The sequence below is a fragment of the Amborella trichopoda genome, chromosome 5, assembly GCF_054954075.1.
Source record: "Amborella trichopoda isolate Santa Cruz 75 chromosome 5, AtrichopodaSantaCruz75HAP2 v2.0, whole genome shotgun sequence".
In the NCBI taxonomy this organism is placed as follows: domain Eukaryota; kingdom Viridiplantae; phylum Streptophyta; class Magnoliopsida; order Amborellales; family Amborellaceae; genus Amborella; species Amborella trichopoda.
Window position 1 is genome coordinate 1,827,857 of NC_142340.1, and position 121,896 is coordinate 1,949,752.

General features: G+C 35.0%; 5 protein-coding genes and 1 pseudogene across 9 annotated transcripts; 4 read left to right on the forward strand and 2 right to left on the reverse strand.

Annotated features, from left to right (window-relative positions):
- Window positions 1-9,173: 9,173 nt before the first annotated feature.
- LOC18426689 (uncharacterized) lies at window positions 9,174-22,313 on the reverse strand. Its single transcript, XM_006833331.4, has 13 exons — window positions 22,058-22,313; window positions 18,501-18,628; window positions 18,174-18,236; window positions 17,846-17,967; window positions 17,445-17,536; window positions 16,216-17,026; window positions 13,084-13,356; window positions 12,068-12,520; window positions 11,569-11,790; window positions 11,201-11,296; window positions 10,776-10,970; window positions 10,461-10,574; window positions 9,174-9,699 (listed from the first exon to the last, which is right to left on the reverse strand). Exons 1-13 carry the CDS (start codon window positions 22,156-22,158, stop codon window positions 9,439-9,441), a joined length of 2,931 nt encoding a protein of 976 aa, XP_006833394.1. The 5' UTR covers window positions 22,159-22,313; the 3' UTR covers window positions 9,174-9,438.
- A 5,008-nt stretch (window positions 22,314-27,321) lies between these two features.
- Window positions 27,322-36,795, reverse strand: LOC18426690 (putative beta-1,4-xylosyltransferase IRX9H). The gene is made up of 4 exons (XM_088866729.1): window positions 34,530-36,795; window positions 29,223-29,472; window positions 27,947-28,167; window positions 27,322-27,725 (listed from the first exon to the last, which is right to left on the reverse strand). Exons 1-3 carry the CDS (start codon window positions 35,450-35,452, stop codon window positions 27,997-27,999), a joined length of 1,344 nt encoding a protein of 447 aa, XP_088722855.1. The 5' UTR covers window positions 35,453-36,795; the 3' UTR covers window positions 27,322-27,725; window positions 27,947-27,996.
- A 20,790-nt stretch (window positions 36,796-57,585) lies between these two features.
- On the forward strand, window positions 57,586-69,705 carry LOC18426691 (ubiquitin-conjugating enzyme E2 PEX4). 3 transcript variants are annotated; one of them, XR_016055569.1, is made up of 4 exons: window positions 57,586-57,612; window positions 64,691-64,758; window positions 67,531-67,642; window positions 67,722-67,749. XR_016055569.1 is itself a non-coding variant. In XM_006833333.4 (4 exons), the coding sequence occupies exons 1-4, from the start codon at window positions 67,508-67,510 to the stop codon at window positions 69,542-69,544; spliced, it is 483 nt and encodes a 160-aa protein (XP_006833396.2). In that variant the 5' UTR covers window positions 67,502-67,507; the 3' UTR covers window positions 69,545-69,705. The 3 variants fall into 3 exon arrangements, 2 of the variants coding, with proteins under 2 accessions (XP_006833396.2, XP_088722856.1); XM_006833333.4 differs by lacking the exons at window positions 57,586-57,612; window positions 64,691-64,758 and adding exons at window positions 68,472-68,601; window positions 69,456-69,705 and having other exon boundaries at window positions 67,502-67,642; window positions 67,722-67,850; XM_088866730.1 differs by lacking the exons at window positions 57,586-57,612; window positions 64,691-64,758 and adding an exon at window positions 69,456-69,705 and having other exon boundaries at window positions 67,502-67,642; window positions 67,722-67,850.
- A 5,957-nt stretch (window positions 69,706-75,662) lies between these two features.
- LOC18426694 (eukaryotic translation initiation factor 2 subunit alpha homolog) lies at window positions 75,663-88,561 on the forward strand. The gene is made up of 8 exons (XM_006833336.4): window positions 75,663-75,815; window positions 76,304-76,711; window positions 82,858-82,914; window positions 82,996-83,082; window positions 83,168-83,314; window positions 85,068-85,172; window positions 88,003-88,101; window positions 88,391-88,561. Exons 2-8 carry the CDS (start codon window positions 76,328-76,330, stop codon window positions 88,538-88,540), a joined length of 1,029 nt encoding a protein of 342 aa, XP_006833399.1. The 5' UTR covers window positions 75,663-75,815; window positions 76,304-76,327; the 3' UTR covers window positions 88,541-88,561.
- A 1,397-nt stretch (window positions 88,562-89,958) lies between these two features.
- LOC18426695 (uncharacterized) lies at window positions 89,959-99,171 on the forward strand (annotated as a pseudogene). Its single transcript, XR_016056191.1, has 9 exons — window positions 89,959-90,444; window positions 90,675-90,926; window positions 92,405-93,508; window positions 93,627-93,894; window positions 94,005-94,835; window positions 95,270-96,028; window positions 96,132-96,195; window positions 96,487-96,729; window positions 98,267-99,171. The product of XR_016056191.1 is annotated as an uncharacterized LOC18426695 (transcript).
- Window positions 99,172-102,854: 3,683 nt separating this feature from the next.
- On the forward strand, window positions 102,855-115,311 carry LOC18426698 (disease resistance protein ADR2). 2 transcript variants are annotated; one of them, XM_011622300.3, is made up of 6 exons: window positions 102,855-103,509; window positions 110,805-111,915; window positions 112,053-112,328; window positions 112,444-114,069; window positions 114,164-114,771; window positions 115,123-115,311. In XM_011622300.3, exons 1-6 carry the CDS (start codon window positions 103,088-103,090, stop codon window positions 115,124-115,126), a joined length of 4,047 nt encoding a protein of 1,348 aa, XP_011620602.3. In that variant the 5' UTR covers window positions 102,855-103,087; the 3' UTR covers window positions 115,127-115,311. The 2 variants fall into 2 exon arrangements, with proteins under 2 accessions (XP_011620602.3, XP_020518231.2); XM_020662572.2 differs by having other exon boundaries at window positions 102,892-103,509; window positions 112,426-114,069.
- The last annotated feature ends 6,585 nt before the right edge of the window (window positions 115,312-121,896 follow it).

Consider the following 121,896-nt stretch of genomic DNA (forward strand, 5'->3'; position numbering starts at 1 on the left):
TCGATAATTATTCATTACACAGTGAAATGGCCGGAAATAAAATCAAATCTTCGAAGATTTTCCGGTGAAAGAATTGCAACAATCGCGGGAAATTTTCAAAATTTTCACAGTGAAATGGCTGGAAAATAAATTGGATAAGAAGTTCTTTGAACTGAAATGTATTCAGGAAACGTATTTTTAAGCTTGAAATCGAGAGTTTAGGAGAATAATTATTCGTCATAAGGGGGAAAACTAGTGGGAAAAGATGAAGATCAAAGAGCAGTTAGCATCAAAGATGAATTCAATTGCCGGAAAATGATAACCAATAAAATTTCCGGCCAATCATTGCTAGGAAATTAATCGTAAAATTCAGAGAAGCCGTGAACTATTAACTTTGAAAGTAACAAAGATTTAACTATTCATAAACGAAGTGGGAAAGGAAGATGAAAATGAAAATACCTGCTAAACTTGAACCACAATCGCTGGTAAAACGAAGCTGCGAAATGAACTCTGTAAAACTGTTTCAGAAAAAATCCCCGCTGTGGAAAGAACATAAACCCTAATCAATCAAAGAGCAAAACATTTATATTAAAGCCAAATCTCAGCCTAAAAAAAAAGCACAAAACAATAACATTAAAGCCAAAATCTCAGCACAATATACATTAAAAAAAACGAATCACAGCTATAAAACTGCGTTAATCGCCATAAAATAAACAATAATAACATAAAAAGATAAAAAATCAACAGGAAGATTGACAATATTCGCTAAATAAACTAAATACACAGAATAAAACAGTACTATTTTTCTGAAAATAAACATATAATAGCGGAAAAATGAAATCGAGTATGAAAAATGAACGAATAATAGCCGGAAAAGTGAAACCGAGCTCAAATTACTAACCAAAATCAAATCAAAGGCCCCAACCAACTTACAATAACCGCTATCCCTCCGCCTAAACAAGAACAAGAAGATATATAAAAATCATATATTCCTTGACTCGCCGAATATTAAAAACCCGGCGGAAAACTGAAATAAAGAAAGCCGGAAAGTTGGCTGTAACGGCATTGACCGCCGGTGAAATTTTTCCGGCGTTGAAAACTTACTTTCCGGTCTTATTCCTCTGGAAAGGAGGCGAGCTTTTTCACTTTTTTAAATTCTTCATCTTTTTTAACCACGCCGCATCAGCCGCCATTATTCGCGATCTGCGAAATTTACCGCACAGATCGGACGGATGAGATTCCTCATCCATCACGGTTGCTTTGTTGGGGGACAGGGAGTTGACGGGCCGACGTCGACCCCTGATTGACGTTTTGCCACCGGCTGTGCCAGTTGAGGGGCCGATGTTTACCGGCTATTATCGGTTACCGGATTATGGGAAATTACGGGTGGCGACCTTGACATCGGGAAATTACATAAGAGGGCTTCGCATTTCATCCGTCGAGGTTTTAAGAATGGGTGCGGTTTGTATTTAGCTGAGGCTCTAAACAATCAAAGTAAAACGCACTTTCAAATAGTGTTGAGAACAGTGGTGTCAATATTAAGAATTTGTTGAGAAATATGGTGTCAATATTAAGAATTTTTGTGATAGCCTTAAAACATATTTTTATATAAAATTTAAAGCTTCAAAAGTAGTATAGATGGAGCAGATCTATAAAAGCTTAAAAATTTAAAAAAGTATCAGTCAAACAATGTGTTGTAAGATGCACTATTTTCAAAACTTGCAATCCATTTTTTCTTTATGTCTATACATCTTGATGTCAAGATGATCAGTTTTAGGATGTTTAGATATTAAAATAACTTCTTTTAAGGCGTGTTTGATAGCAGGAAGCTAAAACATGAACTGGAAATTGAAAGTTACTGAAGAACTGTAAATTATAAGTTATTTAAGAAGTTAATGGTTTTTGATAACCTCCCTACGAAGTTAAGAAGTTCATAGTTTATGTATTTGACAACTCCTAGGGTATATGGTACTTATCTTATATTTATATTTATATGAATAATAATTTCAATATAACATACTATAATATATCATATACTGTATTTTATATTTATTTTTAATATATATATATTTTTATATGAAATTATCTTATATTACATAAAATAAAATAAAATATTATTATTATATATAATAATCTATTATAATATAATATAGAGTAACGATCTTATAGGACCCTCCCCACCCATGTGTGTAGGATCTCAAAGGATTACCGTTAAATTTGGCACAGATCTCTATAAAAGCTATTACATAAGTGTGAGGTTTGACTTTTCTAGAGATCCGTACCAACTTTAATGGTGTGACCTTTTGGGGGTCCTATATACATGGGTAGGAGAGGGTCATAAATGATCATTTCTCTATAATATATTATACATTGTGTATATTTTTATTATATAATGTTATAAATAAATATTATATATACATATATATACCATGGACAAAATAAAAAGTTCCATTTTCAAGTTCCATGGTTGACCATGGAACTTTACTCAAGCCTAAAAGGTGGGAACTTCAACAGCAAATGAGGGAGAGTTCTCAAATTTCTTCCACTTTTTATCAAACACATAACTAGAATAGTAATAGGTAAAGTTTCTTCTTCCTCTTTTAACTTCCTGTTATTAAACACGCTCCTAGTGAAAGTTTTGAGGTGGGCTCTAATTTGATCGATGGACACTTAGAAAAGCTTGAAAATTGACTGTCTAGATAATAGATTACAAGATACACTATTTCTAATACTTGAAATTATTTTTTATCATGTCCATAAATATTGAGGTTGAGATTATCAAATTGAGGTTTATTCAAATTCAAAAGGACATCTTTTGTGAATTTTTAAAGTGCGTCTTAATTTGATTGTTTAAGGCGTCGCACTTATATAAGTTTTTGCCTTAGGGAAGGTTATATAGAAACAACCGATTATGCTCGGTAAGTACATTTCGAGAGGTCAAGAAACAATATATTTATAAAACGAGTATAGCTTAGATGGGGATGTTGACATAGATGAGTGATAAAACAAAAATGATTAAATTTGGAATGAATAATTACATAGGAATTTACATGTGGCTTCAACACACGATAAGATGAGGAAAAGTTGACTTAGATGATAGCCATGTGCAATATAGATCTAATGTAGCTCGAGTTTAGAATTATGGTTTGGTTCATATAGAATGCTCTAAAAAGACATGGAGAAGGCCCAAAATGATGTAGATCAAAATAGTGAGAAAATATATGGGGTTTTTTGGCTGAGAATATGACCTTTAATCAATAAAATTGGAGGAACAAAATTTATGTTGCCGACCTTAATTAATGGGATGAGATTTGGATGAGGATGATGATGATGCTGTACCGTTCAAAAAAAGATGATGATGAGGTTCTTATTTAATTTCAAATGCCCATCAATATACACATGATTTTTAGTTTCAACAACCGTGTTAAATATTTGGAAAGCGATGTATATTTTGATGAACTTCCCTTTTTAGTTCTTTAGATAGTTCGGCCATAAGAATTAGTCTGAGATATCACACAGCTAATATGGACTGCTAATTACTCACGCCCAGGCCCGTTTCCTTATTGGCACTGCACTTTGTATCAGTTCGAATTTTGACGAAATCTTAGTGGGACATGAAATTATAGCCAGGATTTGTTGTGTTGCCGGAAATTTGGTTTCAGCAACTTTCAGGTCAAGCTATTTTAATCTGTGAGCCAAATCATAATCGCTTGGCTCATTCTATCTATTTTAAAATTGAGCTATTTTAATTGTGATCCGAATTAGAATCGACTGAGTTGTAATCGTTCAAGCTTATTTTTGGATGATCCCAAACTGGATAATCCTCGCAAGTACCCATGAAGCAACTTTTTGAAAAAAAAAAAAAAAAAAAATTCACCTGTTAAAATTGAAATTCTTGATGCGGATCAACAATTTTTTAGACCTCGAAAATTAACAAGCCACCTAGGAATAACAAATTTGTGTGAATGGTGGATTCTTGTGCTATAGGGATGGTATAGCACAACTTTATTTACCATTGTTGGAAGGTCACAATCATCCTAACAATCAAAAATAATATTTGACGACTTAAAATACATCACCAAAATTTTAATTATTTTTTCAAGATTTCAAATTCAAGCACATTTCACATCCAACAATCCAAAATAATTTTAATGTCATTCTATCAAATTTACAAATAAATTTCCCTACTTTTTTTGTTTTCAATCACCTCTAGAGAGGCCCATGTATCATGAGTTCATGCCCCCTCTCCGGACTCAGAAACGCCCCTCTATCATGACACCACGACCCCTCTCTCACTTTCCATTTCACTTTCTCTCTCTATCATCATTCTCTCTCTTGTACTAAGTCCCACCACTCCTAGTAAGATAATGGCCTGGAACTTTTTGAAAAGACAGCACTCGTCGCCTTATGGCAATGGCAAAAGCCAGTGTCTTAAGCACCTATGTCCCTTTCTCTCTCATGGCGTAGGTAAGTGCCTATATCTCTTTCTCTCTCATCGTGAAAGTGGATAATATATTTGACATTATTCTCTCTCATAGATAGAAATCAGTGTTTTGAACCCATTGATTTCCATTATGGTTTGTCCATCTAGATGGAAATCATTCAGGAGAGAGGGAAATGAGTGATTTGAACCCCATTGGTTTCCATGTTGGATTGTGTATCAAGATGGAAATCATCAAGGACTTATGGGTCTCGGCCCGGTTTTTCTTTTAAATAGTTTTTTTATGTATTTTTTTTTTCTTTTTTCAAACTTATCTAATATTGTTTTAAATCATGTTTAAATCCCCACCCCACAAAATAGATTTGGTCTGATCTACTCCCGATTTTGATCATTGATCAAACGACCCGACATTAATACTGAGTGAATGATCTGCCCCACCAATCTGGGTTCTAAAACATAAGTAAAAACTAAAAACATTGTAAATGGATTGAATTTGTGCCTGCATATGTTTTGAAACCAGATTGTTCTATTGAGTTGTTCTGAATCAACGACCATGATCAACATAATTGAACTGGTGAGAAATTGATAAAAATAACTAAAAGTCATGTTCTATACTACGAGACTATTTATTTTTGGCAATGAGGTCACGATCACTTTTAGTTATTGGATGTGAAATTCAATGAATTCAGGTGGGTCATAACATTCGAGAGAATTTGTAACGGACTTTGTGCTTAAATAGTAACACATCTTACCCAATTTCAAATTTAATGGTCAATGATGATTGCAACATCTTTGTATTAAAAATAAATAGTCTCATTATACACATTTTAAAAAGTTATCTGGCACTTTCAATAGGGGTGGCAATGGGTCCGGATATGGTCCAACATTTGGACCTAGCAGGTAGGGTCTGTGTCCAAAACTTAGACCCAAATACTATTCGGGTCCAGGTCTGGTTGGACCCGACCCATACCCGTAAATTGTAGGAGATAAAATATTTCAAACTATATTCATTTGGGTGTATTAAGGATCATATACAATAAGAACCCGTAGTCATCTTTGGCTATTAAACTACAAACGGCATGAAATTTAATGGCGGGTGATTGTGACCTTGTTGGCAATAATATGGATATATGATGGTAAGAAAAGGGTTAAAAAAAAAAAAAACCTCATAGGGGGTGGCAATGAACCTGATTAGACCCATGACCTATCGAGATAGAACCGGGACTCGACAGGTATGGATATGGGTTCAACTTTTGGACTCGACAGGTTGGATCCAGGTCCAAAACCTCCTAAATGCTATTCGAGTTTGGATCCAAGTTCAACCGAATCCAACCTATTGCCACCCCTAACTTCGAGTCAGATTCGGGACTTGAATCATCCACATACCGGATTCAATCTAAACGAGTGATTTCCAATCCGAATCAATGCTTTTTATATATTAAAACTAAGTTCCCATCTCTTAGATAGGTGAAAACTCGTATTTAGTGCACACCTTCCTCTCTCTCTCTCTCTCGTTCACCTTACATCAGTATTCTCTCGCAGGTGAAAACTGCTGTGTTCATGCGCCTCTCTCTCTACATGCATGATTTAAAATTTTTAATTTCACTCCTCCCTCTGCCCATCACTTTACATTTCTCTCTCATGAGTTATGCGTGAAAACAAAAGTGTTCGAGCATTCGTGCACATCTCTGTACCCATAAATGCCTTTTACCAATTTCAGAGCTCTCACCTCTCCTCTCTCTCTCTCTCTAAAATTCTTTCACCTCTCTTTATTCAAACCCTATATTTCTCTCTCTAGAAGTCTTTCACCTCTCTCTATTCATCTAGAATTCTTTCATCTCTTTCTATTCAAATCCTATATTTCTCTCTCTAAATTTCTTTCATCTCTCTCTATCCAAACCCTATATTCCTCTCTCTAAAATTCTTTCACATTTTTCTCTCTTGCACCCCCCCTCTCTCTCCTAAGTTTATCGTCGCATTTCTCTCTCTAACATGGAAGTAGGAACATGTTGAAAAGACGGCACTCGCGACCACTTTCTCTCTCTAAAAGCAAGCATCCCATCTCACGAGCTTGGCCACATGGCAGTTGAGCTCGGGCCGCGCGTGTGGGCCCAGCCCTCTTCCTCAACGCATCATCGTGGGTCCCACTTCGGTTGATTACGTGGCATGCGGCACCAGCTGTCTGTTTGCAGTGTGTGGGGTCGTGTGAACTGGTGATGGGCTCCATGGCTGAGTGCAGCTGAGCTGGCGGGCACGCTAACCATAGAGGCAAATGAGTCCTACACAGTGGGGCCCCCTCTCTCCTCTCTTTTTCCAATATGGTTTTATTCGGCAATGATTTAAAAAAACGCAATTGGGAGAAATATATAATTTATGTTTGAAGGAGGGGACATACGGGTTCCCTAATAATTAATCCACTAGATAAGTTTCCAAATATTTATAAAATTAAGTTTAATTGTAACACCTCAAAAAATAACAGAAATCAATGTTTGCAACATTCAAGATCATTATTTTCAGAGAAAATTACACGTATGTCTTATTTAAGAAATCCCTAATTTTTTTACATTATTATGTTCATATATTTTTGTTTTTTCTTCTTTGAAATGATAACGTTTCCCCTAGTTTGGTTCTTAAAAGTCCGAAGTTTGATGCTTAAAATCAAAGGTTTGAAAAAATGGCGAACCGCAACAGAACTAGCCTGTACAAATTGCAAACTAATGGGGCCAGCCCGGCTAAAGTATTGGGAACGGCCGGTTCTAGCTGGTTATCTAAAAGAGAACCACCCGGTTCTATTAGAGAACCAGTACCACCTTGTATTTTTTTAAAAAAATTATCGGCTGGTTCATGCGGTCCGAACTAATGATCGAGACCGACTTTTCATATGGGCGATCCAGGTCAACGATCTGTGTTTTTGAACCTTGTTTACAATAAAGCACTTGGACCACTTAGTAGGTGGTTATGAGGCTTAAAAATACTTAGGATTTTAAAAATTTGAAGTTCACAAAACTTTGGATTATAAAAATCCTTTGGAAGCTAGAGCGAACTTCAAAATTCAAAAATTCAAATTTCGCTATATTTCAAATCGTATAAATATGTATAAATCTGAAATTTTCTCTGTATCTAGCAAGGAGGCCAAGAATTTGTAGAGACAACTCCATATTTTGAATATCTGAAGTAAATGCAGTTTGAAAAAAACATAAAAACAAATAAATATAATATTCAAATTTCAGGGAGATATTTTTAAAAAGATAAATTTAAAGGGATATTTTGTAGATTTCTCTTATTTGGAGTTGAGAAAGCCACAAATTACAATCCTATCCAATACTAGATGTGGAACACCAATTTTGATGGATGTCACCCATGTCAGTTATAAAAAGTTGAAGCCTAAAATTAATGTTTTCCTGAAAGCTATGGGGAATCTCAAGCTCTAATTCAACTTTGTAGTCTAAAATTGATCTTATGAGGTATCAAAGATGTCTTGAGAAAAAGAAAAAAAAAAAGGTTAACTATATGACCCATCTAATTCAGTGTGCCTATTTTGTGGACCTGTGTCCACATCCAAACATCCAGTTAGAGGAGCAATTTGACCCAAATTTTTTCCAAATCATCTTTCCTTCATCCAAAGGCCAATTTCAAGATATATTAGCTCAAAATTCCTAAGATTTGACATTCATCAAATTTGGCAGTCCAGATTCTATCTTGGAAGGGAGGGGATTTTAAAATGGTCTAGTTAATGACATCCAAGTCAGTTTTATATTCAGTGTTATAAAACATGACTAAAAAAATTTTGGGTTCAACAAATTTGCATGAGTTCAATCCTTGGTTTGAGACCCAATGGGCGGGCCTATGGAATCTTTTACCTCTACATTTCATTTATATTTTGCTCTCTCTCTCTCTCTCTCTCTCTCTCTCTCTCTCTCTCTCTCTCCAAAGCAAACATAAAGCTACCCTTGTGGTGGCCTCAATGAAGAGCCATCACTTATTCTTTTGGTGCTCATGGGTCCAATCTAGTCCCTAATCATCCCACAAACCTGACCCAACTTGTCTCATAATTCACCGTTTCATACCATATAACAGGATAATGCACTCTCACAAACAAATCTCCAAATACTATACAGAGAGAGAAATTCTTGTTCTCTAAATTTCAATTAGATTGATAAACACATGAAACTCTTGAAAATAGCCGATTCAGATCATGTATTGTAAGATACACTATTTTGCAAACTAAAAATCTTTTTTTCTTTTCATATCATACATCTTGATGTCGAGATGATCGATTAGAGGGTTTTCCAACATCTAAACAACGATAGATTTTTGAAGTTTTAATGTTACACCTTTATATAAACTTTTTTATTGATTTTTGAAGTTTCAGAGTTACAACTTTATATAAACTTTTATTTAAATAAAAGGTGTGGTTTGTATAAAGATCAAGCTCCAAACAATTAGAGTAATGCACATCTTCAAATACTTGTACTGAAAATCTTTGGAATAGCTTGAAATTTTATTTTTATCTCTAATTAAAAATAGTATAGATTAAATAGATCTATGAATATTCGAAAATCTTCAAAATTGACTAACTTAAAAATATATATTATAATATACGCTATTTTTTTCCAGACTTGAAATTCATTCTCATGCCCATACATATTGAGGTCGAGATGATCCATTTGAGGATTTTTAAGCATCCAAAAAAACCCCTTCTAGTGAATTTTTAAGGTGCGCCTTAATTTGATCATTTAGGGCCTCATACCTATTTATAAACTTTTTCCTTAAATAAACAACTTGCCAGATGGATGAAAAACAAAAAAAATACAATGTAATTAAAAGCTTTAAATAAAAGAGCTTGCCAACTGGATGAACAAAAAAAAAAAAAAAAACAAGGAAGCAAAAATACAGGTAAATATAGGAGGAATCCTCCTAGTGGACAAGAAAGTGGAAAATTGTCCTGGACTCTAATGGGAATCAGTTTGTTAGAGAGACTCAATCACCCGTATTTATCCCTCGAGCTCCTTTCTGTTTCACCTCCACTTATCTCTGAGTTCCTTTTTTTCAGAGAGGCGCCATGTTATAAAAATAGCAGCAACCAAGGCAACTATGGTTATGAGTAGAAGGGAATAGCTGAACTCTTCAGTGAGCGAATCATATGTTCGGGATGGCGCAATTCTTGTATAGAAGAGATCCACACCGTATATGAAAACCAGGCTGGTGGACTCTAGCTTCGCGGGGAATGTCTCGATCCCTCGCAGCCCTTCCACTCGGACTGAATGTGTCACATAAGACTGAAAAAACCCAACAAAATATTGTCAATCTCTCTCTAAAGCTATACAAAATCCGCCCCTCACACGAACACGCAAGCACACACACCACAGAGCATCCACACAGCTAGGAAGCCCAATGATTATCTCTCTCAGAGACACACAAAGGCATTGCATTAAGAGCCACTGCAAAAACCCAAGAACTCTCTCACTCTCACACACACACACATACACACTGCATTAAGCACAACTGGAGAAATCCAAATCTCTCTCTCTCTCAATACATTACACAACATTTTCGAGAGTTTTATGAACCACAGTATAGAGGCATAGTTCGAACCATTATAAACAATATGCTGACGTAAATTTTGGAATGGATTATAAAGAAATGAGTTTTTGGGCTCTTTTAATACATGAGATTGTGAGATTGAAGATATTGGGAGAACTACTTTCAATCACAACTACCCTGAAAGCATGTTTCTTAAAATAAACACAGTAAAGTGGAAACTAGAAAAACATAATATCAGTAGAAATCCGATCTAATTTTAGAACATTTTAACAATTTAACATTATTCTGATAATTTCAGAAATTGAATATGTTTCTAAAGTTGAAAAAGAGGCAAAAATAGTTATAGAAGTTATATCATAAGCCTAAAATAATGAGGCAAATGCTCATGCTCCAATACATAAAAGCAAAATCAAACCCAAGAAAGTGTGAGCCTATCCGATTATGATAACAAAAACAAGGAAAAGAACATAATAAATATGAAAGAAGAGAATGGAACCTGGGGTATGATTGGAAGTGAATCAGTCAAGGGTATAATCCCCTCCTCTTTCTCTGCTTGTGTGGGATTAATAGTCCGACGAGGATCAACATAGCGCTTATCAAGAGCCAAAACCTATGGATATTATCACATCATAAATTATAAACAATTATCTATTTTCGACATACATTCTAATAACAAAAGTAAATGATATACGAATTCTATTGAATCTTAAGGCAAGTCGTTGGATCAAACTGCAAATAAACCTAGCACCAAAACCCATGACAAGAGTACTCAACAAAAGCACATTTGCACACTCCTAGAGCTTTTAATCACCTGATCCCCAATGGTGCCAATAAGGAGCTGCTTTGACGTGATGCCCTTTGCCGTGGAGGTGACTGCCATCGATTTCACTGAGTGCGTAAAGAAGTAGCTCTGAGATTTAACCATCACCTCTGGTCGTGAATAAGAAGAAACAGGAGTCGTAAGGTTATGTTTTCCCAGTACAAGTTTCAACACGTCCTTGTTATCCTGCCCAATATAGCCAAAAATTAGATTAATTAAAAAATATGCAATAAGGGGAAAATAAATAGAGATAGATATAGATAGATAGGTAGGTAGATGGCACACACACACATGTAGAAAGGGAGAGAGAGAGACAGAGAGAACAAAAACACAAAAAGCAGCCACTTCAAGCATTTGGAGGGGGCTACTCAGAATGGAGTGAAAGTCCAATAAAACAAAAAATAAAAGAACATTACCGCACGGGACTGATCATAGATCTCGATGACTGACATCTCATATTTGTGAGCTCTCAGGTTGAAGTAGTGGTACACGACCCAGTTCTCACTAAAAACCTTCAAGAGACAATAAAGAGAGCATTTGCAACTCCAAATCAAACCAACAAAAACAGAGAAATACTAATTCTTATAAAAATCAGTACCCGTTTATCATAAAAATTGCACCGCTCAATAAGAATATAAATACTGCACTACTAATTAAGATTATACCAATTAAGAACAAATATAACTTCTCTAATTATAAAATTGCAGAATACTGTAACACTAATAATAAAAAAGGGATATAAATTTGCTTAGAGAAAAAAAAACAGAAATATTGCACAACTTACAGCTTGAATAGGACCATGGGCACCAAGGTGGGTGACACGGTGCAATATGCGCCCTGTAACTGTGTCAATGAGATATGCAACTAACCAAGCTTCATCAGGGGTAATAGACCCTATTCCATCTGTTGCTTTAGGCGCAATGGTAGCCACAAAGAGCACATTTCTTGAGATATATTTGAATATCACATCTTGGTCTGTCAATACCTTTGCTTGGGTATGAACCACCTGATCCAAAACATATCGTCCATCATTAGCTCTCTCATGAACATCTCTCTCTCTTACTCTCTCTCTCTCTCTCTCTCTGACTTTAACACACAAAGGCAGAACATTAAGAAAACTAGGTGCTGTCTTCATCATATTTGAAAAAGAGTAGAGCAGTCTCTTTCACAATGCCAGAGCGAGTTTCCTAAATCTCTTAACAACCATTCAAAATCTCTCTCTTCCTTCCAAAACCAAAAGGCAATACCGAACCTCGAAAACAAATAGTTAAAAGAAAACAAACCTCATTTGACTTTCTAGTCGCAACTGCCGAGATCTTCTCAGATTCCAAAGGGAAAACAACCTTCCACAATTCCCTGGTCTCAAAGCAGTAGTCATCCCCTTCTTCTCTTATGCACTTCCCCTTCAAACCATATCCCCTTATAATCCCTCTCTCACTATCAATTGAATACAAGTAAATATTTGGGAGTTCCCTAAGGAAAACCCCAAGAGACTCGCTTGATCTTGGATGCAAATGTGCTCTCTTTTCCCCATCTACAAATAAGTGAAGCCTTTGCTCCAACGAATCAGTGAAGGGAAGTGGAACAATTTGGGTCACAGGGTGAGTAAGCCTAAGGGATTCAAGCTCCTTTCCAGTGTAAGAATCAACAAAAGAGAGGAAATTGGGTGAGCCCAGCCCACATCTACCAACCACAAGAACGGACGGGTTTTCATCTAGAGCATGATGGTGAGGAACCTGCCATTCATGTCCATAAATATTTTCAATAAGTAAGAATATCGTTGTTTTTTAACAAATTTATTGGCTGTGTGAATACACCATGTAAAAAAACCTTCTCAAATTTTTTTTTTATGAAGTTCAAAAAAAAATAAAAATAAATAATTACTCTGGAAAAAAAGGAATCTTAAGTTCTTCTGACATTGTAGCAGATGATTCTGTACAGGTGATCTATGCTTATCTGGGGGCTCAGGATTGTGTGGCATGGAATAGCACCATTACTAGATGCCCTTCAAAGAGAGACAGGCTGCTTGCAGAGATAGAAAAAAGGGATCCCCTTGAGAGATTAACTCCCTTAAAAATAGTAGTATGCCCACTCTATGGTATTCTAACACACAAAGGGGATCAGACATTTGGAATGGGCTTACAAAAACAAACAATAAATTTAGAAAACAAAATGCTGCCCACTAGGTCCCTACAGAGATCTTATTTTGTCAACTAACAGAAGGCCTCCTATACAGAAACTATCAGCTAATGTATTAGAAATTTAGTTTCATTAATAATATTTCAGGAATATTAAGTACCTGCCACTGATATATTTTAACCCCAGTAGGATTTTGGCACTTTTCAGATTTTCGGAAGGAAGGAGATAGAAGAGACCAGACTACGCGCCCATCTCCAGTGTGAAGTGCCAGTATCTTTCCAGCTCTTGTGAGTACTATGAGAAGCTTTCGGAACCCATTATGGTCACGTGTCATCTTGGTTTTCTCCGAATTCTTCAGCCTCATTTCTTGAATCACAGCTATATCTTCTGCGCTTGCAAGCATTAGGGTCTCCTTGAGTTTTAGAAAGTGCCCCTTATTATAATAAAAAAATATAAAGAAAAGTCTCAGTAGATTGCAGGGATTCAATACATGCACATAGATCCAAAAACTTCTCGTAGAGAAACTTTCTGTGAATTGGCTATAGAAAATGTAAATCTGAAATAAAGAATGAGTCCTAGAATAGAAATAATTCTCCGGGAGACCTTGCATTAGAATTAGAAAGGTTGGTGAATGTAGACAAGAAATTAGAATCCTGTTAAATAAAGGCTATGTTGGCTGATTTTCCAATTTCTATGACACAATAGAGAAGAGAGACAAGTGACAAAACTGGTCGCCAATGAACATTTGGAAAAAGCTACCGATGTATTTCAGTTTTTCTTGAATGTAAGGCTGACGTATTTGGTTCACTCCTAGGTATTCATGGTGCAAAGGATGCCATTGTTTAAGACGAGTAAATAAGTCTTGTTTTACACAATTCAATGATTGAAATGTTCAAAAAACTCAAAAGGTCTTGACTCAGAGTTGGCAGCCCGTAGAGTCAACCAAAACCATGGGAACCAGCCAAGTCTCACCGGTTCCCATGATTTTAATGTCAAATATTTTTGGTGCTTGACCAAGTCTCTGACAGACTCAGTTGAGTTGGGATGCCTGACTTGGGTTCAGGACCCTAGCGAGTCCCAACTCGAGTCCTTGCTTTAAAACACTAAATCAAAACCATGGGAGTGCCAAGGTACACATAAATAATATTAAAAATGTAAATGATTTTGAAATTTCTACAAAGCTGCCCCTAGTTTTGGAAAAATATCACTCTCTCAGCCATCAAAATTGTAATAATGACTCCCTTCCGCCCTCGCCTTCCCCCCCCGGTCCCCCTTTTCTTTCCTACCCGCACATCCACCAACAAACATAGGGCCACCAAACGGGCTTGCTATCTCTCTCTCTTCCCACAAACATAGGGCTGCCAAATGGGCCGAGCAGGCACATGGACTTTGGGGCCGGGTTGGGGCCAGAAAGTAAGGCATGCAGACCAGGCCTAAGCCTGGCAATATAGGCATGTTTTAATTTCGGGTTGGGCCCAAAAAAAAATTTATATAGTCCATACATTAGAGTTTTATAGTCTATAGACCATAATTTTCATTGTCCATGTACTAAGACTATATAACTTTTATATAATTTATATCAAACATATAAATACATAAGGGAAAAGTTTATACAGAGCGTAGGATCTAAACAATCAAATTAGAGCCTACCTTCAAATTTTCACTAGAAGATGTTGTTTTGATGCCCAACTATCATCAAATTGATCATCTCGACATCAAGATGCATGGACATTAGAAAAAAATAGATTTCAAGTTTTGGAAATAGTGCATCTTGTAATGCATTTTTGGACCATCAATTTTCAAGATTTTCTGGTTTTTATAGATATGCTCGATATACACTATTTTTTAAGCTTTAAATTTTATAATTACGGATGAAAATATATTTTAAGGCTATCACAAAAATTTTCAGTATGGAATCCATATTTCTCGACACTATTTGAAGGTGGGCTCTAATTTGATTGTTTAGAGCCTCGGCTCTATACAAACCGCACCCAATACATAATTCATGGACTATAAAAAGGAATCTTCAAAGATCTATGAACTATATTTAGAGCCTAAAAAAGTCAAAAAACCAACCCAAATCCCTCATTTGAAACCCTAAACTTAGGGGTGGCAAACAGGTCGGTGGGTTGAACTGACCCAATCCAGGTTTAGTTCCCATTTTTTAATCTGGCAGGTTGGGTCTGGGTCCAGAAACAGGGGCCCAACTTTGGGTCAGGTCCAGTCCAATCTGGGCTGCTCAGAAACCCAGCAGGTCTGGCTTCACATCTTCAAGGCTTTAGAGAGTGAAATACATCCCCTAAGCTCGTTGATCTTCTTGAAGAAAACTTGGAGCTCAAATTTACAACCCTACCTCCATTGTTGAATGAATATGGGGGTTTTCTGGAACCATATGCCATCAATTTAGAATTTCTTCAGACCTATTCGATTTCTATTTTGCCCAATCTGGTTTACGACATCCAAAACCCAACAATTTTGAGATTGTATTGGGAACCCAATTGTCCCTGGATTTGATTTGGTATTATAAATTTGAGCAAATTTGGGGTTTTAGCAATCCATCAATCCTGCTATTCACCAATGTTTCAGGGCTTTCAAACTGAATAAGTTTCATTGGTATAATTGGGGTTTGAGAAAAAGGCTCTGTAAAATTCTTTAGAGAGAGAAAGGACAAGGGGGTTTTCCAACCAACTCACCCTCCTATCTCGCACGGATTGGGGTTCTTTTCAAAACCCCTTAATGTCTGTGTTGGATCACTACTGAGAATTCGACCCTCTTGCTGCTGATAAACTGACTTATTGGCTTTGCTAAGAAGCAATCAACCTTGATCAGTACTCAGTGTGGATTTCCTGAGATCACTCGGTCCCTGCTAAAGCTGCACATTCCGCTGGGCCAGGCTGGGCTCAGGCCCTTTTGAGGCATTCGGGTGGAGCCCGGCTTAGCCTGAAGAAACTATTTCAGGCCTGGGCCTAGTCCAAAAAACTCGTCCGAGCCCATGGAAGCCCTAGACATAACAGTGCATTTCATGACGAAAGCACCACAAACATGCGCTTTCATGGGAAAGAGGAGATCTAGGTCTGTGATAATTTTGTTATAAATTTTGAAACTTTGGAGGTACTGTCACTATTCAAGTAAAGTGAATAGTAGTTCCATATAATTTAACCTAAAATGTTGCATCTGGGATTCTATTTCCAAACAATTCGATGGAGAGATAGAGGGAGAGGGGGAGGGGAGAAGAAAGAGAGAGAGAGGGAGAGAGAGAGAGAGAGAGAGAGAGAGAGAGAGGGAGATATACCTTGAGCCATTGGAATAGGCTGTGCTCCACGTTAGCGACCGATACGCCTTCCTTCTCCAAAGGCAACTCTGAAATCGTCGTGTCCACAATAGATGCAAGACCATCTTCCCTACACCAAACAATATTACCCTGTTGTAGAAGCATCAATGAGTAATCTTCCATAACAACCAGAGCCCTGAACCCTTGAGACCTGTCAGTTCGAATATAATTATTAATAAAAACCATCTCTGCTCGCCCCCTTTGCCCGTCAACCTTGATATTATCCGTAATCAACTCATTGTTTCCACCACCATCAAGTTTAATTGAGAGAGAAAGCACGTCTTGCTCGTGCCTAACCACCCCAAAAGCCTGTTGGTCCTCAGAGAACAGAAGAGCATCACTAATGGCAGATGGACCTTCAATCTTATCTAGAGTCTCCATTTTCTTCCCATTTTCTCTTACCAATATCAATAGTACATGAGAATCAGTCTTGATAGCAACAGAACCCTTGAATCTTGAAGGTAAAAGACTGGCTGAACCAGAAAATTCAGGCACAATTTCTATTATAGGTCTCTGATGAAAAACGAGGTTTCCGTTGTTGAAGCTTGCTGTGACTATAGTAGACCTTGTGGCATCCAATGCAACTAGTGTGCCATCAGAGAGAAACAACATCTCTCCTGAAAAGCCTCCTGAAAATAGCGCCATTTTATGGTTTACTATGTCTCCATTTTTGGGGTTCAATTCATATAAAGCCAACTGTGAGGACCCAACAAGTCCTGCCGCATAAATGGTCTCGCCATTGGGTGACTGGCGAATCTTATGCATCTCTAGGCTGCAATACAAAAGCAAGAACAATTATCCATCAAAAACAGAACAAAGAAGAGGGACAAAGGAAGATCTACTCGGAAACTTGATATAGTTAAGGATTTTCCTTTGTCAAGAAGAAAATTTCTGATAACTTCCTTGTAATTTAAGGGAAATAGCATGTGTATTTTCATCATATCTATGTGTATGTGTCCATACACAGGAGCACTCACACACCCCACATAACAATATGAACTGGAAAATCTTTCATTGTTTTTTTTAATCTTGAGTGAAAATTTATTTAATCACAAAATAGGCCACAAGACTGTGGAAATCCCCCAAGTGTCAGGGAGACATTGAACGAATATCTCAGTGATATTTTTCATGGAAAATGAAAATCTTGAATATGCAGAAACGTTTGTGACAATTAAGCTTCCAGTGCCAACCTTTCACCACTAAGTTCTCTTCTCCAAAGAACATCTCCATCGATGCCAGAAATTGCATGAAGACACCCTCCACTGAAAACAAGAATGCTAGCCTGAAAGGTTTAGATAGATTACTCATACTCAGAAAACCATCTGCATAGAACAAGGTGAAACAGAATCTGGGAAAAAAATGAAATGAAAAGTTTGTGCAACACCAAAAGATTAAACTTTTTGCCTCTTTTGGCAGGATAACACCAAAATTCAGAAACAGCTATTAGTGGAAATATTTCCTTTTTCCTAATCAGAAAAACATTTTGTTACAAACGAGTACAGCCCAAATTTGTTTCCAAATCGGAACATTGTAATCTTGCACAGCAAACAATAGAATACTATAACGGCAATAGGAGATTTTTATTACTAACCGATACAGATAACAAGGACTTTGAGGGACCTGAACCTTGAAGGAAGGACTCCCACATCATCTGCCCATCAGGGAGATTCCATGCTCTCAGAATACTGCCACTGGATGAAAGGGTAATAACATCTAAAAAAATGAAAGAAAAATCACTCAATTATCTCTTTTTTTCTGAAATTTAAATAACATTTAGAGTTAAGGAAAAATTATTAAGTTAGGACCATGCTATTGAATATGAACTGTGAAGTGCATTGAGAAAGCAACTGACAGTATAGACTTCACAGTAAATTATTCTGCTATGCAAGAAAGAACAATAAGATTCATAGGATGATTACATTTTCCAAGAGCAATATCAATGTCATTTACAGCATCAGAATCACCAAGGACGTGCCTCCAAACTGCAGTTAAGCAAAACAAATGAATTTCTCAGCAATCAATAACATTACACATACAAGGCCAAGAATCCTTTTCATTTTTATTTTTTCCGGGTTAAAGAACAAACAAGAGCAATCTTTCAAATAAAAAGACCACATCAAGTCTGTCAGAAGAATAAAATTATTCATATTACATCTTGTAGAATGCTAAGATTGAGCCCTAAATATATTTTTTATGCATAACAAAAGCTCTTGTCGGAAAAGGGAAGTTGTCAAAGATGAACATACATATGTCGCCTCGACGTAGATCGAGAGAAGCAATGATATTCTCGTCAGTAGCAACTACAACACGCTTCCTTCCTTGTTTTTGAGTATGGAACACCGCATGATTTACCTTCCCTATATACTGTTGATGCCTGCAAAGAAAAAATGAAAACCCCAACACTCAGCCAAAAACCGTTCGCATAAGATACACATGCCTTCCTTCGCATAGCTTAAAGTCTTGGAGTTCAAAATCGTGAATCGGACTTTGCACGATTGGATCGCATGATCATCAAATACAAAAATCACAAAGCCTACCTACAATCACATTATAACTTGATCCATTTATAAAACCCCAAATTATAAATAGTCAAGAGAAAACATTTTGTCCACCTTGGTACATACAGCTACATTGGCCCGCCATGCCCAATTTTTTAGCCTTTGGGGTATTTGTTTCACCCCAAACATGGCAAAGACATCCTCCCAGCCTCAATGAAGAAGCTCATGAAAGACTTTTTTAATAGAAACCCTGAAAAGTATATTTCCGGACTTGATAAGCACTGGCCATCCATTTCATGGGGCAAAGGCCATCAAGCCGCATCTATCTTTTCAAGAACTCAATATCAATTTTTCTTTTGTCTACAACGTTCATATGGTCGTGACGAGGCAATCTACACAATTTGGGATAAATAAACCCCCCAGGATCTCGATCTAATACCATTTTTTTCTTTCCTTCAAGGAACGGCTCCTATTCATTGCATCTTCTCTCTCCTAAAAAAACATTTTCTGGTTTTTTTTTCTAATTTTTTTCATGATCTTCTTTGCCAGGACAAGAGGATCATCGTCCCAAATTTTAAACAAAAGAAATGCCCTAAGGCCCCAAAAATAGGGGGAAGGTACTTGCTCTGGTCCACTCTTAGGCGGATGAAATTTTCACTCACACACACTCAGAAACACATACACACGCACAATCATAAATTACTATATAGAGAAAATAACAAAAATAATAATGAGGACAGGCTTTTCTCTTAAACAGCAAGGTTAAGGACTGGTAAGTTCAGGATCAAAATACACTATGTGATGGTTGAGACAACGGCCTCTAAACCCAAACAACTAGGGGGTACGGTATTGCATGACCCTTTGCTCCATCCAGTTTATTACATGACATTCCTAAGGATATTCTGACAGGGGTCAAAGAGAAGTTTCAGTGCATACAACAGCAATATCTTTGGCAGGGAAATAGAGAAAACATGAAGATCTCATCATGAGGGGGGATAGAATCCTAAGTTTCTATCCATTATAACAGTCAATAGCACCCTTCTCGGCAAATGGTATTGAAGGTTGGTGGCGGACCTAGGTAACCAATGAAAAAGGGTAGTTAATTCTAATAGTTCCAGCAAAGTAACTTAGTGAGCCTGAGCTTAAGAAGTTCATCCAGTTCCTTAGGTTACTAGAGCACTAATTCATCTAATTTGGCACCATGAGGATTCAGGCCTTTCCTCTAAATCTGTCTTGTTTTTGTCCAATATACCACATTGTCAAGGGGAGCTTGAAAATCACTTATCTCAATCTGCATTTTCCAGGTATATTTGGTCCTCTTTCCCCTCATCGTTCAAGTGGTAGGTGGGTAATTCCCCCTCGACTGCTAATCCAGAGCTGGAGTCAAGTGTTTTGTCCCGTGTTACAACAACATGGACTCATGTGTCAGTGCCTGAACAGGATAATCAAAACCTCCAAACCAAAATTAACCTTTCAGACACGAAAAAATCATAAATCATTTAGAGGAGGTCAGAAAGCTTAAGGAATTACATAATGACATTTCAATAAAGCAAGCAGCAAGCAGAAATGTCTAAGTCTCCAAGTGTTGGATACATGAGTCCAGGTCACATAGGTATCCTTTCCTATAAATGTGAAAGAATCTAGATGTTTATGCCCCCTCACAAATTTTTTGGGTATTTGGCTGGAAATAGACCAAAGAATATCTGAAGGTAGAGATAGAAGGATGTACAGTTCTTGAGAGGATCAAGGGCTCGATTTTATCTTGGGTCCTCTTTCATAAGGAACTTTATAGTTGCTCTCACTTGGACGTGACCAATGAATGTTTAGTGGTCAGCAGTCACCTGCAGCCACACCATGAGCAGCTCAAGCCTTGCCATACAAAGACACACAACTAATATGGGAATTGATCCTTCTAGTATTCTAATCTTGTTCTCTGGTATACGCATTTGTTTATCCACACCATTCAGTGTATGTTGATGTATACAACTCCATCACCGATGTTAACGATCAAATAAAAAAAAGCAACATGAATGCATACATGCACAAAGGCACAAAAAGAAATGACAAAGTTACTAGGTTGGAGAAAGCAAACCTCAATCCTCATATAAATTGGTTCAAAACTTCAAACAAATATTAATTGAACTTTATTCTTAAAAATAAATTTATTTAAAGACTTTTCATGAGCAAATAATGAAATTCATTGAGTGCAACACATGGCAGCTATATAGCAAATGGGCAGGCGAAAAATTAAAGAGAAAAATCCAGTTTACTCAGACAAGTACAGATTGCAAAGCGATTCCATGCGACCATGGTGAAGAACCTTACATAGCAAATTGCCAATTAGTACAACATTATTATAAGGATATATATCAAAAGATTCATGCAATAAAAAGTTCTACAGCCCAAAATCATCTCAATAAAATGCTAGCAAATAGATTCATAGATAGATAGATAGATAGATAGGTAGGTAGGTAGGTAGGTCGAAACAGATAGTGAGAAAGAGAGAGCCAATAAACAAGAGACAAGGTTCAAGTGAAATTCAACAACTATTTATCGTCCCATTTGAAATCTAGATACTTGTTTCGACTCTACTTCTATACACAGACAGGAACAAAACTGAAAGCCTACTAAGCATGAGTGATTAGAAAACAAACCTCAAATGGAAATTGAGACAATAAAAAACTCATAGAATGAATGTATAAACCAGTAGAGTTTAAAACAATTCAATAAAAAACTGCCAAAAAAAGAAGAAGCAATTATCACAGTGAGATAGATTGAAGATAGATAGATAGATAGATAGATTGAGAGAGAGAGAGAGAGAGAGGGAGAGAGAGAGAGTTCCAATCCCCATATGTTAAACACACCCTAATCTACACAGCTGTGACTTTTCTTTCTATATAAGTAAATTCTAAAAATCTATCTCAATCCCAATTATCACACCTTTATAAACAAAAACATGGCAAATAATTATTTCAACGGGAAGCAAAAATCAAAACCCAAAATCACTGCTAAGGGCTAAAAAGCACATCTCTACTCATAACCCTCAGTCCATTGCAATAAACTCCATTGATAGGCCCCTCTTACACTCGAATTTTCAGTCCAATTTGATGATTTCAGCGTCATAAATACCATGGTTTTGCCCAAAATTGAAGATAAAAGCACAAACAGGAAAAAAAAATCAATTACAGAGGTGACAATGAAATTTGTAAGATGAGAGAGAAACTTTAGTGCAACTGATATTAGAGAGATGAAAGAGAAACCAATATGCAAGTGAAAGTAGAGAGGGAGAGAGAGAGGTAACATACCAGTCCATGATTCCAACTTGATCTTCATAAAGGGCACAACTGGGATACAAGGACAAGGTCAGAGAGAGGAGAACTAAGAAGAAACCCATGATATTAGCCATGGATTTCTCTTTCGAAATCTCAGATACAAGGGTGATACAGATCTGGCATGTGCTTGAGTTCAGAGAGAGAGAGAGAGCGTGAGTTTAGAGAGAGAGACGCAAGGGTCCAAAGCAATTGGAGTTCTGGGCACAAAGAATCTGGGCCGAAGGGCTTCTGAAAAAGAATCCAAAGATTAATGCGAGTTTAAAAGGGTGAGAGGCACAGCGCCGGTAACTGCGGCTCCGGTCCACGAACCGGGTAACTTCTGGGTCAGAGTCGACAACAGCAATTGGGCGACTTCTACAAGAATTGAAAATAGAGGGAAAACAACCAAATAATAATAATAATAAAGAAAAAAATACATGAAATGGTAAAATTAAATCCAAGTATTTGATTTTATTCAATAAGTGCTCTGAGTCAAATAAAAAATTAAAATAAAAAAACGTTTTGGTAATACAATGACTAAATATAGCAAAAAAATGATCTTACAAAATTTTAGTTTTTTACTCAAAAAATGTTGTCAGGTTACTTGTAGATCAATATGATTGGAACATTTTGGAATAGATTTTTATGAATTTGGTGAAAAAATGAGTGAGAAATGGAATATTTCGGATTTTGGTTAAGACTCTTGAAGTTTAACTCTAAAATCTCGAGTAAGGAGTGTATACTAATGAGATATTTGATCCAAGGAGGTCACAATTACTTACCACCATCCGATGTAAAATCTAATAGCTTGGATACGTCACAAAGTTCGAGAAAATATCTTTTGAAGTTTGAACTTGATGAATGTAATAAATTCAGTCATCTAATATTACGTTGAATAGTCAAAATTAATTGTGACCACCTTGATCTAAATATAAATGATCTCATTATACTTTTCTATATATAATATAGTGTATTTCATATTTATTGTATTAATATATATATATATTTATTTTATATAATATTGTATATATCTATTACATAAATAAATATATCATTTATTAGGTAATGTAATATATTTTATCTATTTATTATGTAATGTAATATAATATATAATATAGTATATTTTATAGTTATTTTATTAATATACATTTGTATTATATGTAATATTGTAAATATCAACTTCATAAATAAAGTATATTATATAAACATATTTGTATTATATATAATATTGTAAATATCTATTACATAAATAAATTATATTATATAAATGAGAAATGAACTTGTGAGACTGTCCCACATCCATGTGTGTAGAACCTCAAAAGATCATCATTAAATTTGGCACAGATATCTAGAAAAGTCAAGTCTCACACCCATGTGACAACTTTTCTATAGATGTGTGTCAAATTTAATGATGATCATTTAAGGTCCTATACACATATAATAGGGTCGGTCTCATAGGATCATTACTCTATATAAATAAATTATATTACATAAATATATATATTATAAGAGTGTAGGACTCCAAATGATCACCATTAAATTTGGCACAGATCTCTGGAAAAGTTATCACATGGGTGTAGGACACGACTTTTCTAGATATTTACGCCAAATTTAATGGTGATGCTTTGGGGTCCTACACACATGGGTGTGGGAGGATCTCATAAAATCATTAATCATATTATATAAGGAAAAAGTTGGGATTAGCCCACTAGCTCATATGAACATATGAGCCCAACGGCCTAGATTGAATCTGAGCCGATCTGACGGCCAAGACTACGACCTCATTTCGTGTTTGAATTTTAATTTTTTTTCTACAAATCTAAATCACTTGAAATTTTAGAAGTGTACTTTTCTCATCAAGACGCACCTAATAAAAATATAAAAAAACTATTCACAAAAAACAAAATGATCAAAATACCCCCAAATCTTTTTTGGGGTATTTTGGTCAATTTATTTAATGTAAAGTATTTTTTTGATATTTTTTGAAGATTCAACTATTTTTTATAAATACATTTGTAAAATTTCAAGTGATTTGGATTTGTAGAAAAAAAAAATTAAAATTTAAACACTACCGAACATCCGTGATTCTTTAAATCGGCCCAAATTTAATATGGGCCATTGGGCTCATATATTGATAACTTTTTCCATTAGATAATATAAATATGAGTTATGTTAGGGTGCTCATATAAAGCATTTTATAATTGTACTTTATAAATTTTGGATACTTATATACCCTTGTTTTGTAATGCAATAATTTTTTACTTAGGGTATTTTTGGTCATTATGAGGGGTATGACATCATCTAGGAGGGTGTGATAACACCTACATCGAGTATTAACTGTCACTAGTGTGCTGCGGATGATAAGTATTAAATGTCACCAGTGTGCTGCGGATGATGTCACCCTATGTGGATAATATTACACCCTGACTTACAACTAAAAATAACCTTACTAAAAAAAATTATATTGCAAAATAATGATATATAAATGTCCAAAATTTATTGAGTGCAATTATAAAATGTTCAATATTGTGAGCACTGTAACATAACCCTATAAATATATATTGAATATATTCAAATATATATTAATAATTTAAATATAAATATATAATATATTTAACATAATATAATATATAATATATTTAACATAATATAATATATTTAACATAATATAATATATAATATATTTAACATAATATAACATATAATATATTGTACTACCTATTTATTTTATTAATATAATTTGCATTATATATACTATTGTAAATATATATTACATAAATAAAATAAATTACTGTAGACACCCTATTTTTAAAAATTGGCAAATTCAATGATTTTCTTAGTTTTAGACAACTCTTAGGACCATATTATTCTATAATATCTCTGAATCATAGAACATCGTAGTCCATAGTCTCCATAGTGATCTAGAATCCTAGCATATCTTTTTGTTATTAGAATATATCCATTCCAGCCAATTTTGGGCCTTTAAAAATAAGTTTTTGTCAACCATTTTGTGGTTAGACAGTAAGAGTGTGCCCAGAACCCAAAGAAAGAACATTGATACTAGAAAAGTCCTAGACTTAGACAGTTCCTAGAAAAAACCTAGGCCATTAAACTCTAGCCTACAACCTTCAATCTTAGATCCAAGAAAATCCCATTCAACCAAGAGTTTGAAGAAGATACATAGGACGTACAGTGTAAATCATAGCCGCGGTCCTGATACGGGCGAGGCCTTGAAGCCTCTGGTGTTTCGAGCCAACTAGCCAGGCCAGGTAATATTTATCCTCTATGCTTTATTTATTGATTAAATTTATTTAGTTTTCAATGCTATTCTTTTAGGATTTTGTGCATAGAATCGATGTCAGCTCTGCTGCTGATATGAGAGCAAATCTGTTTATTTTTTAATAGATATGCCCTTAGATTGGAATTTGAATGACTACACTCTTTATCAAGTCTTATAAAAACGAGTTTGTAGTATTCAGAACTAAAGGATCGTCAGTCGAAGATCTATCTGATTTTTCGTTGTAAACAATTATATAATACAATATATTTATATAATAAAATATATAATACATAAATATATTATATTACGTATAATACAAATATAAATTAATAAAATATATTATATTATTACTATAATACAAATATGAAATATAGATAATATAATATAATATAAATATGAAATATAGATAATATAATATAATATAAATATGAAATATAGATAATATAATATAAATCTAAAATAACAATATAAATACAAATATAAATATGAGATTGTATACAATGAGACCATTTACCTTTGATACAAAATGATCACAATTACTTACAGCCATCCGATGTGAAGTTTGATAGCTTGGATGTGTTACAAAGTTCAAGAAAAATTATTTGAAGTTTGAGCTTGATCAATGGAATAATTGGCGCCACCCAATTTCACATCAAATGGTCAAGATTAATGTCTCACTTTGTACCAAAGGTAAATGGTCTCAGTCTATATTTTCCCTATAAATATAAGAAGAGAGACATAACAAGATTTGAGGAAGAAGCCATCTTCATCTTCAAGGCAATTTTTTTTTTTAAGTTCATCTATTTTAGATGGAACTTTTTTTTTAAGCACAAGAGAGTATGGAAGTTCTGGAGAGACTTCTTTACTGTATAAGTTCCATACATCAAATACAAGTGTTGTACAATATCTTCCTCCCCTTAACTTCCTATTATCAAAAAGGCCCTAAGGGTTTAAGGTGCCCCATACTCTCTTTGTTTTTTTTTTTTTTAAGGTAATTCAATGGGTAGACAAGTCCTATCCCTTTTTTCAGATAGATCATGGAGTTAGCTTTTTGTGAAGGTTTCAATGCATGGTGTCAGCAGGATTGAAAACCACAACGTGGTATGAGAATGCTACAGCCGTTACAACACAACCCAGACCCTTTCCTTGGGTGCCCCACTCGAAAGTGGAAATGTGGATTTTCTGGGTGCGGAGTGCCAACTTTTGTGGCTCGAAACATGCTTTAAGCTTTTATATCCCTATAATCAAATTAATCCCCCGTTCAAAACTCAGCATCAAAATGAAAAAATAAATTCAAAGGACATTTGGGTTCCACTTTTAGTCTCCTGGACCAATATTGGACCAAATCATGTCCGCATTTACAAAATTTTATATTTTGCAGACCAAAATGGTAGTTAAAAACCAATTAATTGCAGAAATACATGCATCCGGATAAAAATGTTCCCTTCAAACAAATGACATTACCTGCCTTTGATATGCAAGCATATAACATGGCTTAAAATTTTAAGGGGAATGATGCTGTGCATATTAGATTCATGGCCTTGTAGTGATTTTAGTTCCTAAGCTGTCCAATAAACCCAATTTCGAGAATGAATCCTGTATTCTCAATGTTGTTCTTTAATCTTGATATTGGCTTCTAATCGGATGGTTAAGAGCTATAATCACCACAAGACTTGTTTTGAAAAAACACAGGACCATTCCCCAAGTTCTAAACATAGCAAAACTTGAGAAAAAATGCCATCTAAAAAGAAGAATCCCCTGATTTCAACTGCACAACCTGGCATTTAGTCAAGCCATGAAAACCAAATTTTGATCCAAACTGGGATCATTGTTCATGAATGCGGTCGGACAAAACTTTCTAAGTGATATCATTACATAGATTAGGAAAAGAAAAAAAAGGAAAAAAACAAAAGCTAAAAGCCCAGCTGGCAACCCTTATTGCATTCAATAAATTAATAAAGAGACATCAAAAACCAAGTTGAACAAAGGAATTTTTTGAATAACATATAAAGATACAATTTGGGAATCAAACCAACTACCAATTTGGTAGGAGACAACAATATCTCTCTAGAATATATGTTTGTTTTCCCTGAAAATGGTTAGAACAATGAACAAGCTCATATTACTTTACATGAGATAGTTTAGCCTTAAATATAAATTGTTGAAACAAAAACAAAGCTAGAAAGAAAATGAAGAGAGTTATAGAGAGAGGAAAGAATCTGAAGGAGCAAAAATAGTAAGGAAAAAGCAAAAAAGAAAAAAGAAGGGAAAAATGGACTCCGCATCCATAACATTACGAGACCACCAAAAGTTGGCGTTGTGGGCAGCCATCGTAGCGGCGGGAGGATGTTACTTGTTGGGAATATAAAATTCTTGAAGGACCTGCCATATGATTGGAAGTAGCATAAGAATATATTCAGATGAATGAATTTACCATAGATGAATAACCTTTTTTATTCTTTAGCATGGTAAGTAAAACATCAACTGAATGTAGCAGATTAATCATTGAATACATAATACTATTGAAATAATTCAGGAAAATTCACACACACAGAGAGTTGAGAGAAAAAAGGGGGACCCTGTGGTTGGGTGGAGGCACAAACCTTTTTAAAGCATAGATCAGCGTCGAAGTAGATGGGGTCACAAGGGCCCCTTACACTTTAGAGGAACTAGGATGTCCAAAGTTCTGTATGAGCCAACCTTGAGGATACACGAGTTCAGGGGCTTCCAAATGTAGACGCCAAGCCATAATTTTCGAGCAATCATCAGGTAGACCCTCCATTTGGCTTTCATCTTCAACCAATTGCTCGATAAACTTTGTCTCCTGAAAGTGGTAGGCATAATAAAAATCATCGCTCGCTATATACTAGGGTGCTAATTAATTAAGGGAAACGATCCTGTCAGCCCAAGGGCGTACTGCTACAATAAACACCAATGGCCCAGATTGAATTTGGATCGATCTGACGATCTACAGTGTCCTGTAGTGTTTGAATTTTAATTTTTTTTCTACAAATCGGATTGATCTGAAATTTGGATCTTGTGTACATAAAAAATAGTTGAATCTTCAAAAAATATAAAAAAAATATTGTACATAAAAAATTGACCAAAATACCCCTGTAAAGTTTCAGGGGTATTTTGGTCAATTTTTTTGTGGATTATTTTTTTAATATTTTTATTAGGTGCACCTTGATAAGAAGAATATATACCTAAAATTTCAAGTGATTTGGAATTATAGAAAAAAAATTAAAATTCAAATACGAAAAGAGGTTGTGCCTATCAAATCGGCCTAGATTCAATCTTGACCATTGGTGTTTACTGTAGCGGTCAACTAGTAGGCATACATAATCCACTCCCATTAATTAATATACACATTTACAAGCTGATACACACATCTATGTATACTCATTATATGTTAGGATATTCCAACTTGAGAACAATTGGCAGGGGATCAAATATCAAACTTAACATAGAAAGTAGTTTGCAAGCCTTCCTTTAACAGCCAAATACTATCTTTGATCCATGAAAAGTTCATCATTACAAAAACAAAAATCCGGCTGTCGAATGAGAGAAAGAAAATGAGTATTCAAAGTTCAACATACACTACAACATTTAAGTCACATGATCATCAAGTGCTTCATGAACTAAAGTCGAGATACTCTACGGTGCTCAAAAACAATTATCATATATATCCTTATCCAACAAGAAAGCACTAAAGTAGCCTTAAATCTTAAACTTTTAGTGCTCAAATGTAATCTTTTTTACGTCTCATGCAACAAAGAAGAAAACCATCAGACCTATCACATACTTTCGCCAAATGAAGGGAGAAGAAAAAATGAAATAAATGGAATTGAATGCTGTCACTGGAGAAAGATAACTAACCTGGAAATCCTCTTTGACTGAGTCTAGCTGTCTAATGGATTCCATAGTGGGTTTATGCCATCTCTTAGGGTCCCACAGTATAGTGCTATTGAAAGCAAACCCCGATAAATCAACATTGAACCTTTGAAATCTCTTGCTCCTCTCACTAGTGTGCCAACCGGTAACTTGGGTCTTGTTGCAAACTGGCCCTTCCAAAATCACTTTATTCTTGCTATGCGTAAGCATGGCAACTGGCCAGGTGCCAAAGCGCCTATAATTCATAAGCAAACTAGTCATGGCACTAGTACATTGGATCTAGAAACTACTAAGGTTAAAAGAAAATATCAAATGATTGATAATAACAATAAATACATACAGAAGCCTCTGAAATCAAAAGGGAATGAACTTCAAGAATTTGAAGCACTCTAACATTAACTTAACAATATTAAACTGATGGGAGAAAAGAAATCAATTTTAAAGTGTACTGACAATCTTATAGAACCTTTTTTCTTTGAGAAGTCATAGAAAATTGTCCATTACTTGGACAAATGCACAACACAAATCAGGTACTTTGACGCAGATGTGCCAGTTGAAATTCTAAAAGGCACAAAATTGAAGTAGCAGCACTTTCTTATTGTCAAGCGAAATAAAAAAATCAGATAAATGAACCAAATCTACTCATCTTCAAAAATTTAAGTGCAAACAATCTTTTTGTAGTATAACAAGGAAGTACTTAAGACAAAGCAAACAGGGGTTTTTCTCAGGTTCAAATTGAACAGATATGAGACTAAGATAAAGAAACATGAAGGACAAATCAAAACATCATGTGTCCAAAATATGCCCATGTCCTGACTCCTTGAGTACAGGAACAACATTTGCCTGAAAAATTTCACCAAGAGGTCCTACATTTTGGCAAATATCCCTCTTACTTCATGTTTTTAGGATTTTTATAAATAATTGTTTTGTGGTAAGCTATGTGCCTCTGCCTTATCAAAAGGATAAGGAGCATTGCTACTAAATATTCCTAGGGATGTCCGTGAGAAGACGAGCAAAAGTGTACCAGGAGAGCATTTTTCATCAAGAATTACCTATGAACCGTTGTAAGAACATCAGATTTAGGAGAAAGTAAGCCACCCAAGAGCAAGATATAGAAAAAGAACATCGTAATTATGTTTGATAAGGAGGAGGTTATCAAACTATCAATAAAAAAAGAGAGATAAGGAGCAGGTTAGCAGTGATTGAACCTTGGACATTGTTCTACAGCACTCAATGCCTCCCAATATTTGCCGTATTCATTTCAAAAAGATGCTTTGCAGGCATAGATATTTCATGCATAAACTAAAAGCATTTCTGAGATTCATATGATATGCACAGATAATTTATTTTACAATATGGTGGATACAAAAAAGGAGATAAGGTTTTAGTCTCTAACATAATGACGTTAGCATAATAATGTTCTACATGTTCTCTCTAAATCTGTTTCTATAACAGATCATACTAGCTTTATCTCTCCTGGCAGTTGTCTTGTGCAAAGCTTCATATCATTAACTTGAATGAGAGATTTATAGTCATGTGATTTGCTCTGTAAAACAATATAATTAATGCTCGAATGTGTCATCTAATATAGCAACGCATTTTCTAGCCTGGTGGCTAGTACACTTTGCGACCTCTCAGCATTATCAAGATCTGACAAAAAAATTAAAATATCATGAACTTTTGTTGATGACAACCCTCATTTCATATAGTTTTTTAGTTTGCTTCATAAGAGGTATTTTAGAATCTCTACTTACAAAGATTCTAAAAACCTTTATGTTTAAACTCTGGTTGTCATCTTTTTGAACACTAGTTTTGTTCGATACCACACTTACAAACACGCACATGCGGTGCACACACACAGAAGCGCACACATGCACATATACGCACAGGAAAAGAAACGCACACACATACACTGTGCGTGCACAAGCAAAAACACACAGTCAAATACAGTGAACAAAAACAATATCCTATTATTTAGACCATTAATCTCATATCTCACTTGCATTTACCTAATTCATATTTGGCATCATTGTTATGAAAGTTGACTAGAAACACAAGGTCATATACCTTTATGCCTCTTTTGACATGTGCACCGTGTTCATAGTGTCCGAGGTCCCTTAGTGTTTGCAATGTTTGGCTTAAAAATACTAATTTTCGTTGACGACTTCACTCAATTCACATAAAGTATTTTCAGTACTTTAGAATTTACTAGGAGATTGTTAAAAATAATGGTAATACTGGACAAAATCACCACATCACTATTAAGACAGACTTGAAAATTCATAGATGAATGTATCTCATTTACTTTGGGCATCATTATTATCATTATCTAGAAATTAACTAAAAAGCACAAGATTATACACATCTAAGAGTCTTTGGTTATGCATGGTTTATCCTTCAACCAAGTCAAGCATAACATACATTAGAGTAAAAATCTGTTTGATGTGTCTTTCCAGCTTATCCACCAAATCTAAAACCCTGTCCATATTATGAAGGTGTCTCATACATTTTTTATCTCACACCATGCAATATTCAGAATACATTGAAATCCTTTTCGATGTGATAGTACTTAAAGTTTTTCACCAACAGAATTCATTACATTCCTGAATTCCTAATTCTATTACTTATTCTGGGCCTAGAACAATTTTTTTTCTCTTCTCTTCTTTTCTTTTTCCGAGTATCATTCCAATAAAACTTTTAGCTTATATTTTTTTAGAACAGCATACACATTGAAATCCAGCTTTGTATTAATACATATCTTCTATGAATACTAGTACGGCAGTAGCAAGTGATATAACCTCTCGCTTGCCATCATTCACACGGGAAAACATAATAAAGCTAATTTGTATGGTGTCTTCAGTGGCTCTTACTCCCCAGAAAATCATGGAATTCATTCGTATCATTCTAACACACCCTACAGTGAATAGTTCTAAAGGAACAAGGTCTCAATCCAGGAATGAGCCCATGCGAGACAAATCCCAAGATGTTACCAAGCATGGGAGTTGGTAATTGTACCCTTTGGAAAATTAGTTATTGGATGTATAGGGGTAGTACATAAATGAGCTATTATGGATGGAATAACTAATAGGTCTAAATCACAAAAAGAAAAAGAAAAAGAAAAACAGGAAAAAATAAAATAAAATAAAATAAGAAAAAGCTCATTTCTTATCTGAGACATACAAACAAGAACATGAGATTAGGCTTTGCTCATGTCACTCATACGACCGCTATAATGACTGCCATAAACCTTGCATCAAGACATTAGTGTCCCATTGATCAGCCCCATGCCCAGATTTGGATCTCCAAGAGTAGATTCATATGCATCCACCCCAAGGCTAATAAATCAGAAATTCATCATTGATTGGTCAGCTTTAGAAGGCTAGTACTCAAACTAATTACTCCTGATTAGCTTGAATAAATCAAGCCATCAGGCATTCAACAGAGAAGTTTGAAATTCCTGTCTAATAACCCATACTCCATTGGTAGGTTTTGATATTTATATAATACTGTGATGATTTCTAAATATTGGAGTTAATAAACTGTTTTCCAACAAAGATGCAACGAATTGTTTCAAGTGAGAATTTTAGAAGTTAATGGTTTTTTCCATAATACAGTTTCTTGGGATGTAAATGGGTACTTTTTTCGCAAGGTCTGAAGGATTCATTTTGCTTGGCACAAATGGCCTTCGAAGCTTCCATAGTTGAATATCGAATGTTCATTTCACCATAAAGATGGGTAGCCTAACTTTACAACTCACCCACAAGTTCTAGGAAGTGTTGTAAAATTATTGTAATTCACTCAAACATTACACCTATTGACTCTATACAGTACACTGTGGAGAAACTCAATGGTGGTGATTGCTTATATCTGCTACATGCATACCACCTCAGCAAGTGACCTCCTTTTCAAGCCTCATTCAATCTTATCCTTCAACTAGAACATGTTTTGTTATGGCGGGTTCCTTTGATGATGACTATCCAACACAGATGTTGACAGGCTCCTTGGTGATATCTCCTGTCTAGCGATATATGCTTTGAACTAGAACATGAAATAGCAGGTCTATTGGTGATGATTCTCCAAAACAAGTTTCTGCCTGTTCATTGACAATTCTCCTGTTTCTTAAAAGAGGAAGGAGGATACTATCTCAAAATCTAGCATTGAAGTAAAATATAGAGCTTATGTCATCCAATTCTAAAGGAATAATTAGGTGACCTTTTTTCTGATTAGAGCCAACAGGCTATAAAATATGATTACTTGACAATTTATCATTTCATTTAACTACAGGCACATCAGTATACTTGCAATCATTTTGGTTGTAGCCTTATTTCACTTCGTAATTTTTTATGAAGTCACTTACCACTTCTCTACCTCTATATTCGCAGCAAAGTCCCTCACTGGGCATCGACTTCTCCACTGTTTTTTGGGTGACAACAGATGCTTGAAGAGCCATTATGGTCACTAATATAACCCATGTAAGGTTAAGGGTAATTTCATCTTTTACTTATACATGGACATAAGTGCGGAATCACATCTTGACTTTTGCTGTGACATTGTAGTTGTATATGAAATCAGAGCTTTACTTCATCTCCACTATTCTAAAAAAATCATTTCCTATGATACATATTCTGTTATATAACTTATAATTCATTGCTATCAAAAATTAAATAACTTCACAATGGCATAAAACAAGGCTAATACAATGTAAAAACAAGTAATAGAGCCTGGCAAGTAATACATTAGCATCTAAAGACTACCTTTACAATACTAACTTCACATATACTGATTTTAATAATATATGAAAAAACACTTTACATAATATTGCAAATCCACATCTAAGAAATTGGGAACTATCAAATACCTTGGCTCAGTTGTTTTTTTTTTTTTCTCTTTTTCTTTGATAAGTGAGTTATGCCTCAAATTTATCAGCATTCATATATTTTTAAAAATGATTAAGAGATCCAAAGACAAAAAGGCTCTAGATAGACTCTTATGTAATGCAACATTTGATATGCTTGGAGAGGTATAGTATATAATTATTTCTCCTCGTAAACTTTCTTCATGATGGGCATGCTAGGAACATTGCTCCCCCCCAAAAAAAAGCTGGAGTAAAATTCAGAGGGCATTGTATTTATCGATGGGTGTTGAAACATGAAAGAGCAGATCCTAAACAAAACATTAATGTGGCAATCATAAGGCACCACATAATTTCTTAATCATACAATCGGATAAATCATGTTGTACTTATTCTATTTGGAAGACATGTAAATATTCAGTACAAGAGCCAAAATTTACCGGATTTTTCTCATTTGTTCAAATAGATCAGTTGAATAAACATTGTCATCATCAGCAAAGTACACAATTCCATCAAGATGATGCTTTTCAATATGGGCAAGAGCCACATTCCGCTGATTAACACCTCGGAGTTTCGAGCTTGTAAAATTCTTCTCACACACAAGGTGCCTATACATAACCCCTGTCTTCCTCAAAATCTCAGCAGTTTCCATGGATTGTACGGGTATCTCCACTACTATCCAGAGCAATGGTGGTGGCACAAGTTTCAGTGTATAAGCCAAACGATTCAGATAGTAAGCTTGAAAAGCTCGATTATATGTCGGAGTCACAATTATCAATAGCTTTCGGTGTGATAAATTAAAACTCTCAATAGGAGATAACTCAACTAAGCTAGCACGATTCTTATATGACAAAGGCAAGGAAGCATCGATACTAGAGTCCCCCTTTATTGCCAATTCCACGATAATGTTCTTCTTAGGTTCTTTATTCTCCACCAGAGAAACTGTGTCATCAGCCTTGAGAACATTGGTATGCATATTCACGGGTTGGGGGTTCATATCAAACGAAAAAGCTTGGTTTTTTGATACAAGGTTTGGAGAGTCATCCATCAAGCTAAATGGGGTAAAACCAGCAAAAAGACCAACCATAAAACAAAGGACAAAGTGAATATACGCCCTTTTCCAGACTTGACTTCTCGTTTTTGATCTCTCTGTTGTCCGTGAGGACTTGTGCGAGAATACACCGAGAAATAAAGAGCCAAACCTTGATAGTACCAACAAAAAATTTGTGGCACTGAAATAAGGAGGAGAGTAGTTCTGCATGGGCGAAAACCTGTGAGATGGAGAAGAGATTGAAAATGACTCACCATTCTGTGCAGGCCCATCTCGCTGAACCACAGACATAGTCCTCCTAAAAGAAGTCATTTTTAACCTTTAAGCATGAAACTTCCTAAAAATCAGTCCTTTCTCTTTCTTTTTGCTTTCTTTTCTTTGCTTTTATTTTATTTTATGGCTAGTTATCACAGGGATCAATCAATTCCATGGAACCAGCTCCTTATCGATCATAAAATGATTAAAATCCCATCAACCAACACCCAAATTGCTTGCCACCAAAACCATCATGAAACTGACTCTTCCGTAACCAAAACTATATACCCTATTTAACAGAATTACAGAAGTAAAACAGAGTTACTCCTGATAAACATCTTCTCTTTTAGTAGGTTATAGATTACAAGGAAGAAGGAGAAAACCCATTGCCTATCCTTGATTTTCAAGAACCAAAACCATCATTCACTTTAATCGAATAACACTGGTAACTCCAAAAATAAAACAAAATAAACAGAATTACACAGTAACTTAATCTCCTCTAATAGAAATTTCCTCAAAGTCCCAACTCATGAGCAGATTATGTCCCAAAAAATCCCTTAACTCAGCTCTAAAACTGTCAAAACCCAATACTCAAATTCTTCGAAATCCCAATACATTCAAAGCACATGATAATGTAGACTGTAACACAAGCTGCACAAAACCTTCTTATAAGCCAACTTGAATTCATAGAGAGATAACTACAGTAGACCCAACTTCACCAAATCTTCTATTTCTCATGCATAAATAGAAAATAAATTTACTTCACAAAACCAACAAACCCGTATTAGTACACTGCACCAATCCTCCAAAACCAACAAGAAGAAATCAAATCCAATCCTCCAGGGATCCCATAAGAACCTTACATTTCCTTTCAGATCTAATACAATAAAGAGTCAATAAGCAATCCAACACCAAACCAGATTAAAAAAACTTCCGCAAGTCTATTAACAAAGCACTAAAACAGTAAAAAGATCTGCCTTTTCAATCTTCCCCGCTTCTCCACAACCCACCCATCTAAAATCCACTACTCATTGAATTTCGGGACAAACCAGATTCAAGTAATCACGTCAAGTTCACATCCAAGAGACCAATCCATTCCAAGATGTTGGTTTCTCCTCTTACTAGTTTTCCCACCGACCCAAATAAATTAAACCCATAAAAAGCTGATAATTCTGAATTTTCAGATTAAATAAAAAAAAAGCTTACTGTGTAGCTCGATGATTTGAACTGGAAATGCACCTTTTCTAGAGCTCTGAAGCTTTGGGGTGTTCAGCACTGAAAAATGTGGGATTTTAAAGTAATTAACTGAGAAAATGAAATAAATCTATAAATGGTGTACATTGCATTCTTGTATATAGGAAGCATTTGAGTCGAGGTTTCTTCTCTGCAAATTTTAGGCCAATCCATGGAGAGAAGAGACGAGCTTTAAAAGGAGGTATTGAGCATAAAATTGTATGACTATTATGCCCTTATCATTTTCTGAAATAACCAATTTATCTCTTCAATTTTTGAATGTGCCCAAAATTGGCCTTTTCTTCTGGACTTTTTTGCCCTTGGAGGGAGATTCGCAAGTGACTGAATTATTGTTTTGGTCAATGCCTAAATTAGCCTCGACCTAAATTCGAATGCCAAATTATCCATGCTTTTTAGAGAGGATTCTTTTCAACCTCTAATAATTTGTGTGCTAATGACAATTTTGTTAGCTAATGAAGCTGCATGCATCAGCACAAAAGAAGGATACAAATCAGTCTCACATCCATCTTAAAGATTGATATAGAGTAGCGGCTCCTCCAAAAAAGATACAAATTAATGGCCTAAAAGTTTTCTTGAAAAATTATAATTTTTTTTTTTTACAAATTAATGATATATATGTTAGAAATTACATAAACCTAAAAAATAAATCCAAAATTCATTGCAAAAATAGATCGTGGAGAGGTGATGTATATGTGTATATGAGTCCTAAGCTTCATTAACATAGTGCCTTATTATAAAGTGGTTTATATAATTAGGCAACTTTACTTGCAGATGTGAGGTTGCGACGTTCTACACTGCCCATTTTAGTTTTTTTTTGGCTAGTTATGCTATTAAATTTAGTTAGACCGTGCATATTTGATATGTTTTTTAAAATAGAATAAAAGATGGCATATCTTTTGAAGTAGTGTTAAATTTACTCTAGCCAAATACAATAGATAACATAGATTAGTGCAACCATACGGAAAAAGTTCATACAGTGTTGCAAACGTAAACTGAAAAAAAAAAAAAAACACGCTACAAGAAAGGTTGTTTTGATGGTTGAAAACCCTCTAATCGATAATCTCGACCTCAAAACATAATGATGTGAAAAGAAAAATGATTTGAAAGTACAAAAAAAGGTACATTTTGTACTAAATACATTATTTAGAGCATCGATTCTCAAGATTTTCATATGTTTGTGGATCTGCTCGATCTGTACCATATTTTGAGTGTAAATTTGATAATTATATGTGAAGTACTTTTTTAGGTCATTATTGAAATTTTTGACACTAAAATTATATTTTTTTGATGAATTTTGGAGGCGCATGTTAATTAAATTGTTTAAAGTTGATACCTTATACGGCCACACTCCTTACAAATAAGATTGCAACCTCATAAACTTCTTCCTATTATAAAATCTTGATTTGCATCTTCAATGTAATTTTTATTTTTGATTGGAGTACCTAGGCCACTGTGGGAAAGGGCCTCCATGTTATTTTGTCTCAAACAAGGGGCTCTTTGGTCATTTCGCAGTATAGACTTTTGATTAGAAGCCTCGCTCGTGCTCTAAATAACTCGGCCCTTTTTTTTGGGGCTTTTGTCTCGTCGGCTTCTTTTCCGGGTCTTTTTTTCATTATTTGTTCTTCTGCGAGTTAACTATTGAAATAGCCTCCCTCTTTTAGAGAATACCCAAAAATAGCCTTCCAAAACATCCGTGGCCAGCTCAAATTTAGTAATTTTAGATAAATATTTATGGGCTAATGTGGATACCCATGCATTTAGTAATCCACCCAGAGCAACGGAAATTCGCTTATTACTAAAATTAGGCTTGGCTAAATTAAATACCCAAATTTATATTGCAATTATGAATTATCAGTAGTATTTCTCATCTTTTTGGTATATACTACATTATTATCGATGAAAGGAAAAATAGATAGTGAGCCCCAAGCCTACCTTGGATGGACCAAATTGGATCTCGTTGATCTAGATGCCCGGTGAGGATTATATTTTTATTTATTTTTATGAATCTAATGGACTTGAAATTTTGATACTGTAGTCGTCCTTAAAAAAAAAAAAAACAAAAAAAACAAAAACAAAAAAACAAGATATATTCACATTTATTGTTCAATATTGTTGTCCAATATTTAATATGGCCTGTCGTATGTTGGCCAACAATTGTGTATGCCAGTAAATGTTGCAAGCGTACTAGTTTTGGGTATGTCTATCAATGAAAGAAATATTTAAAAATGCAAAATAAATAACATTACCAATATACCATTGCATATAGTATAATATTTTGGCTACATTTATTTTTGACGTTTTCTCATTATTTTTACAATGTGTAATTGTGAGCATTATCAACATCACATAAATTTTTCTTAAATATTTTTGGGATCCAGTAAAAAGAAACAAATTAAGAGGCACTATATGCTATCAAGAAGTGGGACTTAAATGCAGAATATGAAATATGAAATATAATGGACTATTTTTCACTTTTAAAAACAAATATAAATTTTTAAGTAAACTTCTCTATTGTGAACAGGTAATATGGATATTTGTCCATTTCCCCTCAATTTTGTGTTTTCGTAAAGATATGAAACCAAAACCAATAAAATAAATAAATGGCACAATTAAGAACTCAGTAATACACACAAGGAGATGGGAAATAATTAGAGCCCTAATCAAATGTTAACGACATGCAAAGACTTAGTGATAAAACAGGGCGTCTATTTATAAAAGGAAAAAGTTTATCTAAGGTTGCAACTTTAAAATGTAGAATTACAGCTGTACCTAAAAAATCCATCGGAAAATGTTGTTTTATTGCTAAAAGACCATCTAATTGATCATCTTGACATCGACATATATGAATATTAAAAAAAAAAAAAAAAACAGATTCTCAGTCCCATAAATAGTGCATCTTGCAACACATTATCTAGACCGTCCATTTTCAATATTTTCATATGTTTATAGATCTACTTGATTTTGACTATTTTTGGAGTTTAACATTTTAGATTTATATATGAAAATAGATTTTTAAATAATCTTAATAATTATTTGTGCCAAAATTACATATTACGATAAAATTTGGAGTTGCGCCTTAATTGGATTGTTTAAGGTTGTGGGGCTTCTATAAGGTTGCAACCTTAAACAATCCAATTAAGGCGCACATTAAAATTTGATCATAACATGTAATTTTGTTGTAAAAAATTCTTAGTATTATCTTAAAATCTATTTTCATACATGACTAGAAAATGTTAAAAATCCAAAAACGGTTAAAATCAAGTAGATCTATAAATATATGAAAACCTTGAAAATGGACGGTCTAGGTAATGTGTTGCAAGATGCCTAGTTTTGGGTCTCAAAAACTTTCTTTTTTCATATTCATACATCTCGATGTCGAGATGATCGATTAAAAGGTTTTTTCAACATTTAAAACAATATTTCCGAGAGATTTTTTAGTTGCATCGGTGATTCTATTGCAACCTTATTAAAACTTTTCCCTTATAAAACTACTCAAAAAGATTAACTATTCGACATTTTACCCAAGTGTACATGTAGATGCATAAAAACCATGCCTCTTAATTACATCATAAAGTTGGTAAAGGATAGCTTGTTACTAACTAAAATTACTATATTTCTACTGTTGAAAGGCAATATATTTTGTTACTAACTAAAATTATTACATTTGTACTGTTGAAAGACAATATATATATATATACTTTATATATATATATATATATATATATATATATATATATATAGATCGAGAGAGATTCTAATGAAATATCTGTTTGTGTGTGTGTGAGAGAGAGAAATATTCAAGTGAAAATCTCAGTAACTGATGTGTTTGTGTGTGAGTGTGAGTGTGTGCATTTGTGGATATGAGAGAGAAATAGATTGATAAGAGATTTATTTGATAATGGGCAGAAACTGGAATAATTTCAACATTTTTCCCTCCCACCAATACCTAATTATCCACAAGGATGGTCAAAGTAGTACTTGAAAAAGCAACAGAATGTATAAAAAGCATAAAAAGGACGGCTTGCATTCTCATATGAAATGACTCCTTAAAAAGTATCAACCAAAGGACAAAACATTTAAACTTAGGCCTTAAAAGCCTTCCCAAGGAAATGATTAAAGTGGCACCAAAGTAAATTTAAGGGTAATGATGATGCATTTGCTCTAAACAAGAACTCCCTAAAGATATAACAATGAATCAATTATCATAATTTGTTTTAATTTAATTATTTTATAAAAATAATGCCCACTAGCCCATCAAAAGCGATGATTCAAGCAAATAGTATATGCATAAAATGTCCCCACATACAATGACAAAAGCCTAACATGTGTGCCTAAAGTTAAGAAAACAATCCTTTTACTAAAATGACCTGGGCTTGGAAATATATAAATATTTTGCAAAGAATAAAAAGTGTACTTTGTTAGGTTTCTGATAAAAAATTGAAGGGTACGGTTTGTATAGAGTCGAAGATCTAAACAATCAAAGTAAAGCGCACTTTCAAATAGTGTCAAGAAATGTGGTTTCGTTACTAGAAATAGTTGTGATATCCTTAAAATATATTTTCATCTTTAATTATAAAATTTAAAAGCTTCACAAATAGTGTAGATCGAGCAGATCTATAAAAACTTGAAAATTTTAAAAATTGATGGTTCAAAAATGCGTTACAAGATGCACTATTTCCAAAACTTAAAATCCATTTTTTCTCATGTCTATGCATCTTGATGTCGAAATGATCAATTTGAGGATATTTGGGCATCAAAACAACCTCTTCTAATGAAAGGTTTGAGATGGGCTCTAATTTGATTGTTTAGAACCTCGGCTCTATATAAACTTTTTCCAAAATTGTAGGGGTGCAATTAGCGTGAGGAAACACCATTGAAAATGCTTCTGGCGTGGAAACCCTTACGAAGGATTGAAATTTTATTTTTTGTTAATTATAAAAATTTGAAGTATAAAAATGGTGTGAATCTCGTGGAAATGTAAACATATAAAATGGACAGTCCAAATAAAGTATTTTAAAATACATTAGTTTAGTTTCTTAAAGTCGAGATGATCGACTTGGGAGTTTTCTGACACTATAATTGCTTTTTCTAGCAAAGAATGAGGATGCTTTAAAAATTTGTCGCGTCATAAAATACTTCCCCAAACTCAATACACATGAAATAATTACAATCTAAGTTTAATGATAGGTAGGGTTGAGAATAGCCTAGGTCCTTAGCAGTAATATTGTCGAGCCCTATGGTGAGATCTCTGATTCCATTCTCACCAAAGGGTAGGGGCCCAAATCCCTACTGACTTACTACGATTACGTTGGGAAGGGACTTCCCTACTAACATACCCTCTGGGAAGGGGCTTGGATCATGGTGGTAGTACCCTACACCCCAATCACCATGTTGTGGTTTCCATTCCCACCACTAATACTATCCCACTAATACCTTAAAAAAGCTAACTCCTTATCTACTTGAAAAATCAGGTAGGGGCTTATCTTTCCCTATTGAATTATCCAAAAAAAAATTGAGCCTACATCAAAAATTTTGCTAGAAGATGATGTTTTGATGCCTAAATATATTCAAAATGGTCATCTCGACATCAAGACACATGGACATGAGAAAAAAGTGGATTTCAAGTTTTGAAAATAGTGCATCTTGTAACGCATTTTTGGACCGTCAATTTCCAGGATTTCAAGTTTTCATAGATCTATCGATCTACACTATTTTTGACGCTTTAAACTTTATGAATAAATATGAAAATATATTTTAAGGTTATCACAAAGATTTCCAATATTGAAACCACATTTTCTCGACACTATTTAAAGGTAGGCTCTAATTTGATTGTTAGACCCTAGGCTCTATACAAACCGCACCCTATATTAAAAGGATGCAGGCCTAGGCTCTATGGAAATGAAGTAAAAGTCTCATCTCGTAATTCTCATATGGAAAGTAATTTGAGTATGGGAAATCTCCAAGATGGTTCAGCACAGGTTACAAAATTTGAATCTCAAAAAATGGTAAATATCTTGCAGATCTTTTAACAGTTATTTTTACGACGAAGGATGGTCTAGATAATTTGTTACAATATATATTATTTTAGGGCTTGAAGTCCTAATTTATTTTTTCACAACCATAATGGTCGAGTCTGAGAAGATTGATTTGAATGTTTTCCAATTCTAAAATTACAATTTCCGGTGAGTTTTGAAAGAAACTTTCCTTATTTTGATAGGTTTGCAGCCCTATCAAAACATTGTCCTGTATCAAAAAAGCACCAAGCCATCCTCCTATTATGCTAAAGGGCTCTCTGCATCAAAGGGCATCCAACTCCAAAGTGTCTTTTTGTTCGTCTCTGTGTGTTTTTTTTTTTAAAATGCCAATTGCCCTTTAAATACCAAGAAATGGTTCTTATTTCTTATCCTTATTGTCAAATATATGTGTTCATAAATATTGTCATATTTATCTTAAGAAAAGCATGATCCAAAACAACAACATGCACATACTGTGGATACTGGTATCTCTAAGTGCCAATATCCACTAAGACATTTTCTTGAAGAAAATCCGAAGTTTGTTATCATTTTAAGGCTCGTATTGTTTAAGCATTCCCTTGCAATGTTCAAATTCCGAAATCACAAAAGCCAGGGCTAGTCAACTTGTTGATTTCGGCAAACTCGGACCTAAAAAAAAAAAAAATCGTAAAGAAAATAAATATTACTTTGGACTCAAGAATTGCAGAATCCCCATATTTAATTTGGCTATTCTGGAGTCCTCTGGACAACTATGGGCAATTTCTAAGTTCAAGACCATCTGGAGTTGGGGGAAGGGATCGAGGATTATGCTAACTCAGGCAATTCTGAATTGGCTCCTTAATTCTTTCCAATCAATATATCCCTCATGTTAAAATAAAAAAATAACCTACCTTAGTCACAAACAAATAGCCCCTTTCTACCAGAGGGTCCTATGTGATAATATCAGGCAGGGGACATATCCTTTGACACAATGGGAAGACTGGTCTTCTTGTGTATAATGTTTTTCTTGTCTTAATTCAAGCATTGATTTGGAATAGGTGCAAAAATAAGAATTAAGACATGGATGGCAAGAAATGCAGAGTATCAAAGGAAATAAATCAGGCTTAGTCTTCATGACATGGACATTGCTATCAGTGTTTCTAAAGAAAAATAAGTTGATGGGTTAGATTGCACTATCCCCAATAAATAATAGAAACCTAAACATTTGCCTTATAAGTCCCACTTCTCACCAATTTTGATGGGGAAGTTACTTCTTGTCAATTTTAGCACCTGAGAGTCCAAATGAGCCTTTATCCACCATGGCTAGCTCATGGAACCATCTCTCTCTCTCTCTCTCTGTTATAACTCATGGAACCATCTCTCTATCTAACACCCTATGTGTAATAACTCACGGAACCATCTCTCTCTCTCTCTCTTCATATGTCAATGACTCTTGGGACCAAATGATTGAGATTGAGAGGTCCATGACAGGAGGCCATATTTTTTAATCATATAAAGACTCATTCAAATCCAGTACTCCTAAACCTCCTTTATCTCTTAAACCAAAGCCCTCTATTATTAACCTAAACCCCTTATCTTAACAACCTCCTCATGACTATCAGCCATTGGTGAAAAGTGGGAGGCTCACCCAATCCCAATTGACTTTATTTATCTACTTGTAAGTTGTAATTGACTCCCAAATTCACAAAAAGAAGGGGGGAAATAAGAAAAATCAAACCTTTTTATTGCAATGAGAAGTTAATGATATGCCTATTTAGCTTAAAAATGCTTATAGGAGTTTTATCTGCATTGATAGCCCAATCTGCTAAGGCTTTTACTAAAAGCCAAATAATTCATCCATTTACCTGTGGTAACAGACCAGAGTTTCCATGGTTATATGGTGGCATTTTGATGTGTTAAAAGGAAAACTAAGGTCCAATTTGAGCATGGTACAAATTTGATTTTCAGCTTAGTATCATAGGGGTGTCTAGTCCAACTTTAAATAGATAAATTTAGGTGTATATGAAAGGGAAAAAATTTATATAAGGGTGAGACCTTAAACAATCTAATTTAGGTGCATCTCAAAAATCACCAGAAGAGGTCGTTTTGATGCCTAAATATCCATAAATCAATCATCTCGACTTCAAGATGTATGAACATAAGAAAAAATGGATTTTAGGCATTGAAAATAGTGCATCTTGTAATGCATTTTCTAGATTGTCAATTTTCAAGATTATCAGATGTTTATAGATTTGCTCGATCTATACGTTCAAATCTTTAAATTTTATAATTTAAGATAAAAATTTATTTTCAGACCATCACAAAGATTTAAAGTACTAAAATAACATCTTTCAATACCCTTTCAAGTGCACCTTACTTTGATTGTTTAGGGCATCAGCCTTATACAAACCACACCCATGAAAAATACAAATTCCCCATTAACCTTGAGTGAGATAGATTACTTGTAGTGAGATCATCATGTACATAGACATATAGAGGGGCAAATATTTCATGCGGGATGGACTGTATTTCTACATATGCAGTCCATAAAGCATCCATCTTAAAGATGGATGCAAGTGGGTGTTCCATCTCTAACATTTAATTGTTTAGAGCCTAGACTTAATTTTTAAGGATATGTAATCTCTAACATGGAGATCATGAATATAAATAAATAAATAAATTTTAAAATCTAGAAATAATAATTCTAGTAAGAAAATATTTAGAAATAATCTCTAACATGGAGATCACAATTAAATGTTAGGCTCTAAACAATTAAATTAAGTCTAGGCTCTATATAAAGGGTGCAGTTTGTATAGAGCCTAGGCTCTAAACAATTAAATTAGAGCCTACCTTCAAATAGTGTCGAGAAATGTGGTTTTAATATTGAAAATCTTTGTGATAGCCTTAAAATAATTTTTAATATTTATTTATAAAGTTTAAAGCTTCAAAAATAGTGTAGATCGACATATTTATGAAAAATTGAAAATATTGAAAATTGACGGTCCAAAAATACGTTACAAAATACACTATTTCCAAAACTTGCAATCCATTTTTTTCTCATGTCCATGAATCTTGATGTCGAGATGGTCAATTTGAAGATGTTTGGGCATTAAAACAACATCTTCTAGTGAAATTTTTGAGGCAGGCTCAAATTTGATTGTTTCGAGCCTCGGCTCTATATAAACGTTTTCCTTTATTAAAAGGTCCGTATTTCTACAATTGCTGGCTTGGCGGCCTAGAAACCGGATCCTTATAAAGGAACTTGTAGTGACGCTTTAGTGTAAATATTCTATCACACAAGAACAAACTTCTCAACAGTTGTAAATTTTCATACAAACTAATACAACAGATTGTGTACCCTAGTAAAATCCTGGCAAAAAAGAACAAAAAAAGAGAGAGCAATTCATAAGAATGTACCTAAGATACGAAGGTATTCAACACTTTACCATTTCGTTGGATTGAAGTTCAAAAGTTGCATTTAAATGTACATGATCATATGCTGAAATACTACAAAATGGGTACAATCTCAAGTAAATTGATAAGTTTGGTGTATTTTAGTAAATTTCCCCCAAAAAACAAGTCCTCTAGATATGTTTGAGTTACTGTTTCCAAATCGAATTGATGCATCCTTTTCTCAAAAAAAAAAGAAAAGAAACTGGGTCTTTTATTTTGTTTATCTATTTATTTTAAAATTTTAAAAACTCGGTCTTTTTAGAAGGTTCCTTTGAAGTAGTTACCATTAATACAATCTTATCTTTTGTAAATTAGTGTTTCTATTATGATAACAGCCTCACATCTGGTGGAATGTCAATTGTTATCCACTAATACTGTGGGATCCAGTGCAATTTATTATTCTATGATAATAACAGGTGCCAGTATGGCAAAATGTCTTCATATTCAACTCTTCTTGGGACTCATTCAACTCTGTCCATTCCAGAACCAACAAATATTTAAAAACAAATAAATGGAGAGCTCATAAGAAATCTAGAAGCCCACTTAACCCTAAAGAACAATAAATAAATGTAAATTTATTGTATTTAGGCAATTAATGGATCTATAATGGATTTTGTCTCTATTAAGACATCACTGTTCTTGACATAATTGAGAGCCCCTATAACCCCATTTAAATGAAACCATAGTGATTAGTGAGCATAACTTTGGGTTTCCATTTAACTAGAAGCACTGCCAAGATAAATTCAATGTCCCCATGATGTTAATCAAACAAAGTGACCAAGTGCTTAACGATGAGAGACCATTTGAATGAGGTGGTCAAGATACTTAGGAATTTAAACTCAATGGAAAAATAAACCTGGGTTGAGGGTGGCAATGGGTTGGGTCCGGCTGGACCTGGATCCGGATCCGAAAAGCATTTGGGTCCAGGTTTTGGACCCGGACCTAACTTTTTGGGTTCAAAATTTGGACCCATACCCAGACCCGTGGTTAGGTCGACTTGTCAGGTCCCGGGTTTGGTCTGGTCCATAGTTACCCTATGATTATGAGTTTTTTTTTTTTTTTACCATCATATACCTGTATTATTGGCAACATTTACAGTATTGCACAACATTTATGACTACCCTATCACCCACATTCCTTATTGTTTTACATACTAACTAGAAATTCCTAAGAAACAAAAGTATTGGGCAACATTTATGAATACCCACATACACCCATATTATTCGGGTGGGGTGCACATGGACCAAGACTAGGTCCACGTTTTTGACCTAGGCCCGACCTTTCGGGTCCAAAATTTTGATTCATAATCGGATCTGAGGTTGGGTCTACCCATCCCTGGGTCTGGTCGGGTCCATTGCACCCCTAAGCCTGGGATCAATGAATTTGAATGTACCTTTGCATAAGTTTAAATATTGAGACTCTTCCTGAAAATCACAATTATTTCTAAAACGCAATAGATTATAGAGGATTCGTTTACATCATCTGTATATGGAGACCTAGAGAAAAAAGAGATTTGCTTTAGAAGATTGATCTCTCACCAAATTTGATTTGAAATAGCATTGGATTTTTAAATAGAAAAATGAAAACTAAAATAAATGCTCTTAGATTTTATTTATTTTTTAATAAATTTGACAAAAAATCTGGCTGTTACAAGTTCGGTACATCAAGGATGTTGGGTTCGAGAGGTACCATACTTGCACGAGTCCATTCTACATTAAAACAAGTGTTTTAGATGATACAACTATCATGGTGTCTTTGGAACATCCAAACAGGCCATAAGGGTAAATGATTGAGTAGAGAAACGTACGAAAGACTCAAGACGCCATGTTATGGCAGCCATCATGAGTCCATTCCGATATAAAAGTATACGGCCCTTCGATATGAGTTACCGAGACATTAGGTTTTAGGTGACATTCACTCACAGTCACATACAAACAGATGTTGGAGTATGGTTGTTCAGTCAACCTCCTTCACCCAAACCGATTTGTCTACCTCTAAGCCAAGGGCCTATATACAAATGATCTCATTCATTCAAATGATGCTTAAGATAATGATAAATAAATACACCAAGATAAGGGTGGAGTGACACTTTAAAATGAGCATCAGTTATATGAAAATTTGCTAAAAGTGATCAAAGTTTGGTTTCAATTTACATCGAGATTTATCAATGGGCATTACTTGCCCACTTCACTCTAATAAAGATTCTGTTTGAATTTGACCTTTCTGTAACAGCTGTGTCTAGAACTGATAGTTCGTGACGGCTGTAATTAAAGTTCCATTTTGAAAACGTCTATTGTTTACCTGTGAAAAAGGTGCAAATATGACTGCAAATTTATGAAATCTGGTCTCGTAACCATAGTTTTGGCACCGGAAACCTTTGCAATGACTTGCAGTTTGTTTTTGCCCCTGATTATGGAATCGAAAGCTCCGAAAATAGATTTTGACCATTTTTGAAATTTAAAATTTTATAATTGGATATGAAAATAGATTTTGAGATAATCCTAAGAATGTTTTATACTAAAATTACATGTTGCGATAAAATTTGGAGGTGCGCCTTAATTGGATTGTTGAAGGTTACAACCTTTATAGAAACCGCACCCCTAAAAATATATAGTTATATTTATTTAAATATTAATTAAATATTATATATTAAATACTATTTATATTATAACACTATTCCATTCGGGGTCCGGGTCAGGTTTGCATGAACCCAGACCCGAATAGTGATTAGGTTCAATATTTGGACCCCGACCTGACCCGTCGGGTCCAATTCTTGGACCCATACCTGGACCAGGGTCGAGTCTAGACAACAGGTCCCAGGTTGGGTCCGGGTCCATTGCCACCCTAACTTTTTAGTAATGGGGTTGAGTGTGTTACTAGAACCGTGTCAATGCACCTGTGATTATTATCTTCTTCCTCAAACTTCATTTCCTACTGCTAAAGCCTGTCAAATTTATCCAAGTCCTTTTTTGTAAGTAGAACTGAGTTGTGTGCCACCTTAGGTTCTGATGGAATGATTTTTATAAAATCTTTCTTCCTCTTTACGTTTTATTTTATGATGAGTTTATAACATACAACATCAGGGTCCTGAATAGTGACATGTAATATGCTGCCAAGTTTGAAAAAGAGGCTTTTATCAATGTAAGTCGATGTTCATGCCTAAGGTGCTTACTTTCTATGTTGAAAGTCTTCTCTTGTATAATTCTATTGCTGTGTCCACAGAGATTTGGGAAGTTTTCTTATGAATAAAGGAAAAACTAAATACTTGGCATCCAATTCTGTCAGCCAATTTTAGAAGTGACTCTAGGACTAGTCCACCCCCATCGGGGCAGTCTTTTGCATGTTAATGGGGGAGTGCACAAAACACATGGGGAGGATCGGCAAAGCATCAACTTCTTGTTCGTCTGGTTGTTATTACATTTCAATTTCGGCTTTTCAAGTTTGCTTAAGTCTGAATCGTGTAAATTTCTAATAATTCAAGTTTCAAATGTAAACATGCACAACAAAAGGTGTTTGGTATCAAACCCAAACCTCCCAACACCCCTGTACTCTGTTTAAAAGTGGAGCATATTTTCCAAATGAGACGCTTTCATGGTCATTTACTGATTTGTATTGCCATTTCATAGGCGAATTGGAAGCAAATTTAAGACAGAAAAAACTGTTGGTTCATGGAATTCAAAAAGGTGCCATGGATTCTGATATATACTTCCTATAGGGTTAGATGTATATATGAAGATTTACTTGTAACAAAACAAAGATATTGCTTTGTGGTTGGGGTCATGCCTCTGCATGTCTCATCTTATGTACTGAAGAGGTAAGTGCTGCGGTAGGGTTGTGTTTGGTGTGCACCTCCATACTAGTGTTCGACTACTTGGGCGAGCAACCCTAGCGAGCCCGAGTATCCTCAGTATGGTGGTCAAGTTCGGAATCTCGAAAAAAATTAAAAAATAAGAATCTATATATGTTTTCTATCATTCAGGCAAAGATTAGGAAGTGTTTTGGCCATCAATACTTATTTTTACATTTTTCCCTTTTTTGATTATTTCTAGAATACCTCTGGTCACAAATTGATTTTTTAACATCATGTAGAATTGCTTTGTTTAATTTTACTTTAAACATATTTTTTCATATCTTTTGGGTTTTATTTATTTATCTTTTTAACACTTTTACCTGTCCAGGATCTGCTCAACTCGGGCCGAGTTACTTGGACTCGGTTTGAGTTGCTTGGCGTAGCCCAGGGCCGATTCATGCTTTCCTACACTCGATTGTGCTTTGGCTTGATTTACTTGCTCTTATAGGCCCCCATCATTGCATGATGTATACTGTGACATGCCTTGTCACCATAAATGGAGTTCAAAAGTTTCAACCAGTTTGGTATTTTTTTTTTATAGAGTATATGCAATGCAAGGACACTGTGTTTCCTATACCCATTTCTTTTGCACTACCATTGATTTGCTATATGTTGTTTGTGGTTATAATTTATTGGCAGGACCTTTTGGAGCTAAACAAACCTACACTACTATGCTCTGCTTAATGGTTGGTTATGTGAAGTGTGAATACTGTAAATGTTGTGTTTTAGAACGGATAAGCATCTATAAACCTTAAGCCCTCTAGGTCGAGTAACCACTTTTAAGGTTACTTTTTTTTCCCCATGACTACCATTTGAGGATAAAGAACTGTATACATATAGTTGCACAAAGTGCAGAAAATCAGTGACATTTATAAGGAGGAAGGGAAGGAATCTTATAGTATTTTTCTGGGGAATTTGCTCATTGGTTACCTGTTACCTTCCATCAGTTATAGGTTCACTTTGTCATCAGTTGTTCTGTGCTGCCCCAATTTGAGCTTCTTTAGGCTTTAATGTAGAAGCTTCGGGGTTGGAGTAAGAAATTCTGAATGCTCTTCTTGTATCTTAGATGCTAGAACCACAACCACCATTTGAGTGACATTGGAATCCCAGTTCAGTCTGGCTAATCTTGGAAAGTGAACATTTTTTTTTCTCTCAGATGGGGTAGTCTAATATAGCATCTGATGACTTTCAATGTAGTTTCTCTGGGGAAAATCCCTATTGGTAACTTTTCTACAGTCTAGCCAGCAAATGAAAATTGGTAGCTTGAAAGCTGAGGACCTGTTTAATAAATTGTGGTTATATATAGTATTTATTATATAATATTATATCATATTAGTATAATATATTATAATGTTATATCATATATATATATATATATATATATATGGCAAATAACCTTGTGAGACCCTCCTACACCCATGTATGTAAGACTTTAAAGGATCACCACTAAATTTGACACAGATCTCTGGAAAAGTCAAGTCCCACACCCATGTGATAAATTTTTTAGTGTTGTGTGCCAAATTTAATGGTGATCCTTTGGGGTCCTACACATATAAGTGTGGGAGGGTCTCATAGGATCATTACTATATATATATATATATATGTGAGTTTGTCTAGAATTAACAACACCTCAAAATACCAAGGTTAAAGTCGGCTGTGATGGGTGTATTTATCAAAACAATCCATATTTTTTTATTAAAAATATATTTAAATAGGTAACTTTAAAATTAAATAAGAGCAAATTTAAAATTTTCACAAAAGTACAATAACATTTTGGAAGTTAGTGTTCTGAAACTTTATTTGTGGAGTGTCATTGTCTTTTAGTTAAAATTTCAACTTTACCTCTTATGGATATGACAAAAGTACATTTTTGTCTTGTAGTAATATTTACAAAATTGCCCCACAAAAGTAACTTTTTTTTAAAAAAAATAGACTCTAAAATTAATACATCCACCCTTCACAACTTTCTCTATCTTTAACCTTTGTAATTTGAAGGGTTGTGAAGTTTAGACTATCCCTTTATATATATATATATATATATATATATATACGAGTAATGATCTTATAAGACCCTCTCCAACCCATGTGTGTAGGACCCTAAAAGATCACCATTAAAATTGTTACGGATCTCTATAAAAGTTGTCACATGGATGTGAGACTTAATTTTTCTATAGATCCGTACCAAATTTAATGGTGATCATTTGGGGTTCTACACACATGGGTGGAGGTGGGTCGTATAGGATCATTTCTCATTATATATATATATATATATATATATATATATATATATATATATATATATATATATATATTAGGGGTTGTATACAACGAGACCATTTACCTCTGATACAAGGTGGTCACAATTACTTACAACCATTCGATGTGAAATTTGATAGCTTAGATATGTCACAAAGTTTGATAATTTTTTTTTTGAAGTTTAAGCTTGATCAATAGAATAATTGCCGCTGTCAAATTTTACATCCAATAGTCAAGATTAATCTCACTTTGTACCAAAGGTAAATGGTATCGTTCTATACTTTCCATAATATTAATGTATTATAATATATAATATAATATAATATATATTATGTTATCCAATATTAACTTTCGATGGCATGAGTTTTGCTGAAAGTAGCTGGGGTATGCCAAAGCAACATCTTTTCTTCAAGGGAATATGAATGTGGTGAACTTGTGCTCCGACTTTCTCTCATTTTTATTGTTCTCAAACAAGTAAAAATTACAGTAACATGGAAAGTCAGGCACTTTCACCGCTTTATGCGGTTATCAAAAGCCTCCTAAGGTCAATCTTAATGAGTATAGCTCAACACCTGTTGTTGGCATTATCTTAGGTTCCATTTGGACAGCTGAACAGTTCAAACAAGGGCATTTTTTATAATTGGGGGTCACTGATGATTTTAGCCATTTTGTTATTTGGAAAATTTGTCAAAATACCTATGCAAGATGCATTATTTAGCATTTTACACTTGTAATGACATTCCAACTCGTGATCATGTATCTTTTTATGGGTGTTTTGAAACCAAATCAAAATACGTGGGTAAGCATCTCATATGTGTATTTTGATAATTTTCCCTTTTTGTTTTTGAAAAGTGGGGTTACAGAAGTACATCGCTCATAAATGTAGAGGCGCTTTTCACTTCTAAATGGGGTGAAGAAAGCAAAAAGGCACCTGTTTCCCGAAATTGATCCTCCCAATATGGGCCTAATCCTGGCTGATTTTACTGGGGCGAGGCTCCTGCTCTGTCTGCTTGCAACTCTGTATCCATGGACAATAATGTTTCCTTGGAGTTGATGTGGGTATGGACATGGACATGGTATACTCCAATTTTCAAGATGAAAATGTGGATATATTATGGCAACATATTATCTTTTGGGAAAACCTTCCATGTTCCCATGCAACATAGAAGTTTTATCATCTTTTTATCCAGCCGTTCATTCCGTTCATTGTTTAATGAAGGGTTAAGATTGTTCCAATCACAATATCACGTCTCTAAACTATTTTATTTTTAAATTTTTTCCTATAAGCTATTTTTACACCAAATTTTGGACGTCCATTCTTCTGTTAAACTCGCACTAACGAAAAATATAAAAAAGATATTTTCAATAAAATAAAATGATCCAATTACCCCTGAAAGTTTCAAGGAGTATTTTGGTCATTATTTTTTATAGAAAAATTATTATTAATATTTTTTATAGGTGCGTCCCAATGAGAAGATGGCACATACCAAATTTCATATTCAGAATATTTGTATTAAAAAAACTAAAAATAAAATACTTTGAGACGTCGGATCTAAGATCAAATGGTGAGTGGCACTCTTGATAAAAAATAGACGGCTGGATGGTAGGGGGAGGATAGAACTTCTATGCCGTAGAAAGAACATATAAAGCTTCCCCTTATCTTTTTATGATATATAACATAAGAAAATAAAATGCTTATCATTTCTGTTATATTTTAGTGTTTCAATTTTATGTAAGAAGAGTTTATAATTCTTAATCTTATTTCTGGAAGTTTATTTACTAATTTGCTCAACTTCTCTCCCTTGCTTTTTAATTTTCCCTTTCTCTTAATTTCAATTGTTTTGCTTTTCAAGTAAAAATAATAGTTGGAGTGCCCTTTCCAAATTATTCATGACATATCCAGCTCTGCCTTTGCTATCTCTAACTAGCACTCCAAGGAGTGTTGGATGGATCAACGTTGCCTGTTTTGGGGTGCGCAGCAGTAGGGGTGGCAATAGGTCAGGTCTGGCGCGTCTAGTCGGGTCTATGGCCACATATGACTATGAGTTTTTTTTTTTTTATATATTTTTTTTACCATCATATACCCATATTATTAACAACATTTACAATGCTGCACAACATTATAAATACCGGCATATACCCACATTCTTTATTGTTTTAGGTAATAACTGGAAATTCCTAAAAAACAAACATATTTGCAACATTTAGATTGAATATCCACCAAACATATACCCATATTATTTAGGTCGGGTACGGGTCGGTCTGTCTAGACCTGACCTTTTGGGTCCAAAATTTTGACCCATATCTGGACATGAGGTCAGGTCCCGGGTCTGGTCGGTCCATTGCCACCCCTACCCAATAGACAATTCAATATGTTTGTAACTTAAACTGATATGTGAGAATTTTTCTTATTGTGTGCGTTGTTACTTCAGCGTTCCTTGAATTCGTTCTATAAGTTCAATACGCAATAGTTGTTCTCGACAAAGTAATTCTTTCCTCAGATTGGGATTTCGTAATCTGATATGTAATCAATAATTCAATTATAAAAGGAAAATTGTTTCATGCGGGCTGAACCACATTGCTATAATATACGGTCCAAAGGTATAAAACATGCATCTTTAAGATGGATGCAAATAAATAGTCCATCTAAAAGCAACAATTTTATTTTTATTTTCTTCATATTCATGATCTTCATGTTAAAGATTATATATTCTCTAAAGATTATGATCAAGTTATATATATATATATATATTTGAGCAATGATCCAATACAACGGTTGTATCATAGTATAATGCAACGACACACTTCTAAAAAACCATGTTTGTGTATTTGTATGACCTCAAATTTTGCACACACACTCTCTTCATCTCAATAATCAATCCCCCGCCCCCCTCCCAAAAAAAAAAGTTCAATTTGAACCTTAAATAGGGTCAAAATGAGTCCCCTCCAAAAACCAATTTAGACAATTCATTTTGTGAATTTCAAGATCTTAACCTTTATAAACTCAAAAACATTTTTTTATTTTTTTAACATTGTTCATCTAATGATAATAAAGCTATCCAAAGAAATTGAAAATGAAAAAATCCTTCTAACGCCTAAATCTAAGCATCTCACCAAATGAACGGCTTATGTTAATTAGGCTAAAAAAATACTTTTTAGGTTGTGTTTTCAATTTTTTCTTTTTTTGTGATTGTTCATTAAAATGAAAAAGAATGTATATTTCAAAATTTGGATGAAACAAATGGCCATAAGATTGTTTTTTAAAGTCGTTGCATCATATTACTATGCAACGGTTGCATGAAATCATTGCCCCATATATATATATATATATATATATATATATATATATATATATATATATATGCAGGCTGTTCGCATAGAAACCGTGTCCATGAAAAAAAAAAAAAGAAAGAAAGAAAAAAATAGTAAATTGGCATTAGTTTGGCACCTAGGACAAAAAAAAGAAGAAGTGTCATAACATTTTATCTTCTCCATGAGATGATTGTTTGCTATCGTTTCTTTGTTGTAATAGACCATGCTAGTGAAACTAACTCAATAACACCATTATTAAAGCTTTTGAAGAGCTAAATCAACCTCAATAACACCATTACTAAAGCTTTTGAAGAGCTAAATCAATAGGCTAGTATTAGTCTTGCTCGAAGAAGCAGATGGACAGTAAATCAATAGGCTACTATTAGTCTTGTTCGCCTAGAGATTTTGTGTCGAATGGCTGGAATTGGGTTTGGATTTGTCCAAATTGGGGATTAAAATAATAATAATAATAATAATAAAAAGGATATTTATAGGGTCGGTATTTATAACCAAAAAAATATATCAGATAAAGTTTACAAAAAAAAAAAAAAAAAGGAAAAAAATATAGGTTTCAGCATGATGCGGTTTACATAGAGCGGAGGCTCTAAACAATCTAAGTAGAGGCCACCTTTAAATAGAGTAAAAAAATGTGGTTCCAACATTGAAAATATTTGTGATAGCATCAAATTATATTTTCACATATAATTATAAAATTTAAAGCTTAAAAAATAGTGTAGAGCAAGCAGATCTATGAAAATTTGAAAATCTTGAAAATTGACAGTCTAAAAATATATTACAAGATGCACTATTTTCAAAACTTGAAATGTATTTTTTCTCATGTCCATCCATCTTGATGTCGAGATGATCAATTTGAAAATATTTGAGCATCAAAATAACCCCTTCTAGTGAAAATTTGAGGTAGGCTCTAATTTGATTGTTTAGAACCTTGGCCATATATAAGCTTCTTCCTTTTCGAAAAGAACCAATAAGACCCATATCATCCCGATTGACTCGATCCCGAGTGATTACCATCCTAAGGGTTATACATATCAAAATCGGCGGGTTTTAAAATGGTACGACTCCGTTCTTCCACTAGTCTAAAGATGCCTTGAAACTTGAAAGAGATCACGTATGTCATTTAGCCAATTATTAGGGTTTATTTGGTCATTTGATGAACCGTGAAGGGCTAGCCTAGCCTTTCTCCCACTTTTATTTTGATTCCGGAGGCATCCAGTCTGCTCTCTCTACTTGGGTTTGATTGCTCCTCCCAGTTCGAGCTCCAGTACTTTCTCTCTCTAAAACTTTTAGGGCATCTCTCGAACACACTTTCTTCGAGGTAAGTCTCTCTCTCTAAATGCCATCATTTGTGTTACTTTAAGTTTAATTTTTTTGTCTCTGTTTTTTACATCCGAAGAGAAACCCTAGTTTTTGAGAGCTAGAAAATTGCAGAACAATCACTTGGACACTTTGTATTTATTTTTAAATATGTCAAAACATTTTTGGGGAGATGTTGTTGTAACAGCAGGTTCCTTAATCAATATATACATATATATATATATATGTTGGTTGGCCGCATAGAAACCGTGTTTATTAAAAAAAAAGAAAAAAAGAAAAAAAGAGTAAATTGGCATTAATTTGCCATCTAGGACAAAAAAAAAGAAGTGCCGTAACATTTTATCTTCTCCATGAGATGATTGTTTGCTGTGGTTTCTTTGTTGTAATAGACCATGCTAGCGAAACTAACTCAATAACACCACTACTAAAGCTTTTGAAGAGCTAAATCAACCTCAATAACACCATTACTAAAGCTTTTGAAGAGCTAAATCAACCTCAATAACACCATTACTAAAGCTTTTAAAGAGCTAAATCAATAGGCTACTATTGGTCTTGCTCGAGTAAGCAGATGGACAGTATACTCTCGCAGGATTCGTAAATCTTTTGGCAACTGTTGGAACTTTGGAAAGCAGTGTTCATAAATGTCATTTACAAATTGTTTTGTCCTGATTTTGTCAGCCGTCAAATAAAATAACAAGACATTCTCCTTATTCTCTCTCTAAAAGCCTTCTCTCTCTGTATTTTCTACAGCATCTCTCTCTGAGGTAAGTGTTTCTCTCTCTAAATCCTTTCAAATTCCATTCATTTCATTTATTTTCTATCATTTTTTGAGTCTGAAACGAAACCCTAATTTTGTAGAACTCGAAAAATCTAAGAATCATCACTCGGAACTCCCAATTGCTATCTGGAAAGCTACTTATTTTGTTGATTTTGCTACAATTTCATCCGTGGTTTCTTCATTTTATAATATCGGGATTTTTAAGTTTATTAACATGGAAATTTTTAGAACCATCGAATTTTGTATGTAATTTTTAAGGAATGAAATTGTATATTTCGTGTTATTGATGAGATTAGGGTTTTGATTTCGGATTCATATAGAGAATCATTTGTTAGAACCTAAAATATTGCTCCAATTTTCAGAATCAGGAACGTTTCGAACCTAAAATATTGCTCCAATTTTCAAAATCAGGAACGTTTGGTCTTGGTTGACATGTTGAGTTCCTTTCCTACCACAAGTAGGAGGCCCCATCCCTACCGAACTATCAACCCCTGCCCACCAAAAAAAGAAAAATACACTGTAGAAAGATAGGGGTTAGGATTAAGCTTTGATTGTTTGGATGATTTTTGAGTTTTTTTTTTTCTCAAAGTAAGTGTGGAGAGTATGGGAGAGAAAATGAGTACACAAGAATTTGCATGGTTCATCCGATTGGGCCTACATTCACGAAGGGAGAATTAATCTGTATTATTATAACCCTTCTATAGATCCCTTGTACAGATATATAGAATTGTATATGAGAACATTCTATATTGAAAAGGCCACAATAGGAAACAATGATCAACATGATTAAGGAAAATCATCGTGATTTAGGAAAGCTGGTTGATATGCAGATATTACTGGGATACACCAGGCTATCTCAACACTCCCCTTCAAGTTGGTGCAAAGAGATTGAACGAGCCCAACTTGTCAAGAGCACAGATGAATTTTTCCTAGCCAACCGTTTTAGTGAAGATATCTGCAAGTTGATTTTCACTGTTAACATGAGGAGTACAAATCATCTTGGCTTGAACCTTCTCCCTGACAAAATGACAATCAACTTTAATATGTTTAGTTCTCTCATGAAAAACATGATAAGTTGCAATATGGATTGCAGCTTGGTTGTCACAAAATAATGGTATTGGCTTGGCTAACTTGAAACCTAAGTTCATTGAGAAAGGATTTTAATCAAATTAGTTCACAAGTTGTGGACGCCATGACACGATATTTTGCCTCAGCACTGGATCTAGTGACAACATTTTGCTTTTTACTTTTCTATGTGACAATATTTCCACCAACAAAAGTGCATAAACCTGTGGTAGATTTTCTATCTAAAGGGTTACCAGCCCAATCTGCATCACAATAACCAATTATGTTTTCAGGTCCATTGTTTTTCATCCAGATTTCATGACTAGGGGAAGATTTTAAATATCCTAGAATTCTATCAATGGCCTACATGTGAGAAGATCTGGGGGTATGCATGAACTGACTAACCATGCTCACAACATAGGTGATATCTGGTCTGGTAATAGTTATGTAACCAACATCTTGAAGAGGTTCACCATCCTCGATGGAGATCTTGTTATTTACGTTAACTGGAGTATCAATAGGTTTAGCTCCAATTTTACCAGTTTCTGTCAAGAGATCTAAGGTATATTTCCTTTGTGAAAGAAACAATCCTTTCTTAGAATAAGCAACTTCTATACTAAGGAAATACCTTAATTTTCCTAAATATTTAATATCAAAAACATTGCCTAGATATTTCTTTAGTTGATCAATCCCTTGTATGTGGCTCCCAGTGACTATAATATCATCAACATATACCAATACAACAACAATTCCGGCGGATTTCCTTTTAATAAACTTAGAAGAATCAACAACACTTCTAGTAAAACCATTATTTAATAAGGCATTGCTTAACTTGGCATACCAGGCCCTATGAGATTGTTTTAAGCCATATATTGCTTTCTTTAGTTTTCACACAAGATCTAAATTTTTTTTAGGGTGTCCATGAGGTATTTCCATATACACCTCCTCTTCTAAATCACCTTGAAGAAAAGCATTTTTAACATCGAGTTGGAACAAGGGCCAATTTTGATTTGTGGCCATTGAAAGAAGAACTCTAATAGAGTTCATTTTGGCCACAAGTGCGAAAGTTTCTTTATTGTCTTCACCATAAGTTTGTGTAAACCCTTTTGCAACTAACCTAACTTTACGCCTCTCAATTGTACCATCACTCTTGTACTTGATTTTGTAAATCCATTTATTTTCAACCACTTTCTTTCCATTGGGTAACTTGACAAGTTCCCGAGTATGGTTCTTGTCAAGGGCCTGAAGTTCTTCTTCCATAGCCTTTTTCCAAACTGACTTGAAAATGGCCTCTTGGAAGTTAGCCGATTACATATTGGAGAAACAGAGCTAAGATAAGAAAAATAATTTTGAGAGATATGAGAGTAATCAACAAATTGTTCAATAGGATAGGTGGAAGCATTATAGGTATAAAAATCATGAAACTTACTTGGGAGACGAGTGGTACGTTGAGGTCGACTAATGGAAGGGGGGGCCACACGAGATTCGATTTTGTGAGGTTCAGCTTGAGGTTCTTCTTCATGAGGAACTCAACTGCTTCTTCTCCATTCTCATTTTCATCATTTTTATCAGTATCAAAATCATCAACAGTGATGTTGGGCATAACCATATGTGTCTCCCCCATGAACCAAACTTTCCTTAGTGGGAACAAAATATGATTCATTTTCTCGAAAAACAACATTACGGGAAATGATAACCTGTTGGTTGATCGAATCATAGCATTTATATGCCTTTTGAGTGGGACAGTATCCGATAAAAATACATTTTTTTGCTTTAGCGCTTAATTTATCAACATTTTGACTGTGTACAAAACAGACACATCCACATATTTTGAGATGATTCAAAGAAGTCTTCTTTCCTTTTAGAACTTCCATAAGAGATCTATTTTTCAAAAGTTTGCTTGGCCATCTATTGATTAAGTAACCTGCTGTTAAAACAACATCTCCCCAAAAATGTTTTGGCATATTGCTCTGAAACATCAAAGCATGAGTGACCTCAAGTAAATGGCGATTCTTGCGTTCGGCAATCCCATTTTGTTGGGGAGTTCCAACGTAAGAAGTTGGTGAATAATTCATTTTTCTTTAAGATAAGTGGAAAAATTGTTGTTCACATACTCTATCCTATTGTCAGATTGCAACACTTTAATTTTGGCATCAGATTGAGTTTCAATCATTATAGAGAACTCTCAAAAAGTGGGAAAAACTTGATCTTTTGAATGAAGTAAATATACCCAAATTGTCCTCAAAAAATCATAAATAAATGTCACAAAATATCGATATCTGCGAGTAGATTTAATTGGAGCAGGTCCCCAAACATCAATGTGAATTAAATTAAATGGAGAAAGAGATGTTCTAGTAGAACTTCTAAAAGGAAAATGAGTTTGTTTCGAGTATCGACAAATATCACAATCCAGAGTCCAAATGCAATGAAGGAAAAACATAACAAAGAATTTTCTCACAGGGATGTCCGAATCTCATATGCCATTTTCTACTATCTATTACCTCCTCTTTAGAAGTGACATGGGCTTTTGTCGCAGAATCCAAAATGTAAAGCCCATGAACCAGCTTCCCCTCACCAATCTTCCACCCCGTGACCCGGTCCTGGAGCAACACATGAAGGAGAAAAGATTACGTCACAGTTGTGACTTTGGGTGATTTTACTAACATATAACAGATTAGATAAAAAAAAGGTAAATAAAGAACATCAGTGGAAGATGAGCTACTAAAAAATTTGGTTTTTCCATTTCCTTCAACAGGAATGAGGTTCTATTTGCTATTGTGATAGAATTCCTTTTTGTATTTTTATCAAGATTTAAAAGCAGATTAGGAGTCCCAGTCATATGATCAGTAGCTCTAGAATTAGTAACCCATAATGTTGGTGATTCGAAAGAAAAAGAAACGGATTTACCTGGTTCATGGTTAGGAGTCTCAGAGTTGGAAGCAATCGAAGCTTTGTGAAAATTCTGGAACATTTGGGCTAACTTCTCAAGAATTTGATGAACATCATTGTTGGCTATTTGAGCAGAGTTTTTATTTTTTCCTTGCATTTTTTCTCTCCTTTTTGCAAGGTAAAGTTTTCAGCAATTTTCTATGGGATGACCTTCCTTCTTACATTCAAGACAATAAGGTCTTCTTGTACCACGGTTTTTGCCACGACCACGCCAGGGTTTAAAGTTTGAAGTAAAGGCTTTTCCAGAGCTATGATCAGTTTCACTATTAAGAGCCGACCTATCAGATTGCTCTGGATGATTTTTATCATTTCCAATCATAGCCTGATGCTTAGATTCTTCTCTATTAATAATGGAGCAAACAGAATCAAAGTCAGGCATTTCTTTAGACAGTAAGATTTGGCTTCTCAAAGCCTCATGTTCAGGTCCAAGAGCAAACAACAAGGCAAATGTCTTTTCTTGATCTTTTCTAGTTTCAAGTGTTTTCAGATCAGTAGTGGTGGGCAGACAATAATCTAATTAATCAAATATACCGGAGACAATGCCAATAGCTGACTAAAAGTTTGATCACCCAACTTCAAATTCATGATTTCTTGTTTAATTAGATAAACTTTTGCGACATTATTTAGACCTCCATACATAGTTTGGGCTTTAGTTCAGACAATGGCAGCCATGGAGCAAAACTGAAATCCAGAAGCAATTTTGCGATCCATAGAATTCAAAAGCCAACTTTTTACCAAATCATTGTTGGTTTCCCACTCCTCGTATTTTGGATCAGTACTTGGAGGAGCCTTTTTAGTTTCATTTATGTATCCCAATTTTCCTTTTCCACTAATAAATAATTTGGCAGAGTTTGCCCAAAAAATATAATTAACCCCTCCCTTTAATAATTCGGTGGTTATTCTAAGGTTGGGATTTGGTTCATTATTGTTGGAAATTTCAGCCATGAGAACAAATACCATGGTTAAATAAAAAGGAACGAAGAAAGTCCTTACCGAGCCAAGCAGAAAAAAATATCGAAGAAGAATAACCAAAAAACCAAGACGTTCAACACCCTGTAGTTGTTGAAGCTGGCGAAGTGCACTAGATAGCCTACAAGATCGTTGAATAAGAATATTGCCTTCTTGAAATAATGTGTTCTCAGGGGTCCACCACAAACTTATGAGAGAAGAGACCACCAGCAATCAACTTATGAGAAAAGAGACCACCAGCAGGCTGATTTCGTCATAAAACCAAGGTCACCGGAAAAATATAGCGCCGAAAAAATTGTTTGTAGCAGCCTGCTGGATTTTCCCACTACTAGAGTGTTTTACATCAATAGCACAGGCATTAGGTCTTGGATTTTTCCAGTTTGCATAGCCGGTTTATGAGAGATGTATCAACCTCATACGAATGCAGCAGCTGGCAAAGGTTGACCGGGTGTTCAATATGATAAGGAGTTCATAGTTTGATCTTTGGATTTGCTCTCTAGACTTGCAGAAGGACTTGGCAGTGGGATAGAAAGCCTGGTTGCACAAAGCAAGCTGAGGGACCTGCTTTTGCAATGTTGTGTTGATGAAACTGCTGATATTCGGCAAAGTGCCTTTGCGCTTCTTGGTGACCTTGCTAGAGTTTGCAAGGGGCTACTTGTTTTGCTTTTGCTACGTTAGAAGAGGAAGCTGCAGAAGAGCTGGCCTCACGCTTGGAAATTATATTGCAGCACCTTCTTTGCACTTCTGGGAAATATCATGAAAGAAACCTTCGTATTCTGTATGATGCAATTGGTACATTAGCGGATGCAGTTGGACAAGGGCTTGATCAGCCTGGCTATTTTGAAATATTGATGCCTCCATTATCTCAAAGTGGCAGCAGCTGACTAATTCAGACAAGACAATCGGAAAACCAGCAACCCTAGATCATAAGACTCCTCCCAAAGCAAACAGTGCTTTGTCTAACCGAGCAAGATCAACTAGTAGATTGAAACTGTGCTCTAATACCATGTTAAGAGTATGGGAGAGAAAATGAGTACACAAGAATTTACGTGGTTCTGCCGATTGGGCCTACATCCACGAAGGGAGAATTAATCTGTATTATTATAACCCTTTTATGGCTCCCTTATACAGATATATAGATTTGTATATCAAAACATTTATATTGAAGAGTCCACAATAGGAAACAGTGATCAGCCTGATTAAGGGAAATCATCGTGATTTAGAAAAGTTGCTGATATGCAGATGTCAATGGGATACACCAGGCTGTCTCAACAATAAGGATCCTTTTTTTTTGTTTTTGAAATTATGTCATAGAAGGACATACATTCTATAGGCCTTTTGGTATGTCTTTCTTTCTGGACTTTTGGCTTTCTATATTGCAAAGGAAAAATTATAGGGTTTTTATTTATTAGCTTGGAAAATTAGGCTTTTGGCACCTCTTTAGTTATCTATTTAATTAAAAAAGGCAACTCTAATTTGTTGCAGTTGTGGATAGATTTTTTTTTTATTCCAGTTTTTATTTTTACCTATTCCTTTTTTTTTTGATACAACATGGTTGATTGGTGGAACTTCTAAGAAGCAGGAGACCAAAGTTACACCAAATCATCCTTGCCTGTTTGCTTACACCCTCTCCGAAGCTTTCCCATCCAGCATAGAGCATGGAAGGGGCTTTGGTGGGCCCCCGCTTCCACCAACCAAGGATGCCCTTAATGTTTTCATTACTTTTAGAAGTTTATTGTTCTACTGATTTCATTACTGATGTTAGTTTATTGCTAATGTGTTGCACTCTTTTCACAATGAGATTATCTACTTGCTGATATAGTGGATTCTGTCAAGATACATATTAAATTGGTCCTTTCTAGGAGCCAGATGTTTAGCTTTAGAAGGGATATCTTTTGGTTTTGTTCCCTGCACACTTTCATAAAAAATATTAAAGTTTTCAGGGGGAAAAAAACTTGTATACTTCTGACACCCTTTGTTTTGTTTTGAGGGTTAGTTTTCTGAGATTGTTCATGTCTTGGTTTTTCCACTGATTTCATCTTTTAAAGGAAATCGAAAACATGATGCTTGTTTTCATGCAGTTTGAAGGTTCTTCTTTAATCATCAAGGTCTACACTGCAAGCAATCCTATTCGATAGAGTAAATGCAGGTAAGCTATAATGTGTTTATTGCATGAGCTTGATAAAGATGCCTTTGTACATTATGTATAAAGTTGTTGCTGTATCATTTGTTGGATCGTCTAGTAAATAGGATTGCTCTTATTATGTTTTTCTGCATTTCAGCTTTTATCCGTAGTATGTTGTGAATCACTTGATCATTTGGATTCATTATAAGACTTATAGCTTAAAATCTAGTATATGTGCAAATATAAGTGTTCCTTGCGGAAATGGGCAAGATGCTTTTCCAGGCTGATGAATAAACTGCCCTGATTCTAAAATCCAACAATGGGTGAGATTTTGAGTATTTTTACGAACATAGGAGGTCATTTAACTTGCTCAAGTTAAGCCTTATTTAGGCATTGTTTCTATAGCCAAAAATGATCTTTTGTACAATAGATGTACAGCTCTGAAATATTATTCCCTGCAACATATTACGGCCCCCCGAGTGAAGTCCAAACATAGTTTGCACGAACAAAAAATGTGTCTAAAGGATTTGGAAATTCCTAGCCTGGGTATGCTAAAGGGTTCAATGAAGTAAAGGTGGGTATTTGTATCAGTTTTCTTTTCTTTTTTGTGCATCTCTCGGAGTTTTTAGATTCATGCTTGTCTAAATCATCCAAATGAGTGTTCATCGGAATTTGGATAAATGCTTTTTTGATACGTTATGGGTATTACGTGTCATCTTCTACAATTTTGTTCAATATCCAGAAGAGTTTTTGTATGTTTATTATTTCACGGAAATATGAATACATGATTCCCCATGTGCTCCAAAATCTAGCTCTACAGTTTCCTTTTTGAGTCAACCAATCACGATTTCTGTCCTGATTCAATCTAGCTCTACAGTTTCCTATATGGGTGTGGTTTTTTTAGGACTAAGGCCCTAAACAATCAAAGTAAGGCGCACCTTCAAATAGTGTTGAAAGATGTTGTGGTACTAAAAATCTTTGTGATGGCCTGAAAATTTATTTTTATTTCTAATTATAAAATTTAAAGCTTCAAAAATAGTGTAGATTGAGTAGATTTATGAAGACTTGAAAATCTTGAAAATCAACGGTCCAGAAAATACAGTAGAAGATGCACTATTTCCAAGACTTTAAATCCATTTTTTCTCATGAACATACATCTAGAGGTCGAGATGGTCGATTTGAGGATTTTTGGGCATCAAAATGAACCTCTTCTACTGAATTTTTGAGCGCGCTTTAATTTGATTGTTTAGGACCTCACACTTATATAAATTTGTTCCTTTATATTTTTGCTTACTATGATGGTTTTAAATTATGGGTGAGAGGGTGGGCTGGATTTTTAAATTTTGAACTGAAATTGCTATGTAGGAGTTAATTTTTTTATTCAAAATAATGGGATCCGAGTAACCCTAGATGATTGTTTTAAAAGAAAAAAAAACGGATTTTGAGTTCTTGACATCTAGATCTTTCCCTCAAAAAAATGGAGGGTTCCTATGGAATCTTGGGACGTCATTTTTTTTCAGGCACATAGAGGATACGATTTTTTTTTTTTTTGGCGGTTAGTCATTGAGTTCTAGATATTATATCCCCAAAATTTTGGATCCAAAAAATATTCTGAGGAAGATTTTTGTTCAAGGGAGTAGATGAACAATATACTCCCAAGGGAATATGAAAGCTTTTCGCACATATTTTTGATTCCGATCAAGTTGGGGGATGTTACTGTGAATTTCTTTAAATTTTAATTGGAGTCAAAATTTGCATCATAGTTTTTGCTACTCCAGTATTTACATGTGAGCAATCCTAGCACCTACATGATATTCCCACACATTTTTTTGGTTGGTATTAGCAAATACAAAATCGCACAGTAATGCCCATTAAAACCATAACCCACTGTCGATTCGCTCAGTCTTAGCTTTTAGTAAAAGCGTTACCTGGTAAAGCTACACCACAATTGCCCTTCCTTTTAGTCCCACATTGAGGACGAGAAGGAGATTCTTTTTTTTTTTGGGGGGGCTTGGGGAACGGCAACCTTATCATAGGGGTTCATGGATAGAAAAACATGGCGTTGGTGGCTTCCCACTTTGAAGGAGGTGGATGGGCCCTCTACCACCAATCTTTAAATAAAAATATCAAATAAAAAAATAAAACCAAAAAAAAAAAAAAAAAATTGAAGATGGGTCCCGTGGTGGGTTCCCTAATCAAACAACTGACGGGTTTGTGGGGAGATTGGTTGGTTCCTGATATATGGTGGAACCAAACTAGATCCACTGATACACGATCTGGATCTGCGATTTTTAGAACCTTGCTTTTGCTATAGACTGGTTTAGAAGGCATATAATTTTATTAAGGGTGTGGTTTATATAAGGTTGAGGCTCTAAACAATCAAAGTAAGGCGTAGCTGTAAATAGTGTCAAAAGATGATTTTTCAATAATAAAAAAAATCTTTGTGATGGTCTAAAATTTATTTTCATCTGTATTTATAAAATTTGAACTTCAAAAATACTGTATATCAAGGAGATCTGCAGTACAAGGTGAACTCTTTCTCGGACTTGAAATCTATTTTTTTTCGTGTCTATACATCTCGAGGCCGAGATGATCGATTTGAGGGTTTTTTGACATCGAAACAGCCTCTTCTAGTGAAATTTGGGGTGTGCCTTAATTTGATTGTGTAGGGCCTCAACCTTATATAAACTTTTTCCTTTTATTAATATGTTCTTGGTGTACATGAATTTTCATTATTTCCGTAAAAATGATTGGTCCAAGTTAACCTTTGATTATGTTGCGTATGTTGGCATCAAGAGCCAGGCTTTTCAAGGAGTACAAAGAGGTGCAACGAGAGAAATCTGTGGATCCGGATATCCAACTCTTGTGTGATGATTCCAATATTTTTAAATGGACGGCTCTTATTAAGGCAAGCTTTCAGTTTCCTTGGTCAACCCAAATTTGTCCTGTCCTGTCCTTATCTTATTAAGATCTCGTCTTTGTTTTAGGGACCTTCTGAAACCCCTTATGAAGGTGGTGTGTTCCAGCTGGCATTTGCAGTCCCAGAGCAGTACCCATTGTTACCTCCTCAAGTTCGGTTTTTGACAAAAATATTCCATCCCAATGTGCATTTCAAGGTACTAATATTTTGTTTTTTTAGTTATTATTAGTTAGCTTTCAGTAAGTCTTGGCTCTTGAAGAAGTTGTGTTAGTTATGGATCTAATGGCTGGTTATCTAGTTACATTTGTTATTGACTTTGTGAGTATTCTAATGAAGACATCTCAACTGGCTCGATTGGCTTTTGAAAGAGAATGAAAAATAACCCAAGTTTTAGGAAACTTGGAATTGGCTATAGAGAATGGTAGTTGTACATGAAATATGATTATGCCTTTGTACTGAATTGATAAAATTAAAATATTTGCAGGACCGTATAGCAAGAAATTAATATATCAATGAGAGTATGATGAAGATGAATTGCTCCCTTAGTTGATTGTATGCATGTGCACCAATGTAATGTTTGCCATTATATTAAGCTCCTATTCACAAACCCTAAATAGTGTCAACGGTAAAATGTATACATCTGTTTACACACACACTCACATAGATGGATTGGCAAAGGGCTTTCATAGGAACTCATGCAGACTCATGCTCGAAGAGTTTGGCAAACCTCACATGGCATTGTGAATGAGGCCTTCTGGGTTCTAATAAAATAAATTCATTTTAAGATGCATATTGTCTTGATATTTTTGTGATGTAGACAGGAGAGATATACCTTGATATCCTTAAGAATGCGTGGAGCCCAGCATGGACTTTGCAGTCTGTTTGTAGGGCCATCATTGCCTTGATGGCTCATCCAGAACCTGATAGCCCACTTAATTGTGATTCTGGTAATTTGAAATAGTTACTCTCTCTTGCGTTCAAATTGGGCATCTTGTCTTCTAAATATGCAATTTTCTCCATTTATAGAAACATATTTCATACCAGAAGTCTACACTGTTAACTTGTGCTGTTTCTTATATTGGTCTTTTTGTCTGAGATTGGTAACAATGTTTCCTATCGAGCTTATGGTTTCCTCTCTTTTTTTGGGGCATTTTTGGGGGCGGATCGGCTGTGGTGATATTGTTTTGTAACTTTTATCTTCCCCTACAAAACATTTCAGATTTATGGGAGTCCCTTTGGTTTAAAACTGTGTTTTACCTGTGCTCGACACTTCCACCAAAGGTTTTGGGTCTTTGTGCAAATTCTACTACTAACCCCACAATTAACTTATAAATTTTAAGGTCGAGGAAGTGATTTCAAGTGCAAAACCATGTTGTCCCCTTGCAATCTGAGTTTTGAGGTCTTTAGCAAAATACCATGGGTTCACTTGTATGAGTATTAATAGGAACCTTTTTATTAATTTGAGTTTAGGTTAAACAAAGCGTTTAATGGGATCAACTTGCTTCATGCCTAATGGCTATGGTTTTGGACCAATATTCCATACCATTGGAGCCTAACTGCCGTATTTTCTGCACCTATTTGCATTGACTAGGTCCAGTTACTGTCCTGACATTATAGCTTGATTAGAATATTTTTATACACCAACATTAGAAGATGGATATCTCTCTCTCTCTCTCAAGCTTGCTTCCTGTGTTTCCATTTGCATCTCACAAACTCCTTCCTCCTTTTCCATTTGTTTTTAAAGAAAAACTGATATTTTCATGATCTATGAGAAGTAGTGAATTGTAATAATCATTTGCAGGTAATCTTTTGAGGTCTGGAGATCTAAGGGGGTATCAGTCCATGGCAAAGATGTATACTAGGCTTGCTGCCATGCCCAAGAAAGGTTAAGTTCATTGTATCCAAAAAAGCAAACTCTATGGAAGGCAAATCTCACATTGACATGTATTGGTTCTCGACCTTTGTCCATTTATCACATTATTCAGTGTTGATGATGACTTTGTGTCTTACCCAAAAGTAAAATCAATCCAAGTCTCTGTGTTTTCAATTAATGTGAATCACTTTGCTACTTTATAGCTACAAATAATTACAATTAGTTACTTTCAAAAGTTTGATTACTAAAATGATGTGCTGAAGAATCTTCTTTAGTGAAACGCATTTGATATGTTTCATACTCCGTTGATATTAGAAAGGGTGAAAGAGTCGAGGCTCTAAACAATTAAAGGTAAAACGAACCTTCAAATAGTGTTGATGAGAAATGTGGTTTCTATACTAGAAATCTTTGTGATAGCGTTAAAATACATTTTCATTTTTAATTATAAAATTTAAAACTTCAAATATTGTGTAGATCGAGCAGATCTATGAAAATTTGAAAATCATTTGACAGCCCAAAGATGTATTACAAGATGCACTACTTCCAAAACTTCAAATGCATTTTCTTTTCATGTCCATGCATCTCAAAGTCGAAATGATCAATTTGACGATGTTTGGGCATCAAAACAACCTCTTTAAGTAAAAGTTTAGAGGTGTGCCATAATTTGATTGTTTAGAGCTTTGCACTTATATAAACAAAACAACCTCTTTTAGTGAAAGTTTAGAGGTGTGCCATAATTTGATTATTTAGAGCTTTGCACTTATATAAACATTTTCCTATTAGAAAAGGTTGGGATTTATGGGCAAATGCATATGTTATGGTGAGTCTACGCTCCTAAAATCCTAAAATCCAACGTAGACATGGATTTCAAACGCGAGATTTTACGAGTTCATTATATCATAAATATTGAAAAAGACGGATGTTCAGCTTTAAAAATAGTTCGTTTTATACTTTGTTTTTGGATCGGTCATTTTGAATATATTTTCAATATTCATTAGATTTACACTGTTTTTGGAGCTCCAAATTCATAAATATGAGGAACTGGCTTCACTTGGGATGTTTTCGGTACTAAACTTTTTAAAACACCATACTCGTGTATGAGACGGTTGACCGAAATTGTTTTCCATTGGAAAATTATAGGCGATTGACCTCATAGAGGTTTATAAACCCTAGGTCATGTAACAATAATGGATGATTTGCTCACGGTGGCTTAATTCATCATCGAGACCGTGATCATGAATATTGAAAATGATGGATGTTCAGCTTTAAAAATAGTTGGTTTTATACTTTTTTTTGTTTTCAATGGGTCATTTTAATATATTTTCAATATTCATCAGATCTGCAATATTTTTGGGGCTCTAAATTCATAAATATGAAGAAATGGATTCACTTGGGATGTTTCGAGTACTAAACTTCTTTAAAAACCAGACTCGTGTTTGAGAAAATTGACCGAAATTGTTTTCAATTGGAAAATTATAAGCAATTTTTACATCGGATGGTTGTAAGTAATTGTGACGTCTTTGTATTAAAGGTAAATGGTCTTATTGTATACCATCTTTTTTTTAAAACTCATTTTTATTGCCTTATGTGTATATTTGGAGGGTTATGTGTATGGGTGGTCCATATGCTAAATATAAAAAAGGAAAATACACGAGATTAAGTTTCATCTTCGGTTAAAAAAGGATACGACGACCACTAGCCCCACACCTGTTGTAGGGCGGGCCTTAGAGTTATGCACCTTCGAATGGTATAAGCCCAAAGTATTGAGCCACAATGGTGGAAGGGCCTGAACCGCCTAGAGCTCCGCTTTATTAGGATCACATTGGTGTAACGTACTAGAGTAAGTCCAGAGTATTGAGCCACAAGGGTCCCGAAGAAGGCTTCCGTAGCCAGCAATAGAGTAAGTCCAGAGTATTGAGCTATAAGGGTCCCGAAGAAGGCCTCCGTAGCCAGCAATAGAGTAAGTCCAGAGCATTGAGCTACAAGGGTCCCGAAGAAGGCCTCCGTAGCCAGCAATAGAGCCCTTCACGCTACCATGAAATTTCAGTTTCACGCAGCCCTCCAGAAGCGTAGTCCAAAAAACGTTTGTTGGGACGTTTAGGTTTTAAAAGTAGGAGCTGGGAGAAGTTGGAGAGGGGATTGCTTTCAAAGGGAAGAAACCATGCACCCAAATGGTAATCGAACGCTTAACTTCAATAAACTCTGGTAGCTCTGTACTTCGTCCTTCAAAATTTATCTGGTTTCTCGCTCCAAAGGTTCCAAGTGGCAACAACAACATAAATCCTCCAAAGCTGAATTCCCACGGCCATGAAAGGAGGGGACCATAGAAGTTGCCGCTAGGCGAGAATCTCAGAGTGCCTGAGGCATATCCAATTTGTTGGGTGGAGGAGCCAAACCCAAATGGCCGATAAAAAAGGGCAGTGAATGAAAAGATGATCAATAGTCTCCTCATCATTTTTGCAGCATACGTTAGTAAGGATGAACCCCATCCTCTTTAGAGGATCGATAGTGAGAAGCCTTTTGTATTCGATAAGCCGAAAAAAGGTCTTGACCTGGTGGGGGGTTTTGCAATTCCATAGTTTTAACGGTCTCTGAAAATCTTTCGGTACAACGATGAAGCATAGAACTGACTGTCCGAGGCCAGGGACCAGACTAACCAGTCTGGTTTCTTGGGGTGGTAACATAAGAACGATGCCATCAACTCCTGAAATTGGATATCAGTGTGAGCATCAACCTTATAGATGTTAAGTCTGATATCCCACACCGACCGAAGAACTTCTTGTTTCTGTGTTGATCTCCTATAGTGATCACGATACACAAGTTTAAGAGGATAATCATCAAGCCATTTTTCATGCAAGAATCTGGTCATGGCTCTGTCTTCGACTAAAATTCTGGAATAGGCGAGGAATAAAGGTCTAACCTGCTGAATTCCTTTCCAAAATGAATTTAAAGGCTCAGTTAATAAAAATGAATTTTCTTGTTGGATTGGGATCCGTTCCACAAAAAATTCCTCATCAACAATTCCATCTCGTGTACCAAAGATGTCTTCATTGTGTACCAAAATTTGCACACCTTACCTAACAATAACCTTACCTAATAATAAAAAGCAATGATTGCCCCCAATGTTTTTGAAAGATATATATTTTGTTTGTGCTTTTAATACCATTAAGTAGCATATGGTTTACTAGTTATAACTTATTTTTCTGCATGTGGAGGGCTTGTGTTCCATTCTCTTTGACAAGAAAGGAGGTTCGTTTATCAACTATTTTTTTTGTCAATTTTTATTTTTTTCTTGTTAATTTTATTTTTTTGAAGTCAAATTTTTTTCTTATAAATTTTTTCTTGTCAATTTTATTTTTTTGAGGTTAAATTTTTCTCTTATAAAAAAAAAATGAAAGGTTTTTTTTATCAATTTCTCTTTTTGTCAAATTTTTTTATTATCAAAAAAATGAAAGGTTTTTTTTATCAATTTCGCATTTTGTCAAATTTTTTTCTTATCAATAAAATAAAAAATTTCTACTAAAAAAAATGAAAGGTTCTTATCAATTATTTTTCTTGTCAAATTTTTTTTTTTTGTCGAAAAAAAAAAGTAATAAAAAATTATTGTAAAAAAAAAAAAGTTCTTATAAAAAATTAATAATACAACAAGTATTTTTGTCAAAAGAAGAAAATGAAAGGTTTTTTTTATCAATTTCGCTTTTTGTCAAATTTTTTTCTCATCAAAAAAATGAAAGGTTTTTTTTATCAATTTTGCTTTTGTCAATTTTTTTTTTTATCAATAAAATAAAAAGTTTCTTATAAAAAAAAAATGAACGTTTCTTATCAATTATTTTTCTTGTCAAATTTCTTTCTTTTTGTCAAAAAACTAAAATGGTTTTTGTCAAAAAAATAAAAAGTAATAAAAAGTTGTTGTCAAAAAAAAAAAGTTCTTATAAAAAAAAAATAATACAACAAGTATTTTTTGTCAAAAAAATTATTTCTAAAAACAAAAAACATGTAATACAACAAACATTTCTTGTAAAAAAATAAAAGGTTTTTGTCAAAAAAACTAAAATGTTCTTATAAAAAAATCATTATTTATTATAGTCCATGTATGATTATATACTTCATCCATAATAGTTCAATGATTTTTATTTTGTGTGATGTAATTTAATGGTTAAAATAAGTTCATACAGATAAAAAATATCTCAATATTCACATATTGATGAAAAAAATGAAAATTAATAATATACTACCCCTATTTCTTATTGGATTCCTAAAAAAAAAATATTTATAATAAATTTTAATAATTTTTTTATATTTTTTTACAGCTTAATCCGATCGATTTCGTCGATTCCTGATCTGGATCGTGGATCTACCGATCCGGATCGCCGATCCACCGATCCGGACGGATTTTTGGGGTGCCCGATCAGGGCCACCGACCCTTTTTTTAAACCACTGATGTTAACTTTTAAGCGGTGTGGGAGGCCTCCTTTCCAATGTAAAGGTATACAATTGGTAATAGGTACGGGTCGGGTTGGACTCGGATCTAAAAGAATTATGGGACTAGGACTGAGACCCAAAGTTATTGGACACGGACCTAGACTCAGTTGGACCTAGACCCCGAACTAGAATCCAAAGCCGACCAAACCTAATCATATTTGACCCAAAAATAAAAGAAATATATTTAATATGGGAAAAGTTTATATAGAGCCGAGGCTCTAAACAATTAAATTAGAGTATAGCTCAAAAATTTTACTAGAAGAAGTTGTTTTGATGCCCAAATATCCTCAAGTTGATCATCTCGACATCAAGATGCATGGACATGAGAACAAAATGGATTTCAAGTTTGGAAAATAGTGTATTTTGTAACACATGTTTGGACCTTCAATTTTCAAGATTTTCAAGTTTCATAGATCTGTCGATCTACAATATTTTTTAAGCTTTAAACTTTATAAATAAAGATGAAAATATATTTTAAAACTATCACAAAGATTTTCAATATTGAAACCACATTTATCGACACTATTTGAAGGTTGGCTCTAATTTGATTGTTTAAAGCCTAGGCTGCTCCCTACAAACTGCACCCTTTGAATATTTTGTTAAATATATACATGCATTATTTAAATATTATAATTAAGTTATATAGCTATATTTTATTTAATAATCAATTAAAATATTATATAAATAATAATACTATTCGGGTTGGATATGAGTTAGATCCACATGGACCCAACTTTAGATCCGAATAGTGTTTTGGATCCAAGATTTGGACTCAGATCCAACCTGTCGAGTCTAATTTTTGAACCCATATCTGGACCTAGGTTGGGTCTAGGTCCATTGCTACCTCTAGGTATGAGTGCTTCAAAAGGATCAATAGGGCATATTGTTCACCTAGAGATTTTGTGTTGAATGGCTAGAATTGGGTTTGGATTTGTCCAAATAGGGGATTAAAATAACAATAAAAATAAAAAAAGTATATTTATAGGGTCGGTATTTACAACCAAAAAAATATATCAGATAAAGCTTAAAAAAAAAAAATAAAAAAAATACAGGTTTTCAGCATGGTGCTGTTTACATAGAGCCAGGGTTCTAAACAATCAAAGTAGAGCCCACCTTTAAATAGCGTAAGAAAATGTGGTTTCAACATAGAAAATATTTGTGATAGCATTAAATTATATTTTCATATCTAATTATAAAATTTAAAGTTTCAAAAATAGTGTAGATCAAGCAGATCTATGAAAATTTGAAAATCTTGAAAATTGATAGTCTAAAAATGTATTACAAGATACACTATTTTCAAAACTTGAAATGTATTTTTTCTCATGTCAATGTATCTTGATGTCGAGATGATCGATTTGAAGATATTTGAGCATCAAAATAACTCTTTCTAGTGAAAATTTGAGGTAGGCTCTCGAATTTGATTGTTTAGAGCCTTGGCCTTATATAAACTACTTCCTTTTTCGAAAAGAACCAATATAGGACCATATCATCCCCGATGGAGTCGATCCCGAGTGATTACCATCCTAATTGGTTATCCATATCAAAATCGGCGGGTTTTTAAACGGTACGACTCGGTTCTTCCATTGGTTAAGGATGCCTTGAAACTTGAAAGAGATCACGTATATCATTTAGCGAATTATTAAGGTTTGTTTTGTCCTTTGATGAACCGTGGGCTAGCCTAGTCTTTCTCCCACTTTTATTTTGATTCCTCTCTCTGCTTAGGTTCGATTGCTCCTCCCAGTTCGAGCTCCACTACTTTCTCTCTCTAATATTTTCAGGGCTTCTCTCGAACACACTTTCTTCGAGGTAAGTCTCTCTCTCTAAATGCCATCATTTGTGTTACTTTAAGTTTAATTTTTTTGTCTCTGTCTTTTGCTTCCGAAGAGAAACCCTAGTTTTTGAGAGCTAGAAAATTGCAGAACAATCACTTGGACACTTTGTATTTATCTTTAAATTCTTTCATTTTTCTTCCATTTTGTCTGTTCGCTCTCAAATTTTCAGTTATGAAACCCTATTTTTGTGGGCATAGAAACTTGCAGGAGCATTGAACTTATTCTCTTTTTTATCCTTTTTATTTTTTTATTTCTTATGGTTCCGTTTCCGCTCATGAAACCTTCTGGTTTTGTGATGCCTGAACACTGAAAACCCTGTTTTCCTGAAAAAATAGACTGACATTTTTTACCATGGTGGCAAAAACATTTAATTTTGGGCGTAGAATGTTGGAATCCTTTTTCACATCTGAAACTTCTGGTTTTGTGAAATCTTTAACTCTGAAAACCTGATTTCTATTACAGAGACATTAATAGAGCTCTGAAATCATGGCGGTGAATCCCCCAAATTTAGAATGTAGGATGTATGAAGCTAAATACCCAGAAGTAGACATGGCTGTAATGATTCAAGTGAAGAACATTGCTGATATGGGGGCTTATGTTTCTTTACTGGAATACAATAACATAGAGGGCATGATTTTGTTTTCTGAGCTTTCAAGGAGGCGAATTAGAAGTGTTAGTAGTCTTATCAAGGTGGGAAGGCAAGAGCCTGTAATGGTTCTTAGGGTTGATAAGGAAAAAGGTTATATTGATCTTAGTAAGAGGAGGGTTTCGGAAGAAGATATTCAGGCTTGTGAGGAGAGGTATAATAAGAGTAAGCTGGTCCACTCCATCATGCGTCATGTGGCTGAGACAATGCAACTGGACTTGGAGGTGTGTTTGCCTTATATTTTTAAGTGTTTTACTATTTATCTCTATTCTCTCTTTTATTATGTGGTTTCCTTCTGCTTATAATCGATGCGTTCAGATTTTTCAATTGCCTTTTTTTGTTAGAGAACTTAGTTATCTGATTTTGCCTTGTCATGTGCTTTGGAATTTGATGTGGGTTTTTACTTTTCGTTAGTAAATGTATATACAAGAGTGGTTTACATGTCTATTTTTTGGGAGAGTTTGGGGCTTTGATGGTCTTGTGGTTTCATCTTTTATCTATTGATAAGTCGAGAAGTGTTCTGCCTTCATACGTATACATTAGGAACTTTGTCATTAGTCTCTTAATTTAAATCAGCTAAGTCGTCCCATTCTATCTAGAGAAATCCAATGCTAGGGTGAGAATTTTTATTGGAAAATGTATATCACTCTTGTAAACTAAAATTGTAAAAGAGTAGCTCCTTTTTCTTTTGGTTTCAGTCTTGTCCTTTGTACCTTCCTTATCTTTGTTATCCGTACTCATTAATGAGTACCACCTATGATTTGCATTAATGTTTATGCAATACCAAAGCAACAACTTATGGCATGCCTTGGTTTTGCGAAACTTGGATTGAAATGAAATAATACCTCTGAATCATATTGTTCTGAATCATATTGTTCATTTTACATGTTAAACTGTATAAATAATCTGTGCTTAATATTTTCATTTTTTTAATAATTCGTAACTGTATTACTGAACATATGGTATCACATTGAAATTAAAAAATAGCGATCCACAACCCACATATCGAGAACTCTGTAGTGACAAAATGATGGTACATATCAAAAAATTGGGATTGCTTTTGAAACATTAAAGACAGATATACAGTCCCATGTTTCCAAAAAAGTGGGAATATGTATGATAGAAAGAGAAAGAGAAATAGAAAGAGGGAGAAATATAAACAGAGAAAGGAGGTATATGGAGAAGGGAGAGGGGGTTAGGCTAGAGATAAACAGGGGCTTTCTTCCACTAGGCTGAGCTGGAGAAGGTTGACAGGGTCCCTACTGCCGTTTCTTTAGCAAGGGAATCAGCAGTGTGTTTTTGTTCCTCCAAACTCGGTTGAAATACACCTTGATGTTCCTGCATAGAGAAAATATGTGGTCAAAATAAGGTGTCAGTCTCAATGGACAAGGCGTTTCTCTAGAAGCCCACTGCATGACATTTTGAGGGCCCCCTTCAACTAATAGCCTATGAACTTGTAGGCCTAATTGGATAGTTCTTCTTAGGCCTTCCAGAAGGTAATGGTTTCAGGCATTGTTGAGTCAACCACTCCAATGTAGTCAGAGAAGGAAAAGGTTGAAGTTTCATGGTTCCTCAAAATCACCCCAAACCTGGTTGGACCTGGGCTGCCCAAGGAGCAACTATCTATATTTAGCCTGAGAGAGCCCGTTTTTAGAGGGATCCACACACTTGATCTTGAGGTTGATGGCGGACAGAAAGCCAATCTTTTCTTCCAATTGTTCACGAAATCTGATGTTGAATGGTTGGCAGGTCTTTGAGTAATGGTGGCGGATTTGAGGCGATCGTGATGGATTGGACTGTGGATGATCTAGCTTGGAGATACGGGAGTTTCTCTCTCCAAATGGTATACATGTTTGCCAGGATGGAGGCTTTCCACATGAAAAGGTCTGCTTTATGGTACACTGGGGAAAATAATATTGGAATAGCTGCCTGATCAATCCTGGATTTACCAAAGCCAGCCAAGTGATTGCAAGTGGACTGACCAAAGGCCGGAGCAGGGTAAAAATTCATGGTCTATGGTCTTTCTTCTTGTAAACACATGCTACATCTATTGGGTAGCTGGAAACCTCGGTGTTTAGCTGGTCCAAGTTTAATTTCCGATGGGAAAGCATTATCCAACTGAAAGCTTGAATTTGTGGGGAACACAGATACCCCAAAGCTTCTCTGTAATGGAGAGGGAGCCTCTTGGTTTCGGTTAAGAGCCAAAAAGAAAGAGGATATTGAGATTAAGATTTGAATCATTGTGTCGAATACTTTGTATTTGCTAAAATTCTTTTAGTTGTTTGATTATTCCTTTCTTATTTTGAACTTTTCCCAAGCATTTCCTTTGTGAACAATTTCTACAATGTTACAATAGTACGAAGTGCTGAGTCTAGAGACTCACGACTTTATAGGTTACTTTGTTGGTACACAGGATGGTCCTAAACAACACATTAGGTTCACAAAGGATCTGATCTATATACACAAATTTAGTGTTTCGTGATTCCATATTTAAAGTGGATTACAAGATAACTTGTACATCAAGAAAAATCTAGTTCAATAAATAAAATAGCACTACACCTTTGAGAGAAAAGGATCACTTCTCTTTAAATGTCCATAATACAAACTAGGAGTTTTTAAACGAAAGGCTACTTGAAATATTTTTTTATGGCATTGGATATCTGAGATTTTAGATTTTTAATTTTTTTAACTAAGGGTGTCTGTACCCCATCCCCACTGTTTTCTTTCTTCTGACTCTTTTTAAGTGATAATTGACCAAATTGCCCCCTTAAACTCTTTCTATCTCATCTTACTGATATAAGGAAACTTAGAGAGAGAAACCGAATCCTCATGGGTGTTGATTCACCGAGTACATAGATATTGAATCAGTGTGGTGTAGAGCTCGGAGATAATCATGGACAGCAGAAGCTAGTTGATGGCAATAATGAACTTCTTGCTTCATCTAGCATCTTCCCTCTCTTCAGCAACTTACTTTTTCTTCATTTGTACACCTTCAAAGCTCCACGCTCCATTTCTCGTTAGCTTCAGAAGTGGTGGAACTCGGGTTATTTAGGCTACTTTTAGGGAGAGAAACACCAATTTTGGAGGTTGAAAGAGGACGAATAGTGGGTGTTTGGGGTGGATTTCCAGTTTTGTGGTGAAATGATGTAGAAATGGCAGTTTTTGGAGAGGCAATTCTGGTTGGGGTTTCTGGTTTGGATGGTGTTGAGGGAGGGAGGGAGGGAGGGAGGGAGAGAGCGAGCATCTGAGAGTGAATACATCTGAGGGGGAGGGAGGGTGGGCGGGAGGTTGCATCTGAGAGTGAATACAATCTAATCCAAAGGGAGAGAGGGAGCAAGCATCTGAGGCAATGTTTCAAAAAGCGCTAGGCAGCACCTAGGCGGCCGGGGGGTCCAGGCCGCCCAACGCCTAGGTGGGCGCCCAAAAACTGGGTGGCCTAGTGGAAATAAATGTTTTTGGAGCTTTTTTCTCTCTAAAATAGGCTCTAATGGGTTTTAGGCTTCAAATAAACCTAAAACCCACAAATCTGCTTCTTTAGTATTAAAAAAATATCAAAAAATGCCCTCAACAAGGGGAATTTCTGCCCCTGGGAGGGGCGAAGGCCCTGGGCGACCGCTTCAGGTGGCCGCCTAGGCGGGTGCCCTGGCCTTTTGGATCGCCTAAGCGGCCGCCTAGGCGCTAGGCAGTCCGCTTTTTACATAAACCTACTTTGCATGAATTTGGTCTTCGGTGATGACTGTTTCTTCCGCAAGTCACTTGAAAAATTAGGGTTTTTGCTAGTGTTTTTTTGATAATGTTAACATCGTATTGAAGGATAAGAGAAATACAAAGAGACCCAAAGGGTCAAAGTACAAAATGTCACCGAGGCACGTGACCAAGTGCAAAAAAAGTAAAAGACGCAGGACGAAATAAAGTAAAACAAAACCACCGAACAAAGTAGGGGCAAAAGAAATGCCCAAAAACAGTGGGCAGTTAAACCAGAGCCCAATTAACCCAAGATAAGACCAGAAGCGGCTCCCTGTTTGGCTAGATCATCCGCTACCTGGTTTGCCTCCCTCCAGATATGAGTCCAGGAAGCTCGCATACCCCTGCAGCGTTCATAAATCTCGTCAAAAACATGCCAAAGCCTCTAAGGAGGTTGGGCAATCCTCGAAGACCAAGATATTACATTCTGGGAATCCCCTTCTATTACAAGGAGGTGACCCCATGAGCTGTCAAAGCGTTTGAGGCCTTCTAGAAGTGCTCGAGCCTCGGCCTCGGTAGAATCAGTTCTCCCAATGGAAAGGGAGAAGGAAGAGAGGGAGAGACCCTCGGAGTCTCAAAAAACGGCACCTATACCTGCAGGGCCAGGATTGCCCAGGATGAAGCATTGAAATTAAGTTTGATGCTTCCTCTCTCGGGAGGTCGCCATAGCGCCGATCGAGGCACCTTCTTGGGTCTGAGGTTAAGGATGAAGGGCCAATTAGCGAGAAAGTCTGATGCTGGGATAAGTTTAAAAAGAGGGTTTTTGTTAGTATTCAGTCGAAGAAGATCGGTGGTTCTTCTACATCTAAGTCAGAGAAAGATTGGGTCTTGACTGGAACTTGGGTTATCCTTTTTTATTGCAATTGATTGGAACTGCTGAGGATTTGCTGATATTGAAGCTCTTGGAGCTATATGGGCTTTTATCTGAGAGTTTGATGGGACTCTCTCTCTCTAAGAATTTTAAGGGCCGCTCTTCTCCCCCATAGGAAATATGAGAAGAACTTTCCTACCCTATTTGTCTTCCTTTGTCCCTTTGGCATAAGTTTCTGACTCCCTCCCGCTACTGTGAATGAGTCACGTGGGCATGGGGATGGCTGTTGTAAAAATCTGAGTCCTATAATATCCAATGTCTAGGAAAAATCTTAAATGGTTTCTCTCAAAAATCTGTCATCCAGGAACCCTTGATGAAAAATCCAAAGTAGACTCAACTCCATGTTCTCTTTGGCAGCATGTCTTCCTTTTCGAAATTATGTGACTTGTAGCAAAATAATAGTAACCTGTTGAATTTTTTCTGCTCCAGAACCCTAAAACTTTCCCCTTGTCTATGAACTATTTATCTAGCTAGTAATTCTCTTGGCCCAATAACAAACGAGGGAAGTGCTACAGTTGTGGAAGCCTCGGCTTCCACAAAACAAATACACTCCTAATATTGCTCTATTATGATGTGATCCATGATGATATCCTTGGTAGGGACACCCCTAAACTCAGCTGGAGGAAGGGCCCATGAGATGATGATGTCTCTATTGTCTTCACTCGGGTTAGATTGTTTGTCCTACAACCCTGGAAGATCCTTTGATTCCGCTCTTTCAACTTGTGTCATGGAATCCTTGGAGGCAAGGCTGCCATGATAGACACTATTTCCAACAAGTAGGAGAGATACCCGTGAAGCTGGCATAGCCCTACAGGCAATAGACTGATGGAGACCCCATAGGCCAATTTCCTTTTTATTTATTTATTAGTTTTTGTATATCAAGAAAGTAACAAATGATTGTAGAAATTTGTCACCCTTGAGATTTATTGTCCTCACCTGATTGACTTCATTAGAAGAAAAAAGTTCAGAGGAAGTCCTTTTTAGGATTTAAGTTAGTTGGAATCCAAAAAGGTCATCCTTGGATAAAAAATGATTTCCATAAGTACCTCCATAGAAGAATACATTATGTATTTTTCTTAAGTAGTTTCACTGCTACAAATGATCAATAGAAGTCTCTCAACCCGTGCTCTAATCTTAAAATATTTTTGATTAGGTTTTCAATTTCCAAATCATGAAGCATGATCCTAAATTCCTAATTGTTTATTTTCTTATTCTTCCCATAGTCCCTTGTCTGTTAAATGCTTTTGTGACGTAACAAAGTTCCTACACCTATTTTTATGCACCAAGTGATGCAAATAATTAAACTATACAGTGCTATGGGGGGCAAATCTCAAAAAGGTTACAAAAAGGTCTCCGGTGTGTTTCCTGAGAGTGCTTCGTCATTAGTGAGGCTATCAGCTTCTGAATTTTCTTTTTGTTGTATGTTGCCAAAAGATTTAAGATTTCATATATCGATAATACCTATTGCATATGAGGTTTAGGACGTGTAGAACTTAGAAATTATTGATTATTTTTGTATTGCTATTGATATTTATGGATCTTAAGTTCAAACTCTGTTTTTCTTAAATGATCCATCTCCATTTATTTTCGAGCAATTTGGTTCTTTTTCCTTTGCTGCATTTATATTTTGTGGGTAATGCAGCTTTCTAGTCTTCAGTTGGTAAACTGCATTCTATCAAAGCTTATTTTTCCTTAGGTTCAACAAGTCTAAATGACAACATTACAAGGTGTTATTTCTGAATTTTCTTTGGACAGGACCTTTACATTCATGTTGGTTGGCCTTTATACCGAAAATATGGACATGCTTTTGAGGTAAGTTGCAACCTGCTTCTTGTATGAAATGAATGTTTGCAATGTTTGATGAATAACTCAAAAACTTTTCTGAGTTATCAGGCATTCAAAGTGATTGTAACTGACCCTGATTCAGTTCTAAATTCCCTCACCCGGGAAGTCAGAGAAATTGGACCTGATGGACAGGAGGTAATGCTATGAATAACTGCCATTTTTTTCTTTTCTGTTAATTTTTTCCGATAGCACTACTCACTTTAAAGTGTTCTTCTTGTAGGTTACAAGGGTGGTGCCAGCAATGACAGAACAGGTTAAAGATGCTTTAGTAAGAAATATTCGAAGGCGTATGACCCCACAACCATTGAAGATACGGGCGGATATCGAGATGAAATGTTTCCAATATGATGGGGTTCTTCATATTAAGGTCTGTGTTTTGTCCAAGTCTGATTGTGGAGCTTCACCTTGATGGAATCTGCATTTCTGTTAGTTAATTTTGTTACTTTTGAATAGGGTATTCTGAAGTGTTTTTTTAATTTGAGCAAATTACATACGAACACTATTGAGGGAGGTCAATTATCATTTGGTGTCTCATTTTCCTGAAATTACGAGCACCCCCCCTCCCCCCTTTTTTCCCCTAAGTTGCCTCTCGTCCGGCAATGGAAACACCCGGATAGGGGGCTATTCTTTCCTTTTTAAGTGAACTCCATTTCTTTCACTCACCAACACCAAACCCATATGCTCCATACTTTCACTCACCACCTCCCCAAAACCTCGTCTGAGAAACCCCAAACCCACCGGGAAACCCTAGGATATCGTTGGGAACCCCAATAATTCGCCAGAAAAGCCCCCATTAATGGCGACCTTCACCTTCTTCTTGGTCCTCCTCTTGGTGGGTCTGCCATTTCAGACCCAGACGACGAAGCCTGCTTATCAAGCCTGAAACAATGCTTTCAAGACCCAAAAGGAATGCTCGCTCATTGGACAAAGAAGGATTTAGCCTCTCCCTGTAATGGCATCGTCACCTCTTACCTGGAAGGGGTCACCTGCAACAATGATCGCTTATGCAACGGGGAAGTTCTCAGGCAAGTTCTTGGGGTTTGTACAGAGAGATAGAGCGGCTTTTGTGAATTGGCTGTTTGGAGGATAGAGAGAGAATGGTCATTACAGCAACTGCGGTGCCATGGGCTAGAGAGATGAGGCAGCTTGCCGCTTCCTTTCAAAATTCAGGGCGATGGTGGCAGAAAACAAAAAAGTAGGCAGAGAGATAAGCAAGGAGAAAGAAGGCCAAGGATGGTAGGGCTGGGAAATCAAATTCGAGCATGATGGGCGATGGGGGTCTTTTCTATTTCTACAAATATTTAAGGTTGCTGGATTTTTTTCCAAGAGGCTGAGATTGATCGTTCTCTTTCATGAGAGATTAAAACAGCTAGTCTACTCTCTCTTGGTGTTTGTTGTTTCTCCCTCTTCCTGGAAGGTTTCTTCTGGTCTATATCTCTGTTGGGCAAGGGTTCTGGGTTCTCTCTCTACATATATTGGGGCAATGGTTCTTCTCTGTTGCTCCTCTCACTTCTGCTATTTTAAGGTTGGCATACTTTCTCTCTCTTCTGGATATGGGTCCTTAGCTTTTCTCTCTCTTCCAGGAGCAATGAAAGAGGAGGATTCTGTTGTTCTTTGAAGTCAAAAGGAGAGAGAAAGTAGCTGCGCTTCCCTAGAGAGAAGGGGCCCAAAACATAGCGAGAGAAAGCCATGATGAGCTTAGGAAATTGGCATCACAGTTCCCTAGAAAAATAAACCTCCAACTTCATACGGAGGGGGCCGAACCAAAACTGCTGCTCGCGCTTAGAGAGAGAAAGACAAGTGACAACTTGGAAAAAAGAAGAAAGTGCTGTACAGCAATTCAAACCCCGGACAACATTGGTAACTTAGGACAAAAAAGTCCTGTCCGGTGTTTTCATTACTGGACCGGGGGGTAACCTCAAGAAAAAAAAAAAAAAGGCCGCAGGGAGGGGTGGTGGTGCTCGTAATATTGGGCGAATGATCCCCAAATGGTAATTGACCCCCAAAAAAAGGACCGTACGTAATTTGCTGATTTAATTTTCTCCGTGGGAATGGATTCTTAGGATTGTGTTACTCTCATTGAGTTTGTTTGCTCTTGCTTATTTTCTGTTTCTTCACAGGAAGCTATGAGGAAAGCTGAAGCTGCAGGCAATAATGATTGCCCTGTGAAAATCAAGCTTGTTGCTCCTCCCCTTTATGTTCTTACCACTCAGACTTTGGATAAGGTATGTGTGGGGGTTCTCATGATATTAGAACAGCTTGAGAATTACATAATGTGCTTTAAGCAGGATTTCCCAATAATTAATCTGAATATTTTTTTTCTATGATTGTGGATATAATAAAGTGTTCAAAAGGTGGAGGCGGCCGCCTAGGTGATTTATTGGCCAAGCCGCCTAGGCGGCTGCCTAGTCGGTTGGGTGGCCAACATTTTCATCACTGATAAAATGGAATACAGAAATATATAGCAAATGCTGTTTTGTGTCTATGGGGGTAAGAGCCTATTTTCTAACTGGTATCTGGTCTGTGGTTCTTGTGTTTGACTGTTATAAAGATTTGTGACTGTAGAGGTAAATTAATGCTGTGTAAGTGTGTGTTGCTTAGAGAATAGGCATTGACTGACTCACTCTTCAATGAAGCCGGCATTTGGTGACATGAAACAATTTAAAATGCGTCATAGTTTGGCTATTATCAGTCATAATTGCTTTGAAGACTTGTAGTTTAGGCTTCATGATTTACTCAGCCATGGACTTAGAGCAACTTAGGTTGCCTGATATTTGATATTTTGAGAAGCGGTTTATCTTAAATGAATATTTGGCTAGTTTGAAAGCCCACTTAAATATGCTTATCTGGAAGTTAAAAAACTGTTCCTCTGCCCGAGAACCACCGAAAATTTATCAATTTTGCTTTGAGAAAATTTGAGAAGTTCGTATAATCATTCAAAATCTTGCCATGTCTTATTGCAATCAATTTTAGGGTCCAAATGAGGTTCTTATAAGACTTTTGGGGTGATTTTAAGCTTGTTAGACAACTGAAATATTGAAGATAAACATCCAAAACATTGAATAATTAAAGATCTCCTCTTTCTTTTCATTTTCAGAGCATCTTTTGTACAACATCATTTCGTATTGGTCATTTGGTTTATTGGGGACTTGGAGTTTGTGAGTATGACTCTATGAGTATATAAAGTATGGTGTGTACTTGTGTTTTTTTTTCTTCACTATTTTAATTATTCAAAGAAGCAAAATTTTCAGTAATTTGAACGTGTTTCATATTCATGTGCATATATATGTATAAAAAAGTTAGTTAGAATATATGTAAATGCTTAAATATACATATTTAACACATATAGGTGTATATGTGCATTTGGATCGCACATATTATATGTATTATCTCGCACAGTGCTTGAGGTTCTGGGCGGCTGCCTAGGGGCCAGGTGGCCTATATATCCCCCTCCCTGAGAAAAAAAGAGAAAAAGAAAAAGAAAGGATAAACACTCCCCAGATTCCCCCGGCTTTTTTATTTTTGGAGCCTTGAGTAAGACTTTCAAGATTGATGTTATTCATTGTTGATTGTGTACTTGATTGCATGTGTTGTGCTTGTAATGCATATCATCGCGTACATTCTAACTCTATATCGAAAAGCTATATAAAGGTTATGAGGTTGAAAATATGAATTTGATAAGAAGTTTGTTGTCTTGTCTGCACGCATTTCTACAGAGTGGATCGTGTTCATTCATTTCTTGCTAATTATCTCATTGATTCTGAAAGGTGTATTATTTTTAAACTGGAAATGATGAGCCATATATAGTGCCCTTGATCCGAATCTTTGGTGTAACTGTTAGATAGAGAAAAGTTCAAATGTGCTCCTATTAAAATGTGGCCCTCTTCCAAAAGTTTCTCTTAGAGAGGATTTAGAATCCAAAGTATTACTCTAGATGCACTTTGGCATTAGACTCATGATTTGCAGCTCATAAACAGTGCATATCTGGTGATTTGTGCAGAATTAGAATTAACAGTGCAAAAGTTAAATTTTCAGTAATCTATTTTTAAGGTTCAAAATCCATTTGTTTTTCAAATTCATGCACCCTTTGCAATTTTTAGGTCCAAAATCCTTCTTTAACATGGGTTTTGTGAGGAGACTGCATTTGAGTAGGTGCGTTGGCCGATGCACCAAAATCCTATACTTTTAGATACTCGTACTTCTCAAATGTGTAAAAGCATGTGAATGAAACAATATCTAATTTTAGAAATCAAAATTCTTCTATCTCTGTTTAGAGTGACCTTCCATGGTATCATGGAGCAAGATCAGATTGTCTCCTTCAAGAAATTCCCCATCATGACGTATATCTATTATAGGGGCTTATTGTATTTCCATTTGTTCTATGACCTGTATTAGCTGAAGCCGCTGGTTTCAAAAGTTGCTCTACCTTTTTGACAACAGATTTCAAGGTCAGTAATAATTAATATTAGTGCCGCTCTCCGAATCTCTCTCCCTCGATGTTGCTAGATGCCTGGCCATCATCGTGCGGACTAACTTCTCACTTTACATACTATTTGTGAAAATTATCTCCACTTTATGTATCACTCCTTTTTGATGAAAAGATATCAAAGGTTAGTTCTTTCTAACTGGCACTGAATCTTATATTTGTGAATGCCTTTTTTCTTGCTCAACATTTATCCTACTTGACGTCGTTTTCCTTGAGTTTAAGTCCTTCATGATTCAGAACTCATTTATTGCTGGAGCCAAAGGTTCTCGTGATGATTGGTTTATAATGCTTTGCTTTCATAGCCTCATTTGATGTTCATAACGTGCCAATTAACTCTATCTCACTTGTTTCTGTATTATTTTTTGTTGTGAATATACACTAGTTCAAGTCAAACCTGGAATGAACAAGATACGGTTATTTACTCTAGATTATTTATTAGTAGAGATGTACAACAATTGATCTTCCCAATTGGAAAATTGCCTGAGCTTTAAGTTTTCTGACCTCTTATCGATATTATGGCTGCACTATTCTCAATGGTATTCGATGGCTCTGTGATTTACTTTGGACAGGAGCAAGGCATACATGTTCTAAATGCTGCCATCAAAGCTTGCACTGAAGCAATAGACCTACACAAGGGGAAACTTACTGTCAAGGAGGCTCCTAGAGCTGTGAGTTCCCTCATTCCAATTGTGCATTCTATAAATGTCTGTGTGCATGCATGCACACACGCACACGTTCTGACTTCCACTCTTGAGCTTTTTTGGGAGTAATTTGCCTTGGGGGTTGTTTTTTTCATTCATGTAAACTTTTGAGAAAACACATAAATGACTTGCATGTTAGCCTTCTAGTAGTTGGCCGCCGAGTAACCATGGCAAAACTATAATAATATCATACAAAAATATAATTTTTGGAATATTTTTGCAAAGCTACTACTGAAATGGGCCTTTATGATTATAGGTGAGCGAGCGTGATGACAAGCTTCTTGCCGAGCACATGGCCAAGCTGAGGGCTGATAATGAAGAGGTCAGCGGTGATGAGGAAACTGAAGAAGAGGAAGATACAGGGATGGGCGAGATTGATCTTGATAATGCTGGTGTGACTGAGTAGATTATAAGACACAAATCAAAACGGAAAAATTAGGTGATTTTGGTTAACACTATTGAGTTTACGTGTATAGAACCGCCCCAATTTGTGCTGCTCGTGATTAAGGTTACATTTGTTATTTTCATTGAAGTTTGCGGTGGTCGATTTATCTGCCTTGTATGGAATTTGTGATCCTGAGATTTTGTTCAGAGCTCTTCAGTTTTCATGTCATTGGGATATTCTACATGAATTACATATTAATTTAAGACTTATCGCAAAAAACGTTTTACATATAATTGTAGAGAGGTTTGGGATGCCATATGGAGGAACTCCTTAACATTGACCGAGTTTAATTTTACAAATGGGAAACAGATTATTGTAAACAATTAAGACCAATTATTTACATGAAGGTCACAAGCTCTCATATGTGATGTTTGGCAGCTAGGTGTGTCTCAAAGTTGAAAGACAAAATTTTTGGACTTTGGGATACATCTGTTGTCTAAGATTGTCTAACATTACGTGTGACCAATGTGAAATTTGTGGCTAGGTGTATCACGAAGTTCAAGATGATGGCATTGAGAAGCATTTCTTGTCTAATTTGGCATCTAACATCTGATGTTAATAGTGTCTGATATGTAATTTGGCAGGCGGCTTGGTGTGCCACAAAGTTGGAAGAGCTTTTTTTTGACTTGGGAGCATTGACATCGAACTGCCAACGTGAAATATGACCTACTTGTACCAACTGTATACCCTTTTCCTCCGCCAAAACCAATGTTTTTTTAGTTTTTATGGAGATTAATGCGTGATTAATTTGGCGAGTCTTTTCCTTCTTGCCAATTTGTGTGCCCTCTCATATGCATAGGATCTTGTAACAAGCTAAGAATCAAAATTCCAAAGATGTGAGAAGCCGTATTCTACCCACTCCAACCACACTTAGAAATTCTAGTACTCAAATGAAATATGCTTTTAAGACTTTCTACACAATGACTCTCTCTACACCCCATGGAGGCCATCCTGGGTGCCAAAAGCCAAGAATCAACCCTTGAATGTGGCATGCTATCTTCTCTTATCAATCCTTGGGTCTCAAAATTCCTTACTCCAATGTTATATATATATATATATATATATGAAAAAATCATCCCAACATCCATAGGACAAAATGAACAGTGATTTCGTTTATTTTTCTCACCGTTCAAAATTCAACGTACGGTTGCGATTATTCGATAGTGTTTTATTTTTTTATTTTTTTTCGACAATTCATAATGATATGAAATTTAAAACATATGTACATTTTAGTAAGGTGTACTTAATAAACATATAAAAAAAATAATTCGTGAAAAAAATTGACCAAAATACCATCGACACGTTTTGAAGGTATTTTGGTCGATTTATTTGATGTAAAATATTTTTTTGATACTTTCGGTAGATTCGTTTATTTTCTATCAATAAACACTTCTAAAAAAATAGAGAGAGAGAGAGGGAGAAAACCAATTGGCAGTCCGTCCGATGGCAGTTTTCCTAAACTTCTGTGATGAAGACACGGGAAAGAGCTTCACGGCCCATCTCAACAAATCTCTCACTGATTCCGGTATCTCTACCACCTTCTCACTCACACAACAAAAACCACCACCACCACCGAGAGATATAGAGAAAGCTATTAAAGAATGTGAGGTGTTTATTGCCGTCTTTTCACCCAACTATGCATCCTCTTTCTCTTGCCTTCACCACCTCTCTTATGTACTGAGCTTGCCAACGAGGAGGACTATCGTTCCTGTGTTTTATGAAGTCGAGCCTTGGCATGTGTGCTGGCAAAAGGGGCCTTTCGAGGGGGCTTTCGAGGATCACAAAAATAAGAACACGATGCAGGGGTGGAGAAATGCTTTGAAAGAAGTTGCCCATATTTTTGGTTTGGATACCAAGGATTACAGGTATAACCAAATATCTTTGATTTCTTGAAAAATAAACAAAATGCATCTCTCTGTCGCTAATTACTAAGTATATTTGATGTTTTGATAAAAAAGAGAACCCCTCTCTCTCTCTCTCTCTGTGTGTGTAGAGTTTGGGAAGAGAAACTCCATAGAAAATAAGTATAAAGTGTAGAAGTACTATTTCCACTTCCTACAGTGAGGTTTGTAACTATCTCTGTCTTTTCCTCTAGCTATGCTTCCTCTTCCTTCTGCCTCGACAAGCTTTTTTATATTCTGAGTTTGCCACCAACGAGGAGGAGGCCCTTTCTTCCTGCCACTTATGATATGGAGCCTTCGGATTTCCGTTGGCAAAAGGGATCCTTCAAGGGAGCTTTTGAGGATCACAAACGTAAGAATGGGATTGATGAGGAGACGATGCAGAGGTCGAGAAATGCTCTGAAAGAAGTTGCCGATCTTTCTGGTTGGGAAATGAAGAATTACGGGTATAACCAAATGTCTTTGATTCATTAAAAAATAAACAAAATATATCGCTCTCTGATCTTCTCTCTCTGTTGTCGCGATCAGGAACTCCATAGAAAGTAAGTATAAAATGTAGAACCAATTGTATTAAGGGCCGTTTGCATCTATGGAAATAGATTATTACTCTAGGTAATCTATTCCTATTGAAATACATTTTGGAAAAATATTTCCTATAAAACAGATTTCTGCGATAGATGCATAAAATTTCCATATTTTTTTTTTAAAATTTTTTTTTGTTAAATATATTTATTATATTATTCATTATAAGGTTTTTTTACTAAATATGAGGTAGTTTCTTTATCTAAATAGTTGAAATGATATCTCTGTAAAAAATTTCAAAGTAGTTTCTCATTTGATGTAGTTTTTTTTTTCCAAAATTTTAAGATATTTTGTCTCCCTAAAACTTAAAATTTGAGATAGTTTCGCTCTCTAAATTTTTTAACATAGTTTCCCTCACTATGAATGTTTAAGTACTTTCTCTCTCTAAAACTTAAAATTCAAAATAGGTTTTTTCTCTAAAAATTTTAAGTACTTTCTCTGTCGAAAATTTGATGATATAGTTTGTCTCTATCGTTTCAAGATAGTTTTCTTTCTAAAACTTAAAATACGAGATAGCTTCTCTCTCCAAAAAATTTGAGATTGTTGCTCTCTCTTAGAATTTTTAGATGCTCTCTATAAAACGTAAAATTTGGCATAGTTTCTCTCTCTAAAAATTAAAGATAATTTCTCTCTCTCTAAATTTTTTTAAATATTTTCTCTATTTAAAACTTAAAATTTGAGATAGTTTCTCTCTTTAAAATTTTTGATATAGTTTCTCTCTAAAAATTTTGAGTTATTTTCTCTCTCTAAAAATTTTAAAGTTCTTTCTTTCTCTATAACTTAAAATTTAAGATAGTTTCTCTCTCTAAATTTTTTGAGATATTTTATTTCTCTAGAAATTTTGAGTACTTGCTCTCTCTCTAAAACTTAAAAAATTTGAGATAGATTCTCTCTAAAATTTTATAAATTTGAGATAGTTTCTCTCTCTAAAATTGATATAATTTATCTATAAAATTTTAAGATATTTTCTCTCTCTAAAACTTAGAATTTGAGGTAGTTTCTTTCTTTAAAATTTTTGAGATAGTAACTTTCTTTAAAAAATTTTAGCACTTCCTCTATCTAAAACTTAAAATTTGATACAATTTTTTTTCTCTCCAAGAATTTCAAGTACATTCTCTTTATAAAACTTAAAATTTTGAGATAGTTTCTCTCTTTAAAAATTTTCAAGTACATTTCCTCTCTAAAATGTCTTTTGATACTCCCCTCTCTAAAATTTGATATAGTTTCTCTCTCTGGGTCTGTTGTATCTCTCGTATTTTCTTTATCTACTTCCGAGAACCTGTTCAATTTTTTTTTTTTTTTTTTTTTCAGTTGCCTTATGAGGAAACGATATATTATGTAGGGCTGAAGCAAATTTGGTAGAGAAACTTGTTACGTATGTTTCTACGAATTTGGAGAGCAAAGCACCAATGCATATTGCTGATCATCCTGTTGGGCTTGAATCTCGCATTGCTGATGTGATGGGACTCTTAGACATTGATAATGTTGATGCTCGGATAATTGGGATCCATGGAATGGGTGGCATTGGTAAGACTACTCTTGCTAAGGCAGTGTATAACAAAATACGTTCAAGCTTCCAAGGCTCCTGTTGTTTCCTCTCAGATGTTAGAGCAATGTCAAAAACAAATAATGGAGTTGTCGACTTGCAGAAACAGCTTCTTCAAGAACTGTTTAATGAAAGTGAGCCAATGTTGATGGAGGTATCAACGTTATTAAGAACAGGATTGGTTCTAAGAAAGTTGTTGTTGTAATTGATGACATTGATAGCGAGAAGCAGCTTGAAAATTTAGCTATTAACCGTGGTGGGTATCATAAAGGGAGTAGGATCATCATCACTACAAGGGATGAGCATGTGTTGAATGTAAACAAGAGAGTTGATGAGTGTCATATCTACAAGCTCAAAGAATTGGATGGCACAGAATCTCTTCAACTCTTCTGTCGGTCTGCATTTGGGATGGATGAACCCAAGCAAGAATATGCCAACCTCTCCGAGGATGTGGTATCCAATGTTGGTGGCCTTCCACTAGCTCTTGAAGTGTTGGGAAGTTACTTAAACGATAAGACCCTTGAAGAGTGGGAAGAGGCAGTAAAAAATTTGAAACCAATATCTGAAAAGGATGTCATGCCAACGCTGAAAATAAGTTTCGATGATTTGAATGAAGAAACAAAACAAATGTTTCTTGACATTGCATGCTTCTTCATAGGAGAAGATAGAGATTATACAATTGATATATGGAAAGGTTGTGGTTTCCCTGTTTTAAATTCCATAAGGAAACTATTGCAAAGGACACTTAAAAAGATTATTAATAAGAATGGGTTGTGGATGCACGACCTACTTCGTGATATGGGGAGGCGGATTGTTGAACTAGAAAACCTGGATGATCCTGGACGGCGCAGTAGGTTGTGGTCTGAAGAAGTCATCAATGATGTGTTGAAGAATAACTAGGTGAGAAAGTCCTAAACTAGCTTATTTTTCTCTTGTTAGAGAATCTTATATAATGAATGAAGATGATATAGTTAGATACATTTGTTTTTGGCTAACATTTACTTTTACTGTCGATCAGGGAACTCGAAAAGTTCGAGGCATAAACGTCTTGGACACCATTGAAACTGAAGCATTTAAATCATTGACCAATCTGAAGCTGCTCAGAATTAATGGTGTGTCTCTGAATGGGAGCTTCAAAATATCTTTCATTGGAATTAGTGTGGATACAATGGTGGGATTGTCCTTTACAGTACCTCCCTGATGACTTTAGCCATGAGAAGCTTGTGGTCCTGGACTTGTCATGCAGCAACGCTCTTTTTGACTTGTCAAACAACAGCGTGAAGCCAGTGTGGAACCTAACCCTTGTTTAAGATCATTTTGTGTCAATTGTTCCTTTTCTTTTCTTGAAAGCTATCGTGGTTGTTATCCTCACTCCCAGCCTAATCTTTTTGTACAGCTTTTCCCGAAGTTGAAGAGTCTTCATCTCAACAATTGCTACAACTTAGAGAGAATTCCCGACTGCTCTCTATACCCAAACTTGGAGAAGTTGATGCTCGCCGAGTGTCCAAACCTCGAGGAACTGCCAGATTCGCTAGGCTCACTAGCAAACCTTAAGGAGTTGGATGTGACTGGGTGCTATAACCTCAGCAGATACCCAGCATCAATTGGAAGGATGAGGTCACTACGTTATTTAAGAATGGGAATTATTTCTATAGCCGCATTACCTGATGATTTTGGGCATCTTTCTAATCTCGAAGAGTTAAACATGGAATGGTGTGAACAGTTGAAAGAGCTCCCCAAAAGCTTTCGAAGTCTCACAAGTTTAAGGATTCTCAAAATTAGAGAAATCAATTTGATTCCATCTTTTTTCTCTGGTTTTTCTTCTTTGGAAGAGTTGGAAGCAGAATTTTGCAATTTAGAGGGGATGATTCCTGATGGCTTTGAAAAATTGTCATCATTGAAAACGTTGAGTCTTGGCAATAACAATTTTCAAGGCTTGCCTAGTAGCATGAGGGGCCTTTCTCAACTAGAAACACTGTCTGTAAAATATTGCAAGCAGCTGGTAGCAATCCCTGAGCTCCCCACCAGTTTGAAAGTTTTAGATGCACCAGGATGCAAAAGTTTGCAAACAATTCCCAAGCTATCCCACCTTTCTAAACTAGAAAATCTGAATATAAGTTGTTGTGAGAAGCTATTAGCTATCGAGGATCTTCCCACCATTTTGGAAATTTTGAATGCTAACAGCTGCATATCTTTGCAAGTAATACCCAACCTCGCTCACTTTTCTAAACTCTAAAATCTTGGATGTTACAAACTGTAACAAGCTATTAGCTATCGAGGATCTTCCCATCAGTTTGGAATATTTGTACGCTTCCAATTGCATATCTTTGGAAACTCTACGTAACCTCTCTCACCTTTCTAAACTAAAAGAGTTGGATGTTTCACACGGTGAGAAGCTAGTAGCTATCGAAGGTCTTCCCACCACTTTGAAAACTTTGAAAGCTTCCAACTGCATACTTTTGGAAATTATATCCAACCTCTCTCACCTTTCTAAACTAGAAGACTTGGATGTTTCCAACTGTGACAAGCTATTAGCTATCGAGGATCTTCCCACCACTTTGAAAACTTTGGAGGCTTCCAACTGCATATCTTTGGAAGAATATACCCAACCTCTCTCACCTTTCTCAACTTGAATGCTCGAATGTTTCTGACTGTGAGAAGCTATTAGCTATCGAGGATCTTCCCACCATTTTGGAAATTTTGAAAGCTAACAGCTGCATATCTTTGCAAGTAATACCCAACCTCGCTCACTTTTCTAAACTAAAAATCTTGGATGTTACAAACTGTAACAAGCTATTAGCTATCGAGGATCTTCCCACCAGTTTGGAATATTTGTCCGCTTTCAATTGCATATCTTTGGAAACTATACCCAACCTCTCTCACCTTTCTAAACTAAAAGTGTTGGATGTTTCACACTGTAACAAGCTATTAGCTATCGAGGATCTTCCCACCACTTTGAAAACTTTGGAGGCTTCTAACTGCATATCTTCGGAAGTTATATCCAACCTCTCTCACCTTTCTCAACTTGAATGCTTGGATGTTTCTGACTGTGAGAAGCTATTAGCTATCGAGGATCTTCCCACCACTTTGAAAACTTTGGAGGCTTCCAACTGCATATCTTTGGAAGTTATACCCAACCTCTCTCACCTTTCTCAACTAGAACACTTGAATGTTTCTTACTGTGAGAAGCTATTAGCTATCGAGGATCTTCCCACCAGTTTGAAAACTTTGAGGGCTTCCAACTGCATATCTTTGGAAATTATACCCAACCTCTCTCACTTTTCTCAACTTGAAGAATTTGATTTAAGTAACTGTAAGAGGATGACTAAGATACACGGTATCAGTGGATTGAAATCATTGAGAAGATTGTACTTGAGTGGTTGCAGCCCTCATGTTTGGACAGATCAAAATCTGGCGAAGGTAAGTTACTTCCTTTGCAAGAAAACTCATGCTATTTGGTTATTGAGGTTCCTTTATTTTATTGACTGCTAATTCCCATTGTGTGTATCTATACTACATATAGGAAATGTTTACAAGTTTAGAGCAGTTAAGTGTTCCTGGGAGCAAGGTTCCAAATTGGTTCGCATGTAAATACACACCAAGATACACCTGGAATCCAGATGGGACATTGCATCAACAAGTGTCGTGCACACTGCCGTGGCCTTCACATGCAGGCCTTGATAACAAAGAAATGATGGTGTACAATGGTCATACGGTTGACTTATTGATCAAGAGGGAAGGCGAAGTATTAAGTGAATTTCCATTACAAATTTATCCAGGCACCCGCCAAAATGAAATTTATTTTTACCATTTTCGAGATGGTCGATAACATCACGAGGTTGGAATGTTCTGGTTGGAAGATGGGGATCAAATTGAAGTCGTGAATGGCTCGAGACAATGCGAGGATCAAGTTGAAGACATAGACGAATTGAGGGCATCGTTGAGCTTTCCCTGCATCCATTTGAAGAAAGTAGGGATCAATTGCATATATGAATCAGAAGATACTGAGGATTTTATGTCTAAATCAGAAGAGACCGAGGAATTGATATGCGAATCATCAGGTACCGAGGATTTTATGTCTGCATCAGAAGAGACTGAGGAATTGATATGCGAATCATCAGGTTCCACGTCTAAATCAGAAGAGACCAAGGAATTGATATGCGAATCATCAGGCACCAAGGATTTTATATACGAATTAAAAGATTCCCAGGATTTTATGGAAGAAAAACTGGCCGACTTCTTCAATTCATTGTATGTAGAATGACAATTTGCAGCCTCACTATCTCTTAAGGTACCAATAATACACATTCATTTCATATTGCTAAACTATGTTTTATTTTCCTTGTAACATATGATGCACTAGACTAGACTGCCTTTTCATCCAATGATTTCGAAGAAGAGGTAGATTCATTTGCCTCATTTATAGCGAATCTTGAGCAGCATAGCCTGATTTATATTTAAATTATTAATTCCCTAACTTATACAATATTATGGTTCTTTCTCTTCATGTGCGTGTCTTGAGGCATGCCAGGTGTTATAAATCTTCATTGCATGATATAATTGACATAAAATTTTATACATATAGGATTTCTTTCTACATGCTATTGTTTTTTTTAGGTAGGGCAAATGATGATGAAGTTGCCACATGTTGAGGAGGATGTGAGCTGTTGCTTTTTATTTTTTTGTTTGATTGACGTCATGTAGTTGAGAAATTGAGGAGTAATTACAGTGAAACCAAATCTCGGCTTGAAAGGATCATCTTATTCTATTGGTCTATTAGATCATAACTTAACGTCTTACCTTGTTGCATAATGCTAGCTCCACTGCGTTTCATGCGTTTTTTTCTGTTGTTTTTTTTTGTGACAATAACTGCCTTTTCATGCTCATTATGCATTTATGTTCACAACTCTTCAACTTCAGAGACAAAAGTTTTGAAACCCTGACTTGGTACAAAACTTTCAGAAATAAGGATGGTACCACCTTCTTTGAGAGAGAGAGTTTATATTTCTGGTTTTTCTTTTGCACGATGATATTGCCAACCTCCATTTTTCTTCTAATAGCCTTGATCCTTTTTTCAGGCTTGTCCTCCTTGTGGGAAATTTCCTTCTGTTGATGGATAGTTTGCTCTCTGTATTATTTACATTTTTCTTCTTATCTTTTTGACATATATGATATTTCCACTAATGTTCAGCCCCAAATAAATGGGCTGTTTGGTCTCTCATATTATTGATATTGAAATATATGTAGGCATGTTTAGTTGTTGAATTGTGGTAAGAATCACTTGCATCTAAGTTTTGAGTTTGTTAGGGAGAAGATTGGTTTTCTAGTTATTCAGAGATTGTAACAAAGATTCCAAAATCCAAACTACTATGGAATAAATGGGAATATTTTTTTTTTTTTTTTTTAAACTAATGAATGGGAATATTTATCTTTAACTTCTCTATTTGTGTAATATTTTGGGAGCAAGAGAGAACCAATATCTATCTTGTAAGGTCTATTGCCACATTACCTGATGATTTTGGGCATCTTTCTAATCTGGAAGAGTTGAATATGCGTTACTGAAATCAGTCGAAAGAGCTCCCAGAAAGCTTTGGAAGTCTTACAAGTTTAAGGATTCTCAAAATTAAAGCATCAATTTGATTCCTTCTACTTTGTCAGGTTTTTGCATCTTGGAGGAATTGGATGCAGAATCTTGTAAATGGGAGGGGAGGATTTCTGATGAGTTTGAAAAGTCTTACAAGTTTAAGGATTCTCAAAATTATGTGCCGCTGGTATCTATTCCTGATCTCCCAACCAGTTTGAAAGTTGTAGATGTACACGGATGCGAAAGTTCCGAAAACATTTCGAAGCTATCTCACCTTTCTAAACTGGAACACTTGAATGTTTCATGCTGTGCGATGCTATTAATTATCAAGGATATTCCCACTACTTTGAAAACTTTGAGGGCTTCCGAGTGCATATCTTTGGAATATATAGCCAGCCTCTCACCTTTCTCAATTGGAAGAATTGGATTTAACGAACTGTAAGAGGTTGATTAAGATAATGGGTACCATTGGGTTGCAATCTTTGAGACCTCACGTTTGGGTAGATCAAAATCTAAGAAGGGAAGTTACTTCCTTTGCACAAAAGCTCATGTTCTTTGGTTATTGAGTTACCTTTATTTCATTGACCGCTAATTTCCATTTTACTTTCATTGTGTGTATATATAGGAAATGTTTACAAGTTTACGGAACACAATGCGAGGATCAAGTTAAGGACAAAGATGAATCGAGGCCATCCAGAAGGTTTCCCTGCTTCAACTTGAAGAAGGCAGGGATTCATTTTGTATATGAAACAGAAGATACTGAGGATTCATAGAAGAAAAACTGGCTGGCTTCTTCAATTCATTGTATGTTTCATGACGATTTGCAGCCTCACTAATCTTGAGGTTCCGACAAATATTTTCCTTCAGATTGCTAGATTGTGCTTTGTTTTGTTTATAACAGATGGATCACAAATGAAGTCAGTATCATTAGCCTTTTTATTCAATGATTTTGAATGAAAAGTTATTATCTTTTGACTCATTTACAGTGAATCTTGATCAGATAGTCTGGTTTAAATAAAGTGCCCAACTTTTGTAGTATTTTAATGCGCTCTCTCAAAAAAAAAAAAAAAACGTTTGTTTCTTGGGGCATGGCATGATATAGTTTAACAATTTTTAACATATTTGATTTCTTTTGGCATGTTGTTCTTTTGGGTATTGCAAAAGATGATTAATTTGCAACATGCTGGAGAATGTGAGTTGTCATGATTTTGGTTGTTTTCTTGTTTGAATGAGTTATTGTAATTGAGAAATTGAGGAGTAATTAATAGTCAAAGCAAATCTCTGCTTGAAAGGATCATCTTATTCTATTGGTGTGTGTTCTCCATCAAGTCAAAACTTTTAACATATTACCTTGTTGCAGATTGATAGTTCCACTGCCCTTTCATGCTCATTATGCATCTATGTTCACAAACCTTCAACTTTATATTGGAAAGAACTCAAAAAGGGGAGACGGAGTTTTGAAACGTTGTGAGAGAGAGAGAGATCTGGTGTTCATTCCACAAGCCCATTTATGTATAAAAGAGGAGAGATGGTAGTTTAACCGTTCAGTACATCTTGATATGACCATAGAGGTATCTATGGGAAATTTGTCAAATTCGCCCAAAATTTCAATGATTTTACTCTTTATTCATTTATAAAAAATGCACCTAAAATACGAAGCGGTGTTTGGAAAATCAAAGAACCAAAATGGGGTTCAAGAGATACCCAGGCCTATTTTAGATTGTAATTGGGAATCGGCCCGATATAGATAGGCTGGCCTTGTTTTGTTAGAGATCGAGGTGACTTAGGTCACTAAAATAAAACCAAAACAGTGTTTATGGGAATAAGAAAACATTAAAAATAGGGTTATTATCCAAAATTTACCAGTATTTTAGTTTAATGGAAAAAAAAAAAACCCGACTTTCAAAAACTTCGTTTACACAAATTTTCTTCATTTTCACGTTTTTTTTGGACGAAAATGACATTCACGGTAGTCGTTTTACCAAAATTCATATTAAGATTTACGGTAATTAAAATGACGTAATAACTTGAAGTAATATTACGGTAATTAAAATACTGTAATAACTTTATGTAGTATTTTGGTATTTTAAGTATCGTAATAGATAATAATTTTTTTACGGCATTATTTCTACCATAATTAGGCACCATGTACGACTTCCTTATCGACCAATGAGGGAGAGGAGAAAGAGATGAGACTTGGGAGAGAGGGGTTTTACTGGTGAGAGAGAGAGATTTGAGAGAGAAAGAAAGAGAGAAAAGTGGCGTGGAGAGAAAGAGATAAAGTTTAGGGGTGGATGGAGTTGAAATATAGATAAGGACGGGCGGGAGAGTTGAAAGGCATAGAGATGTTCTGTTGCGGGGATTGAGAGAGACAGAGGGGAAAGTTGAGAGAAAGAGGGGTACGTGGGGTTAAAAGTATCGTATAAAAGGAGTTAAACATTACGGTAGTTAAAGTACCATATAAAATGGAAACATTACGGTAGAAAGAATGCTGTAAAGAAAATGTTATCTATTATGATACTTAAATTACCGTAATACTATTTCAAGTTATTACGGTATTTTAATAACCATAATACTACTTCAAGTTATTACGGTATTTTAATTACGATAAAATACCGTAAAACTACTTCATGATATTAGGATAAAATCATTACCGTCAAGACCATTTTCATCCAAACAAATCCGTAAATTAAGAAAAAGGATGTAGACTAGGTTTTTTGAAAGTTGAGGTTTTTTAAAGTTGTTTTTTTTTTTTTTTTCAAGTAAGCTAAAATATAGGTATATTTGTCATAATTACCCTAGAAAATAAAATATCACAAACCACAAAGCAACCACAAAGGAAGATGTTGGAACATTATCTCAACCGAACTAAATACACCCCACATTGGTTCTTCTCTTTCAATGGCACATGTGATTAATAGTGTATCTCAAATCTTTGAATTATAGGAAAGCCTTGGCTACAAGCTTTAATCAATATGAGAACACTACATCCCGTAATTAATATGAGAGCAATATAGAACATTACATAAACCACCAGGCCTCAATACATTGTATATATGGGGCGTGCCACCACTTTACTCCTACCTTAGGTTGTGTCCCTATTTCTAATTCAAGAAATATTTTTCCAAGGGTGAAAGAAATCAAAGAGAGAAAAAATTAGTGGTGTAGAGATTTATGGGAGAAAGACCCATATTTATAGTGTATCAAGGGGTTGTGTTTACTTTAAGGTTAGTCATTCTTATAAAAATTAGATCCAGATCATTGATCATAGGTGACCTGAGGAGAGAAATTCGAACCATCCAATATTTAGATCAGTAATCTTGATTCTAAAGAATGTGTTAGAACTTTTAATAAAATATGAAAAATAATATCATACTTATTGTTATTTTCTGTAATCTTCTAACAAATATTTTTTTATTGAAATCAAATTTCTTTAATCTCAAGGCCTTCCATTATTGTTTCAATCAAAATCTCTACAAACACTTTCTATAAATTTTCAACTTAATTGCCTTGATTCACATTTCACAAGGCAGAAAATAAGAAAGTACACAAATTAAATTGAGGTGTGCCATCCATGAAGCCCCCACATCACTATGGTGAACTTGGTGAGGGCACATGAGCCCCCTCAAATATTTATGAATTATATAATTATTAAAATATTTTTTAGAATTTTACAAATAAATTTTTTCTCTCAGAATATATAAATACTAAATTGAATATCTCTTAATTTATAAATCTATTTTTTAAAAATAAAATATCCATAGACTCATAAAAATTCAAATAATCAATCTTAAAATTATTTAACATCAAAATAATTAATTTAAAATAATTTTGATGGGAATAATATCCAAGTAGGTCTAGGAATTACAATATCACTTAAACACAACTTCATCTTCAACTGTGAACTATGATTAACACTTACTTTCTCAAATTGGCCTAGCATTTCCTATGACCCACAGTCAGCCATTTAGAGAGGGGATGCAATCTCATTCTATGGATTAGCAATTCTCCCCTGAAGACAAGTCCAAGGTCATATATCCTTGATGAAACCATAACTCTATGGTGTATAAGGGTACTTTCTCGCACATATTCATGCTTCATCTTCAATGGTGATTCGCTCTTCCAATACGGCTATCGTATGTACATGTTGTTTAATGGTTTAGTGATGACTTTGGCCCTCTTCTATAAAGGCTTACTATCGGATACAAGGGTCATTGTCTTTTCACTCACTCTCTTGTGCAACTCTGACCTCATCAATGAATGATCCTTCAAACCCTTATCGGTTTTGTTCCAAGCCCATATAATAAAGGTTTCCAACTCAATTGGCCTAGTACACCAAGCTAAATCTGACTATCAACAAATGACATTCACTTTTCTGGGTACCTTTGAACCATATTCTCTCAATCCTTACCAAATTTACCTTACTCCCCATCCCAATCTAGGTCACAATAAACATATCCTTATGGCTTGACTGATTATTACACATGCAACTTGCTCTTTTTTCTCCCTATCAAATTCAAGCTGGAAATTTTATTTGTCAGGAAATTTCATGGAAGCATCTTCTGTAAGAATTAGAAATAGCAAATAATAGAGTGACCGCTTGACTGCCTCAATTATCAAAATATATTATATTTATGGATGAAAGCAATGTATGTAATATGAGGAAAGAGAAAACCCTGCAGTCCTGCTCTTAGCTGGAATGTAATATAAAATCTGAGAGAGAGAGAGAGAGAAAACCTCAAACAAATTGAGGTAAGCAAAGTCGTGTGAGTTTGCAGAGAGAGAGAGAGAGAGAGAGAGAGAAAGCCGGAACTGCTGCGAGAGGCTCTCAAACAGAGGAAACCCTGAGATATAGAGAAAGAGAGAACCCAAATCACCGGTCAATATCATGTCCGATGGCTGTTTTCCTGAACTACTGTGATGCAGACACAGGAAAGAGCTTCACAGCCCTTCTGGACAAGGCTCTCACTGATTGCGGTATCTCTACCACCTTCTCACTCACACAACAAAAACCACCACCACCACCGAGAGATACAGAGAAAGCTATTGGAGAATGTGAGGTGTTTATAGCCGTCTTTTCACCCAACTATGCCTTCTCTTTCTCCTCCCTTGACAACCTCTCTTATGTACTGAGCTTGCCAAGGAGGAGGACTATCCTTCCTGTGTTTTATGATGTCGATCCTCACCATGTCCGCTCGCAAAATGGACCTTTCGAGAGAGCCTTCGAGGATCACAAAAATAAGAAGACGATGCAGGGGTGGAGAAATGCTTTGAAAGAAGTTGCCGATCTTTCTGGTTGGGTAAATAAGGATTACAGGTATAACCAAACATCTTTGATCTCTTGAAAAATGAACAAAATAGATCGCTCTCTCATGTTCTATCTTTGATGTTAAGTTCAGGAACTCCATACTAAGTAAGCATAAAATGTAGAACCACTTGTATTAAGGGGCGGTTTGGATCTACGGGTAATCTATTTCTATTGAAATACATTTGGGAAAAGTATTTTCCTACGAAATAGATTTCGGCTGTTTGGATGCTACATCGATAAATGACATTTTTTATGTTTTTTTTTAAAAAATTTGTGAAACATTTTTATTATATTATTCATTATAATAAGAGGTAGTTTCTCGCTCTAAATATTTTGTTGGGCAATGAAGTTCTAAACTCGATGGGTTAATATTTGACAAACAAAGCATGATAAATAAAAGATGAAACACATACCACAAGAACACAAAAATTTCTGTAATTCACCTCAAAATGACTATATCCACAATCACTACAAACTGAAATCCAATATTCTAATGAAAGTTATATCAATGATTTTGGAACAAACATCTCGAGAAAACTCTTTTAAATCATTCTCCATTCCTTCTCTTTACTTCTGGCAACCATTACCGACAACACCAGATATTTACTTCTGGCAACCATTACCGACAACACCAGATATTTACTTCTGGCAACCATTACCGACAATACCAGATAGAGACGCGGGAGTAATGAGAAACTGAATTTCTCTCTTACTAAAAGGAAAACAACCCAAAATCTCTATAAAAACCGTTTCTCTACAAGAAACCAACCTTTCACTTTGCAGGAGTCTTCAGGAGACATCATCAATGTTTCTTCTCATAGGAAGCTCTCTTCTATAAGATGAAATTACATCTAATACACACGAGGCTATATATCTATTTCTTTAGAGGAACTACCATTCTCCTATGCTGACCCAAATAAGGCAGAATTCTCTGCACTTTCATCCCATATATATAAAAAGAAAAATGATCTTATAGGACCGTCCCCCACCCATGTGTGTAGGACTCCAAATGATCACCATTAAATTTAGCACGAATATCTAAAAAATTCAAGTCTCACATCCATGTAATAACGTTTTTAGAGATCCATGTCAAATTTAATGATGATCCTTTGGGGTCCTACACACATAGGTAGGGGAGGGTCTTATAGGATCATTAAAAATAGAAATCCATACTAAATAGATGATGTTACGTATATTTCAAAACCATGAGATAAATTCAAGAGTCCTAATCTTTTTGGATTTTCATTTCCTTGAAAGGTTACCAAATATCAATATCAATCTCATGTAATAAGGAAATATCTCAATCCCAAAAGTTTCCCGCTATTTTTCTTGTTCTTTTTTTCTCACTAAATAACCCAATATATAGAAAAACAAATCACCCAAAGAAGTGATACATGCGATCAATCTTTTCCATAACTTTTAGGTACATAAGTTTATCTTTATCTAGTGCGGACTCTCATGTCTATCTTAGCATAACTAGAACTAACCCAAAAAGATAATTTTCTTAATAATATGAACTACCCAAAAAATATGAAATCCAAATAGACGTCACGTGAGACCCCTATCTCTTGCCCATTTAGAGATATCCAAAAAATATTTGTTTCTTAAAATTTAGGATCAACGTCCTTCTATATATAGAAACCTTGAGATATCATGTGGCTTCGCTTGAAATGCAAGACACATCAACAAATCCCCACCTTGACTTGGATGCCACAAGAGATTCCCATTGACCGTTTTCTTCACACGTGCCTCTACAAGGCTCTTACTTAGGCAACGTATTAGTCAAGTCCAAGCATAGCTTGAACTTTTTCAATGGAACAGGATTTTTCAACATAACTGCAACATCCTTCTATGAATCAATTAATAAAATGATATTTGATATCAATATGCTTCGTCCTTGCAAGATATACTTGGTTATTCGCCAAATCTATTGCACTCTGACTGTCACAATAAATAACAGTCTCATCCTGTCATAAGCCCAAATTGTTTACAAGCCCTTTGTGCCAAATGACTTCTTTCATTGCTTTAGTCGTAGCAAAGCAACAATAGTTTGTAGCATCGACACCCAACCGATTGGAGCAATTGCAAGTGTAAGCACATAACATGTAGTAGATCTTCTATAGTCCAAATCATCTGCGAAGTTAGCATCAACATAACCAACAACCTTGTTACCAAACTTGTTATCTCTTTCAAACATCAGCCTCATATCTGATGTACCCTTTAGTTAACGTAGAATATATTTTATTGCATGCCAATGTTCATTTCTTGGATTAGCCATATACTTGCTAACAATACTAATGGCATGAGAAATTTCTGGTCGAGTACAAACTATTGCATACATGAGGTTTCCAATTGCACTCACATACGGAACACGTGACATGTATTCTTTTTCAACATCTAAATTTGGAGATAATACTGTTGACAATCTGAAATGTGTAGCAAGAGGAGTACCCACGGGCTTTGAATTTTCCATCTCGAATCAAGGGATGACTTTTTTAATGTATTCCTTTTGAGATAGCCACAATTTACCCAATTTTCGATCTCTAAGTATCTCCATGCCCAAAATTTTCTTTGCTGAACCTAAATTTTTCATTTCATATTCTTTGACAAGCTGAGTCTTCAATTTACTAGTTTCTAAAGAATTATTTGTACCAATAAGCATATCATGCACATAAAGAAATATATAGATGATCAAACCATTAGTAAATCTCTTAAAATAGAAACAATTGTCATACTTACTTTTGATATACCCATGTCCAATCATGAATGTGTTAAAACCGTTTGTACTATTACCTAGGAAACTACTTTAGACCGTACAACAACTTCTTCAACTTGCAAACATGATACTTATTTCTTTTAACAACAAACTCTTTTGGCTAAGTCATATAAATCTATTCTTCTAACTCTCCATGAAGGAATGCGGTCTTTTTATCTAGATGCTTTAACTCCAAAGTAAACAATACACCATGGCTAATAAAACCCGAATAGAAGTGTGTTTATAACTGGTGAGTAAATCTCATTATTGTCGATACCTTCTTTTTATGCGTAGCCTTTTGCAACCAAACATGCCTTAAATCGATTACCATTAGTCTCAGGTTACCCATCTTTCTTCTTGTAAACCCATTTACAACCATTGGCTCTCTTTCCTATAGGCAACATCATGAGATTTCAAGTACATTTGTTTTGAAGAGACTCCATCTCTTTATCCATGGCTTCACTCCGCCTGCTACTGTCACTATCCTGTGTAGCTTCCTTAAGGCCCTGTTTGATAACTGGAAACAAGTTCATGAAATGTAAATGGAATTTCTTGAAGAACTGTAAATTAGAAGTTACTTGAGAAGTTCCTAGTTTTTGTTTTTGATAACCTCCCTTGGGACGTTAATAAGTTCTTAGTTTTCGTGTTTGATAACTTCCTGGGAAGTTAAAGAAGTTCTAGGTATCTATATTGGAATAGCTTTAAATAGGTAAGATATAAAATGCTAAAATTGAGACCTAAATATTGTTTATTTTTTACTAATTTGTAGAATATTATTGTTTGTGATACAATATCAATTGAAAGTAAAGTACGTTGGATCGAGAGAGAGAGAGTGTGTGTTATGAGATAGAGTTTTATTGATGAGTGAGATAAGCATCCTCGAGAGATATATATTTGTACATCAATTGAAGCAGATGTTACTTTCACACTTCTTTGCACTCAAAGTTGAAGTACTATGCAGACAATGTCAAGCACAACCTTAATTCAATATAGTGTACCAAATCAGTAGTTTCCTAATCCAGTGTCTCAAAATAGAAATCAATATATTTTCTAAACTATTGCAGGTATACAATTTGTTGAGTCTTTTTACAATTATGAAGTGGAATAGGTGTTTAAAGTTCATAAGTAGGTTGTTGATGACTTTCTTCTTAAACCGATTACAAATCTCTCTCGCTATTCCTCACACACACATGCACACTCATATCTATTGGCGACAATTGTGGATTTGGTTTCCTGTATTTTATTGGACTGTGCTATAATAGCTTCAACACAATTTAAAAACACACATGCATAATACAAACAGTAAGAAATCAAACCATTCAACAATAACCAGTAATAACTTGAGCACTACTTACATTCACCATTGATGCATCTATATCCCAATGTAAAAAATATGTTATTCAAATATAAAACAATACTGTTGTTTGTCCCTTAAAACAATAATTTTGGGTTTGGTTTCCCGTCGTCTTTTTTATCCTGATGATACTAGGTCATCAAATGAGGATGAGCTAGATTCATCCTGAACTTCTAATAGGGTGTCATCAGAGCATGTAGTGTTGGGCCTTTCTGGCTTAATATTTATGCCACCTCAAATAGATTTGTATGTCTCATCTACCCTGCCACCCTCATAGATATAATAAAATATATAATACTACATAAATATATAATAAATTTATGGTAATAATTTAAATATAAATATATGATATTCATAACATACTATAATATATAACATATTGTATTTTATATTTATTTTTAATATATATATATATATATATATGAAAATATTTTATATTACATAAGTATATGAAAAATAAATATATTATATGTAATATAGAACATAATATAATAAATAATATAGTGTATTTTTATTTTATTTTCTTATATATAATATATAATAAAGCATATTATATTACGTAAATGTATAATAAATGTATATATATATATATATATATATATTGTATATAATATATATAACATAATGATGTTCTTTTTATTTATTTTATTATATAATACATAATAAAATATATTATGTTACATAAATATATATGCTATATAATACAAATATATTAATAATTTAATTATAAATATATAATATATAATAATATAGTATATTATACATTGTATTTTATATTTATTCTATTAATATATATATATATATATATATATATATATATATATATATATATATATTATAATAATATAAATATCTATTATATAAATAAAATATAATATATAATAAAATATAAACATATATCATATGTAACGTAATGTAATATATAATATAGTGTATTTTATATTTATTTTATTGATATATATATGTATAATATATTATATAATAAATTATTTTATTAAAATTTATTTTTATTATATAATATACATAAAATAATATTATATATAATATAATACAAATATAAATATAAATTAGCAATATAAATATAAATATAAGGTGGAAGGCTTAATAGGGTTTGAGGAATCAAGTTCCTATTTTATGTTCCATCATTTTAGATGGAATTGTTTTTCTTAAGCACAAGGGAATAAAAAAGTTCTAGATAGAACTTCTTTATTGTATAAGTTATATGTATTAAACACGAAACTTGTACAGTAAAGGAGAAGTTCCTTCTTCATCTTCCAATTTCCTGTTATCAAACATACCCTAAAAGTGAATGGCTCTTGGCTTGTGGCAGCCAATGCATAAAACACCACGTCATCAAAACCATACTGTACGACTAGCTTTTTTTATTTCCAAACTGAAACTCTATCTCCATCTCTCTCTAGAGGAAACAACAATCGCATATGGTGACCCAAATAGGGCACACAAACTCTTCATCCCATTTATATAAGAATAGAAGTCCAAACTAAATAGCAAACTTCCTATTGATAATCATATATCGCAAAACCATGAGATCAATCCAATATGAGAATATCTCAATCCCGCATAATATGATAATATCTTAGTCCCACATAGTATGAGATTTCTTTATGTGGGTGATTTGGGATAGTACCAAATCCAACATATATAAGATAATTTATCTCTCTAAAAAATTTCAAGTAGTTTCTCTATCTAAAATTTGATATAATTTATCCCTCTAAAATTTTAAGATATTTTCTCTACCAAGGCTTAAAAATTTGAGATAGATTCTCTCTCTATAATTTTTACGATTGTTTCTCTTACCAAGAATGTTTTAAGTACTTTCACTCTCTAAAACTTAATATTCAAAATAGTTTCTCTCTCACAAAATTTTAATTACATTTTTTTTCTAAAATTTGATATAGTTTGTCTCTGTAACGTTTTAAGATACTTTATTTCTAAAACTTCAATTGTGAGATAGTTTCTCTCACCAAAAAATTTGAGAAAGTTTCTCTCTTAAAATTTTTAAATACTCTCTATAAAACTTAAAATTTGATATAGTTTCTCTTTCTAAAAATTTTCAAATACTTTCTCTATCTAAAACTTAAAATTTAATATTTTCTCTCTTTCAATTTTTTGATGTTGTTTCTTTTTCTAAAAGTTTTGAGATATTTTCTCTTTCTAAAATTTTTTAAGTACTTTCTCTCTCTAGAACTAAAAATTTAAGTTAGTTTCTTTTGATATAGTTTCTCTCTCTAAAAATTTTGAGATATTTTTTCTTTAAAAATTTGAGATAGTTTCTCTCTCTAAAATTTGATAAATTTGAGATAGTTTCTCTCTCTAAAATTGATATAATGTCTTCTAAAATCTTAAGATAGCTCTCTCTTTTTATTACTTGGAATTTGATGTAGTTTCTTTTTCTAAAATTTTTGAGATAGTAACTCTCTCTAAAAAAAAATTAGCATTTTTTCTCTCTAAAACTTAAAATGTGATACACTTTCCCTCTCTAAGAATTTTCAGGTACCTTTTCTTTATGAAACCTAAAATTTAAGATAGTTACCCTCTCTAAAAAAATTTGATATAGTTTCTTTCTCTAAAAATTTTCAAGTACTTTCTCTCTTAAAAGACTTAAAATTTGAGATAGTTTTTCTCTAAATTTTCTGAGATAGTTACTCTCTCTAAAATGTTTTCTGATACTCACCTCTCTAAGATATAGTGTCTCTCTCTAATATTTGAAGATATTTAAAATTTGAAATAGTTTCTCTCTATAAAAATTTTAAGATAATTTCTCTCTCTGAAAAGTTTAGATAGTTTCCTTCTCTAAAATTAAAAATAGTTTCTCTCTCTAAAATTTTAAGATACTTTCTATGTCTAAAACGTAAAATATGGGATAGAATTTCTCTAATTCTTGTGGGTGTTTTTGTAAAATTAATTTTATATTATAAATTGGATGTCTCTATAACAAATAAATCTTGCTGGAAAACAATTTCAGAGGGTAAATTCAATGATACAAATTTCTTTATTTTTAGATTGAAATGAAGAAAACAATTACTGGCGAAAATACATTTCAGTCCAAAAATTTCAATCCAAATGCTAGAAATGTGTCATTTTCTTTATCTACTTCTAAGATGAACGTGTTCAAGTTTTTCCTTCCCCCTTTTTTTATTTTTTTAGCCTAATGAGGAACGATATATTATGTAGGGTTGAAGCAAAATTGGTAAGGAAACTTGTTAAGCATGTTTCTACAAATTTGGAGCGCAAAGCACCAATGCATATTGCTGATCATCCTGTTGGGCTTGAATCTCGCATTGCTGATGTGATGGGACTCTTAGACATTGATAATGTTGAATCTCGGATAATTGGGATCCATGGAATGGGTGGCATTGGTAAGACTACTCTTGCCAAGGCAGTGTATAATAAAATACGTTCAAGCTTCCAAGGCTCCTGTTTCCTCTCAGATGTTAGAGAGTCTTCAAAAACAAATAATGGAGTTGTTGACTTGCAGAAACAACTTCTTAAAGAACTGTTTGATGAAAGTGAGCCAAGTATATATAATGTTGATGGAGGTATCAACGTTATTAAGAACAGGATCGGTTCTAAGAAAGTTCTTGTTATAATTGATGATGTTGATAGTGAGAAGCAGCTTGAAAATTTAGCTATTAACCGTGATGGGTATCACAAAGGGAGTAGGATCATCATCACTGCAAGGGATGAGCATGTGTTGAATGTGAAAAAGAGAGTTGATGAGTCTCATATCTACAAGCGCAAGGAATTGGATGACACACAATCTCTTCAACTCTTCTGTTGGTGTGCATTTGGGATGGATGAACCCACGCCAGAATATGCCAACCTCTCCGAGGATGTGGTATCCACGGTTGATGGCCTTCCACTAGCTCTTGAAGTGTTGGGAAGTTTCTTATTCGACAAGACCCTTGAAGAGTGGGACGAGGCAGTAAAAAATTTGAAACCAATATCTGAAAAGGATGTCATACCAACGTTGAAAATAAGTTTCTATGATTTGAATGAAGAAACAAAACAAGTGTTTCTCGACATTGCATGCTTCTTTATAGGAGAAGATAGAGATTATACAATTAATATATGGAAAGGTTGTGGTTTCCCTCCTTTACTTACCATAAGGAAATTACTGCAAAGATCACTTATAAAGATTACTGATAGGAATACGTTGTGGATGCACGATCAACTTCGTGATATGGGGAGGCGGATTGTTGAACTGGAAAACTTGGATGCTCCTGGAGAGAGAAGTAGGTTGTGGTCTGAAGAAGAAGTCATTGATGTGTTGAAGAATAACAAGGTGAGATATTCCTAAAGAAGCTTATTTTTCTCTTGTTAGAGAAAACTTATATAATGAATGAAGATGATATGGCTGGATACATTTTTATTTTTTAGCATCTTTCTACTTGGCTAATATTTACTTTTATTGTCGATTAGGGAACTAAAAATGTTCGAGGCATAATCATCTTGGATACCGTTGAAATTGAAACTCAAGCATTTAAGTCAATGACCAATCTGAAGCTACTCGACATTTGTGATGCATCTCTTAATGGGAGTTTCAAATATATTTCATCAGAATTAGTTTGGCTACGATGGCAAGGATGTCCTTTACAGTACCTTCTCCTTGATGGCTTTAGCCATGAGAAGCTTGTTGTCCTTGACCTCTCATTCAGCGACTTTGTCCTTGACTTGTCAAACAACAACGTGAAGCCGGTGTGGAACCTAACCTAACCTGTGTTTAAGATCATCTTGTGTCAATTGTTCCATTTCTTTTCTTGAATGCTATGGTGGTTGTTATCCTCACTCGCAGCCTAATCTATTTGTACAGCTTTTCCCGAAGTTGCAGAGTCTTCATCTCAACAATTGCGACAACCTAGAGGGAATTCCCGATTGTTCTCTATACCCAAACTTGGTGAAGTTGATGCTCGCCCAGTGTCTAAAACTCAAGGAACTGCCAGATTCGCTAGGCTCACTAGCAAAACTTAAGGAGTTGGATGTGGATCAGTGCCCGAAACTCAGTAGATTCCCACCATCAATGCGAAGGATGAGGTCACTACGTTATTTAAGAATGGCAAGTGTTGATATAACAACATTACCTGATGATTTTGGGCGTCTTTCTAATCTGGAAGAGTTGGACATGAGTTGGTGCAGTAGGTTGAAAGAGCTCCCAAAAAACTTTGGAAGTCTCACAAGTTTAAGGATTCTCAAAATTAGAGATATCAATTTGATTCTATCTACTTTGTCAGGTCTTTCTTCCTTGGAGGAGTTGCATGCAAGCTGTTGTAATTTGGTGGGGTTGAAGCCTGATGACTTTGAAAAGTTTTCATCATTGAAAGTGTTGAATCTCTGCGAGATCGATTTTCAAGGCCTGCCTATTAGCTTGAGGGGCCTTTCTCAACTAGAAATATTGTCTGTACCAAGCTGTAAGCAGCTGGTTGCAATCCCTGAGCTCCCCACCAGTTTGAAATCTCTAGATGCATCCGGATGTGAAAGTTTGCAAACAATTCCCAACCTATCCCACCTTTCTAAATTGGAACACCTGAATATAAATCATTGTGAGCAGCTGGTGGCTGTACCTGAGCTCCCCACTAGTTTAAATCACCTGGCAACTTGCGGATGCATAAGTGTGCGAAAAATTCTCAACCTATCTCACCTTTCTAATCTAGAACGTTTGTATGTTTCAGGCTGTGAGAAGCTATCAGCTATCCAGGATCTTCCCACCAATTTGAAAATTTTGATGGCTTCCATGTGCATATCTTTGGAAACCATACCCAAACTCTCTCTCATTTCTAAACTAGAACACCTGGATGTTTCAAACTGTGGGAAGCTATCAGCGATCCACGATCTTCCCACCAATTTAAAAATTTTGAACTCTTCCGAGTGCGTATCTTTGGAGCTTATACCCAACCTCTCTCACCTTTCTAAACTACAAACGCTGGATGTTTCAGACTGTGAGAATCTATCAGCTATCGAGGATCTTCCCACCACTTTGGAATTTTTGAAGGCTTCCAACTGCAGATCTTTGGAAACCATACCCAAACTCTCTCACCTTTCCAAATTACAACACCTGGATGTTTCAGATTGTGAGAAGTTACTAGCTATCGAGGATCTTCCCACCACTTTGGAATTTTTGAAGGCTTCCAACTGCAGATCTTTGGAAACCATACCCAAACTCTCTCACCTTTCCAAATTACAAGACCTGGATGTTTCAGATTGTGAGAAGTTACTAGCTATCGAGGATCTCCCCACCACTTTGAAAATTTTGAAGGCTTCCAACTGCATCCGTTTGGTAGTAATATCGAACCTCTCTCACCATTCTCAACTCGAAGAATTTGATTTAAGGAACTGTAAGAGGATGACTAAGATACAAGGTGTTGGTGGATTAAAATGTTTGAGAAAATTGTACTTGAGTGGTTGCAGCCCTCACGTTTGGAGAGGTCAAAACCTCGCAAAGGTAAGTCGCAAGAAAACTAGTAGTATTTGGTTATTGAGTTGGCTTTATTTTATTGACTGCTAATTCCCATTGTGTGTATCTATAATACATATAGGAAATGTTCACAAGTTTAGTGCAGTCAAGTGTTCCTGGGAGCGAGGTTCCAAATTGGTTCGCATGTAAATGCACGCCAAGATGCTCCCTGATTCAAGATGGGGAAATGCTTCAACAAGTGTCGTGCGCACTGCCGTGGCCTTCACATGCAGGCCGTCGTATCAAAGAAATGACGGTGTGCCTTGTTATTTATGTCCATCACAGTACTTACAATCGCAATCGCCATGTGGTTGGCTTATCGACCAAGAGGGAAGACGAAACATTACTTCAAATTCCATTACAAATTTATCCAGTCACCAACCAGAACCAGAATGAAATTTATTTTTACCGTTTTCGAGAAGATCAATATTATGGGAATGGGAAGTTGTGGTTGGAAGATGGGGATGATATTGAAGTCGAGTATAACCCGATCCAATGCGGGTATCAAGCTGCAGACATTGATGAACCGACAGAATGCGAGGATCAAGTTGAAGACATAGACGAATTGAGGGCATCATTGTTGAGATTTCCCTGCATCCGTTTGAAGAAAGTAGGGATCCATTTTGTATATGAATCAGAAGATACTGAGGATTCTACGGAAGAAAAACTGGCCAACTTGTTCAATTCATTGTAAGTTCAATCGCAATTTGCTGCCTCGTTATCTCTTTAGGTACCAATAATAACACATTCATTCCATATTGCTAAAGTGTGTTTTATTTTCCTTGTAACAACTGCCTTTTCATCTAATGATTTTGAAGAAAAGTTAGATTCCTTTGCCTCATTTATAGCAAATCTTGAGCAGCATAGCCTGATTTATATTTAAATTATAATTTCCCCAACTTTTACAATATTATGGGACTCTCTCTCTCTCCATGTGCGTGTCTTGAGGGATGCCAGGTGCTATAAATCTTTATTGCATGATATAATTGGCATAAAATTTTAAACATATTTGATTTCTTTCTATATGCTATTGTTTCTTAGGTAGTGCAAAAGATGATGAAGTTGCCGCATGTTTACGAGGATGTGAGATGTCGCTTTTCCATTCTATTCCCTGTTTGATTGAGGTAATGTAGTTGAGAAATTGACAAGTAATATTACTGTGAAACCAAATCTCGGCTTGAAAGGATCACCTTATTCTATTGGTCTATTAGATTATTACTTGACATCTAACCTTGTTGCAGAATGATAGCTCCACTGCCCTTCATGTTTTTTTTTTATTTCATGTTTATCACGAAATCCCTCTCATTTTTTTTCAATATTAAGAAAATGATAATTTTTCAAAAGATATTTCTGATGTTAAAAAAAAGGAGAGAGGCTTGGGGAGAAATACGGGAAAAGAGAGAAGAGGTTCACAAAAGAATAGAAAAACAATGTCTTTTGTACTTTTGTTTGTGATAAAAAGACGTGTAGATTTAGTCTAGGGGGATTCGAAGATGTAATAAATAGGATCTCCATACGTCTGTCGAGAAATAAAGCCTAAAAAGAAGGTGTACGGAGATTTTTTCTATAAAAATAAATAACCAAGTTTTTATAAAATAAAATTGTCAAAGTACCCTTAAAAATTACAGGGAAATTTGGTCTTTTTATTCTTAAAAATATTTTTTGTTATTTTTATTAAGAGTGTCCTAGTGGGAAAGGGGGCCATAAATTTCATCTCAAAATACTTTGTAAAATTATCTAACTCAAATACTCTGAGTCGTCCAATCAAGATTAGACGAACAAGACCAACTTGTGGCCTTATAATTGAAGTTATCCCGACCGTCAAATAGTGTCAAGAAATATGGTTTAAGTACTAAAAATCTTTGTGATAGCCTTAAAATATATTTTCATCTTCAAAAAAATAGTGTAGATTGACATATCTACGAAAACTTGAATCATGAAAATTGATGGTCCAAAAATGTGTTACGAAATACACTATTTTTAAAACTTGAAATGCAGTTTTTTGTCATGTTCGTGCATCTTGATATTGAGGTGATCAATTTGAAGTTATTTGGGCATAAAAATAACATCTTCTAGTGAAATTTTTGAGGTAGGCTCTAATTTGATCGTTTAGAGTCTCGGTTCTACATAAACTTTTCTCAAAAGTAAATGGTTTCCTTGTGTACTTTTTCTATTTCAGTACCGAAAGTCTGTGGCAATCTTAAAAAATATTTTCATCCCTAGTTATAAAAGTTCAAGCTTAAAAAATAGTACAGATCGAGCAGACCTATAAAAACTTGAAAATTGATAGTCCAAAACTCCATTACAAGATGCACTATTTTTAAAACTCGAAGTCCATTTTTTTTTCATGCCCATACATCGTGGTGTCGAGATGATCAATTTGATGATATTTGGTTATCAAAACAACCTCTTCTATTGAAATTTTTACGGTGCGCTCTAATTTGATTATTTAGAGCCTCACGCTTATATAAAACTGTTCTTTATTATAGCATCCACGTTCTTAAAGAAAAGGAGGCGAGGCCTATAATAAAATGAAAACATCTAAGAGAGAGAGAAGCTCATTCATTTCATGGTTAGAGTTAAAAAAAAAAAAAAAAAAAAAAAAAAGAAAAGAAGAAAAGAAAGAAAGAAAGAAAAGAAGAAGAGAGAAGCTCATTCATGCTTTGGTGCCGCCCTAGTAGTAAATTTGTTGATAAATTTGGTTGGCATTGGGATTGGTTGTATATATGAAGGATTTTTAAGGTTGCTTGTAAATTTTGGTAAAGAAAATATCATTAAAGAGTTCAAATTATTTTAGAAAATCATGAGATGACTTAGAATATCTCATTTATAATTATGAGTTTTAAGTTTCATTTCATATTGTACTTCTTTGAAAGTTTTGTTAGAAGTTGCGTTCTTCCTCAGAAACCTCTCTCCAATCTTCTTCTTCCCGCGCGTTTATCCTTTATCTCCCTGCAACCTCCTCTTCTTTCTATCTCTTCCTCGTTCAATAATGCTCTTTCTCCCATTCGTTTCCTCTCCCGTTCTATCTTTCTCCTTCTCCTTCTCCTTGTCCATTTCTCTTGTTTTGTCTCTCTTCCATCACTAGTTGATCATTATTCTGCAACTCACTTCAAGGCGAATACTTTCTTTCTTGGACTTGGTTATAGCAAGCCAGACAGTTGGCTCACCTATTGATGTGCGTCCCCCTGAAGAATCAAATGTTCATTTCTAAGATGGATATTACACTATGGTACCCGTTGCAAAAAGTCAAAATAGATGGTGAAATTTGAAAAGGGAAAATATATAATGAAACTATTTATCTTTGGAACAAGGTGGTCACAATAAATCTTAACCGTTGGATGTGAAATTGGTTGGCTGCATTTATTTTATTAACCAAGCTCAAAGTTTAAATTTTTTTTTCGAACTTTATGACACCCAAGCTATCTTTCGTACATGCATAAGCTTCACCCTAAAAGGTGGTTCGCTTTCTCGAAACCGCTACCATTATGCATGTCATGTGATGGTACGTAGATGAGGTTTTGGCCATGTCTCTGAAGGCCGTCATCACACAAAAGTCACACAGTCTTTCGGCTTACTCATCCGGGCATACTCCGACCTCATCAAGGAATAACACATTAGAACCCTTATGGGTTAATATTCTATGCCAAGGTAACATAGGTTTTTCCCAACCCACTAGCCTAGACCATCAAACAAAGTTTGGTATTAGCAAACATCATTTCTTTAGTATGGTCCACACAAGATCACACTCCCATTGAATTCATGTTCCATTATATCATATTATTTTACAAGCACTCATAAGGTATTTAATGGCCACACATACCCAATACATATAACATGAGTGAAACATTGCATGATGTCAACAAAGCATAACACATATAGACTTCCTCCTATTCAAGTTGCAAAAGATGGACTTAAGTGGAGAAAGATTGACATCAGCCGTCCATGGTCACTAACGGAGGGCTGATGGTACTAGTATCCTGCTGAGTGGTATGTAAATGTACCTACTCAGTAGCATGTAAATGAATCATAATGATCAGTATGAAAACCTACCTTCTTATTAGCATGCTACATACACCTATATGTGTTGGGTGTGCTTTCTATAAGGCTGCAACATTGAATGATCCAATTAAGGCGCACCTCAAAACTTTATTATAACATGTAATTTAGGTGTAAAAACTTTTTAGGATTATCTAATAATCTATTTCCATATCTTAATTCTAAAAGTTTAAAATCCAAAAATAGTTAAAATCAAGTAGATCTATAAACATATGAAAATCTTGAAAATGGATGGTCTAGATATTGTATTGCAAGATGTACTATTTTTAGGACTCGATTTTTTTTATTGATATATATTAATATATCTCAATGTCTAAATGATCAATTAGAGGGTTTTTCAATATTAAAACAATCTTTTTCGATGGATTTTTGAGGTGCATATTTAATTCTACATGTTAAGGTTGCAACCTTATATAAACTTTTTCCATATAGTTTTTGTATAATTGTATTTTGAATTTATAGCGAAAAGTTTTTATATTACTGTAGGAATATATTATCTATTTACATACCATGCCCAATCTATGAGTACTTTTAGGACCCTAAATTTTGGAGATGTAACACCTTCAATATATAGGTAAAAAAATTCCTAATTGCACTGTTTATTTACTTCAAAAATTTAATGTTTCAAGATTGAACAGAGACTGTCCAATACTTGGAGGTGAGATCCAAGTATTAAGGAATTCAAAATTTAATTTTTTGGTCTAAAAATAATCATCTTGTAACTCTTAGGTGGTTCTCAAGTTTTGAAATTAAAAAAGTAAAAATCCTACGAAAATAGGTCTTCTGGCTGAGGGATTAGGTGTACAGTATATGCTCATAATAGTAGACACATTTTATCTTTAATGCTCTTTATAAGGAATTCTTTTTTTTTTTTTGGGTAAATAAAGTGGTATATGAATGGAGATTTGGGCCCCTACCCTTTGGAGAAAATGGAGTCAAAGACCTCACCATGGAGCTTGACATTACTACCGCCAAGGCCTCAGGCCATTTTCGAAAGTGGTATGCCAGTGGAGATTTTTGGGCCCCTACCCTTTAGTGAAAAATTAGATTGCATATGGGGGGTTTTGAACCCTTGATATGAAAGTGTTGAGGAATGCATGATAACCCCTATAAAATACCCTTTATAAGGGTATTTTGGGCTACGGATATGTTTCTCTATGGTTAAATTAGGGTATAATATGTTGTTCAAGGTCTTCATATAATGGGATTATCAATAAAAAAGTTATATATATTTTGTACCTAGCCGTTACAATCATTCTCACTCATTAGATATCAAATTGGATGGCTCAAGAATGTTTTTTGAAACTTTGTATCGAATCAATGACACTCTTACAACGGCCCATTTTAAAATTCAAATGACAAGAATGATTAAGACTTCTATTTATGTAATGTTGGTTATGAGAGATTTATCACGAGAGCCCTGCCTTCTACCTTCGAGAAATGGTCTTCGCTCTTTGACATGGCAACATCAATGACGGATCATATAAATTTTGTATTTTTTTTTTTGTTTTTTCCTCGAGTATTCACCTTGTTCTACTTTACTTGATCAATGTGTTGGACATCTTGTATTTTTTAAATTTTTTTTTTAAATTTTTTTTTTGGAACAACGACATAAAGGGTAGCGTTTGTATAAGGTTGCTTTTTTATATTGTAGAAGTCAGGTGCACCTCTAAAATTTATTTAGAGATGTTGTTTCGGCATAAAAAATCTTATGATGGTTTCAAAATCTTTTTTTTATCTTCAGTTAGAAAATTTTAAACTTTAAAAATGGTACAGATCGAACAAATTAATACACACTTGAAAATCTTGAAAACGGACGGTCTAAATAACTTTTTACAAGATATACTATTTTTTAAACTTATAATTCTGTTTTTTTCTTGATGTCCATTCATCTCAAAGTCGAGATGACCAGTTGGAGGGTTCTCCTATATGGAAACATTCTCCAATGTAGGATTTTTGAGGTGCACATTTCCTCAACAATACAAGAGTGCAACATTATACAAACTTTTTCCTTCACATAAAGATCATGTATTGTACATTGAGAGCCATGTACAAACGAAAAGCAAAAATAGCTTATGCTCCGCATAAGAACATAGGCTCCTCTAAGATTGTCCTTTGTGACAGGTTGATAGAAAAGTTCCCAGGTAAAACAGAGGGAAAAGACAATAATGAGCCGGCTTTTCTTAATAGAAAAAGAAAATAAACTCACACATGTCTGAAAAGTCCTCACCCTCCATCCAGTAGAATCACACTTTAAGCCAAACATTTCCTACACATTTGTTGAAATTAGTGTTCAAAAAATCGAATTGGCCTCGGATACTGGCCAAAGGCTGGTTCCGACTAACTGGTAAACCCGCAGATTCAACCAGCCTAAGTGAGTAAGCTCTTGCAGGATAAAAAAGTGTGAAAAAAATAAAAAATCTAACAAAATATGAAAATTAATCTATAAAATATGATTAAATAAAACACATCCAAATGAAGTTGAAAATTAGTGGAAATGAATGAATTATTTTTGCCCAGGGACATTTTTTTAAATTTTTTGAAAAAAAAGATGGCACAACTGAAAAATAAGTATTCATGGCCAAAATAATTTCAAATCTTTGTCAAAATGATAAAAAATATTCAATAACGTATTGCAAACAAATCTCTTATTTTTGTTGAGATTTTATATAATTGTTTTCAATTCTTTTTAAAATCCCTAGTCCGATCGCCAAAATCAGAACCAACGACTGCCTGGTTCTGATCTAACCGGCTGGTTCTGAGTTGAACGGGCTGAATTTGCAAACTGATTGAAACGATACTTTCTTTCAATCCAACTCCACTAGAATCTCATCCATGAATCACCCTGAATAGTTACTCTATCACCGCTGAAGAGTAACCGCATTGGCTGTGCAACACTCCAGCTTTCCGTTAATAGAGCACCATAACCTCCTATGAAGTCCCTCTTTCTAACACTCCTAAAAAATACGTGTTTTTTATCCCTCTTGTGGCAGTGTCCATATATGTGGCCTGTTGTTTCTTATGCTCTTGAAATGGGCAAGAAAATGTAACTTAGACTCAAGTTACCCTCTAGAAATTCATCCAAAACAATCCATACATTGAAGCCAACAAAATATAGAATTCAGGATTGAGATTTAATGTAATATATTATTGGCCCTCTCTTGGAAAGATTTATTTTCCTTTTTGGTATGTTTGATTTGTATTTTTTTTTATATTCATATTTGATGTCATCTGGATTTTCATATTGTATTTACCAGTCTGATTTTAGGGTTATAATCAATAATAGAACCGGACCGGACCGGACCGGCAAGTTCTACCGGTGAGCCAGTGAACAAGTGCCCTTGTCGGTCCGGTTCAATCAATGAGCCAAAAAAATCCATCTTTTTTGTTTTTTTATAAGAAGATGGTAGGCTTTATTGTCATATTTAAAAAATGTAATGATAGAAGGGTACACTTAAACTTAAGGGTTAGACTTAAAGGCGGCAACATGCCCTATAGGGCTGGCCTAGACCTGGCTCTGGCATTAAGGCCAAACCAGGTTGGTACTCGCCTTAGTTTAACTGCTCGGGCCACAATTTGTAGCTCAAGCCCTACTTTAGAGCCGTGCCGACCCATTGCCAGCCCTAATTAAAGTATTAAATATATAAAGAATTTAATGTTATGTAACGGACTGATGACATGGGTTTTTAGTAGACCATTTGCGGACTATAGCGTACAAAACATTTGTAAAGACCTCAATTTATTGTCATATATATG

Coding starts and splice junctions, on each gene's coding strand:
- LOC18426689 (XM_006833331.4), bottom strand. CDS start 22,158: ATGGCTAATATCATGGGTTTCTTCTTAGTTCTCCTCTCTCTGACCTTG. Junction 11,791..12,067: donor CGACTAGAAAGTCAAATGAG/GTTTGTTTTCTT, acceptor GTTTTGGATCAG/GTGGTTCATACCCAAGCAAA. Junction 10,971..11,200: donor TCTATGATCAGTCCCGTGCG/GTAATGTTCTTT, acceptor TATATTGGGCAG/GATAACAAGGACGTGTTGAA.
- LOC18426690 (XM_088866729.1), bottom strand. CDS start 35,452: ATGACTTCTTTTAGGAGGACTATGTCTGTGGTTCAGCGAGATGGGCCT. Junction 29,473..34,529: donor GAACAAATGAGAAAAATCCG/GTAAATTTTGGC, acceptor TATGAATTATAG/GCGCTTTGGCACCTGGCCAG. Junction 28,168..29,222: donor CAGTCAAAGAGGATTTCCAG/GTTAGTTATCTT, acceptor TACCACTTTCAG/GAGACAAAGTTTATCGAGCA.
- LOC18426691 (XM_006833333.4), top strand. CDS start 67,508: ATGTTGCGTATGTTGGCATCAAGAGCCAGGCTTTTCAAGGAGTACAAA. Junction 67,851..68,471: donor ATCCCAATGTGCATTTCAAG/GTACTAATATTT, acceptor TTTGTGATGTAG/ACAGGAGAGATATACCTTGA. Junction 68,602..69,455: donor CCCACTTAATTGTGATTCTG/GTAATTTGAAAT, acceptor AATCATTTGCAG/GTAATCTTTTGAGGTCTGGA.
- LOC18426694 (XM_006833336.4), top strand. CDS start 76,328: ATGGCGGTGAATCCCCCAAATTTAGAATGTAGGATGTATGAAGCTAAA. Junction 82,915..82,995: donor AATATGGACATGCTTTTGAG/GTAAGTTGCAAC, acceptor CTGAGTTATCAG/GCATTCAAAGTGATTGTAAC. Junction 83,315..85,067: donor ATGGGGTTCTTCATATTAAG/GTCTGTGTTTTG, acceptor GTTTCTTCACAG/GAAGCTATGAGGAAAGCTGA.
- LOC18426698 (XM_020662572.2), top strand. CDS start 103,088: ATGGCTGTTTTCCTGAACTACTGTGATGCAGACACAGGAAAGAGCTTC. Junction 111,916..112,052: donor ATGTGTTGAAGAATAACAAG/GTGAGATATTCC, acceptor ATTGTCGATTAG/GGAACTAAAAATGTTCGAGG. Junction 112,329..112,425: donor CAAACAACAACGTGAAGCCG/GTGTGGAACCTA, acceptor CCTCACTCGCAG/CCTAATCTATTTGTACAGCT.